This window comes from Dromaius novaehollandiae, chromosome 3, assembly GCF_036370855.1.
Source record: "Dromaius novaehollandiae isolate bDroNov1 chromosome 3, bDroNov1.hap1, whole genome shotgun sequence".
Classification (NCBI taxonomy): domain Eukaryota; kingdom Metazoa; phylum Chordata; class Aves; order Casuariiformes; family Dromaiidae; genus Dromaius; species Dromaius novaehollandiae.
In genome coordinates, this window is record NC_088100.1 from 84,358,742 (window position 1) to 84,502,082 (window position 143,341).

The following is a 143,341-nucleotide window of genomic DNA, read 5'->3' on the forward strand; positions in this document are numbered from 1 at the left end:
GGACTGCCCTACAGAAGTCTATTGCTTACATGCAGCATCTGCCTCCTCGCCGTGTCATTAGAAAAGCACAAATCACAACAGTGGCATTTTAATCTTAGCAGGGTGTTAAGTCCTACCAACTTGAGTCACAGCCACTGGTTTAGGATTAGAAATAGGTTTACCCCAGTTATTCTGAAACATCCAAAATGCAGGATGAACATGTAAGTTCACAGTGCTCAGGCAACAGTTTTAAGACGGCAAAATGTGAATAGGCTGAATCTGAGCCAGATTAGAGTGTCTTTATACAAAAGAATGAATGCAAGACAATCACAACAGAGAAGCAGGTGATCATTCTCTGGCAACTGTTAGCCTGGGGAGGCTGATCTCCCTTAGGTGTCCTCTGCAGAGAGGTCTGCTCTTCCACAGAGCAGGGTCCTTGGGGGGCAGCTCCAAGCAGGAGCTTAACTTCAAAATGCTTGAATCCCTCCGTAGTCTAGAATGAGCATCTGTGAACACCCTCATAGATGTGTTCATGCATTGAAAGCTGACTATAGTAACATCTGTAAGCCCAAAACTTTGAGGAACTGTTTCTCTGTCTCTTAAAAATTTATGGGTGACCTTGGTTGGCATCATATCATCCCATCCCAAATTGACTCCTGCCTTTACTGTAGAGGCAAAGTAAGTTATTTGGACAGCTGGATCCAAAAGAGCAGACAAATAACCTGCAAGGGAAGGCTGCACAGTCCTACTGATAGATAAGGAGGGAGTGGCAGTCAAGCCTTTGGCCTGCACCCTCTCCACTCTCTTTCTGTTTGGACCCCTCTTCTACCATTAGCTGGCCCTCTTCTACCATTAGCTGGCCCCCAGTGCAGAAGGCAAGACATTTCTCCTCCTCTTTCTTCAGGGATGGGTAGTGGAATTGGAAAATGATCTAGCGAGATATTATGAACAGTGTGGGGGCAGGGAGAGAGAGGGACCTTCCAGCCAGCAAGACTAAAAGCAGTGTAACAAACCATGAGCTGGGAACACATCCAGGGATCTTCAGGTGGTTCCTCTAAGAAGTAAGCAGTCTGTTGGCTTTCAGGAGAGGAGTGGAGGAGGGAAAAGCAGAGATGCAAAGGTGAGGTGATGACAAGGGCACAACAAAGCAGGAAGGAAGGATGAGCTACATCAAGGACAGAGAGCAAGACTGAGATAGTTGGATGTCTCTGGAGAAAGACAGAGGACATCATCAGGTAGGATTCAGACAGAAGTAGCATTTTGATGTCTGTTGCAGCCATCCATGTAGAAGGGTCTTGGGAGAACAGATAAAAGAACAATACCTATGTTCAATTGCAAGATGGGAAAGGAGCAGTATTTGAAAGGAAAAAAGAGGAAAGGCAGCATATTTGGAGATGTGAGCTGAAGTGCTTGAGTAGGGGGAGATTTTCAGACCTTTAGAGGAGCACAGGAGGAACTCACGCTGCTGGGGCTTTTGCTAAATAGTAGTTACTGGTACCTCAAAAATCACTGTTTTTCTCTGACTTTGTGGGCAGAATGAGTTCACTGACTGGCAATTCCCCTCAGGCCCATCTCCTAGGAGAAGACAGCTTTTACTTCTTGATTTATTCAGCTTGGTATTATGAATCTTACCTCTCTGGAGTCCTGACCCTCTCTCAACCTTTGATAGTCTATATTTTCTAAGGCCAACAACCACAGGTAGCTGCATCCCAGGCAATGCTTACCTGAGTGGTGCTGATGCATCCTCATAAACATCAAGAGAAGCCAGAACCAGCGTGACTCGAACAGAACTGAGCACAGCTCTGAGGAAATGGGTGAGCTTAGCCTTGCTGAGGTAAACTCCCAAAATCAAGAACCCCCTGTCAGGAATGGCACAGCTTTGCAAGGCATGTATTTAGCAATTCCTGCCTGAACTCCAAAATCAGCACAGCATCAAAGTAGGTGTGGGAGGGGAGGAGAGCAGAGCAACATGGCCAGGCTTTCACAATAAGAAAGGAAACACTCAGTAGGCAACTTGTACCAAGCAGTCCTGAATTTTAATTACCTTCTTTTCTTCTGAGAGCAGAACTCAGACATTGGACTGATGGGGCTGGAACACTGCGGGCATTTCAGGACAGGCTAGTTCCCTGAGAGAGAAGGGCTTTGGGAAAGAAAGAGTGGTCACAGTAGAGTTAGACTTGCCTGGGAATCTCCAAGAAATCAGCCATGCTCTCCTACACCACCTGCAAACTGTGAAAGATGTTTCGTATCTAAATCTTTTAATGTTGCCTTATGAATCAGCCTTATGTTTTACAGGTACTCCACTCTCTGGAGAAGTAATTTATTTCCTCAGGACACTCACACCACTACAGCCTATGAAGAATATCTTCTGTTTGACAGCCTCAGAAGGTGAGTGCTTCGGGAGGTGGTAGATATGTTAAAGGAGGGTCTTGACTACCCCACAATAGGCTCTGGAGGAAAATTCAGGACCTGTCTGTTTAACAAAATGGACCGTATAGCAGGAGTATGAGTTACACGAGCTGGGGGTATTAGCCAGGTGGTTCTCCTGAACTTGACAGGTAAGACCATGCAATCTGCTGGCTTTGCCTGTAGGGCTGCTTAGAGATAGCAGCCCACATTTAAGAGCTCCAACACAAGCTAGTAGGCTAAGGGCTTTGTAGTACTGCTACAACCCTGGATAATAGGCTCTGTCCTGATGTTCCCCTCTAGTACATCTGTAATGCCCTCCCCATGGAAAAAGGGCAGGAATATCTCTCCAAGTGGGAATATGCAAACTCTGTTACCACTGTCCCCTCATCTCATCCTTGTGTTTGCAGGTATCTATAAGCAAGCACCTGTCCTCTGCAACTCCTGCTCAGTGGTCAGTTCCTTGGAGACAAGTGCCACTTAGGGCTGGCTGAGAACAGCTCTTGCAACACTTGGCTGTATTATGTGGGGGCCAAACCACTACCCAACCAGTGTATACTCATCCTTTCCAGAGGCAGACTCAAGGGATACTGGGCACAGTGAAGGAACTAATCACTCAACAGACTCCTAAGACAGAGAGGCATTTGGTGAGTAGTCTGGGTTTTATTGTTGTTTCTTGTTAAAATAAATGCCTAACAATATAGTTAACTAGTAAAGAGGAAAAGGATAGATAATGCTGAAGCACACACACACAAAAATAACTTCTGGTTCTATAATGTTTTAAGCAAAGCCTGCCCTCAGTTACACTCACCTTAGAAAATAAACATAGTTGGCTGTGGGATAGAGTCATGAATTTAAGTAGCTTCTTCCATCTCCCATTTTTGTGGTCGCACAGATTTGGGTGACTGCAGTCTCCTATGCAAAAACTAGGACCAAAATACAGTGCACAGATCCTGAGGCTCACTTAATCTTAGTTAAACTGACTGAAAGAATGAAAGATGTGTCAAGGGTGATGCACACCAGGCCTGCTGGAGACACTCGCTGCATGGTACCAAATGAAGAGCTCCTGAGCCTTATCAGATTTCTTCAGTAAAGATTCTGCACATTCCTAAGGAAAGGCTCATAACCAGGCAATTGGATAACCAACCGAAAGTTCTGGGAAAGGGATATAGAACAGGCCTAAATATCTTTGATCAGTCAAAAAAAGAAAAAAAACCCACCATCCCCAAAATGTTCTCAAGTGGTATGTTGCTGAAAGGAGGCGCCTGAGTTAGGAGTTAAGAATCCTTCCACAACAGAAGGGCTGATCAGATAACCTATCCAACATTGCATTTTAAAAACAGTGTCAAGTTAAGGGTTTTGTTTAAAAGCCTTCTTATAAGAACTGCTAATGCCAACAAAGAGCATTAAAATAGAGGCTGTCTGTGTTTTGCACTATCCTTGGTTTTGCATCTGCCTGAGCAGGTGATAACTATACTTTCGTTTGGAATAGGTATTATTTGTATCTTTTCTTAATGGTTTTCAGCCTATGATCTCAAACTCCTTGAATTTTGCAGACTGTTTTTGAGGGGTCCAGAAAAGAAACAAGCATGTTATCACCAGGTGTAAATTTATTATGCAGGGGTATGCACTGGAAGTTTGCAGAGGTCCGTAAACCTAAAAAGATCGGAATTCACCAGGCCAAAGTACCACCAGATTGCTTTATAAACCCTATAGAGGGTTACAAATACTGCAAAGCAGGACTAGCACTGTGATCTAATTGAAACTGTTTGTATATTGAGTGTAGTAGTCTATAAAATAAAAAGCCAGTATTTCACTATCTAGACTTGCAATATAGAAGCACTATTAACAAAAGAGAATTAAAAGATTATGTTTTCTGTGTTAGTTCATGCAAGAAGATTATAAGACAAAATAAGAAAATGAAAAGGCACATACTGGAATTTTCTCAAAATTAGAAAAAAGCTGTGACCTCTTTAAAGTGTTAAATGAATTAATATGTTAAAACATCCTCCCCTCACCCCTGAAAGTTCCTATGGGAAGCAAAATTCTGCCATCTAGTGGGATTTAGACCAAATCTCAACTGCATATTCCCACTAGATACTATAGACAGTGTGTAGACCACATCTACTTGATTATGTTTAACTTATGGCATAGGCTTCTTGGATTCCATTTTGCTCCCTAGTTCAAATCCCTCCTCTACTGCAGAAGTACTTGCAGATGGTCTGTTAGTCCTGCCTGGCTTAGTGGTAGAGAGAACTTTGTGTGTTCAAAAGGGGACTATTCAAAAACTCTGTTAGGACTTGTAGGATGGTCAATATACCACTGAACAAATAGGCAAGACAAATTCACAAGGGCAGGCTCAGAAAGAGAGAAAAGCAGGGGCAAACGCTAGAGGTTGGCGGGAGGAAACATTTTACTCCTTGAGCCAGGAAGCACTGGGAGGATAAAAAGGTAAAATGCATCCTGCAGAGACTGGGCTTTTTTGGTGATCATGGGAGGATGAGGGGAGGGCAGGGGTTGAGGGTGGTTGCTTTTTTGTTTATCCACTAGACCCCTATTTCTTCTTGGCTTCTGAGTTGATGGGAAAGATCAGGGAAATGATCTTCACAAGTATGACTTGGTAATGCTGGAACAGCAAAGTCATAATAGGGTTCCAAGACGGATGAAAAAATCTCCTTTTTGCTAAGCATCCTGCAACCTTATTTTGGTGTGCTGCATAGCTATAGAAATGGTGTATGCAGATGACACTTTAATACAAACAATCTAGTTTGCTAGCAGTGTTTTGCAACCACGGTTAAGCAATAAGCCTAATATAGATTTCAGTGCACTCGTTTAATCTTTGACCTAAATGATTAGTGTATCTTTATAGTGATAGGACAGAACCATATAATACACAACTGCAATATTAAAATTGGTTTAAGTGTTGCAAGTGACTTATATGCCTGAATATCAAGAACAAACCTATATAAAAGTCCTTTGAGAACATTCATTATTGCCTCACAGTCACAATAGGTGAATCTCTAACACTCTCGCAAGGAGTTTCCATTATCAGAGAAACTAAAGTTCATTGGCCAATCCGCAAATAATTAACAATTCTTTCCACCACAAATGCAGCGAGGAGTGACCTTTTCCAACAAAACATAAGCTGTTTTTCTCCTTCTTGAAGCATCCCTTGGAATAATTAGATCAACTCTGTCACTGAGAGACCATTTGCTTGTATGAATCAACATGGAAAGGAATCTTAAGAACGTTTTGGTCATCTCTTTCGGATTTTTACTTCTCTTCACTGCTTATGGAGGGCTCCAGAGTTTACAGGTAAGTGGAGCATCTGCCTCTAGTTGGCAGGACAGCTAGCCTAGAAGGGCATCAGGCCAGCTGGTGCTGTGAAATATGAAGGCCTTTCCATGGTTTCTGTGGCACAATTTTTTTTTTTTTTTTAATGAGATATCTCACTCACCCAAACTCCATAGCATCTACTAAATATTTTATTCTAGCAGTTCTCAAATAGTTTGAATACTCATGCTAGACCATTTTTTTCCATCCACAAAAGCTGTATGAATGAAAATTAAATTTCTGTGAGATTTTTCTCATGAGAAAATATTGCAAAAAGGAAAACAAATTCCATTTCAAAAAGACTTTTTTGGAATGTTTCTAAATATCTATAGTTTTATTGTTATTACATAACAATGCAAAATAATAAAAATGTATGTACAATTCACTAAATAATGTACGTATAAAATAATACAATAACTCCTGCTGTCATGATATAACACAATAATCAAAATATTATTTTATAAAAAAGACAGCTGTCACATGTACTGACTTTAACATCTTAAAACCCAGTAGCGGAGATGAGTTTCTAAAATGATTTGAACACTCAGGATACTACCAGGGCTGGCTTGTTTAGCCCAGCAAAGAAAAAGGTAATATTATTGATGTTTATGAATACTTCAGGGTAGATAAACACAAGGAGGAACTTTTCAGGCCAGAATGCTGTGCTGGCCCAATAACAAATAAATGGATATAAGCTGTCCATGAGCAAGTTTAGGCAGGATACTAAAAAATGACCCTGAGCATTTGGATTTTAGACCAATTTTGCAACTAGTGTAAGAATCTGTATGCTTTAAAGGTACAGCTGGATAAGTTTATTAAAACTTCACCTTTTTTACAAAATGATACACTTGTCTGCAATAACAAGGGGCTGACCTAATTTCACAAGGAGGTCCTTTGCAGTCCTGTACACCTGTTTTCCTTTCCTGGATCAGTTTCTGCTCACTGACACAGTCAAATTCCAGGCGCAGGGCAATTCTGCAAAAACAATCCCAAAAATGCTGGGGGATGTTATGACCTGGGCAGACTAACAAGAGGCGAAACGTCAAACATAAGAAGCCATGGGTCAATCACACTATCTGAAACTACAAACTGTTCCAGGGACAGTCCTGGAACATAGTATCCCTCACTGCTGCAGGAGGGAGTGGTGCAGGTTCAAATAACGCTCTCCTTTCTCCATTTTGTCTTGGTGGTTAAGGAGGACTTGTTGAGACACAGTCAAAAGTGGGTTATTTTATTTTATTGCAACCTGCAGGAGAAACATTAAAAATGTGCATAATCCATTTCAACATACCCCTCCCCGCCAAAGAACCCTGTTAACAATTAAGCTATTCTTATGAATTTGGAGGCCTAGCTCCTAATTTTTAGAAGCTGTAGCTGACAAAAAACATGTGCTTGATTTCTGTGTCTGAAATAAGACCTCAGTGATCACAAAGTTTCTCTGTGTCTTTACAAAACAGCTATTTCAGTTCCCAAATATGCTGACACAAGCATTGTTTAACAGAGAAAATGGAACCTCCTCGCACCACTGTCCTGATGCCTGCTTCCCACTGCGGGAGCTGTGTTGCTGCTGATGTGTCTCTGCTCCACTGGACCGTGGCAAACACCAAGGGGCTCAGCAGAGTTCAGTGTTGCTACTGGCAGTGGTGGTCTCCTCCAGGGCTCCAGCACCAATCCCTCCTTTAGGAACCTTACAGGATCATGTTAGCTTTTATGAAAACAAACAGGAAAATGTTGATAAGAAGCATTTTGATCTTCTCATTTTCACTTTCACATTATCAAGGTAACATGAGAAATATTTTGAACATAAAAATACAAAATCACAGAATCACAGAATAGTTGAGGTTGGAAGCGACCTCTGGAGACCATCTGGTCCAACCCTCCTCCTCGGGCTTGGTCAGCTAGAGCAGGTTGTCCAGAACTATGGCCAGTCGGGTTTTGAATATTTCCAAGGATGGAGATGCCACAACTTCTCTGGGCAACCTGGTCCAGTATTTAACCACCCTCACAGTAAAGAAGTGTTTTCTTGCGTTCAAGTGGGATTTCCTGTGTTTCAGTTTGTGCCCATTGCCTCTCATCCCATCACGGGGCACCACTGAGAAGAGTCTGGCTTCAGCTTCTTTACACCCTCCCATCAGATATCTATACACACTGATCAGATCCTCCCTTAGCCTTCTCTTCTCCAGGCTGAACTGTCCCAGCTATCTCAGCCTCTTCTCATGTGGCCCTTCACTGGACTCGTTCCAGTAAATCCATGTCTTTCTTGTACTGGGAAGGCCAGAATTGGACACTACTCCAGATGTGGTTAGGTCAGGTTAGATCAGCAAAATCTTGTTCCTCCCTTGTGAAAACGTGTGTGATTCAACTACTTTCAACTACAAAGGGCCACTATGAGCATATTAGGTTTTTTGGACCTTGGCCTCTGAGTTTAAAAGTGATCAGACCTATTAAAAGGAAAGAATCTTTTACTGTTGCTGAGTCAGCCCCTGCAATATACATCTAAGGATGTTCTTGCTTGAGACAAAAAGGGAAGACCAAGAAAAGAGATTATTCTTCACTCAGCTTGCTCTCAAAGAGAATTTCAGATTAATTAAATAATCTAAAATCTGACTTACCAAAACTTTGAATCTGAGCCCTAAACTCACAGTCCTCACCTGGATCTGAATCAGATTTTCATAAATGGGCTATCATTGTGAGGGAAACCATAAATCTGTAATCAGACTGTTTCGGGGAAAGAAGATAGTAACACCCAGCCCCAGTTTCTGTGTCTCTTTCTTCCTGAAGCCAGCCTCCATACATGATAGTAACATATGTCTGTGGTAAAGTCTGTGTGAACCATTGTTTTTGTTTGTGCAGAGCAGTCTCCACTCAGAAGAAGGCCTGGGTGTTGCTTCCCTAAGTGTTATCTATGCTGCTCTTATCTTCTCATCCATGTTCCTCCCTCCAATCCTCATCAAGAAGCTGGGCTGCAAGTGGACCATCTCAGGCTCTATGTGCTGCTACATCGCATTCTCCTTAGGCAACTTCTATGCTAGCTGGTACTGGTGTTCAGTTTAAGTACTTGAACTTTGTCCATTATGTTTGGATTAAATAACAATCAGGGTGAAGTTCTCTTTCTACCCAATTTCTACCCTACTTCCATGTTGTGGATTTGAAAGTGGGATGCTACACAAAAGGTGTTACCTGCAAGAAAAAGGGATAAATCCAGTACCAGGTGGAGCAGAGAGATGAAAAGGTGCAAAGAGCCAGAATGAATGCATCCATCCACCCATCCACCTGAAGTTGCTTTTCTAACTTGTGTGTGTAGCAGAGATTTCCTTTCAGAAAAAAAAAAAAAAAGAAAGAAAAGAAAATCAAAAGTTTCATTTAAAATCCAAATGCTTTCTAAGACTATTTTGGAAAGACAGAAGGCAAGGAGGAAGTGAGCTCCTGCCTTGCCCTTTCTGAGGTGGAAGGACAGTGCAGTTCTGCTCTTCAGCGAGACGGGGACATAATTCTGCAGAGGAAAGTTGTTGTGATCTATTACTTCTGCTGGGAATGTGCAATCCAGTTCTCAGTTACAAAGGGATAGGGCACATGAGCACAGACCTAGCCTGTGCCTGGACACAGCTGGGAGTGCTCTCAGACCCCTAGCTTCACAATGTTGGCTTATTCTTTGTTTCATGTAATAGATTTGTTGAATCATACAAAGGATAAATCTATGTCTTTGATGTCTTTTTTTGCCTCTGGATCTTTGGGCAGATGATTATTATGCTAAGGGATGATAACTGTGCTAAATAAAGTGTTCTTTGGCAGGTACACACTAATCCCTACCTCAGTGATCCTGGGCTTAGGAGGAGCACCGCTCTGGTCTGCCAAATGTACTTACCTCACCGTTGCAGGCAATTCATATGCTGAGAAAGCAGGAAAAATTGGAAAAGACATTATCAACCAATATTTTGGGGTCTTCTTTCTGATATTTCAGTCCTCTGGAGTCTGGGGAAATCTTATCTCATCCCTGATACTTGGCCAATCTTCCAACAAAGGTAAATTTGTTTAGATATCATGGCATTTCTTTCTACAATATATACCAACTCACTCTGGATGGTTTAAAAGTAGATCTCTGTCGCTGAGCTAGTGACCCTCAATCTCCTTCATAGTCGGTGGAAACGGGCACTTCTGATGTGACTTAGCTGAAAGTGGAAGTGTCTGTTTTCTATCAACTCTGCATCAGCTATAAAGAGAATTCAGACAACTAGCTCAGAAATAGATGCCTATTGAATTCCTTTTTAATTCCACTCCTGTGTGGTAAAGCATAGATTGGATCCTGGCAGAGACAGTCTTTGAGATCTGACTTTTATTTAAAGTGGATTAAAACAAAAGGCAAAACACTGAAGCAGCTGTCTCAGGAAGCTTGTAGTATTTAATTAATTTTCTGTTCAAGGTTAGTCAAACTGATGTTGGTGCTTACTGAAATTTAGTGCTTTACAGAATTGTCCAGAAGAAATAGAGCTAGCTATTGGCAGGAACCTACATGCCAAGACTTCTCTGTTGTATTTCAGGCTCAGACAGCAGATGCTGATGTAGCTTGAAGAAATCACTCAACAACACTGCCATAATTTCCCATGCTTGTAATTGGCATAAGTTTTAAGAGTGGTTGTGAAGATAAATTAATACCTAGACACCAACTCAGAGATTCAAAATGCTACAGTATTATTATTGTACTGTCTTGCATGCATTCTCTATCCTATCAAAGTCAAAACAGGATGGAAACAGAAGAAGGAGCTTTCCCTATATACTACTACTATAAATAGCAAGAAGTTACCTCTCTCCCTGGCTCAGTTAAACATGTCCTCTGGAGGGTATTCAGATAGGTACTAGATAAAACATAAATGTCAGGGTGTTGGCATCAGGTTTTAAACCTTGAATCCTCAGGTTTATGGCAGGATAGTTGTCATGATCCATGATATTACCAAGATGTGATACTTGTGAAGAATCAGGCTTCCTTTAAACCCAAGCAACTATAGATGAAACACCATCAAAGCCGAATGCTGAAGGACTATATCAAGTGCAACAGAGCCATGCTCACCTAATTACTGAACCATACACTGTCTCAAAAGGGATTGGCCATTTTCATTTCATTTTAGGGCAGACGTAGCCAAGACATGGTGCAGATGTAGGATCTGCACAGACTGCAACCATTCTATCCTCACAACTCACATCATGTTAAGTGATGTTAATAAGAGGACTAAAGTCCTCCTTGTCCTTCTTGTACATCCCCTCCTACTTTCATGTCTGAGGATGTACTTGTAAATTCTAAGAAAATCCTAACTTTTATTTATTCATTATTAGTTATTTTGGATTTCATGAAATGCTATGATTCTGGGAGGTATGCAATGAACAGCTCTCAAAATCAAAGGCCTTGTATATCTGCACAATGGCGGTGGCATGAGCAGTCATACAATAAACTTTTCCCAACTCTGCCTTGCCAGTGAGTCTCAGTTTTAGTCTACATAAATCTTTCTGGGTGGGGGTAAGGGTCTCCAGGACACCCAGTCCTTTGCCTCAATATGGTCTTGACATATTGCTGGCATCACTGCATCCACACACAGCAAGGCAAGGTACACCATGAGTGTACACAACAACGGAACACAGTGTAAATTATAATAGTCATCCTTTCTTAATTGTCAATATTACAGCCATATTTCCAGAAGAGCAGAGCGAACCTTGCCCTGCAGCTTCCATACCAGTAATTGCAATTGCACCTTCATCTTCAGATGATTTATGACCAGATAGAAAACTAGCTTTACACTCTTCCATGCTTTATTTATCTTTTGTATGTGACTCGTCTTTTGTATGTGGTAACTTTGCTGAAGTTCTATTGTCCGAAGTGATGCAGTAATAGCCACTAGCCAAAATAAGGTAATGATTTTCTTCATCTTAATAAGTTTTATCTGATGTTGAAAATGGAGCTGTTTATGAAGCTACTGAATAGCTGATTCACGTTACTGTGAATGTGATTGGAAGCAGTGAGAAAAACACACTAGAAGTAGTTACACAATAACCCTAATTGAGCAATTACAGATCAAGTCCTATTTAAGGAATCAACCTAGATACACTGTATTGCCCTTTGTTTTGCTTGAACAGTGACAAATTCTGCAATAAAAGTTGCTGAAATAATTAGAAGGGGATATTTTTGATCCTCCTCCAGCACTACACACAGCTTATTCAGGCACACACACACTTTGGGTTAGTACTTTGTCTATACAGAAAGAGTGCAGGAGGAAGAGGGCATGATGTCTTGTGACACACACAGTGTGTGAATATGCATATGGATGCATCCTTGTCATGTGCCCAGCACAAGACTGAAGAGATTAAACAAAGCAAAGGTCTTACTCCAAACCCTGCTAAACTTTTATTTTCATGTTCTCAAATAGTAATAAAGCCAGGAAAAGCTAGTTCTTTGGAAGACTCAATTACAGCTAATTGCAATTTAATTTTATAAAATGAAAAGGTGTCTCAAGGTAGTTTCCATTCCTGTAACACATAGAGAAATTACCTGGAGAGGGAGAGTGGGCTGTGGCTATAGAACTCAGGTCCCACAGTTCAGCAATGTTGTAAACTAAGAAATCTGTCATGTGGGGCATTATGATTAGGAGGTATAGATACATACTAGAACTTTAAATACTGAAAATTGAGATTGGATGCAGATTTAAGCCTCTGGATTGAGTCTCTTTGTAATCATTAAGTGCTCTGTCTTGAGCAGCTGTTTCAGTTAAAGCAAGTTTTCATTCTGGAGTTAAACTTCTTTGGTTGGGAGGGATTTGAAGCCATGGCCAGCCACTGAACACTGGATTCTCTTCTCATTTTATCCTTGTATGTAGTCTGCACTCATGTGATCTCCTCTCTTCTGCCTTTCTCTTGGTTCTTATTGATTTAGTGGAAATCTCGGAGGAAGATCTGCCATGCTGTGGAGCATATGACTGCATGACGAGTGATGCCACTAACACCACTGGGTCAGCAGGACCCTCGAAGTCCTTAATCTACACTCTACTAGGGATCTACACTGGTAAGTAATCCACACAATCTTTAATGAATATTACTGATGCGGAACCTACTACCTGTGAAACCAAGGATGCTTTTGCAGATTAAGTTTCTAACTTCCTCCTTCAATCCAATTTGCTAAAAGGAAGTAAGATATCCATAAGCTGTAAACAAACTCCTTCTTAAAAAGTTTCAAATGCTTTGTGCCAATGTCACATCATTTTTGTCTTAAGGAGCGTGACATGCTTTACATTTATTTTTCACCTGGAGTAAAGCAGAAGCCCAGTGTGGTGTCCCACACTGTTTCAGTGTTTCTCTGCAAACTAGAAACAAAAGTATTCCTACACTGCAATTAGAGAATTACAGAAGTTTGTTTAGATATACATGAGATATAGCTTTAAATTCACTGTCTTTGTTATCAGTAATAGCAAACAAGTTACTGACAGCAGATTTCTATTTGTGCACAGAAATCCATGGTGCTAATAGCAGCCCTGCTAATGGTACCTGAACTAGCTAACTTCTAGCCATCTGGGAATGCCTATATAGATCCCTCAGAATTGGCTTGAGAATGCCTTACCACATATAAAAAACTTTATCACAAGAACTGTACTGTAATTTGAGGTGGACCTGAACCACAGCTCCCAGAACATACGATCATTTTGGGGGAGGTTTTTGGTTCCGTGCTGAGATTTTACAATTTCAGTCAATTCTCAGCTGTAGTGCTTGAATTATAATACCTTAGTGTGAAAGGCAAAGATAAAGAGAAACACTAGGTGAATTGGCACATCTCTCTTTCATTTAGTAAGTACAGCTCCTACAGACCTTCCTTGCATAAGGTTAGAGAGGAATCAAAGTCAGGGAAGGCTGATGCTATCAAAAACCGGAAAGACAAAAACAGACATGTAAAGATACCTTTCAGTGACATTTTATAACAATGAGGAAAGTTCAAAATATATCTATCTCGCTCAAAATAAATTATTCTCTGGATAACAGGGAAGTATCTGACAAGGTGATATATCACCTTACTTCAGTTAAAATATCTTTGCATTCTCTGTGCATAGCTGCACTGTTTATGCTGAGATTGATGTGCAGAATTTCTCATATAATCAGACAAAAATTATGCAATCTGGTCAGATCCAGCCCTTACCAAACAAGTCCACCACAGAAAACCCTCTCTCCCTCCCAAACCTCCATTCCTAATTGCTACAAAAATGCAAAGAATATTCCCCTACTTCCCTTCCAAAGTGTGCTGGAGCTAATGCCTTTCTGTTAAAGGCAAGTTTGGCTCACAAGTTCAAATCTAAATTTGATGACTAACATATATAGCACTCCCTTAGGCTTTGCTCATACAAAATGAATGCAACCCTGCTGTCTACTGACCCAGCATCAGTGGGGTCTCATTTTTCTTTTAAGCTCTTAATAAAAGATATGTCTTTTCCTACCTCAAGGGAAACTAAATAGTTAAATATTTCATTCATTTCATTTTTCACGTCTCCTCTATTTAATTCCTGAATACATATTTGGCACAGCTTTGGTGGAGATAATAGTAGATAAGTCTTCTGTTGTTTAGTTTTCTTGAGGAGTGTGGATGTTTCTCTCTGTGTTCATACCAACCACTCTAAAGCCATGTAGTTACTTATCTCCTGTAATTGCTCTTGATTCACTCGACACATTTGTTAGAATATTTGTCCTGTAGATGTGAATGTCCTGCTCCCATCCATAAATATCCTGCAATCAGTCCATGAACACTAGTAAACACCCTGACAGAGCTGACAATCATTTACATCACTAATGGTTTACACTCCAGCCATAGTGGAGAACCTCTGCTTGGGAAAATATATTCCATTTTAGGAGACATGCACGAGAAATAAGTAATAAAACAGAATAAAAATTTAAGGCAGTTTACTGTAAATCTGCTAATACATTTGGACATTAAAAGAACATGTCCATACACAGATACCAAACCAAAGGAACACATTAAACAAGCAATGTGGAGGGGAAGAGGGAACTGGTTCTCCTCTTATTCTGTAAATCCATTTGCTTCCATGGATGGATTTCTAGTCAACGTCAGTAAGAGAGGAGACATAATCACAGCTCGCATTTGTTATAAAGCAATCAGTTGCCACTCTGTTGCTCCTTTTTGTATATTACAAACCACAATTATCTTCTTGACAACATGAACAAAATCCTATTGATTCACTCGAAAAGCAACAAACAGACCAATATATACACAATCATTTGTTGATTAACTACCCAATTTACTCTTTTATATCCTGTTTCTGCTACGAAGTTATAGGTTCAAAGCTGTAGCATCCATCTTTATCAAGTAATCCTGAGTTGCTCACTATCATCTTTAAAATAGCACATATTCTTTGCTCAAAGCATTGCTCAGAAAAAAATAAAAGAAAGAAAGGGGGAAAAAAAGAACCAATATATACTGCGATCCAAGACAGCAGTTCTACTTCTAGCCCTTTATTTTTCTTTCCCTGTATTTGAAGGAAGATCCCCCCTAACCATGAATACTTTGGCACCAAAAGTGAATATTCCTCTCCTGTGTTGATTTAAAGCCTTTTGATAGATCCAAAGGGAGCTCTTTCTGGACAGCTCCCCATCCCTGGGACCTCTGACCTGACCTGGAAGGGTGAGCCATCACCCTCTGCAGCAGTGCAGCTGGCCTGGTGGCTGTAACAACAGGCAAGTCACAGTTAAGCAGAGGAGATTTGCGAGGTCTGCAGTTGTATGCAGAAGATGTGAATTTAGATCAGGCCTTCTTGTTTACACAGAAATGGCCTTTACACTGAAGCGGAATCAAATTAATCTGCCAAAACATCTCATGCAGAGCTAAGCACTAAGTCAGAATGATAACAGCAGCAAACAATTTCCCATCATTCTTCTAGCATTCCTCATTTTTTCATGAACTTTCTTGTTTTGTTTTTGCAGCTAGTGGTGTGCTAGCTGTGTTGCTGATTGTTATATTTCTGGACCAGAACAAATCTGACCAAGCAGAGACTGAGAGAGAAATAACAAAGACACCATCCTTTTGGTCTACGTTCCTAGCAACTTTCCAGCAACTTAAAGATAAAAGACAGTGTCTTCTAATCCCTCTGACAATGTACAGTGGGTTTGAACAGGGATTTCTTGCTGGTGACTACACAAAGGTGTGGTTGACAATGACAATGAAAAATCTATTTGTGCTTGATTGTTCTTTATGCCTTTGTGTCTCACTATTGCCTCTGATCTATATTTACTTCTTAAATTAAGATACTTTCAATGGCAATTTGTGGTTAGACAAATTACTGTTTATTTCTACTTGAATGAACTCTGAGTGACATCTTCCAAAAGGAGAGGCCAGCAATAAATATGTCCCTTGGAACAGCCTTAAAAAGAACATTGAGGAGATGTTAACTCCTCAGTGGAGCCCACAGCAGAGAGCTACAGGTTCCAGCTCTCCAGTTGGTTATAAATAACAAACTGGGAGAAAAGCCAGAAGTCTGCAAGGCTTTTATATCTTCCTTCCTTCTGGTTTCCCCAGAGTTTGTGCAAGTGCAAGTGCAAGTCAGCACACATACCACATATTTTATTTTGAAGACCTTTACAGTAAGAGGGCAAACCCTCAAAAGGCAGTTGCAAGCCCTCACCAGTCACAAATGCAAGAGGTTCCAAAACCTGACAGATTGAAATGATCAGAACCACCTCTGCTCCTCCAATTTCTCTATAAAACCTAGATACAGAGCAGGTGTGTTCTCCAGATGTTTGCTGAGAAAGTCTCCAAAGAAAGGGGACAAACATCCTGAGCTGTTTATTTGACACTGAAGCTTTCAAACCCTAAATATAAGCAGAGGGAAGAGTGCATTTGCTGCTGTAGGTGTTCTTACAGGTGAAGTCCTCCTCATTTCCTGGGAGCTGCTCCATAACAGCTATAGTGCTGATTGTCAATTCTCATCTTGTGGGCTATACAGGGAAGGGCAGAGCATTCTTTGTGCCACCATCAGGAGATTTATTTGCACAGCAAGCAGTGCTCCAGTTTCTTTCCCCGCATGTTACTTCTCTGTTTGCAAGGCACCAACCTGATTGGGAACTGGGTTAGGAGTAACACTGCTGAAGGCCAGCTATGTCAGTACTGCAGAGATTTGTCAGCAAACTCTGTAGCTGTGCTCCTTTGATCATGTCCACGCTGGCTGTTTACCAAAGACTCAGGCTAAGACCCTTGAACCTCAGCTGCATATTTCACCAAAGCAAATGTGTCACCACTGTCTCTTCTCTTCCAGACCTATGTGACCTGTGCCCTGGGGATACATTATGTTGGCTTTGTGATGATCTGCTTTGCAGCTACAGATTCCCTCTGCTCTCTGCTCTTTGGAAAGATCTCTCAGTTCACAGGAAGGAAACTTCTATTTGCAGTAGGTATGTAAAGGTCACTTGAAGGACTGATCATCTCATGTGGTATGTCAAACCCAGTGCTGCCCCCCAGCTGCTTGCATGTAGGACAAAGAGTGGTCTTGTTATCAGCTATCAATTAAAACCAAAATGATCTGGAGGCAAACATGATTCATGAGAAGAGAAGCAGCACAGTTAACTGTTGTATTTGCGTCATTGCCTTAAATTACTTTGCTGGTGGTATAGTTCACCCTGCTTTTGAGGGCACTATCTCAGAAATGGCACTATAGCTCTAATGCAACTGGTGATAAATGATATTACAATATGGATGTCTATACCTGAGAAGAATTTCTCCATCCGGCTCAAACCTCCTCACAGTTATGGGGTGAAAACCACAGAGGACCTAATAAGAGGTACCATTAATTTGAGACTGAGGGTATCAGTGAACTTGGAACTTTCAGTAACCAGTCTGACTATTTCAGGACAAATTTTAAAGGTTGGACTGTGTCATTTTAACTACTTGTTCTATATGCTGAAAAATATGCTAGTGTGTCAGGCTAGAGTAACTTAGGGGCCTGTCTATTGTCCAATAGTTTTCAGGTTGCCATGAGAAGAGATTTGCATAATTAAGAACATCTTTCTCTCCAGAGGACACTGTTCCAGTGAGCAACTGGAGATAGAAAAATATCAAGAAATATTTCATTTGTGTCCCAGTATCCACTAAGCTATTCAGAGCGAAGTGTACCTTACTTCCATGAAGTCTGCGTGCATCTTTCTAGACATTTCCTCCACAGGGATTTTTAAGCCTGGACAAGGAAGAAGAAATTTAGAGTCCTTCATGCTGCAGTCACTAATTCAGTGTTTCTTATATTTCTATGTCTGTCTTTAGCATATGTTTCACTCAAGAAAATCATTTTAGACTTAAAAATAACCAATAATCCAAGAAAATATGGTTTTAGTAATCCAAGACCTCTGAACTCCACAATTCTCCTGAACAGGCTTTGAGTGGCTAATCTACATTCTGCCTGCAAAAAGAAAGACAGAAAGACAGCAGACCCTCCTATATATGCTTACTTGTCTCCTCTAGCCCTGAAAGGAAATCTGTGTTTAAGGACTATACAGAGAGAAGAGAACAATCTTTCCTTTCCCCTGCCACATGCCCCACACCAGGATTCCAAATCTTTTGGCGGCACCTTCTCCTACTCAATGATATTTTGGTTTGGTTGTTCCCAGTGGTAGTTCTTGACTTTTAGGATAAAAGCCATATCAGCTCAGGGGATCTCTGAGTTTAGGACAGTGCTCAGTATTATTAATTAAAGACCGTTAAAGGGCTGTCTTGTCTTGTGTTTCACGTGATATCAACTCAGTGAGTGAAAACAGAAGGATTGCCTTGTGTTTTAGTTGGAGGAAGAATTTGAAAGTTTATCTACCTGTCCTATCTGTCCTGTGTATAATAATTTGCATTTCTCTTCTTTTATTCTAAACTGACAGCTACAGTTACAAACATTGCCAGTATAATAGCACTACTGCTGTGGAAACCTCATCCTAACCAGCTTGTTGTGTTTTTTGTATTCCCTGCTCTTTGGGGCATATCTGATGCCATTTGGCAGACACAAACTAATGGTAAGTCCTGGTGACAGTGAAATGAATTCTCTTGAGATATAAAAATCTGCAGGTTCTTATTTATAAGCAACCTGTTTTAGGACACATGGGCATAAAAAGTATAATGAGTTTAAGATGGAATATGAAAGAAATATGGTAGCTCACCAGACAGTAAAACAAATAAGAATAGATTGGGAATAAATAACTAGAATGCTTATAAAAGCAATTCTTTCCAAGGTGTAGAAAGGGGAACATCCTGGAAGATGATGACAGTTTCAGAATAAATCTTCTGGAGGAGTATGGGTTTTTCAAAGAAAACTACACGGTTCAGAAGAATGATATATTTAGCCTGTCTGTTGTAATAAAGGAGAGTACTCTGAAAAAAATCAGCTCAAAGCTCAGCAACAATAGACAAAGCAAATAGTCCATTAGGAGTAATCAGAAAGAAATTGAAGGAGAAAACCGCTGAGAGCAACAGTATGCAACCAAGTAAATCCATGATGCATGCAGTTCTGATTTGCTCAATTTCAGAAAACATATAATCAAATATGATAAGGTACAAGAAGGCAGTAAAAATGAGTAAAGTCATGGGAGACTTCTACATGAAGGAAGACTAAACATACTAGGGCACTCTATCCTGGACAAGTGATAACTAAAGGAGGCTGTCAGTAAGATCATAAATAGTATGAGGAAGTGAATAGAGGATGATTTATTCACTATTCTCATAATAACAGAACTAGTGAAATTATCGGGCAGCAGGCTTAATACAAAACAAAGGAAATACCTTTTCATACAATGCACAATTAAACTGTGGAATTCAGTGCCAAAGGGTTTATGAAAATCCACAAATGTAAATGGCTTTACGGTGGAATTATGTCACTTCGGTAAGGAAATGTACTTAGGTGCTATTAAGCCAGACAGTCCAGAGGAATTCTTCAACTCAGGAAGTCCCTAGTTTTTGATTGCCAGAATCAGGAGGGCATTGGAGGTGAAAGATCATTCTGTACTTGTCTCATTTCTTACACTCTTATTCTGAGAGTCCATTACTGGAAGGATATGTTTGGGCTTCTTCTCTGAGGTATTACAACTGTCTATAATTTTTTCTTTTGTCTGTTTTGTGATTATATATGACAGTTCAGATAATGAGCTGATACAAATTCACTGCTGTAAGGGATTCTTTAAACTTATAAACTTATAAACTCACTCAAAACTAGAGGAAGTGTCTTATAGAGAGACCGAAGTACATGCGACTTGAAGACAGATCCTAAAATGCTAGAGAGGGCAAGAAAGAGCTATAGTCTCTGGTGAATTGAATAACAGTCTGGTGATGATTGTCAGTGAGAGTGTTTTTAGCTCAATGCCATAATCTGTGTCAGCAAGACACAGTTAAATGCTTTCCCATCTGCTCACATGTTTTGCTTCCTTATTTCATGAATAATTTTTTCCTTCATCTCCAATTCAGATTTGGTTGATACGATAGGAATATGCATTTGACAGAACTAGCTCAGCTGGGCCCACATCAGGACGTGTGGCTGGGCCTTCTTTCTCCCTATCCCTCTGGTTGCTTGAATTGTTTAGATGACTTTGCCCACTTGGTGAATCAGCATGTTCCTCCTAGAGAGCCAAAGGGAAAACACCATGGTCCTTTGCCTGGCACTTACAAGCAATTTCCTTCTCAGCATATGTACAGTCTCGCCTCTACAAACAGGGAAGTGAACAGTCGGACTTCTCTGTCCCTCTGGCAGCTCCAGATCATATCCCTTAGAGGATAGCAGGTACGCACATCAAGCAACACCTTCTCATCTTCTCTCATCCCAACACACAGCCATGTGCCTTTAGTACAATTTCAAATCAGCAGCTCTCATTATTCAAGTTCATGGAAAGATGGTATCAGTGATGATTTGCCCTTTCTGAACTCAAGCCATTCATTCATTTCCTGCTTCTTCAGCCAACAGTCTTCCTGACTGTTCACCAAGCTTTCTCCCAAAACTCTTTTGAGTGCCATAGCTCAGTCTCCCACTAGAGAGACGCTCCTGCTTCTCTCTTTCCCTGCAAGCCTTGCCCTCCAACAATTCACTCTTTGGGAAGGACATCTCCTCACTTAGAACCCTGCACACCTGAGGAAGAGGGACCTGGTGCCGTTGTTAGGAAAAGTGGTTAGGTATAGAAGATCCAGTGGTCACAGAATGAGGCTGCGAAATGGTTGTAGTTCCCCCAGAAGAGGTACAGATGATGAACAACGCTTTGTGCTTACATAATGGCTAATGAGCTTTGCAGTGCTGTGGCAAGACTGACCTCTATTACAGTACTGTATTGTCCCAAATTCCTGGAAGATATTTATGACAATTTCACATCTTGTGGCTAGCTGGGGGGGAAAAAAAAAGTCTTTCTGTTTGCACAACATCTCCTTTTTTTTCTGTACCTTCAGCTGTTCTGCAGCTCCCAGCAACAAAACTGCACAGGTCGCACTGAATTATTCATTGATGATCTTTGGCCTTAATAGAGAGATGCAGTGACATTATTCCATAATGCAGCATCCCAGAACAGGATCTTCACTTTGTCATGCCCATTTAGGACTAAATCTCTTCTCCCCTTCATCAGTTTTATATAGGGGTAAGAGCATTAATATCATGCGAGAAATTCCCAACTCCGAAGACTGTGAGACTAAGATCTCTAAAATAGTAGTTACGGGGCTAAGGCCTGTAGTCCTTCCTTTGGCAAGTTCCCATGAATGCCCCTTCGGTCTCAATAGACTGAATAAAAGTACTGACATTGTGCTCCGTAATCAAGGCATTTTAGAGTAATCAAAAATGGTTTGCTCTGGTCTACGGTAGAAAATTAGTACTAGAGTTCCCCCTACAGGATATATGGGCTCACACTAGATGAGTCACTTCATCTTATGAAGGTTTCCTAATATGTTTGTGTATGTGTGCGTGCATTCTCATTTATTTCCAATGGAAGCCATCTCGTTTCATAGTGCGCAGTACCCTCTCTTATCTAAACTGAACACAGCTGCTGTTATTACCTTCCTGGTAATAAGTGCACTATGTACATAACAATTGTGTAGCACAAGACTATCAAGTAGACCACAATAAAATAAAGTTCTTTCCAGCCTAACAAGCTTCTTTAGAAAGGATATGAATCAGTCTGGAAAGTTTATAGAACTGGATTCAAATGATTGCCAGCAGTCCTGTTGTATAGCTATGCCTACAAGTATCAGGGGAAGGTGTAGGAGCAGGAAAGCAGAGGCAGGGGTAAGCTGAGGGATTAATTTCCATGAAAGTGAAGCTCTGTCATTGCCAGCAAGAATTCAGACTTAATAGCCTCTCTGCTCAGTCCTGCAAGTCCTCCTGAAGCTTCAGCCAGGCAGCTTGTGCCAAACACTACACTTGATAGGATTTGTGATACGGACAAAGGTTTGGATTTGAGGAAGAGAAATTGTGTTCCTGTGTGACTGCTAGCTAATACCACGTATGCATCTTGGAAACCAGAACTTTTCTGCCAAACCAGCTCTTCCCATACCTTAACTTCAAACTTGATCCCCACTTGATTCCTCCATTGTTTTGGCGAGAAAAGACGACTTCAAAATAGCAAAAGAAAAAAGCTACCAGCTAAAAGCCAACACCTTTACACTTAGAAATTACATGGCATCAGAAACCATCCTATACAAAACTCCCTTTACTAGTCTGCTATTTTCATGTATGCAAAAATCCTTTTTCAGAAGAAAACACAGGGCACATCAGCAAAGTCTCTGCTATGAACAACTTGTACAACAGCTCATTTATTAGGCAAAGCTATGAACGATTATCAAATAATTTGCAGTACACTACACTCAGCAAGGTTAATGAACTAAGTACATGTTCCGATACATTTGCCCAGGTTTTCCATCATGTCTGCCCACTTACTAAATTGAAACATTCAGTAAATGTCATCCTGTAGTCATCAGGAAGCAGTGAGTTTTTACATATACATCATGGCTTCCCCTTCATAACAAAGCTGAAAGGTTAGTTGAGTCTTCGCACACCTCTAGAGAACTTTGTACCCCTCTGCCTCTTTTGGCTGAATGTGCATATTTTAAACAGATGTGCTGTTAGATACAAAAGTGGATAAGAAGGGTCAAGGTTCATCATATTCCTCTCCCTCCTCCCTGCACACCACAGCTGAATCAGTGGAAATGCCACTGGTGCTAGCTCAGCACCCAGAGGAAAGCAGACACTCTTCCTTGTTCTGTGTCCCCAACCAGTCAGATGTGGAGGCTGGGATCCCTCCCTGAATCCCAGTTCTGGGTGTGCAGCTGACTGAACTCAGTGAGAGGTTTTCCAGTTAATACAAATGGAATAGGGCAATCAATTTAACCTTGTGCAATCAAATAAGTCCTTATTAGCAAGCAAGTTACCCAGTTGCTTTCCACAGGTTTGGTATGGGTCAAGGACATTATTTTTGCCAGCTCATTCAGGAGTGGAAAATTTCAAAACTGGATTATCTCTGAGAAGCAAATCTCCTTCCTATATTAAATATGAGCAAAGTTGTAGTTCTGTATTATATTTTTCCAGGACTCTCTGATTCAAGTGTTTTAGATCTGTTTATTTGTTTCATGTAACATAGCTAGTATGAGTAGCACAAGCTGGTACCACTGGCAACACTATGAAAATCTTACCTGGGAGTTTCCAAAGGCCAAGTTCAGATGAAAACAAGGTATTTTATACAAATAGTCTCTGCACGTTCTTAGGTGGACAAAAGAAATGGTTTGAGAAAAAGTACACAGTGTATGCAGGGTCCATGCAGGTTCCCCCATAGAAGTGGGGAAGGATGCCAGCAGGGAGTTCTTTATGGTTCCTTGATCCTTTCTACCCCACATGGTAAAACCAGCTTGATTCCTAATGACCCTATCCCCTGTTCTTTGAAAGTTTGTAAGGATTTGGTCAAGACTCCTCAGGCTCCATGTAGCTGTACATGGAGACTCTACCATGTAGAATGCCATTTCTGTCCATTTTTAGTTTCCTCCTGATTTATGTTCTCACTGGTCAGTGTGAGAACCTTCCTATTTGTGGCCGATAGTTTGAAAAATAAAATTCCTGCCACTTTACTTTAACAGAAAAGATTCTTTCTTCTTTTCTGCTATTTTTGTTCCTTTTTTCTCCAATATTCTATATTTTGTCACTTTTGCTCTGTTGTTTAATTTCTTATAACAATTTGTATGAGTGAAAAATGTTCTAAGGCAAAACTTGTATTCTCCTTGATCTGATATTTATGCAGGACAGTTTATTTGCACCATTGTAATCTGTTTACCCCATTGCAGAAAATACATGGTTTCAGACTTAACCATCACAAGCCTTGTGTCTCCTTCCTCGCAGGACTCTATGGTGTTTTATTCGAGAAACACAGGGAGGCTGCCTTTGCAAATTACCGCCTCTGGGAATCAGTTGGATTTGTCATTGCTTTTGGTTATAGCACCTTCTTGCAAGTCTACATCAAACTGTACATCTTGTTGGCTGTGCTTGTGGTGTCTGTGGTGACGTACGGAGTAGTGGAATACATAGAAGCCAAGAGCTCTTCTGGGACACCTACTACACCTACTGCAGAAAAGGAAAAAGTAGGATCTCTCACCCAGGAAACACACATGTAATCCAACAGGGTCAGAATCATGGACGCACAGCAAGCTGGCCAGCTCCTATGGACAGTTTCTCCAATGGTGTTCTAAAGCGTACTGTCTATTTGCAGAAAGAGGGTAAAGGAACAGATTTCAAGCTCTGAGTAATATAAATATCTTAGGAGTAAAAACTTATTTTGACATCTCAGCTTTATATATGATTTCATCCTTTCATACAGATGACCAACTAAATTTTGTCTCTTTTTTAACTAATAAAATCTTTAAAAATGTAAAAAAAGACTTTTAAAATCCTCATATTTTTATATTTGTGGATCAGACATGGCACAGTAGGCTTAGAACCAAATATGAAAAGCACACAAGCAACATCAGAAAAAGAGAGCAACTGGGATTGCTGAGCTGTTTGCAGAGAACACACACCATACTAGGGAATCGCTGTCTATAAAGATTTGTGTTGTTCTCATCCTACATTGCTACACTTGCTGTATATAACATCGTGGTATGGACTGGCTGTATCTATAGTTCGTATCCAAACATCATAAAATCCACTAACTGAAGAGTTCACCAATTTGTCTTAGGTCATCAGACAACAGTGTTTTTGCTGATGTTGTGCCTTCATCGTGATACTCTTTCAGTTTTCCTGCCTCAAGTTTTTCCCTCACCACTTCAGTCAGCCTTCACCCAAAACAGATGCCTTCCACATCACCAAATCCTTACAGTCATAATGACCTTTCCCATCTATGGGTATAGATATTTTAGAGGTAAGCAGCCAGGGCATCTGCCTGGGGACCCAGCCATGAATAGGATGCAGATAACAGTGCAAGTCATATAGCGAGAAGGAGAAGAGAGGGATGGGCCCACACTAAAATATCTCTTTGAGACCTATATGAGTCTAACACTAGCTTTTCATACAGGATTCCTCTAATGTCATCTGAAGTTCTGTTTAGTTTTAACCATTTTATGTTGTTGTAAGCTCTGGATTGTTGTGGCTTTATTGCAAAGAAGAGTGTGCTTTTGTGAAATTACTAAGCAGTGTCCCAACGCCTTGAAGAGAGAGCAGTGTACAGGTATTATGATCATTGCTGGTAATAACACCATGATCATATCCTCTGCATGAGGCAGACAATGTAAGAGAAACTGAAGACAAATGCTGTTCATCTCCAAGATTAGTGTCTGTCCTGGAAATAAACTACAGGGTTAGTTATGTTGCTGCATACAACGAAGTTAACATTTGAAACTAATTGATCACAATTATTAACTGTAACAGGAGGATGAGTGCCCATCTGGTATGACGACATGATAGAAATCAATAATACAATTCACGTGGAAAAAAAATCCCCAAATTGTTAGGGTTTTTTAATAACAATACCTTTCATATTATTTTCCCATCCCTCTGACATTTTCTGGCCCAAGCATCAGGACTTCTCTCCAAAGTTCATCTGTGTTGCTGCATGGCTTTTCATATTATAAGCTTCTTTTCCATGTCTCATGCGATTAAGTAGAGTTCAATAAGTCCTGGAGAAAGGAAGCAGAAAAATGCAAGTGAGCTCCCTCACAGATCCACCTTTTTCATGTGCCTTTGCCCTGTCAGCTCAAACAACTGCATGACATTAATCCCCCTGTTGAAAATACAAGTGACAAAACTATTGGGGCCATGGAATCTTGAAGGTCTCCCAGCTGTCCAGAGATTACAGATGGATTTGCTAGAGTGCTGCTGATTGTCATCCTATCTTGCTTCCATTTGATACAGAAATTTAATTTTGTCTTGATAACTGACAGTGAAACACATCTCCATATCCTCCTCAGACTTTCTTTTTTACATATCAATGTCCAATGGCAACTGAGCAAAGAGGATTTGAATTTCAGGATCGACATTAGTAAAAATCCGATCTGTGCAAATGTAATTGTTTATTGTAATGTATGTAATCATCTATTCTTAGCAGCCCAACACAGAAATCAGGATCTCACCACACTAGATGCTACACAATCTCAAAACAAAATGATCCCTCCATCAGAGGATGCACAGCTTGATATCACTGCACAGAATCACTCAGTCTCTGCAAAGGTGTTTCTTGGCACCTTGGCAAAAACACTCAGGCACCTAGTGAGTAACAAAATGGATGACTTAAATGAAAAACAAAGGTGGCTATAACCAGCTCCTCTTCATCCACATTTTATGCAGCAAGTTGAGCTCTAGCCATTCAAAGAAATAAATTTGGTGTCTGAGAAATAGTAATAATTTTCTCTGCTGCAGAGATCACCATTAAACATCATTTTCAACCGGTCGGCTTCCAGTCTCATGCTAAGTTTGTTCTCCCCCAAAAGCACTGCCTTATGTGTTTTCCTTAAAAGGAGATCTGGTCCTCCTCCATCACAAGCCTCCTGTCATATGAAGACCACTTCAAGGGTTGACTTGCTCTGAAGTCCAATTTGACCTATACACACAACTGTTAATGCCTCACCTTTGTTTCACTGCATGTGATTTTAACATCATTCAACTCATGTATATTTGTACATGTGCAACTTCGCATCTGTAAATGTAGCAGGTTTTCCCACACTGTCTAAATGCCCGCCAATGAAATTTTTCTCCTTCCTCCTTAACTGCTTTATGCTCCTTGCGCCAGGATGTGTTTATAGCAAAATTAAGCAATGGTATCCCAGAAATCTGCTATTCACTCCACAGTTTCCAGCTGAAACTGTGAGGAGCTACCAAGGAGCAAGGAAAACATCTGAGCTTGGAGAGAACCTCAGCATCACTGAGACAGAGACAACACAGGAAAGATGACCTTGTGGCCCTGGGAGTGGTTTACAGAGCTGTTTTCCACTCTTGACTTTGTCACATAATTTTACTGTAGTCAGTTTCCCAACTCTAAAATAAGGGGAAAAACAACTTCTCCATCCGACAGGTGATGTAAGGAAAAGCTCAATTACTTTGCTAATGGAAGCCGCAGAGACATGTGGAGATAGAGTGAACATGTTTATTCCTCGGATAGGGTGAGGAAAAAGATGCCTGACTGTCTTAGATGCCACCAAAACTGAAACTGCCATTTAGAACATCATTACACGTGAGCGGTTCACAGTTATAAAATTTATGTGATTTTGTTTACTGTAAAGTCAATAGGGATCTTGCTGCATAGTGTTTCAACACAACATAAGGCAAAAGTTGAACTAGGAACACCTCTTTACTGAAATGCAAGAAACAAAATCCTGGTTGAGGTTAATGTGGGTTGAGGCCTCTGTGCTTTCACAGCCAAGCCAGCCTCCATAAGCCCTGTTTCAGCTGAGCGGGCAGCGAGCAACATACATGCTGCTATGCTGAGGCCTGAATCGGCAGCAGGGTGCAGGTAGACTCACCCTTCTCTACCTCATGTTTCACTACCACATAACCTATGATCTTAGACACAGCAACAACCATGTGACAGTGAAACAAAAGTTTTTATCAGTCTGACTCTGACTGTGTGAGGTTAATGACAGCTGATCCGATAGCAGCGCTAGCAATCTCAATGGACACTAGGTTTGAAGTTTTGGCAAGATGAATCCAAGTGTCTAAAGCCTTCAAGAGCTATAAGCCTGGCAATGGGCAATAAGCCTGGTAATGCTTATCTCCGAAATGCCTTGCGGCCCCTGAAATCCTTAGTCACAAACTGTACTTCCCTAAAGGCGCATGAGGGGAGTCGAGTGTTTAAGCAAGAGAACTCAATATATGAGGGACCTCACCAAGGGAGGGACCACCCGTGCCAGATGGGAGGAAAGGCCTTGGGAAAGGACAGCCGAGCCATTCCTCATGGAGGCTTCAGAGACTCACACACCAACCTCTCTTCAGGAAGCAGGTTTTAGGTAGCCTAGGAATTACAGCACTCATCTGAAACACAAAATGGTCAGGTCTAAGTAATCAATCTTGAAACGTTAAGCAATTGTTCTGAGCAAGCGTGTAATACTGTTGGGTCCTGGGGCAGGAGCCAAAGGTCTGAGCAGCTGGAGGGTCTCGGACTGGAGGTGGGAGACCAGCAGGGCCTCCCCAGCACCCAGGACGCCCTCACTTTGGTGTGCCCGTGCCCCGGAGGCCCGGCGCCCTACGGACTGCCCTGAGCACTGTGCAGGACAGGGTCTGTCCTGGCCTGCAGCGGGTGATGTGGTTTCTCCCTTCTGGGCTCCCAGTAGGTACATTTTCGCTGTGCAGCTTGCGTAAAGAGGACATGGAGGGTTAAAAAAACAAAACCAGCACCAACTCCCACAAGGGAAGGAGGGGGGCAGCTGGAATTCATTCCTACACGAGCCCTGCAGCCCGAAAGCCCCACAAAATGCCACAAAAGCGACACACAACTGAGCCTCATTTATTCACCCCCTGTCCCCCACACGCTCCCGCCTTGCCTGCAGAGAAGCGCCGTGGGCTTTGGCTCACCACGGCAGGGCAAAGGAGCCCCGTGGCAGCTGCCAGGTGAAACTCCAGCACTGCAGTCCAGCCGGCTGCTGTGGCGGTGCTCTGCCTTTGTGTCGGCCGGTGGTTTCCCATTGCTAGGCAACTGCCTGCGAGCCCCTCAGCGGGCCCCACCGTGTGCCCGGGCCCCCCGCGCCCCGGCACTGCCAAGTGAGGCGGCAACAGGCACGGCCACGGGCACGGCGCGGCACGGCAGCCGCTCACCCTCTCCCCGTGCCCCAGCCAGTGGCGAGGCCAGGCCTTGCGAGCAGCAGCAAGCCTCAGCTGGCGCGCCGGGCCGACAGCGGCACCACGGGGAGCCGCGGGAGGTATGTGCCCCTCGTCGGGTCGGGGGATAGATGGAGACCTGCTGGGGACTTCTTCTCCGGGCCCCGGTTTGTGTGGAAACCGCGCGTTGCCGGCCCGCCGAGGCTGGCCCGCCGCCTCACCCCGCGGGAGGGAGCCCACCTGGGTTTCAGGGAAAAGGCGATGCCTCTCTCTAATATAAGCAATAACCACGTTTTAAATGGCAAGAGGTGCCAATGCAAACTCAGTATGTACCCATTCAGTCTCGCCCCTGCTCCTTTAGAGAAGTTGCATTAATACTAATAATACTACTAATGCACTACTAATACTAATTGTGCTGCTGGCAGATTTTGTGCCATTGAAGCTCCAATGTTTAAAGAAAATGCTGTTATCAATGCGTTAGCCTTTATGCCCTGACTTTAGTCAAACACTAGTTGTCTGTACGAGTAACTGGATGAAGTCATATAGCCTGGGATATACGGGGGTTGAAACGAGATGAGCCAGCCGTCCTTTCCAGCCTTAAAATACATCTGCTTACCAGTCAAAAATCATGAGCTAAAGAAATAATTATAATGGTGATTGCTGAAATTAAATCACCAGGTGGACAGCTTCCAGATCCATGTCATGATCTGTGGCCATGAGGGTTTAAAGACTTAATGAGATAGACTACCAGTCTGATGAGTTTGATTTTATAGCGTTGTTCCACATTAACACAGCAAACAAACTGTTTTAATGCTTAACTGTCAAGGACCATATTTCCAAAGAATGTGACTGCCTCACAGAGATGTAGAAATGAGCAACAGAAATGCATGGACCTATCCCAAGTAGCCGTGAAAAAGCAACCCCCTAAGTTTATATGTATCCCTTTAACGGCATGCAGGAGTTCTGGCCGGCGTCACAGTATCAGTATTTCTACAGGAGTATGTGGAGTTGCGAGAGATGCACAACAGCGTTCTTTTATTTTTAAAAGGAATATCATGGTCTCTGGATGTCAGCCTGCAGCAGTTGTAAGAAGATGTTAAATTTTAATGCAGTTAGATTTTTGCATTGTGAAAGAATGCCTGCAAATACACAGATGGATCTCCGAATTATTGAAGAATGAGCTAAAAAGAAAGCCCTGTGGGAATGCAGGCAAAATTTCACTGAATGAAGAGATGAGTGTTCATCTAGGCACTCATTTACCCAGAGCAAAGTAAGTGAAATTTGTGTTCATTCATTTAGACCAATGACTAATCCAAAGTTTTCTTTTACTAATTGCACTTCAGTTAGAAACTGCTTATATATGATATGACTTCTTTAAAAGCAAACAGGTGTTACTAATGAAAATGTTTTATTTTCTTTGTATCTCGTAATTACCAGGGAATTAGAAGCTGACATCTGTTATATCCAGCCTCGTTAAGCCAGTTTCCTGTGAACTACTCCCTGAACATCAGAGATATGAAAGATGTTCCACTGATACAAGCTGACATGAACAAAACACCAAAGAAGGCTGCATCGTTCAGACATTACTAACAGCTTAATTTATGATTACCTAGTGGAGACCATGGTGGCACAGTTCACCATGCCCCTGGATTCACATGCAACAGTGCCTTTCGCTGAAACTCTGCTAGTAGCAATGTTGAGTCATGCAGAAAACGCAAATCTAACTGTAGTCTGTAAGTTGATTCATCCAGATGCTTATTATGGCTACTTCAATTACATCTTTTTTTTATTTAATAATCTTTGCCTGAAGATGCCAGGTACTAAAAAAATTGTTTAGTTGTTGTACATTTTCGTTTTTAATTTTGTCATGTTTTTACAAAGTGCTGTTTAGCAAGCAGGCATGAAAGAGAAGTCCTAGGAAAGAAAGCAGAAACAAAGTCAATAAACATTTCCAGGGACCACCACACAAGTGTGTGCAAGCTCAGAAGCAAGCCAATAGTTTTCTGGGATCTGAAAAGAAGCACTGACTGCAAGATACACAGCAAGACTACTTTCCCCTTTGTAGTATTGAGGTAAATCCTGTTACATCAGGACTGCATTTCAGTACTTACTCATCATGTCTCTCCCCCATTCCCTACAAATCCCTCACCCAAGGAAAGGTTTCACTAAGACAAATTCCATTGCAATCTGTGCAGGAGGGGCCTGGAGGGATTCTCTGATCACCAAAGGGTTTCAAAGAAATAATCACAGTGCAAGTTATATCTTGCTCAGTTCCACCTCTAGCTTAAACCTGAGGTGAAAAGATAATTGTAAGTCTGATTGTAAAACATCAGTAAAATATATTAATACACGTTACTAAAATGACTTCAGAATATAAAAATCATCATATACAGAAATACAAATTTTGGCCACATTCTTTACTCCTGAATAAGGCCTAAAGTCCCTCTCCAAAAGGACACCCATCAGTCCTCATACAGCCTGGGCCAAAGCTGGCTTCAAATCCCTTCCTTTTTTAGGCACTGATTCCCTCACTATAGATTATAAGGTGGTCCAGGGCCTTTTTTCCCAACACATTACAGTTCACACGTTTACAGTCCCATGGTTAAGCAACTATGTACTTCTGACACCAGTGCCCTGCTTCCCTGCCTCCCTGAAATATACTCTGGATCCTCCTCTACAACCCCTCTCCTGTCAAGCTTCTGTTGAGACTTTCTTGGTTTTGATCCCAGTGTTGTATTGATGAGGAGCCCCTTCCCATCTCCATTCACATCACTGTGTGGAGAAGAGCTCTGTGACTGCTTTGTGGTTACCCTTGAGTGCCAGTTAGCAGCAGCAGAATGCATCAGACAGCCAAGACAGTTGCAGCATACAAGAGGGTCACCAAATGTCAGAGTGAGGAGTGAAACAGGTTTTCATCCTGCAAGAATTTTTGCATTATTTTTCACATCTGAATGAAATAATGAGAATCTTACACTGTTTTGTGAATGAAAAACTTTTGAATTATGTTAACTAACATTTTGATAATGGTAAAACATTTCATTTCATATTTGAGCTTTTAGTTTTAAAACTATATTAATGTAATTTTTAAACATAAAATCTTCTTGAACCAGAGGTCTCAAATCTGGCTTTTTTAAAAATGAAAGTGAGATTCTGACAATTTCACAACAAATAAAATTCAGATCAGAAAAAAAGCTGGCAAAGATTACTTTTTTCTGAGGAAGAGAGCTTTTCATTTCAACAAATTGTAATTTTTTTACAAAAAAAATCACTTCTGGCCAGCTTATCTGCATACTGTATTGAGTGCTTCCAAGTCTGATGTCTGCCCTTGGTTTCCATAGCAGTTTGGAAGGCAGAACACATTCTGGAGTTTAAAACTCCAGGGTGATGATTCTTAACTTGAAAAGAAAGAACGGGGATATTAGTTTGATAATACCTGAGCCAGTCTTGACCAGTCTTATCTAGGATATGTTCCACACGTTTTGTATTTCTATTGCTTGCTATTTTCTATGAGTAAAATTTAGAGCTTGCCCCTGGAGGGGAGTTTCCATCCTTGGAGGAGGGAGAGGTAGGTATGTTAATGCTATGTAAGGGTGGTGCAGAGCACAAACACTCTTCTTTCATCCAAAACACACTTTCCTCTCCAGATGCAGATTCTAATCCGTAGGGAACAGTTCTGTAGGGTTTCAGAAAAGAAAAAAACAGAGCGACAGCAACGGTTTACTGGTCCATTGAATATTTTGCCCGCTGTGCCATCAGTCAGTACGATGCACAGGGTTTTTAGGTTCAGCCTTGTGTATTTTGAACTAGCTGGGGAGGGAAGAGCACACTTCATGAATAGCTTATGTGAAAATTGCTATGCCAAAAGAACTCAGAGTTTATTTCTCACCCGTAAGAATAGACAGGAACCATCACTGGCTTCCAATGTACATCCTGTGAAATGGTATTTCATTCAGAGTCTACATACATTTCTATGGAACATTATTTTCATGAGAGGGAAATTATGAGATAAAAATGTGCCCAGCTCTTCAGGAACTGGGGAATACTTCAGTGGAAGAATAACAGAAGAGTATCAATTAGTTTAATTAGCAGATATCAAAGGAAGAAAATGTCATTTGAATTCAATGAGAGTTTTCCTACTGTCTGCCATTAGTTTTGAATCAAGCCTTATAATCTCAACCAAGACAGTCTGCTTAGGGCCAGGCAACTCAGTACATGAGTAAAATGTCTTAGCACTGTAGCAGTGCAAAACAAGTCTTATTAGGGAAAGTTATGGCCAATGGACTGAAGGCAGTTGCAGAAAAAAACCTAAAAAGTAAGTATCCATGAATTACAAAAGCCGTGGGGCAAGTACTGCTGCAATAGATTACCTTAAAGAAAAAGTAAATAAAGCAAGTGTGGAGACATATAAGTTTGCAGCAATCAATACTTTGTGTTGCCTTACAGCTATGTGAAATAAATGCCCTTTTACACATCTTTAGTAAACAGCCTTTAACTTGATTTCTCATTCACAGACTTGAGAAGCACAGGGGTGAGATATTTGAATACACTGAGAGTGGCACGCATTAAGAATACAATGAGCGTGATGACTGCTAGCGCAATCTGTGACATTAATTGTATTCTTCATGATGATTCTTTTTTTTCAGCTGGTAAGATCTAAATGATGGCAGATGATCATGATGCAAGAGAGATCTTGAAGCCTTTGGTGTTCCGTCTCCATGAGAATGTCCCTGCAATAGTCCGTGAGGTTTTACTGGAACGTGGCTGGACTGAATTTGACAAAAAAGAGCAAGATGACACTGACTGGAACCTGTACTGGCGGAACTCACCTTTCCGTAGGACGGACTACTGCAGCATTAAACCATGGCAGAGACTCAATCACTACCCAGAAGCTGTCAGGATCACCAGAAAAGACTATCTGGCAAGGCATCTGAAACGTATGAAAGGAGCATATGGATCAGCTCTGTATGAATTTAGTCCAGTGGCGTTCATCATGCCCAATGACTATGTCAAGTTTATGGCAGAATATAGCAAAGAGAAACAGTCACTGGGTAGAAGACCTACCTACTGGATTTGCAAGCCTGTGGATCTCTCCCGTGGAAGGGGAATACTCATTTTCCAAGACATTAAAGACTTTGTATATGACTGTACAGTCATTGTGCAGAAGTATATTAGCAACCCCTTGCTCATTTCAGGGTATAAATTGGATCTCCGCCTCTATGTGTGTGTCACCAGTTTTTGCCCTCTCACTATTTACACTTACGAAGAAGGACTGGTGAGGTTTGCCACTGAAAAGTTCGACCTCAGTTCTTTGGACAATGTTTATTCCCACCTAACAAACACTAGCATCAACAAATACGGAGCTTCATATAAAAAATATAAAGAAGGGATTGGCTGTGGTTGCAAATGGACATTCAGCAAATTTCGTTCCTACCTTCGAATTTATGGGGTGGATGACCTGCTCCTCTGGAAGAAGATCAACAACATTGTGATACTGACCCTGCTTGCTGTAGCTCCCTTACCAGCGGCTTCCAATTGCTTTGAGCTCTTTGGCTTTGACATCCTGATTGATGACAAATTCAAGCCATGGCTTTTAGAAGTCAACTACAATCCAGCCTTGTGTTTAGACTGTTCCATTGATGCCACTGTGAAAAGAAAACTTCTTCATGATATTGTTGAACTGCTGAACTACAAGCAAATTGATGCCCTCAAGCAAAACCAAGTAGCTGGGATGAAAGCTATTGGAACGCGTGTGCCTTTGAGCAAAACTGGTGAAAGTGCACTGGAGGAGGCCACTGACTTACTCACTTGCCAAGGAGAGGCCGAATGCACTGCTGCTTCTTCAGTACAATCTGCCTTGCAGGCTGCAAAAGGATCAGTTCGTAAGGTAGTCACCCAGACTAAGAAAACTGCCAGAGGACACCCAAGGAAAACACTGACTTCCCAGCTACGGGAAAGGATGAACATGCCAAAAACATCCTCCCAAGCAAAAGCTGAAACAAAAAGCAAACAACTCCCAGGAGCTGTGCATTATCCACACCAGTCTGTCCAACCCAGCCGCTGGTTACCTACACCTGATTTCAGGAACTGCAAATTAACCACATTCCCCTATTTTTTCTCTGATAGAGACCAAAGACCTATCCCCCGGGTAGGAGATTTTGTCCTTATTTTTCCTTTTAATGAAGCTGCACTTCAAGCTTCCAGGGATGGGACAGATGTAAAGAGCATCATACAGGAAATAAACAACTTAGTGAACAAACAGTTGCCATCAAAACAGCAGAAGACAAAGAAAAGGGTAGACTATTTAGCTTCTGTGTAACTTCATGGTGTTAGCTGTTAGATATATCATAAATGACATCTTTACCTGAAAGGTGGTATAGGTACACTGAAATTGTATCAGAAACAGAGATACCTTAAGACATATACAATTTAGAAATTGATCTTGTAATTTAGCAATTACCATGAGAGATTATTTTTAAATAGAAAGCACTGAATAATTTTTTAAAGTAATTCTGCTAATTTTTAAACTCCCAAAATAAAAATGGAGAAATGCATTTCTCAAAAGATTCTCAAAAACATCAATCTTTTTTTATTATTTTTCTATTAATTTCAAACCTTGATCTCAGAGATCTTTGCTTCTTTTCTTTTCCTGACTAAAGGGGCTTTATGACTTGAAGAAACTGGTCAGTTTGCACCCAGGAGCATTCAATATGTGCTCAGTTTACAAAGATGTAAGTGATATGAATGGTTGTAAAACTGTCACGTTATTGAAGAATCCTGTGAGCTTCCTGATATTACTTTCCACAGATTAATTTTGCACTGTATGAAAAAATACCATCAAATAACATAACTTTCATTTTATCACCGGTAAGATTCTGTAGAAATTCTTATGAAAGATAATTAAAAAAAAATCTACACACTGTTCCAGTCTGTTTCTCAAATAAACTCCTAATAAAGAAGGCCTTGTAGATTGCATGAGTAAGAAAGACACAGTAATTAGGTTTTCCAAGCTAACAGGAATTTGGTATCGGAGAGGGAATATAAACTGTAAGATCACACTCAACACCAGATCAAACCTCTCTCTCACTGACTTTGCATTAGCCATTTGACGGGTGCAGCAGTTAGGCAGCTTTCTTTTGCTTGCAGTAAAACTTCCTCAGTGATAAACTGAGCATGGAAAAAACTACTAAACTGAAGTATTTCCAAAATACCACCCTTCCCTTGAACATCTCTGGTGCCCCCAGCTGTCTGAATGGAAGCAACTCTGGAAGCCACAATGAATTTTGAAAGTCACAGTAAATTTGACTCAAAATTGAGGTTAAATACTGGCCGTAGTGTGCTTAATCTGATGCCCAGAAAACCTGTGGAAAGAAGAGAATTGAGGTTTCCCTACTGTGTTCCATCTCCCTGAAGGATTCATAAAAATTTGTTCACTATATGCCCTCTAGGATAAAAATCATAGAGAGCTGTCTTTTCCAAAGTAGGTATGTATACCACTACAGTTTAAGTAAATACGCAGCCATACCTGTTTGGATTATTTCTGTTCCTACAACTAATCAACTATAGCTAGTAGAGCCATTACTGCTTATGATAACTGATGCATGGTGTACTCTACCATTGCCTTTACAGCAAGAGGAAGTAGAGGAGATAAGATGTGAGAATCAGCCTGTGAAAAAATGATCAGTAATATATGTCATAATTAATATCAGAAGGACTCCTAATTATAACGTACCTGACATGGCTCTTCTTGTTTATGTAGGTATCTATCTGTCTCCTCTTTTTCAAACCAAAGTAATTCCTGCCACTTGTTTCAATAAACCCATTGCTGTTATATCATAAAATATTACTTGGAAAAAAATGCCTTGGTTAAGACTGGTGGCCAGAAGCTGGATGGCAAAAGTACTGTGAAATCCTTAGCAGTCTCACCCTCAAAGCAGTAGTCCTTTGTTGTACTGTAGCTTTGTTACATTACAGCTTTAAAAGGTTACACTTAAATCTGGCTTGCCATTGTATACAGACAGCATACAGATAGTGGAAAATTCTGTATTTCTTTTCATGGGGCCCTCATTCACCAAGGTCAGTATTCCAATGCTTTTCTTGAAAAAACAGTAACGAAAGTTTAAAAAACCCTCTTGGCTGAATAATGCCCTCAGTACTGTGTAGTGGCAAAATTAGTAAGACCTTGGAGTACTTTTTTTCCTGCCATCTCTTCTGTAATGGTCTTTCAATCTGGTTAAACAAAAAAGCTTTGTTGGACAAAAAAGCTTTTCTTCTTCACATGCTTGTGAGAAGAAGCATTAGGAAAGGTACAGTTTCCTTAGCCTGCAAAACTTTTAGAAGTTCAGGAATGTTTCCATTCCGTGTTGGAATGAAAGTTGCAAACTTTTAACTTTTTTTTGAAAAAAAAAAAGGCAAAAAAGAAGATGGGCTGTGGGGAGGCAGAGATTTTAATTCCTGTTTTAAATTAGGCAATGATTTAAGCAGTGGACTTCCACCTCTTTATGGAGTTTCTCATCCTCTGGGTTATTCAGAGGCAAGTTGCTCTTGTTCCTTCAGCAAAAATTCCCCTGGAAACTAATAATACTCAGTGACATTTCATCAGAAAATTAGCAGAATCTTAAAAAAAGGTTTGGTTTTAATAAAAGCAAATATTTCACCAAAAAAATTCTGAACAGCCTTACTGGAAGGAGGTTTGTGATATTTCCTTTCAAAGACTTACCTGCAGAAATCTGTGTGACTGTGATGACTGCAACGTACACTGCACTGGCATGAGCCAATGGAGGGAATGTCTCTCAAGGGATTTAGTAGGGGAGAATGTAATTGTTTAACTGTTAGATAAGAATTTAAACAAGAAATATCTTCCATTCATTTTTGATTACTCTGTGTATCTCATTTTTACTTTTGGTGAAATTCAAAGTAATGTCTCTGATCTACAGAGTTACAGCACATCTTTTAGACATAATTGTGTGAGAAGCAGCCTCTTTTTTCATACATCAGAGAGTACACTTTGCTACAAAATGTACTATCACTCCATGCACATTGATAAGGACTGCAATCACAAAACAATTCCTATGCTTTTGCCAATGTTAGCAAATGCAAACAACCCAGACAACACAAGCAGAGACAGCCAGTGTAAGCAGACCAAGTAAGTGCACTGTAAGCAGTGTGTCCTAATCCCAGCTCATTCAAATATTTCTCAGAGCAAGGGTGTAACCAGTGAAATATATAGAAAAGAACTTTATAGTTCCTGATGCCCTTTACACCACACAGGTAACTGACAGCAGTAACATCTGCAAGAAGGAAAAACATCTGCTCTCTGAACTTTACAAATACTTTTCAAATACTAATCAGAGCTGAGCAGTTTGTCACTGAGGTCACTGAAGATGCTCAAGATGTTATTTCCTTCATATAAAGGCTACAGGCTGGGTTCAAAATAGTTTTTGTGGCTAGCCCTCAGCAGTGTCATTTGCCTCAGATTTAGGGTGAAAGTAGCCAAAAGCTATTGGAAGCTAGCCAAAGGTAGATGAAAAACAATATTTTGTTGGATATTTTACAGGAATAAGTGAACTATTTTATGGGCTTTTTCATAACAGACATTAAAAGCGTGTTTATTAGACTTCACTACGTGCCAGATAAGGGGCGTTCCACTGATAAATATATTTACCTGAGGGCATTCCTCTGCAAATGATTGGGATCAACATATAAGCTTTATTTATTGTTTGTATGTACCATACACATTTAGTTGCATCATAGGCACAGTTTTATGAAGGAAGCCTAGATGTTCAATACAGTTTGCTATTCAGAGATATTCCAAAAGACTATAATTTGCAAATAGATTACAGATCAAAGTTTCAGACAGATTTCTAGCATTCATGTGCACTTGCCTTTCTAAAATGCAGTACCCATGTACTGCATATATGGGGGCTCTGCATATTCCCACAGGTCTTGATCCTGCCCCTTTGATTTCACCAGTGAAAGTTTTGCCATTGATTTTCCAGAAAGCAGAATCAGACCCATACTCATGTACTCTCATAACCCTGACGTAAGCACGACTAAGCAAGGTGTATGCACATGTGAGTCAGATGTTTGCACACATGCATGTCTGCATGTGCACAGTTTCAGAGACTGAGGTAGTTATGCATATCCCCTATGTGTTACACCTATGCAGGTGTAGATCTCAGTGAGACCTCAGAGTGCTTAATGATACTAAGGAGCAAGCAGCATACAAAAAAATTATTCCCTTATTTAATTTAAAATTAGAAGAAATTATACACACAGATTGCTGAACAGTAAACCATGGTTTAAGGCTAAAAGTTGCAAACAAAACCTGTTTTCTATAGTACTTTAGAAAAAAAGAAGTTGCTAGCATATTAACTGCAGAACAGGGACCTTTTGTATTCCTGGAAATAAAAATGGTGTTCCTTTGAAAAATGTTAGTATCACATTTATCTTCCCAACCAATCTGAAAATGCATCTTTGCATTCACTTTTGTTGCAATGATTATTTGAAAAAAACCTTAGATTTGTTTCAGTCAGCATTGAACCGAAATTCCTAGTAAAAAACAAGGAAAAGAATGATCTCTCAGAATTTTTTAATTAGAGTTTCCTTTTACAAAGCACATAAAATGTATTAAATATCACAGTAGTGACAACCACAGGTTTATTAATAATTTCTTTGTTATACAGGCGTAAAGGAAAACCAATGCAATTACGTTATCACACCAGCTGACATGAAACTGCATGGATGTTTAGAACACCATAATTCAATTCATATACTGCAGCATGTGTATGTTCAATATTAATAACACTTCTTACTCTATTAAATCTGTAACTTCCAAAGATGTTTTGTAATTTGAATGCTGATTTGTTGGTAGTCTGACCACTGGAAACTGAACACAAGAAAGAGCAATTCCATAATCTTGTAGTTATTTTGCATTCAGGTGTGAGAAAAGGCAAGCGGCACGCTCTGAAAGTGTGTTTGTTGCAAAAGGAATTTGAAGGTCATGAGGAGATAATTGGTCTTCTCAGTCACTGGGCAGGTAATGAGCTGAGCTCTACAGGGGAAATGCTTCAGTGCTTTCGAAAAATTCAAGACATATGATGGACAGACAGTCTATGGGGAAGGCAGCTGAAAGCAGCATCTGCTGAATGATTAATTCCCCTAGGTATGAACTGCAATCCAAAGAGCCTTGAAGCGGGAGAGATTCACTGACCAGAAATATTTCTACAGTACCAGAAGAATAAAGGCAGTAGTGGAGGACGTTAATTCAAAAGCAAAACAACACAGATGAGGTTGGGAGAAAGTCTGCTGGGGAAAAAAGGAAGGGTTGTTTCATCTGGAATAATGACCAGGATGGAATAAACATTAATTTTTTAGTTCAAATGCAACAGACTATCAGATTATGGTCACAGAATCATAAAATAATTGAGGTTGGAAGGGACTCCCAGATGCCATTCAGTACAACCCCCCACTCAAAGCAGGTCTAATTAGATCAGATTACTGAGGGCTGTGTCCAGTCAAGTCTTGAACACCTCCAAGGATGGAGATTCCACAACCTCTCTGGGCAGCCTTTTCCAGTATTTGACGACCCTCGTGGTAAAATCTTTTTCCCAATATCTAATTAGATTATTCCACGTTCCAAAAGTTCAGTTCTATGAGCTCTCCAAAATACTTTGGCCTTGAAAGTGTCATGCAACTTGGTATCCAGACTACATCTCTGTTCAGGCACTCCTCTGTTTACCCTCTCTGAGGAAACTGCAACTCAAATCTTCTGATTCCAGAGAAAGCAATGGAGGCACTGAGCCATTCAACAAAAGGGTAGTGGCACTGGCAATATAATGGAAAGAGTTCCTAAGTACTTCTGCGGTCTAGCCCAATGTTTGATCCTGCAAATGATTCTGAAAACTGGACAGAAGTCATTTAATTTGAAAGAGAGATGATAAAGAATATATATTTGCCCAAATGAGATGATACTGGTCCAGATCCTCTTCTGAGATCAGTCAGTTCACCTCTGCTCAACAGTTAACAGTGCTCTCCCCCGAGAATGATCTGACCCATGAAAACCTTGGTTCTCTTTAACCCTAAGAAGCTGCATTTACATTAAAGATCACATTATATTTTCGACTGATGAACTGGACCTACCATGCGAAACAGTAAGAATGGTAAAACTTCACACTGATTTGATATCTTTTTCCTCCATAGAACCCCAAATGCTTTATAGATTTGAGGTTCTTAAGCCATACTCCTTAATTGCAATCACTTTTGTAACCAACTAGCACAAAAACAAAAAGGGAAAATGTGACCAGTATCATGGAACAAACACTTTGATGAGAAGTACCACATGCATTTTAATGTTACACAGAGAGGGCATGACTGTCTTTCTCTAAAGTCTCACTCAAGAGACATTTCATTCAGGTAAAAAGGAAGGGGTGTTTACTCCAAAGTAAGCACCAGTCACTGAACCAAAGTAAATTTTAGCCCTGCAGATCCATCCATCCATTTTCACAAGGCTTAAATCTTCCTCATTGATTTTGACCCTATGCTCTAAAGCAATCTAGGCAAAATAACCTTATGCTCAGCCTTCCAGTCCTTCCCCTTATTCCATAACCTCAGCACACAGAGGTAAAGAATTCTCCATCCACTCAGCTATCTATCTATCTATATATATTTTGTGTCATATTATGTTAATTTGTAAATATAGAGAACACAGTCTATCAAGAGTTTTATCCTTAATTTATTTCAACAGAAGTGGTAGTTTTCACTGCTGCAACTTTAAATATTTCAAGGAACAGAAAAGTATCAGGGATATAAGGAAAGATCCATATTAACAGCCATACATGTCAAAGGGGTGGATATATTAAATCCCACAGAGAAACTGGGTTGAGCCACATACGTACAGCACTGCCCTTCAAGGCGAGGAATCACTTCTTACGTAGAATGATATTACCCTCCTCATCTTTGATTCGAACCCGTCCAGAAGCATACTTGGTTTCCTGTCTGCCATTGGAGTAGACAGTCTTTACAGTGCCATCTGGGTACTCCCACCTCTTAAACTGTGCAGTGTGGATCTCCTTCTGACCATTACTGAATACCATTATTTTATCTCCATTCCTGAAAGCAAAGCAAACCAATCAGAAGATCCAGATATACACAGCAATATAGGACTGCCCAACAGTCAAACACCCCTCATGAGGGGTACTGTAATAACACAGTAGAAACCTGGAGAAACACCACCCCTCCTTGGACTGCCTCCAAAGTGGTCAGCTTTTAACAGTGATGAAGGTGAGATACTGGATAAGCATGGAAAAAGCCACAGGACAAATTTGCCACAGGCACCCTAGCTCCTTCACAATGAAAGATTTGTGATGTACAGGTTGAAGATAGAATAACAACCTACATGCAGCCAACATCTTCCTTTCCCAAAGAGGATAAAACTATGTCAGAAGATACATACACCTCTGCCAGGGGAAGGCTCTGTCTGTTACTAACCTATCTCACTGATCTACCTGATGTGATACAGTAAAAGTGAAAAATAATGTCAGCTGCAAGCTTTCTCAGGTTATAATTCACCTCAGAATTTTACATGCAATGGCATTACAGATCAGATCCCACAATATGAGATCACCACAAGGATTCTTCAGTACAGAAAATAATACCTAATGGTGGTGGGATCTGCAGATCCTGCAGAATTCTTCATGCGGGGATCTCAAGGCATTCTGCAAGCAGGAAATCTATTTTTGCAACAGTATAGCTTCTAAGCCAGCAAGGGACATGCATAAGTAAGTACTAATATCATTAGTCTTAGTTTTACACAGAGGAATAAAGAGATAATATTTAAAATGTCTTGCCCAAGATCAGAAAGTGAACCAAAAAGCTCAGAATAAGCTCAGGAGACCTCATCCTCTGTCCTTCAGTGCCTGTACTGTTAACACAGACAACTGTTTCTCCCGTGTCTTGCAAATTACACAGCAATCCTGGCCTGATGTACAAAGTAAGTGTGAAGTTACATGGAACTGAATTAGGAACATTTCATGGTCACTTTGCCTGTGATAAATTATCGCCCATGATTCAAGAAGTTAACAATTTTCAGTGCCTCATTATAGCAAAACCTAGTCACTTTCCAAATCCTTTCTCCTTTCATCCTGAAATTTCTCAACCATAGAGAATCCAACCATAGTTTTAAATGTCAGTATCATTGTACCTGTGCCCAAAGCCCAGTTCCTGTCATTTAACACAAGACTTACTTTTCTACTTTTACTACTGTACCATCTGGGAAAAAAGTTTCCTCAAGTCCACCACTATAGAGGCATTTCACTGTGTGATCTGGGAATGTAATTTCTTGTGTGCCATCAGGATGATGTTTTTCTGTGGAAAACAAGATGTAAAAAGACTGTTTACAATTTTTTTCATGTTGCTTTACACAGAGCTAGATTCTTGGGGGACATGGTAGTAAGGATGGAAATGATATCCAATATATTGCTAAAGAAATTAAAGAATCAAATAATCAGATAATCAGAAATGTAAGCATTGCATTAGCACCTCATTGTTATCTTTGCTTTGTAGGATGAATCTGAGCATGAATCATACTGAAAATCAAATACAAATACAATGCAAACTGAGGAGAAAAAAAACGACAATGTGCTTGAGTCAGAATCAGATGACGCTTTCATAATAAAAACCTTCCTGCACATACAGTTCACATTCATGAGCTCTTGCATACCTATCTGATTATTAGGGAACTTCAGCACCTCCAGGCCATTTGGATAAGCAGTGTGGGTTGTCTGTGCATCTGCATAATAATAAATCTGAAAGAAGAGTGAAGCATTTCCAGCATGTTCACAATGTTTGCGTAAGCAGATTCAACCAAAACAATGTGCTTAAAAATAAGCCATCTTAGAAAAGTCATTTCAAGGTCATTTTCTGTATCTGCCATCCATACAAGTAGCTATGTTGGCATTTCTATTCCTAACTCTTAATCACTCCACTCCTTATGGATGTGTCTAGGTTTTGCTACTTTCCTCTTGATAAAGTACAACAGAATAGTCCACTCATGGAAGTGATCTTCCCACCTCTCTGCTCTAGCTCCCATCCATGCACCATTAATTTAAAATGTTTGCACTCTCATCAGACGTACTAACTTCCACTCCTCTGTGCTACCTACCATACAAACGTGTAAGAGTCAGTCCTTGCTTCAGATAGCTGCCCTTGCCCTTTGTCTTCTTTCAGTCTCCCTTCCTCTGGTTAGCCAACTACCCCATTGTTCCTTCCAAGACTTCAGCCTCCTTCCATTCTTATCCTTGTATATAGAGCGGCCTCCCTTTTCAGGTTTATTAAATCAACACCATACCTAAGCCATTTCTCCCAGACATGATGGATCAACACAAATGGTAGGACCTTATAGGTCAAATCACTTAATCAGTTAATTTTCCTTAAAGAAAAAGCAAATGCTACACACCACCCTCTGATCTGGCATGATCTTCTTTACATCTCCATTGAAAAAGCTAACCACTGTCATCCTTTTATCAGCACTGATCTCTTTTTTGGTACCATCGCGGAAGGTGATGATTCCACGTCCATCAGTAAGCACCTCTTCTACCTTCAAACACATAAAGCATCCAATGCAAATGAAGACAAATCAAGCCAAAGCAGATTCATCACACAGCAACATCTGAAACCATAGGGAAATAAGTAAAACTGCACTGCCTTCCAATGAAATTGGAGCTTGAATTATTTCAGTGGACCCACCCTATTCCCTTCTAATTCAAAAGCTATTTCTGCAACACAGGTAAGCTGTTTACCCTCATCTGTGGGTAAAAGAGAACAAATATCAGGTATTTTCTTTTCTCAGAATGATCTCTTTTGTAGCACTTGGCCCAAATCTCCCCTTCTCCCTGCCACATCTTTTCTTTCTGTTAATCAATATAAGGCACACAGCCCTGTGGCAATAGTGAAGCCATTCGGTTTATTACTTGAATGACACCAGTTAGATACTGTCTGTACTAGTTTCATATACGCTGGTACAATTCCATCCAAGTCGCCCAAGAAACCCAGATTCTGTACTGCACAAACCAAAATGATTGAACTTTATGTGTTAACATAGATTGCCGATATACGTTAACAACCATTTTATTCCGGGTAATGCAAGGCAGGAAGGACATTCAGTACTACAGAATTAAATGTGACTGCACACAGAAATCTTTCAAGGATCAGAACAACAGACACTGTAGTTTCTACTTCTGCAAGAAGGAACTGTGATTGGCAGAAGCTTTCACAAAGCCCATCTCAATATTAACTAAAAAGAATGGGCACCTCAAACAGGTATCCCCTGAACAACTGTTATATCACAAAAGCTGTTTCTATGACCACCCACTGGTAAGTATCATTAATCAACACCTGCACTGGCAGGGTGAGAAGAGAGGCGCAGGACTAAGCAAACAGAGAAACTAAACTACTGTCTTAGCTTCACCTACCCAAAAACCTTACCCAGAGCTGACAACTGTGATTAGGCATAGAATTCCCTCAGTCAGTATCAAAAAAGGCTTTAACAGGATAAGCCTACTTGGAGCAGTGTAGCTGAAGAGATACCTAAGACTGAGTTCAGATCTGAACCACATGATTGGTGATGGTGTTGGAAAGAGCGTTTCTCTATCAGCAGTGAAGCTAGTGCCAGGTCACCTGGTCGCATTGCTGACAATCCTTCCCAACATCAATGCACCATATTTGCAATGCATAAACTCATCTACAGAATCAGCCTTTCAAGACCATTTCTCAGGTGTCATGCAGGAACATGTCGCCCAGTTTGGCAGCAAGGAGCACAGGGGCACAAAGGGAAGCCAGCAGGAACTGCTTGCTCATCCCCTCCTCTCAGTGACAGGGCAGTCCCTGAAGGGGGGGAAAGCCAGCTGCCAAACTGAGCTCTGGTCCTAAGGATGATAGGCAGCTGGAAGCAATCTGTAAGCAGCAGCTGGGAAATCTTTGCAGATTCTGACAGGTGGTTGGAGAAAACTGGACTAGACTGCATCTGGCACAGAGCCTCTGACATTACTCCAGGTGTAATCAACTGCATGTAATGAAAGACTTCTCCCACAAGTGGTGGGCAGCTGGCACAGTTTACTGACATTATATTCACTTCCAAGGAAAGAAAGGAATAGTTTTTTATCTTGCACTGCAAAACACCATCACTATGCCACTAGCATATTTTCATCTCTAAACAGTATCATTCCTCCCATCTCACAAATGAGGTAGCTGAAACAAAAACGACCTGATGAAAATCATTGAGCAAATCAGGGTGGGAGATAAGAGAATCTGGTTACTGGACTTACAGCCCTTCAGCCACTTTATACTTGAGCTCTCCTGTAAAGAAAGGACATTTCATTTGAGAAATAATTCTTGGTGGCTCCTTGAAGCAGTGAGTCCCATCTATACTGCAGAACTACTGATGATCTCTTCAAGTCTTTTTCCTCCCTACTTTCTCTCACCTTTCCATCACGATGCTCTGTTTTTTCCTGTACATCTTCCTCACTTTTTCTTCTTTCCTTGTGTAACAATGACCTTCTAGACAATATTGATTTTGGAGGCAGTATCTATGAAAATATCACAGTCAGAGTTATATAAACAAAAAAGTTTTTAAAATATTTTCATTAACTTTAATAAACTGTGCAAAAAAGGCATTTATCTTACACACACAGAGGAAAGCTGCCTTTCTTTGAAGTATTACCTTACATTTGCAATAAATTTTGATAATCTTTTAGTCGGAACTAGGAGTGTTTCATATTAACTTCAATTAAGTTCAGTTTGCAAAACAAAAAATAAAATACAGAGAGTCAAAAAATCTGGGAAAAAACTGCATTCTGAAAAACTACCCTGTAAGTGGAGCAAATAAAAAGGACAAAGAACAGAATTATCTGTGAATATTGGGTTACTGATTTGCAAAGGAAGGTACCTGCATTAGCTGGATCCTCTCTTCTGAAACAAATGACAGGGTTCTTAGGTGTAGGTAATGCTAACTACATAAGGAAGGGTTAATCAGGATGCTACGCACTCAGTTTACTGTTACAATGAGTGCTCTTTGCATTGTCTGGCAAGGTAAAGGAGCCTTAAGTTAACTGGCATTCGGGACATTATTTGCTTGAATAAGAGTCAGGCTGATAGCATCCAGAACAATTATTAACTAACTAATGTTAATTACAGTCTGAGGATGTGGTGTATTTTGAATTGCAGGATCCAATGGAACAGTGAATTCTTCTCCCTACAAGGCAATGATGCGTTCTAATAAAAAGTTGTAAACTGTCATTGAAGTACCCAGATCCACCCCTAAAGCACTGTGTCTGTTGCACAGCACCCTTGCAAAGCTTTTGCCAGCAGAATGCCCTCTCTCATCTTAGCATTCTTGCTGTGGTGTTTTCCACAGTGGCCTCCCTTCCCTCTAAGGATAAAATCCTTCAATTCTCCATTTCCTTTCTAATCCAGACTTCGTGTACAAAGGCCAAGACAGTTTGAGGTTTCTCTGGTGCTGTTGCCTGTATGTCAAAATACCTCCCAAGGACTGAGCGTGCTTTTTCAGTAAAGCCTCCAGAGCACATTAGCAATGCCAGGCAAAAGACTGAAAAGCCACACATTGGAGAACTCCAAAGCCAGTGGTGGCACCAAAACACTAACAAAAAAAAAATCAGATTTGGTCTGTCTTGCTTCAGGTTTGCATTGGAGATAGATACAAATCTTATGGATAAAATAATCCCTCTCCCTTCATAATAATAATATATGTAATTTCATTAGAAAACAGAAACTGTATTTTTTCAGGAGATTATGACCCACTATTACGTTTCAGAAGTAAAGGTTCTAAGCTTTACAGTGGCCAGGAAAGAAGTCTGAATATAAGATTTTCTTTTTCCCAGTGTGTTTCATTTCATTTCACAGACAGAAGGAAGACAGTTCCTGATCAGTATGAGAGCCAGAACCATAAGTTGCTCAAACCTTTGCTTCAGCCTCCAAAAAAGTAGGAGAACTCTCTGCAAGTACTTTGCTGTCATAAGCATTTATGCCATTTCTCCCGTTAGTGGTCACAAAAGCCACTTTATTCAAAGGTTTACGCATTTTTTCTGTCTTTCTAAGATCCTCTTCTGCCTGAGCCAAAATTAAAACATTAACTAGCAACATAAATCTGGTTATGTGAAACAGTCATACAGGACTATCTTGATACAGAAATCTACTGTATTATTTGTAAGCCATTACAATATTGTTTTAAAGACAGATCATCATGAGCAAACATGAGAAAATAAAGCCAGGAGAGCACTGTTCCCAGCTAAATGGTAGTTAGCATCCTATATATGAAAACCAAGATCGCAGAGGCACTCAATCATTTTGTAGTTACATAATGAAATACCTGTGTTTCTCCATTGTTACTGCAGAATGTAAAGCTACAAGTGTCACCGTTCTGGTTATGTGAGAAGGGCATTTCTTCTGAGCTACCTGAAATGGACAAATACCTGCCCGTAAGAAAATGCAAATGAAAAGGGTCATTAAAAGCATATGAAAATTGCTGAATCATGTTTCCACACCTATCTCAGAGTGTTTTTGAAAGATGCCAACTCTCAGTTCCCTGCAAAGTATCACTTCGCATAGTGACAATGTTTGCTAACAGCCTGCCCATCCTCCCAAAGTCACTTCATCCTGGACCAGAGTAGTCCAGCCCACCTCCGTTCTCTACCTTCTCTGCTTCCAGGGCAACAAACTGAGCAAGGAACTACAGGTAACAGCATAATCTGCTCCCCCCGTCTTGTCAAAGATAACTTTTTTAACTTCTTCTAAGAACCAAAGGGGGATTTTAGTGACAACACACTGCCTGTGATCCAGAGGTTGGGGACCACTGTCAGCAGGCAGAAAGTTCCCACAAATCTTACCTTTTACATAAGAAAATGAGTTCGGCTCCTTAAAACCACCTGGATGTGAGACAGCTCCAGGTGATTTTCTATCATCTGTCCTCTTCTCCATAGGAGAGGGCGGATGTGCAACCTGAAACAAAATGGATAGCCACTGACATATGGCTGTGCTCCACTGTAACTTGGGAACTGCCATTGATAGGGCCCAGAGTGTGCTGCTCCTTGCTAGGAGTTTAGCTGTCTGCCAGCTTGCTGAGAAGCTGCAGGTGTCTAATCTTGGTTCAGACTGCTGCAATGAAAGAGACAGAGGTGAAAGAGCTGGAAGAAGTCTCAGAGGGGGCGGCTTCTCCCACTCTCTCAGGAATTGCATTTAAGCCAAGGATCTCACTCCTGGTCCTTGCTGGGCTGCACTGCAGCTGTGCCTGTGCCTGGCCGTGCACCTCCCCGATCCGAACTCGGACCATGACCTGCCAGCCGACTTCCCGGCCTGACACTTCTCAGACCTGCCTCATCACTATGAATTTGCCTGATGACCAGAACTCTTGGCTGACCCCAACTACCACCCCCTCAGCTGCCCTGCTGCCTCGCAGGGCGGTGGGATGGGGCCCTTATCAGTGAGGTCACTGTCTTGCCCGCCTTGTTGTCACCTCAGCCCCTGGGGAGTGCAGGCTCATGCTGCATATCAATATTCACTGTGTGTGATCAGCTGCGAACTTTTCTGAGACCGTAAGAAGGGCAGGTTCCCAGCATTTACCCTTGCTAAGGCCTGGATATACCTGAGTAACTCTATGTATGAACAATACCTGAGGTTGTGTCTGGCAAGAGGACGGAAGAACCAGGGAGAGAAGACCAAGGTATAGCTATGCGGGGACCATGATCCCAATCCAGCTTCTGAGCTACACTGTAAACAAAAAATAGTGACAGTCCAAATTGTCCTTGCTACTGACTTACTTCTTCTGGCTCAAAAGGTGTTACTCTTCCTTGGTGAGGTGTTCTCCTGCCAGTGGGTGTCGTGCTTCTGCTAAGGAAGCAATTAGATGATTTCTTTTCCTGATGTTCCTTTGTTACCGATCTTAAACACTCAGTCCTTTGCCCAGAGCTTTTTAGTGCCTAAAAGGTTTTGAATAGATTTGTGTTAAGTTGATATAAACATCTTAAAATACCATGAAAAATCCTGCAACAGGAACATGATTAACTGTTCAATACTTTTAGGAAAATGTATATTTCTGTATATGACAGCCTCCACGCAGAACAATGTTAGTAAAGGCACTCCAGGTTGCTACATATGCTATTGTACAAGCTGCCCATTTCATCTTCTAGTACTGGACATAGCATAGATTACACAGTTTTAAAATATACACTATCATACCTACTTTAAAAGCAATAATGACAGGGGGATCAAGATAGGCGTAGAGAAGTACCTGTGGTCTTTATTTTTGTACAGATGGATGTCATTCTAAGAGACACTATTTCATAAATAAGAGCAATCACTGTAATCCAGGCAACCGGGTACTCAGAATTTGGGTTAATCACGCATGATCAGATTCTTGATGAAGGCTCTCTGAATTCTACCATTTTCACAGGCAAAGTCATCAAATCATCTGAATAAACGGGGCTTTTCTTCATTGGAAGCAAATGAATCACCACTAAATGCAAACCCTCGATGCAAAAAAGGTGCAGGGACTGAGGAGGAAATGGCCTCCCAGCATTACGTGAAACTTTCTAATTAAAAGAAGAGTTAGGCAGCATAAAATGCCAACTCGTTTTGGAATCCTTTTCACAAGAGCTAGCTAAGCACAGATTAATTGTCAGTGTCACTGATCCTGCTCTTGGCAAAAGGAAGGACTAGCTCATCTCCTGAGGTTCCTGCCAGTTCTACAGATCTGTGCTCAGCCAGGCAGCGAAGAGCAGGAGTAGGTGGTGTTACTTAGGGCATACGTACACCATGCAAACTTTAAAAATGTGATGTTCTCCTTGTTCCCCATGTTCAGCAGTAATCCTTTAAATTTTCTAATGGGATCTTCCTCCCAGATTTTATACCTATAGGGTTTTTTTGTGATGTTGATACAAACTGGATTATTCTGGAAATCTCTCATTTGTCAAATCCCATAAATAAGGAACTCTTATAACCTTCAAATATCACAGCTTGTGTCATATACAGTTTGAATTCCCATACCTTGACTGAAAAGCTGGGAAGAAGCAACAAATACTCAGATAAAGCAGTGAAAATGGAGGTGCTACAAAAGGCTCTTTACATTCATACTTCCCTGCTTCATAATTAGTAAATTCTCAGAAAGAATTCTTGTAGACAAGGAAAGAACACAATCAAAAGTTCTCAAAATCTGTGGCAAAATTAGACAGCAAAATCCTTCTGACAAGATTAGAAGAAAGCACATCTGACCTCCACTGAAACTTTTCCAACAAGAACGTTAAAAAGTAGCAATTTGTCTTTCAGTGTGCAGCTCACCGTTAGGCAAAGTGTCTCTTTTCTCGTAGAAATCACTAATATCTATCCATATCGCTATGCCTTGCAGGAAACTGACATCTCATTTCTGCTGAAAATGTAAAGCACTCAGAAATCAGGTTGCCTGCAAAGAGTTGCAGGTGCTATCCACTGGGGCCACCCTGCCCATCTTCCAGGCCACGCTCAGTTGCACCCTGCTGGAGGGGCCGGTGGCAGCTCTTGTCTGTTCACTGCGTGAGCTGCTGCTGTCCTGTGCTCCCTGGGCACAGAGCAAACATGCGTTTGCCATTTCCCTTGACAGGTAACAGAAGAAGAAATATAGCTTTTTCAAAGCATATGCATTTATCCCTGCAGTTCCAAAGTATTTTAAGAGTGAGATAAATGGTGACTAGTATCTTCGGAGTTTCCAAGTGTCACCTTTATCCTTTTTATAAAGAGATACTAATGGGTAAAATCCTAACAGTGGATTTGCTCTCCAGCTCTAGGCTTGTACTACAGATAAAAGCAACTAGTCCTTGCCCGCAAAAGAATGCTCCTGGACACCAAAAACGAAGACAATTGCACCACAGTTAGGATACTGCCAAGATCCCTGACTTGATCCTACCATGGTTTTCCATTTATGCTCTTCTGATTACAAATTACTGCCTTTTGGGAAAGTGCCCTGGTAATAAAACCAACCCAGCATAGTTCTGTCCTTCCAGCTCTGGGGGCTTCTGTATCTTTTCGCAGAAGTAAATGACACAGCGTGGGTTGGGGTGGGAGGAGAAGTATGTTACATTCAAAGCTGTAGGGACAGTATAAGCCCCCTTCAAGACATGCTGAACGTTTCTGGGTTTCTCGTAAGTCACATAAAGCAGTGACTAGATAACAGGGAAGAGGACCTCTGTGGACTGTATTTGTTGCCCTGGCAGAGTCCTGAGGATTTTAAACCTACATGCAGCCACACTGCTTGACAACACTTCCTTACCAATTTAGCACCTTTAATTCTTGCAGTTATAGTCATCTCTATTATTTTTCCTGTGAACAACGTAAGCTTGTTTCAACATTTTTTTTTTTATCCTGCTGGCAGTAACATGTCAGATCTCCAGTAGGTCAAATGTACTATTTTGATCAGATCAGTACCACTTCTGAAACTTGTTTTCTTTCTTAGGTATCAGGCTGTCAACTCCAGTGCTTAGAAGAGACATAATGCAGTGTTTGGTTTTCAGGTATTTTCATAAATGTGAAAATAACCAGGCTCCCCCAGTCAAGCCCATGCTCCCACAGAACTGACAGAAACCTGCAAACATAGCTGTCCCGACAGCTAGGCACAGCATGGCACAACCCTCAGAAATGCCTGGCTCTGCACAGACTTTATTTTGACAACCAGGCTCATAAAAAGCATCATCATGCAGCAGTAAAGCATAAGAAGACACACACTTTAAGCAGTAAAGGACATGAACTCTGGACTTGAAAATACCTTCACACCTTTCTCCTGTTGCAGAACACCTTGACGAGGATTCCTGGACATTGTTCAATGCGCCTATCCTACCTTTTTTTCCCCACTCTCTCTGGAAAATAAAATTTCTCAAGTAACTTTCTGCCCTTATTTGTGAGCTTTCAGTGAATCATCAAACATAGCTGACATGCAGGTGGTTGCAGAACTCAAACTACTGCCACTGTTGTTTAAAGCCACTAAACCCTTCTCTTAGAATAAACAATCTGGGTAGACTGAGATAGCTTTATTAATCCTATCTTTCAAAACAGCCACAGTACAGATCAGTGATCCTACAGCAACTTCCCGACCTGATTTAGACACTTTTTCCTCTCAGCATCAGATAGAAACGAAGGATTCAGACCTCTCCATTGCAAATACAGCAGTCTATAGGTTTTGATGTATTCATATCATCACAGCCCTTCCACATTTAATTAGGAACTACCTCCAGTGCTTCAGTGAATGAATCAGTGCAACTAAGTACACAAGAGGAAAATTTTGTACAAAAGAACCCTAAACTTCTGTAACATCTTTTTCCCTTTTCTTTGTTTTCTCTATACTAAACTTTGGCATAGGAGTGTTCGGGGGCTACTTGATTCTTTCTAAGGGATTATCAGTTTATGCCACTCACTTTCATGTGCTCCCATGCACAGTGTCTCAATTCTGGACAGAAAAAGCATGAGAGTTTGTTTTATCTATATCCAGAATTTATATTTGTCCAGATCACAGAATCTTTTAGCAAAAGCATCCACCTGCTAGCAAGAGCTCAAATGCAAAAAAAAATAGAAGTGAGTAACTATGTTCAGATCTATCACTATTACACAGATTTTTTCCTTCCCAGCTCTTTGCACTACTTTTCAATGTTCTGTTTACTTGAGCCTTCGTTTCCTCATTCAAATAATCAGCAGTTAACTCTGTTAACTACATGGCCTTCCTCTACCACCAGATCAGATAAAGAATGCGTGTCTCTGTCAGATATTTCAGAGTTCACTCAGGACATCTGGGCACTATGCCCATCAGGGTGTCTCATGCTTGTGCTGGATTCCAGCTGGACTGGAACCAATACTGGCTGGATTATGAAGGCTCAGACAACGACTAGCCTAGAAGTCTGCTGTCCTCAACTTCCTCCTTCTCAGAACTGCTGCTGAAGACAAATATTTTTTTGCACATTGCTGAGCACTGTACAAGGAAAATGAACTTAGCAAGCCTTAGCGAGTCTATACGAAGACCGAACATTTCTGTGTTTTCCTCATTTCACAAGAATGCTGGGGATGTTCCAATGAAACAAACTCTTTTCATACCTTGGAAACTTCCAGGATACACTAACAGTTAGGACCAAAGATAGCTTTTTGACATTACTGCCCACCTCAGCTGCAGATAGTATATCTCACATTACTATGCTGTTTCATAACTCTGCCCACCTCAGCACTCAGTGACAGATCTTGGCTGTACAAGAAACAGGGGAGGTCCAACATCAGTACAGAACAAACAAAACAATTTCCTGCACCAAAGCCATCAAATTTCTGATTTCTAAATGGCATATACAGCTCAGAAAGGTAGCCAGACTTGAAAGTAGACACCTAATACCTGTGTCCCATTCAGAAGCTACTATTTCTGACATGACTAACTCTGCTTTCTTACGCATATTCAGTTTGGAGTCATTCTTACAATCACGTTTTTTCATATCCAGTACCACACAAAATTCACTAAAGCTACCGTCTAGTGAATTTCAAGCCACACATTATCATTATCACTGCAAGAGAACAGAAGACCCCATCCCATCTGACATGCTTTAAATTTCATTTCAGTCCCCAAACAGGCAGGAAATAGTAGTGCGTTGGCTAATCTGAGCTATTTTTTGCCATAGCCAGTGGAATCTGTTCCTATCAGAAGATCACTAATTTCCAACAGATAAGAGGAATTTCAGAGAGGCTGTTCACTGGAACATACCACAGATTTCAGCTAAGTGTGAACAAAAGGAAGAAGGACGGCTTGTAATAATCAAGGCACTCAAAAAGCAAGAAATATGAAGCCAAGAGAAGGAAAAGCACAGCAAGATATCTCAAAATATACATATTCTAAACTGTGAGCTGTGTTAAGCAATACAGTAAGCTAGCTGTGAAAGAGCAGTCATAGAGCTACCATTCAGAAACAAACATCTCATCTGACATAAAGAGCTGATGTATCACAACTTGTAAAAAGCTAAGTGATTTTCCCACTGACTTTATCAGACATAAGGGCACTAGGGATAAATTTTATTTTACACACAGGGCAAATTCTGTGGCATCTTATTGGCAAGTAATGCCTTGAGTGGCAAAATTTGCCATTCTGGATTTATGCTTCACAGAGGCAAGGCTGGAAGGAGCTCCTCTAAGTGGAGTCCGTAGGGTACTGCAGCCTTACTCTGGGACAGTTCTCTGTAAAACCAAGCTGTGAAGCAGCAGGTACAACGGATTCTGAGTACATCTGCAAACAACAGGCAATTCAGTAGGAAAAGGGAGAAAAGAGATTTCTCTCCTGCTATTGTAAAACTGGAAGACAAATACAAGCAAAGTCATGCTGAATCACAGCATAAATCCACCACAAAAAAACCTGGCTATGCTTTTATGGACACTTTCATTTGCACAAATTTTGATCCCAAAGAGCATTCCCTAAAATAAATAGTTGAAACTGTGGAAAGATAACTACTGGCAGTAGGAATGCATACTTTGCTATTCATATTTATGAAGAAGGGTTTCTGCAAAGATGTCTTCATCCCCACAGGGGTGATGCTGTAGCTTTTATGACTGTCTCTCCAAGATCTTTCTTCTTGTTTGGATGAAGATGATGTCTCTCGCAAAATAGCTTCTGCAAGCTAATGGGAAATTTGTTATAAATATGTAATGAATAGTTCAAGCTGCTTCTAGTAAAATCAGACACTTCTTAAATCTGGCAAAAATAAGCAACAACTCTCAAAGCCTTCAGGTTTTATGCTGTTATAAGAATGATGTCATCTAAGTATACCAGGATGCTGCGTAACCTCAGATTTTCTTTCAAAGCAAATATACTCACACAAGATGGTAGTCTTTCATTATGAAAAAAACCTGAGACTAGCATATTTAATGGCTCAGGATTGAAACCTAAGTCCTATATATTTAAACAGTGAATGAAATTGCACATCTTGTTCTGCTGATGTTCCCCAACATCAGACACAGCAGTCTTTATAATGTAGCATCCTAACATCTTTACATACAGATCTTAATGCCTGGCAAAGCATCCTTGCCAGGCAAGAATCGCTCTCACACAACAAAAATCTTCAGTGGCTTGAATGCAAGTTCTACATCACCAAATGTCCCAAAGCAAGGAAATAATAAAGAAATCTGTCCTGCAACAGAAGTGAGTTGGCTTTTTCTTATCCCTGCTTTTACTGGAATTTTTATATCGTTTATTCTGCACCTGTGAGTCTGATCTTTATTTTTCCTCTGACCTTAACAATATATGAAAGGACGAGCCATACTAAAAGATAGGTTTGGGCAAATTAAAAGTAACGTGAAATGCTAACTTGAAATTACATTTTCAAATGAATGTAACAGTGTTAAGTGATGAGTCTCACTAATGAGAACATTAAAATCAAATAAAAAGAGAGATCAAAAACTTGTTCACTACATAAAGCAAGAAACAGGTTAATTGGTGGTTCTAACATGTTTTAAAGATACATTAACAGAAATTAGATATACAAATTATATCATCTCACCAGATTACCATCTCACCAGACTGTACGATCTAGAAGATAGTTATCTATTCTAGATCCTCCATCTCATATAAGATGAAATTAATCCCTCTTTGAGGGCACCTATTTTTCTCTCTTGAGTATACAAGGAGATGAAATGACCAACTTAAACCAGAGTTCTGTCTTTCGAATTCCAGTCTGAACCATTTAATTTCTCCAGATTGCTTTCCCCTGTGTAAAAGGGGATAATAGCATTCTTCTCAGTCCCAGGGTGCTGGAAGATGAACACATTAAATGTGGTTACTCAGTTGCATAGTAAGGTAAGGAGAGACCCTACAAATGTATTAAACAAATGAGATACTGAATGAGAAAGAACAATAGAAACTGTTAAACTATGATTAAACCTCTTCAATTTCAGAAGATCACCAGAGACATTTACGCTAACCAATTACATTCTCCATCCTGCTCCTCTTCCCTGCTCCACCCAAGCATAATTCCCATTCAGTAGTCCAACTGCTGCTTTTGTAAGGTAGGTCACTGAGAGTGTTTTCTCACCTGAATATTTACAGCACAACATAAGAACTGAAATGAGGCTTACTAAAAGGTCCCACTATATCTATTGCTAGCAACCAGCCTGCAGCTGGCTCAAGGGCTTTTTCATTAAAAAAGTAAATGGCATTATATACATAAAGAGTAGAATTCATCTCATTTGACTTCAGTTGACTAAGAAGTTAGGTACTTCATGTAACTTAGTTATCTATACTCCCTCCTTTGTCAGTGGAGGGAGACAGGTACCATTTGTCCTGATATAAGTGTCTGAGATAGGTGGTTTAAATCACCTGGTGATTGAATTTTTTCCACTTTCAGCCTCTGATGCTCTGAAACTCTGAGCTCATCTTGAAGCTCCATGTTCTGTCTGGTCAGCATCTCTACCTGGTCTCTTAGCTTGCTGTAGGCAGCATGCCAGCAGGACTTGTTTCTCTTGAACTCCTCCTGCAGTCCTGCAATCTGCTGCTTTAATATCTGCCAATAGGAAAAAAGCATGCCATGTCATTACATGGTTCTAGACTAGGCATGCCCATTTTACACATCCAGAAGGAAGCACGGAGAATTTTATTGTGCTTAAAGGTCTACTGCAATATTTAAAGAAGACATTTGAAATGATCTTTAAAAAAATACACTGAAAACTCCTGTATTTAAAACAAACTAAATCTCACCCACACATTTAGCCAACAATTAATGCAAAAGAAAAATGAATGCAAACATAAATGATTGCCTGAGTATGTCTTAGGTATCTTGGCTCCTTGAGCCAAAGAAAGGTTCATCCTTGCTGCTCAGCTAGTCCTTTATTCTTAATGGTATTGACTCAGTCAAATGGTTTGCACTTGACTGTGAATATTTTCCAGCTTGGAATGGCTAGATTATAAAGCTAGAATTTCTCACAAAACTGAGTCTAGCTTCAAGCATAACAAAGGCCATGGTATCTCACCCAATAACTTATGCACAGAATCCACCAACTTTCTAGATAACTGTAAGTTGTCCTTTTAATGTTAAAAAGACACAATGTATTTCTATCTGAATATATATACCTTCAGTGTCCAAACAACATCCAAACAACAGATCTTAATACGCACTGCTCTGCTAGAAGCATATGAACCATCTGCTATTACAAACCATTTCACTGTGTAGGTACTTGCAAACCATGACTGAATCATCTGAACCTTTTCTGGATAAATTAAGTTTAGAACTAAAAAGCAAAATCCAGTTATTTCTGTTTTTTTTTCCCTAATTAATTCCAATTTCTCATGAACTTTTTTTGAGAAACACACACAAGCTATACTTTCAGAAATGCTTTTACCAATGGCATATATAAAAATAACACTGTCTCATTCTGCCAACTCGATATTCACCTTCATATATCCAGAGTTGCCACTTGTCCACTTAAATACAGCATTTCACTGAGACATAGTGTAAGCAAGTCACCTAGAATGTCTTTTCCTCGACAATATGCTGGTCTGTAAAATCACATTTTCTTCTTGCCCTTTGTGTTCAAGCATCTGTTCTTCAAAATATCTTTTCACTACTCTGTATCACCATACTGCATCTTTTTCAATATACCATTTTGCACTGCTTTAGTTTAATCTTTGGTTATAGATTAAACATTTTAATTTTACCCCCCTCTCCCACTTTCCAAGGTTTCAGGCACATACTGTCTCTTTAACATTGCAATGCAATAGATATATTATTCATTATGATACTAAGACAGGAACAGGTTATCGAGAGGTTTACTTACAAGGGCAGCAGTATATTTCACCCAGTCTGTCAGGCAGAGGATAAGTCAAAGATGCTACGTTTATATGCAGATCAACAGTGATGATTTCATGGCACCACTGAAGAAGTGTGAAGAAAGCACAAATAAAATGTGTAGATAACAGAAAACAAAGCAAAACACAAAAGAAAAAAGGAGGAAGAAGAAGACCTGACTGTGTAAGTGGGTGGTAAAAATGAAGTGAACATGGGAAGAGCTGAGGTAGGCAAAGAACAGACAGCAAAAATACAGAAACAGCTGGCTTAAAAATATCTGAAAGAAGGAAGAGAACTGAGAAAGTGGTGAGAAGAAAATTAAAGGCGCTTATATGAGATTTGCCATGGATATAAAATGTGACACCAGTAGAGTTAAGCAAGAAACGTACAATTTGCTCTGTAGTCAACCAATCCTCATGTGTACTCCCTTTTTCCTACTTTCCCTTCATTCGTATATCTGCCTAATTCTGTCCTTCTCATCACCATCCTTTATTTGCTGTGAACTGCCCATTGTCAGAAGTCTGTACATCAATCAGCCATTTTCAAGAAGAAACAGACTTATCAAGGTGGGAATCTCGCAGGTAAGTGACTCAGTGATTTACAACTGTTCTGTTGCAAACTTTAATTTTTTCAGCTCATTATGTTGACAGCTTGGAACAAAAGATTAAAACAATTCTATCAAACTTCACTTCCAGGGCTAGACCTAATCAGGAAACAGATTTAGAAATTCTAACAACTTTAAAAAAAAAACTCGGGTGGAAAAAAGCTGATATCTCAAAATATTCTGCAGAGAAGACATTCAAAATATTTTTTTTCAAAAAGTTAAAATAACCACACTGAAACTATTTAAATTTTCATGCTGTAAATGTTTCACTTACAGAAATAGGAAACATGAGCAGAGAAACCATTCACTATCTGTATAGTACAAAAATTAAGTATTTCAAAAACATACAGATGAAAAGCAAAAAGCACATAAAGTTTGAAAAAAGTACTATCTTGCCATTTGGAATTTTTCCAAAATTTTTCTGGTCAAGAATTTCATTGAAATTGGCAGGTTCCTGTCAAGTGTATCAGTTTAGATCAAACATCATTTTATGGCAGAACATTGTTCTGTCCAAGTTTTCTTACTAGGGATCATAGCTACAGATATTCACATATGACTTTATTGCTAAGGAGACTGAAACAGAGGATCCAAATAGATGGAATTCCCCTAAAGAAATTTAGAAGAATTTATAATCAATGGCTCAGGAAAATGAACTCGAGAGCACCTAGAGGAAACTTGGCATTGGAAGAATGCCTGGAGAGAGAGCATTACCATCCAGGGCTGGTACCATTCACAATGTGGTAGCAAGTAGCTCAATGATACCATGATCCTACTGAGCAACAACTGCAGTTCATACTTTCTATTCTCTCAAATCAGGGACTATCCTGCTCCAGTTGATTATAATTTTATTTTGGTTGTGCACATCTTTCCTCCCCTACGTGGACTACCCTAGTGCAGCTCACCAGAGCATGAAGTTGACAAGATTTTATCAGACACTTCCAAATTCTTATTAAAAACAAATGTTGTAAAGCATCTCCTCAGCAAAACTAGATGATCAACAACCTCCACAGCTTATTCTGGCTTTTGGGTATGATTCTTTGTCTACATCTAATTGAGCTAATGATGCTTGAGCTTGCTTTCCCTTTTCATGTACACTAATTTTTCAATCAGTCTATATATCATCTCTTACCTTACGTTCATTCACCCAGCAAAAGTTTTTCAAGTTCTAACTTTTCTGCGTACCTAGCTGACCTATGGACTAAGCCTTACAGCTAGCAAGAAGCTGACAGATTGCCTTTGCTGGATATTATTCTTTCTCAGTGTTACTAACCACTTCAAACAAATAGGTTTTGATGACATTTTCACTAAATTTACATGAAATTGATGCTTTCTTTCTATTTCTCATGACTCTGGTAAATTATTATTTTCTTGCATCGAGTTTTTAGAGATTACTGATGACAGAGAAGTTGGAGAGCATGTTCTGCCTCCCATGGGCACTTTGGGCAATTTCTAAAGACACTAAGATCCCATTTCCCTGATCCTCCTCAGAAGATTTCCATGCCTTTATCAGAGACTTTATGGATAGATCTATGGAGACAAGCTTTGGAAAATGGATTATTTTTGCATGTGTAGGTTTCATCTGAAGTAGGTAGAACAGAAATTAGTTGTCAATAGGTGCAGAGCTAGAGAAAAAGCTGACTAAAAGAACTACAGACTTCTGAAGAAGCCTCTGAAAGTGAATTTGGAAGCTTAGGTCGTTTATAAGAGCAGACAAGGCAGGCAGGAAAGGGACTGATTGAATAGATTTATTTACATAACCTTGGCTACCAGGATTGATTTTCAGGAAATGTAGCATAATTGGGAAACAAGCCACTGCTAGATTATTTTTTATGTCCAGAAAGTACTCATGCTTTTTGTCTTGAGTGTATCCCAATGTCTCTTGCAGGCCAGTGCATAGCATCTGGCACTCAAGTGTAAAGTGACCTAGAGCCTTTTTAGGATGAATGTGCCATTTGATTGGGCAGGTTAGGCTGTTAAATTAGATACACAGCTAGATATATTCCAGGTACCAGAAAAACAAAGATCAGGATAGTTTAAAATCTTCACAAAGATTTAGAGTCCAGTATGGCATGAGATGGAAATTTTTCAAGAGCCAGTTCAAATCTGGAAAATCCAGTCCACAGAAATATAAAGACTAAGGGAGACCTCACAAACCTTCTGTACCAAATAGAGGCACATTTTTTCAGCCTATTTTTTCTTCTTATATAAAGGTAGTGGGATGTACATTTAAAACAAAAACCAAAATAATGACCTATTAACGCAAAAAATCTTCATTGTACATACAACTGTCCCCAAGAAATAGCAGAATAAATGGCCACCTGTGACAAACGGAAGAATTCAGAAACTACCATAAGATGCCTGCACTGAGGACATACATGGAAGAGAACAGTGCATTTACTCTACAGAAGACAGCTTACTTGTATTTCTTCTGATTTCACATTTTCTCCAGTGACTCTAGATCTTCCTTTGAACTTACTACGTTCACCTTTTTCTTTCTGCAGTGTTTGAATTTGCTCTTTACTGTATTCCAAAGGGTGAGTCAGCTCCTGGTTCCCGATGGTCTCACACTCATCCGTTCGTGTTCTGTTCAGAAAGTAAACAAGGAGTATGAAGCTGGCATAAAGACTATGACAAATGACTGTCTTTAGATATGTCTTCTTTAGGCATGGTTTTTGGAGAGCTTGAGCATGTCTCAAATACACTGATATTGCTGGGAGTGGCAACAAGAGATCAGCACTTCTGAAAATTCAGGTCCTTTGTCACTGGGAACAGTCATGCACGTGTTCAGCTGCAGAATTTATTCTACTGAGCAGATGGAAATAATTCTCATTAGGGTTTTCTTTCCCAACAGCTCAGTGACCACAAAATTAGACACCTTCAAACTCATTTTCTGTGCACAGGGAAAGCTAAATTAGGGCAGACCTGCAGAAGGCACTGATTGTTCCTTGGCACTGCACTTATGAAGCTGAAGCACTTGACCATGCAAAGCTGGGGACTGAACTGTACTTCCAGCAGCCTCATCATTCCCACAAATGAGAACAGTCACACACCTGCATGGAAGGAGGTAAAGTACTTTGCTTGCCACAGATGAGTAAACTGCAAGCGTTAAATGTGGAAGCTCAGCATCGAGAAGACATTTTGCCCGCAAACCTAAGGTGTCAAGGCATGAATAGTCTGCAAGTGTACTTTGTGTAGCCCTAAATGCAGCATATTTGCATGACTATGACACAGATGCTTAGTTCATTTTTAATATGTTATTAAATTATTTGTTAGCTTCTTGCTTCAGCTCACTTCATGGCCTACAGCCACCATCTGGCCCTCAGTATTACTTGAAATGCAACAAAAGCTACAGGAGGCAGCCATGATCTCATGTTTTCCTCTCAGTAATGGAGTTTATCACTTCAGTGGAAAAACATGAAAGTTCACAATGCTCCTAAGAAACAAATGGGCTTCCCACATCCTGCTGCCCATTACATTTATTACTTAATTTTTAATTTTTGGTTCTGTTCCATCTTAAATCCAACCATCTGATATTGTGGTTAAATGCATGTTAAAAATAATGTCTCACCACTATTCAATAAAATTATTAATTCTTCTCACATTAATCCAGTTAAATTATCAATTACCCGCATTAAATTAATTTAAATTACCCGCATGATTATGTCCAGCCCACCACTTCTCAAATCCAGACCAATTGCCCTGAAATACGATATACTTGAAGAAAAGCAAGAACCAAGTCCTATATAGAACATCTTCCACCAAAGAGTGAACAGTACTGTTTTTCTTGCATCCAGTAAAATAAAAGCCAGGGAGCTATTCCCTCCAGCATCTCAGCTGATATCAACCTCTTCACAATTACACAAGAGTTACAACCGTACAAGTAAGCTGATCAGAGCTAGAGCACAAACCCAAGTGTGGAGTTGTCCACAGTGCCACATTGCTGATCTCTAGTCTTGGCGTAGGGCAGCTACCACTCCACTAGACAATGCCTGGCAAGGCTTGGAGGTTAGCGCAGGCCAGGAATCACTCCCAATGGGCAGCTTGGATGCAGCCACCCTGGTCTGCAGGGTAAGATAGCTTAGCTGTATGGAGGTGTTATGGCTGGCCTCAAGGCCAACAGCCCCTACCCTGGAGAGATGTAATAGCTGAAGATATCAAAAGCAAGCACAACAAAATCTCTTATGAGCCTGAGATATACCACAGTTCATACTTCTGCTATAAACTGCGAATAGTAGCCAGGTGCCCATCAGAGATGTAGAATGGAGAAAAAAGGCTAAGTATTTTCTACCAACTCAGATTCTTGCATGACTCCTGAGCATACCTCTGCATGAAGCACACTGCAGCGAGCTAGCTGTGAGGTGAAAAGCATACATACGTGAAAGCAAAGGTCTCTTTCCAAGAAAAAGCCTCTCAGCCAAGTGCAGATGGACCAAAACAAGTGATGGCTACTGCTGTGGATCCATGAACAGTGTGGATTCAATACTATAAGCAAATTATGTATTACAAATGGCAGACAATTTATCATTGTTGGGGGAATTTAAATTATCGTCACTGAATCCTTCAGCTAATACCAAGAGTCAGCAGCAATTCCCTCAGTGCTGCCTGGGAGGAGTTGCAGCCCGCTGCCTCGGTGACTCTCCAGGCTCCATTAGGCACAAGATAATCACAACATGCTACACCCCAACTGTTTTAAACCTCCTGCCTAAATCTTTCATGCCTGCAAAGGTCTAAAAACAAAGTACTTGGAAACCAAAGAATGGATAGACTGGGCAGGTCCAGGCACGTCATGCTGCTCTCAAAAGGATTTTCATCGCTTCCAATGAGCACATATCGTCAACATGGCATAAGTGAGGTGCTATTGCTGTAGTAACCAGCTAGGGCTCCTGATAGGCTTACTGGCTTAAAAATACAAAGGAGATACTCAGATTGCATAAATCAACACACAGCCAATGTGGTCAAGGAGGATAAGCTTCTTTTCACAATTAGTTTTAACTCATAATTTAGAAAAAAGAAATAAAAAAATGAACACATCAAACTTCTCAAGCATTTTTGGATAAATGTGTGAAAATGCTAGGGGGTACTGTGGCTGATAACATGAATAACTCCACTAAAATTTTTGTTTAAAAACCTGTGGTATTATTGTTATTTGGTACAAACCAAACTTGCATACCTGTTGAGAACTACGCTGTAAATGCAAAAAGGAAAAGAATCTCATCTGCTTTTACGGTAGATGGCACACAGTAATTTCCAACAGATTTAATCATTTTAAAAAAGAATATGTTTGATTTGATTGTAAACATACTAAAATTTTATTATAGTCATTTGCATAACCTGTAATTATTTACAGTTGTGAAAACACTTCCATTCCAAACTCCATTGTTTCAAAACTTATTTCTTGCAGGGATTTTGTGCTAAGGAATTATTTCCCTTTTATGAAGATGTAAAAAACAAAACAAAACAAAAACAAAGCAATTTTCAGCACTTCTACTACATTTTAATAATTTTAAAAGCAACTCTGGAAACTTCAAGTTTGTCATTTATACAGTATCAAACATATCCTTGATCTTGTTTATATGTATTTATGAAATTACAATGCTGGTGGCACTGGCATGTACTATACATTTTTTTGTTGATTTTGGAAATACAGGCTACCCTTGAGTCAATGTGATATGAGAAGTTTATACTTTAACCCATTAGAGGCGTGATCCCATAAAATGAAATATCCTCCGTTCTTACTGATTTCAGTGTAATTTGAAGATGCTCAGCAACTTATAAAAAACATTTGGTACTACTCAGCTTTAAGTGTACAAAATGCACCAGCATTTTCAGAGCTGGCCCCATCAGTCAAACACTTCACTGTGTTATCCACACAGTTTGTTTTCAGCGCTTCAGTTTTCAGAGACTACATGACTGCCCTTGAAATGAGGCTAGCCAGCAGATATGAATTTAACAGTCTCATTTTAAGGATCCTGATGGAAATACTGGCCTTACTTCATGCTCAAATAAATTTTTGGTGGATCCAGATTTACCTGAGAAAATGCCTTGCTTTCTCTTCTTCTTTCATCCTAGTCAGTGAAGGGGTTCCTCCAAGATATACAACAGCCTCTAATCCTCTGGTAAGGATGTTTTGGGTTTCTTTTATAAAGACAATCATGTTAGTACACAAAACTTTGTGAATACGGAGAAACTCTGTCTATGTATTTAAAACCACAAATAGATTGCATAAGTACAGTAAGTTTTACTGCTTAACTTTTCAAGCAGAATTAACTTATTTGTGCCTAATTATGCAATCTTGTTTCCAGCATAGTTCTTGTTAGTGGAATCCAAGCTCCACTGCACATGACAAGGGAGCAGATTTGGGGATATATCAGCATCAGTGGATAATTCCTAATTGGGTATGTGAATGCCAACTGATAGTTTAACCTTATTTTGAATGCAACTTTCAGATAGTTCTCAGGTACTCATTTGGTAACAAGAACTGGACACAGAGTAGACACATGATGCTTAGCAAGTTGTGACAGCAATTGAGAACCATCAGAAATGAAAGTTTCTGCCTCAGTGATTGCTGCGGGCAGGGCAACTGATTTTGATTGACTCTAAACAAAGACAGCCAGTAGGTTTGGGATGAAGAGACAATCTGAAGGGGTTTGAAAAAGTCCTCCAGTGGAAACTGAGAGAAAAGAAAAGTGTAAAAAGCAGTTTAATAAAAAGGACTAAATTCTGTCTAAGCAGGGTATCATTTCACTGCCAGAAATAAGATGACCAGGATAAGAAAAGCAAAAAAGATTGGTTGGATGAAGAACTGTAACCACATCTAGGACTGAGAGAAGGTGCTCTTAGGAAATCACCATTTTCCACTGATGTGAAGTACTCCGTGTTTTAGGAACAAAATATGCGAATTTGAAAAATTCTTTTGCACAGCTTGTGCCTCTTTTTTTGAAGTCACATTATATCTGAGGAGTGTTAATAGAAAACATGGACCTCTCACTACCAAAGGAACACTGGATGAATATATCTACATTACAGGGAACTCCAGCACTGATTTCAGGGACTCACTGAGCAGAGCATGGGGTCAAGACTCTGTATCTGAAAGTGCACTGCAAGCTACAGGTTTAGGAAAAATGGCCAGTAAAGACGAGGAGCCAAGCATAATAGGTGACTTGCAGATACACCTCTCCTCTCCTCTCCGTTTCTATTTTTTCCAGATTAGGACTTAGAAATACTGACAGAGGTGGGCATATACACAGGCAGCATGCACAGAATCAGTCATAAACTGTGAGAAATTTATTTTCCCTGTATCAATAGAAAAGAAAACTCAGGTAGGTCTTACTTAATGTGTTTGTAGACAGTTTTTTCCATGGTTTCTCCACTGCAGGGGTTTCTTTGAACTTGAAAGTAGGAATCTGGCTCACTGCTGTTGAGGGTGGCACATCCAGGCTTTTAACATCTCTGACACCATTCTCATTCTTTGATTTAGGCTCATGCCCTCTCCTTTTGCATCTTATGAGGTGAACTGGAGATTGCTGAAGAGAAGAGTGAGCCTTGCTCCCTTTTGGCCTGACAACTCCAGTACTGGAATCACTGCTGCTTGTGCTGAGAGACAGACCTCGTTGCCTTGAGAGCTCTTGAACATCTTGTTTTCTTGGAGTTGATCTGCTGTACTTTTTCACAGGCATTTTTTCTGTTCCACTGGGCTCATCACTGGCATAATCACCATCACAGAGATCCAAATGCCTGCCAGTACAGTCTACCTCCTGAACCCCATAGTTCAAGGGATAACAATCATGGTGAGATTTGAGGTCACCATCACTGTCAGAAGATAAGAAGCTTGACTCACAGGACAAAGATGCAACACGGCACGTTGCGGGGGGCTGTGCCGTTCCTTTGCCATCCCTGCTGGAATGCCAGGGATGAGCTTTTCTTCTCCACAGCCTGCGGTGAGCTAAGGGCAATTTTTACTATCTTATCATTGACCATATTAAACCCAGTACAGACTCCTCTTTTGCTTTCTGAGCGCTGGCTCCCTGTGACAAGTTCCTCAGGACATATTTGATCCCCTTTCTGACTCTGCATGAATGCAGGGGCTGCACTCCCTTCTGTCTGCCTGATTTGGCCTCCTTCTAAATTCTGAAGTGGAGAATGCCTTTGTAGGACTTCAAAGGTGTTTTTCGCTCTCTCTGTGAGATCACCCATCAGAGGCTGGCCTACCACACCTACATCCTTTTGCACAGTACTTTCCATAAGTCTTCCTTCAGTTCTGTTTGCTTCCTCTAGAGGATCTGTACGATGAGTTTCACTTTCCTCATTTACTTGTAGGTTCTTTTCTGTTACTGTTTCATGACACCGTTGCAGAAGTTCAGGCCAGTTTATCTGAAATGAGGCAGTAGGACCCCCCTTTGTATCCTCATCTCCTACAATCCCTTCTCTTTCTTGTGCACTTTGCTCAAGTGCTTTTGGTTCACATTCAGTCTGAGCCTTCATTTCCCTCTTATCTAAAGCACAATTTGCATGTTGTTCATGTGCACCCATCTGCACGGAGCTTCTGGCCGGCAGATTTAACTTAGGGCATTTCCCTAGCTGCAGTATGCCTGCACGCCCTGGGCCAGGCCAGGGGGAGTGACTCCAGCAGTCAAAATCAGCTCTTCTGGAATGCTTTGTCTGTTCTTTTAAAAGGTTCTCTTTATTTTTTTTTGAGCCTTGCAATACCTTCTCTTCGTTTCAGAAAAAACTTCCGAGGGTTTAGTTTTGCCTTGCTCTGAAAAACACCAAAAATTGTGAGAATCACACACACTTGTGAGAATCTCAAACTGAGAATCATTATCCAAAAAGGAAGATATTTAAGTTAATGTAAAATGTTGAGACACCAGAATATGGTGGAGCTAATGGATAGCTGATTGCATGAATAACAGCCTCCAGACCACAGGGAAGATAAGAACTTCTAGAATCAGTAGCTATGTGACCCCTCCTTTAATTCATTAGTAGAATCAAATGATTAAGATGGTGCTAAGTGTCACATCTGTAACACTTTCCTGCTTTATTTACTTTTAAGAGCATGTGGGGGAAAAAAGAACAGCTACTGAGATGGGAGAAGTTCTGTCTTTGTAGTTGTCTTTAAACAAGTTTGAGTGTTTTGCATGAGATTACACATAAATACATAAATGCATTAGTTTGAGCTGTTATTTTGCCAGGGTGACACTGAGAAAATTGCTTTATGATCAAATGTGCACCTTCCCAGGCTACAAGCCTAACAAAATGCTGAGTCTAACACCTAAAGGCTCCCAGGAAAAAAAATCCCCGCTGTATTTGGCACTAAGGGTTAGACTTTTAAAAGAACTCAGGAGTTTCCAACAGAACAGTTATCCAGTACTGAGCTTACTTGAAAAGCTGGCCATTAACTGTTGTCAGATTTGGCAGGAAGAGCCCTTAGGGGAAAAAAAAATCTTTTCAACCTTTAGCTATAGACCACAAAGAGCAAGGACAAGACAGCTTATGAGATGCTTCCACAGCTAGTGCGTGAGCTGTATCTCCTCTGTGAAGAAAGTATTTCAGCCTTCAGGCCTTTGCAGTGCAATATTGTTCACAAGGCAGTAGGGCATAAAGCTGCCAACTCAGCCCCGCACATAAACTCGTATTAATCTCTAAGCAGAGCTGGCTCGGGGTTTCTCAGCAAAAAAATGAGTTTTGCTTCTAAACAGATGAAGAGCGAAGGTATGGCTAGAACTAGACTGCTCCAATCAGGGGAAGGGAAAGGCGCAGAGAACCAGCAGCAAAGGTGCTCTTCCTTCTGCCCCGGGAACAGGATGGGGGACGAGACATCTACTGCTGCACGTGTGTGCGCACACACACTTCCCCTTCCTCTTGCAGCAATCACTGTCACCTTTGCCCCAGGACCACCACACAGACAGCAGCAGCTGCCACGCTGCCTTTTCAGAGCTCTCAGAGGCAAAATAGGCAGTGAAGCCATGGCTGTTTTGCCACAAGGCACCACTGGCACCCATGCCAGCGGCAAATGCCAATTTGACCATGCCTAGAACCAGTTCTGCTTTTAATCCTGTGAGAAATCTGGTATGAATCAGTGAGATCACTTACATGCTTAAAGTGTGTGTGGACCCTTGGCAAAGGCAAAAAGCTGAAGAGTACTACAAAGTGACCGACAATTTGAAGATGAGCAGTGTTAAGAAACAAACAGAATCAACCTTGAGGTCTAATTTAGCTAAGTGACTGTGGCCCAGAAAATACATGGAAAAGTGAAAAATGCAATAGGAAAGAGTGGGAACTTTGACTGCGACTGAATACTAAACAATCCACGCAGTACCTTACATGCCAATAATGTGAGGATGGGGCCACTTCTGAATACGTTTTTTTTATTTGGGGGAAATACTCTAATATTACATGAGAGATCAGTGGAAAAATTTTCTGTCATGCAGTGAGTCAAAACATGGCCCATACAATGTCCAAGTCCATGAGAACTTGTCAAAAACAAAGTGAAGGCACCAATGGGACAGTACCTGTTGTTCCTGCTGCTGTTTTTCTATGAGTTGAGTGTCTACTTTAAGTTGTTCTTCAACAAATTCTTCAAAAGTCTTCTGTCTTATACCAGTTCCTGGTGTGACTGGCCTAAGCAAGCAGGTACTAAATTGTAAAGTTCTCCAACCAGTTTTTCTTCTGGTAATTCTGATGAAGCTGACATTGAGTTTAGAATTCCAGTGTTATGCCCCCCCCCCTTTTTTTTTTAAATGGGAAGTGTCTTAGCAATAAGACCAGTATTACCTGGCACCCAACTCTCACTTTAAAATATCCTGTTTAAAATGAACATAAATTATGCTTTTAGTAGATTATGTTTTTAGGCTGGTATCAGCCTCTCCTTAAAAATGGAAAATACAAACTATCCAAAAGGAAAAATATTTCAGGCATTTTCTCCAGACTAGACCTAGTTACAGTCACAAAGAACTCTGTAACTCTTTGTCAGAGAGGTTTGAACAAACTTGTGCAAAGAGTGGCAGAAGAGAAAAGTGATGTCTACAATGTTCTGGAATGACAAATTGAAGTCTGACTAAAAATACAGCATAATACAGTATACATGAACATACCTTATTTCATTGGAAATGTACTTAGAGGCTTAATGTAGGCACTTCCTAAAAATTTCTACTGAATATGAAAAAGTCCTGCGCATAACAGACATACTGGTTATACATCACATTACGGTTTTTACTATACAACACATCTACCTAACATCACTGTACCAAAGATCATCTTTTTCTTTGTCAGCCTGACTGTCCATATTTGCAAGCAGCATGGCCTAACAGGAGTAGATTTGCAGAGCAACAGCCGTTGCTGAGCTCCCAATACACATTTCAGGGAGGGTTACTGCCAAATAGCTGTAGCCTGGTCACATGAGGAAAATGTCTACAAAAAATTGGAGCACATTCTCTGCTTTAGTTTCATCCAGAAAGAATTCAGTTTGTGCTCTCTAAGACTGCACTACAGTATGAACCAGAGCACAGTATTTACTTTCAGCCTGTCTTGGCTAGAAGTTTGCTGCTTCTGTTTAAAACCTGAAGGAGGGCTTAGTGTCCCCAAAAGCTGCTGCTTCTATTTGCATTACATGAGCAAAGTTAAGAATTTTTAAAGCATTTCTTCCATCCCTAATGCTGGCCTAACCAGTTTCTGCCTAGCCATGAGTTACCACGGCATCAGTATGCTGGTACAACTCATTTGGCAATTCAGTGATGAACCAGATCAGAGTGCTGATAGAAGCTAAAAATTACATTTCTCCCCTCGCCAGAAAACTTTAACCTGGATCACTTCTATGACCTTGTTCATCATAGAGGCACATAAAGACTGGTCTTGGCACAGCTGAAGGGGCAGGGCAAGGACAAGAGTGAATGAGCTACTCAGACTGACACTGCCATCACAAAGTGATGGCCACTGCAGAAGAAATGATGGCATAACAAAAGATATCATCTCTCCCTGACAATTTTTGCCTTACCTACATCCTTAGAACTTCATAATTGCACAACTGCTACTCCTTAAAAAGAATTTTAATCTTTGAATGCTAAGACAAAGACAAATAGAAGAACTTCAATTTTATATTTTGTAGCTCTCCTGAGTTTTTAAGAAGCTGAATCACAGTATTTTAATACATGCGACTTGTAAAAAATATTTGTGGGGAAACATTGCCTATGATTGGATGGGAAGTATTCTGGCATACAAGAAGTTTCACAAGGCTGATCTGCTTATAAATTGAAAAGGGAAGCTATATACAAAGAGGTGATCATAAAAAAAGTGCTTCCTGTTGTGGTAAAATGCTTCTCTCACCCAGTGAAGGATGTTAACAAAAAAACCATTCACTACTACTAGCTACTTTTAGTATGATCACCAGGGTGTTTAAACACATTTCATTTTTTATCACAAAAACAGAACAAGATAAAGAGTCCTTGAATTCCGGTCTTTGAAATACAAAGTATTAAGTCTTAATCTCCTGTATTCTGGTTCACATTAGTCTTACAGTCTTAAAGGGAAAACCTCTGTTTGACAGTCACACACATTGCTTTGGCAATTCTTTTGGGAAAAAAAGCCAAGGCTAGTTCTGATGGCCTTGGGCTGTTGTCATCAAATATTAATACATTATCTTCTAACAAAATACACACCAAAACATAAAACAGCAAACCCAAAAAATGCAGAAGTACATCAACTGCCAGTTCTTAGACCTGCCCCATCTCTGCCCATTCATACTGGCCACTCTTCAGCACGGGAAAGAGCCTTTGTGTTACAAATAGTTGCAAATATAACACATACAGTATGCATATAAGCACAGAAATCATGCTTTTGTAGCTATGCCCAACAGAGTAAACCCATTTCTCACCTGTCTTCCAGACTTCTAGTCTTCAATGTCACCTTCATGCCAAAGGGAGAAGGAGCAAACTCCTCATTAACTTGTTCTTCAATTGCAGAAATAGTTTCAGGGAAAGTTCTTTCTTCTAATTGGCTATTAGCTAAACAACATGAAAAAGGTCAATGAAAGCAAAGCCTTTATTGCATAAATAAATGAAAAATTAACATAATAAAATAAAACAGAAATAGTAACATTCTCAACAACATGAAAATTTTAGCTTTTTGAAAATACTTCCTAGAATGCTTCAGAAGTAGGAGGAATGATGCAGCTCATGAAAAAAGCATGCCTCCTAATCCTCAAGTCTAATGGTTGAAAAGAAGGAAAGGGGAAATGGTATGATTTCTACTCCTCAGCCCTAAAGAATTCCAATGTATGCTTAACATGTTCACTGCAGAACATTTCTCTTCACTTTGCTAGACAGTACTGAACTGCTCATGTGCTTGTGACTACAGGACTGCAAGCCAGTTCATTAAACAAATACAGAAGAGTAGCTGTATGCAGCAAATTTTGTAACTAGGAATATTCTATTTTATTTCACTGCAGTATTCACACTGTGCAACTTCCCATTGAAGTTTACTGGCTATGTTCACTAGAACAAGAAGGTTCCCACGCCCATGCATTTTTTTGCAAATGGCAGCTAATGGAGACTTGCTCCTTTAGCTCAAGTTAGGACTGCCTGCTGGAGCAGAATGCCTTTGTTGGCTCACTCATGCTAAACACTGTTGGTATAGCCACAAGCCACACAGCTCACTTCATGAAATTAAAGCATCCAGTGCTACTGAAGTATTTTGCAGAATACTGAAAGCACTTTCTGGTCTTCACCTTCCACAAAACCTGGCAATACCCTTGCCAGATCTCATGACTCCACCTGGCTGAGGGAGGACGGCAGTTAGCAATTATCTCCCTTTGTCTTCAGTAACATAATGCACATGATTTCCAATAAAACACCAGCACTGGTAACATACAAGTTTCCAAAAATCTCCAGTCTCATGGTGGACAAGCAATCCTGCTTCTGCAACCCTCTCATCTGCCTCAGACCAGAATATGCTCAGGAGCTAGAGATGACACAGCAGGTATGTAGCAGAAAGGGACACACAACTCACAAGTCCCTGTGCATTTCCAGCCTCGCGTGTGGCTATGCTGTCGCCAGTGTTTCAGATGGCCTACTCATCTCTCAATGAGAAAAGTGGCAACGGGAATGCCCTAACAGGAGAGCTGCCCCACCACTGCAATTTTCGAATTAAAAAGAAAATGGTGAATACAAAACACAGCTGAACAAGAAAATGTTCCTGACAACTCTCTAAAACACATTTCTTAATTTTCACAGTGCAACTGGTTATTCCCAGTACAGTACAGTTCCCAGTACAACAACAAATGGTCCAAGCAATTCTGTTACTCACCTTTGTCTTCCATTACATCCTTTTCCTGAGCATCTTGTCTGGGAAGCATTTTTGTGGGACTCCCAGCACACTGCAGCAATGGCTTTGTGTTTGTCCCTTCAAATAAGAACATGAAGTGTGTTATACATGCCATCAGGCTCCCATTACCCTCATCCACCCTCCCCTAGTTGTGTTTGCAGCACAAGTATTTCTACAGCTCTCTGAAGAACTGCATCAGGGAACTCATCCAGGCTCAGATTAACCTAGCAAAAAAAAATCATATTCCTGGACAAAGGAAGGAGACAAGACTGCTTCTTTCAGTGAGAGCCCTGGTCTAAGCCAGCTTGAAGTATATGAAACTGAAATCTCAGTTGTTCTGCAAGACTGTATCTTTGCATCATAGGCAGATCTTGCTGTACAAGTCCAAAACAATCTCATGTGAAGGTCTTATTTACATCATCTTCCACTTCAGTTCTTCTTTCTGTTTCTTTTCCCTCCCATTATTAAACCTCTGATTGCTCATAGATTACTCTTTCATCTTTCTCACCCTTTGGTATCTTCTCAGAGAAAACAAGGCTGGCCAATCACAGCAAAGAGAAGAAGCCAAGCAGTGGCTTTCATCTTTTTTCCTCCAAACAAAGAGATTACAGGTCAATGTGAGAAACATTGAGATTGCTGATAAAGAGCTGGCCTCCTCCACTAAATCTATACATTCTCTCACCTCTGGAAGCGAGATTCATTTTTCTACGTTTTAACTTCTTCCCCTAAAGGTAATATATTCTCTATTTCATATGACTTAACTTTCCCATCTTAACGACTTTCTGATCCATTTGTATCTACAAGGCCCAATGTCTCTCTCAGTATCAGAAGCAGGATGACTGTGATCTCAAAAAGTAAAATAGAAAAAACTAAGTTTCCAGTTATTTAAAAGCTTTTATGACAAGCTATCAAAAAAAAAAAAAAACCCCACACAACTCCCCCCTGCCCTGCAATAAAATCAGGGACAGTCTTAGCATGGCGAAAAGTCACAGGACTTGTACAGGATCCTTAGACCCAGATGTCCCATGTTTTTTACCCACCTGAATCTGAAAGTTGCATGTGCTCTCCTGAGATTTCTGAGCTGCTCTCATTTGGCACCAATAGCGGGGACCTGCTTTGTAGGGTAGAGTGCATTACCAAGAGACCAGTCTGTGAGCAGTCTTGGCTCCGGACTTGTGAAGAATTTTCTGATGGGAGCGGGACAGGGATTAAAGTAGCAGGAAAGCATGGTAGGGTTGCCATTGTGGCAACTAGATGAGAAGGTATCCCAGGAGAAACTGAAAAGCCTGAAAGAAAAAAGAAAGTACCAGAGAAGAACCATTAGGCAAGCATACGACAGCTATTTTCTGCTGAACTGGAAACCTCTTGCTATACTGGTATTGCACAAAGACACTGTTGCTTCCATGTTCCATGGTGTTTTGCATATTCAACGTGAAAGGATCAAATTTTGCTCTTGTTTGTGCACAAGTGTGTGTGCAGAAATAAATATTTTATCCCAACTGCCAGATGAGGAGCTCTCAGCCACTGCTAACCATCAGCAAACCTTATGTTTCTTTAGGGAACTGCAACTTTTTGCTGCTGGAGTGCAAGCAGCTGGGGCAGGGGGTGGGTGGGGACAACTGCTGCAGCCTCAGGAGAAATTCTCCGAATACCTGGATTGCAGAATGCAATGATTTTCTGCTGTTCAGCCACCAGCCTTTGTAGTTGCTCCATCTGTTGCCTCATCCCTTGGTCCAGCTGCCCTGGACTCTGAAAATAGCACAAAGATGTAGTATCAAACTCTGTTTTGGGATGCTTCCTAATAAGAAGGAATCACTAAATCAGGAGTTTGGGTTTAGGTATTTCTTATGGTGTGTATTACTTCTGATAAATAAGGTAGACCTCTGTATTTAAAAACTCCTTTGCCAATTTACAACTCAAAGGCTACATTGACATTGTGCAGACAGTATGTATTTTAGCAGATTCTGCTACTCTGCCTCGCATCAGACAGCATTTTCCTGGCATGAGCCAGCATTTTCTTTTCATCTCTGTGCTGGGATCTCCTTCCCACAGAAGCTAAAGCACCAACAGGAGAGTAGTGTGCATCCACGTTTCATATCAGTAAGGTGTCAGAATACAATGAAAGCAGATATTCGCCCGGTTTAGACTTAGCTATAAAATTTCAAAATGTGCTGGGGTCATTGTTGAACTATCTGCTAAATGTAAATTAACAGTATCATTGATGAAAAGCAGCTTTAAGATTCTCTCTCTTGCAATAACTTATGTTCCAGGAAAGAAAAAAACTTTTGGTTTTGACAGCATCCTCCACTATTTTTATTTCCTAGTCTTTCTTGTCCCATGGCATTTTTATTTTATTATTTCCTTTTTCAGAAATACAGATGGTTGGGCAGACATAGAAATAATGAGTGGTTACTGAAAAGCACAATGTTCTACAAAACACTAGGGCTAGGGCTTAGTTTATTGTTGTGGAAATTAGGCTCACCAGCCACCATAACAGGGTCTGACCCTAGGTTCCCACAGAAAAGTTCAGAGCCTAATCAAAGCAAATTAAATAATTAAATTTTAATGACATGCATGCAGTAATTACAGCTCGAGTTGGGTGCCTCCGAGGAGGGACCCTGAACAAAGAAATCCCTGGGCAATTATAACTTTTTCAAATTAAGTTTCCCACCCCTCACGCAGTAGTTCAGACCAACAGTAATTTTTGGGTCTGGGGTCTCCTGCTCCTTATTGGGTCTCATCATTGTTCCTAGGTAGTCTGTTTTTCTCCCTTATCTTTACCGTTGCGGTTTCTGCTGATGGTTGTACCTTCGTTTCTTGTTGGGTCCTACCGTTGTCTCTCAAGGTCCTGAGGAGGAGAAGGTGATTCCAAATCATAACAAGTAACACTGCCCCAGCAGTGACAGGAGGCTTTGTCCCTCAAGGTCCTAATGCCCTGCACCAGTCTTATTTCAAAGTCTTGACATCCTCCCTTTCGGAGTGTGAGACGCAGGAATGCAGACTGCTTGTAGCTTCCTTATCTTCCCAGCTTGAACCAGCTCTCAGGCCCTTTTCTTACTGAACTAGGTAAAAGTTCATTATTTTAATCTAAGTGCGGTCTAAGGCTTCAGCAAATTTAGCTACTCATGCTAAGCAAGTTTTATAGAAGTTGTGCTAAGTGGCTACCTCTAGACAGTTTCAGTTCAATATTCTTTAACATTCGTAAGACTGGCCCAGAGTTGGAAACACCTTGATGAAGAACTTCCCCCCACAGGCCTGGGAGAGGAACGACCACCAAAGGGGCAATATTCAGTGAATACAGATGCAGCAAGAACATCATCTGAAATCTAGGACACCTGGGTTTTATATTGGCCCCTGATCCCTACATTGCTAACTTTGTATTAGACACCTCATTGCTCAATTCCCATCCTTTACTGGCCTCTTTACTTAGACTGACACTCTCTGAGGAGGGACAGTCTCTATCTTGACATCTATATGCTGAGAATATATATGCACAACATAATTAAACACAGAATTTCACTTGCAGCCCTCAAATGCTGCTGTGCTAAAACACAGTAACAGCAACGCTGCATGCTCTCTGTGGACCACAAAGACCTCCCCTCCTGGTCCCTGGACATTTTTTGTAGAAGCTGTAGGAGAGGAGAGCAAAGGCATAGACAGTAGAGGTCCAAGATCACATCCTCTGCACTATTCTTCTACCTGTACAAAAGGACAGAAGAATAAACACAGTCGTGGCCTCCACAGAAATCCTTGCTGACACAGAGAAAGAACTGATTCTGCCATGGACTAAATTGCTGCCACTAGTTCCTCGTTCCTCCTTCAGGCCAGGTGCTTCCCCTTGCCTCTCTGTAGCTATGCTCCAATACCACTGGCCTTGACCTTCAGAGTTTCCCAGCTGACATTTACTTGACTCCTTCCCCCACCACTCTGCTTGTACTGCCCTCTCCACTGTGAAGTATTCCCAGAGACTAACAGTGCAAGAACTAGCTGGAAATGAGGAGGGAAAACCACCATGTTTCCAGAGCAAAGCAAGTGGCACCTTCTTTCTCCTGTCCTTCTTTGTCAGGGCTACCCTTCCATCTATCCTCCTTCCGCTTTGCTTTTGTTTACACTCCAAGCTGTTCCAGAAAAGGCTCATGCCTTTTTCACATTGTGAAGTGCCAGGTCATTTACAGAACTGCAACTCACAATAGAATAACACCCTCGTGTTGTTGCTGTGCATGGGATCTCCCAGGAGTCTCTCTGGAAACACCATTCTCATTCTGCTGCTCCTCTGTCTGGTACTACTCGAGAAGCACCACGTAACAAAGCAAAGTCACTTTTCTATTACCGGAATCTTTGAGAGCATTTCAAGTATTTCACATAGTCAAATGCCAGGAACTATGAGAGAGCAAAGAATGCCCATGACCCAATATCAGATTTTATGACCAGCTGGTGACAGTTTAGGGTATCATAGGAGATGTTCTGGTCATTAAACATTATGATCTATTTTATGTCATCCAGAAAGATGCAGCAAACTCCAGTCACTCACAAGAACTCATCTTCAGATACAGCCTTGCCTGCATGATACTTTTCCAACAACCAGGCAATTACAAGCTTCCCACCGTCATATGCAAAGTACTAGAAACTTCTTTAGACTGAGAGCTGAAGGAGGTGAAGTCTCCTGACTCATCAACATCCCCTTGAGAACGGCAGTAGGAACTGAATGCCAGGGCAGCCTCACACCACCACACTCAGCAGTCCTCACTCACTGGGAATTTATATCACCAAGGAGCCACTGCACTGACACAGTCCAACCGCAAATCTCCTGACATAAGACTGAAGAACAAGGGTTTCCCAACTCTTGTCTACTGTGTAGCTGTGGTAATAACAACAAAAGAAGCCCCAAGGTAAAATGAGCTCAGGGCAAAAGGTATGAGACAGCCTTCCAGTTTTCATAGCTTCAAAAAAGGTTACAGTGATGGTAGACTTACAGTGCAGAAAGGGTTGAAAACTCCCAGCATGGAGATATCCTAAATAACAAATTAAACTATTGGAAATATAAGAGTTTCCTTAAAAAGTGCAACTAAAGCAATGCATTGTTTACTACAGCTGGTAAGAAGCACACGGGGCACTCAGTCAAGGAGATACTTCTGAATTACTCCTATCCATCTCTCTGTAAAACCTAATAAGAAGAGAAAAAGTGAGAAAAGGAAAAAAAGATGAAAAAAAGTTGGAGGATGAGAAGAGCTTGGCAGAAAGTCATAGGGCAATAAAAAGAAAAACATGCACTTGACCCATAACCATTACACACATGAAAATGTGGTGCCAGAAGAGGAAATCATTTTCCCCAAGAGGGAAGATAGTAATAACTGTCCAACTAGAGGAATAAGAATTTAACTTATGGACTGTTTCCTGGCAAAAAAAGAAAAAAATCAGCAATTATAAATCTTCAAAACAGAGCGGCATTTTATTGCACAGATGCACTACAGCAACCTATTCAGACGCAGGATTATATCGCACTTCCCAGTGTTTGTCAGGAAAGCCTCCTACTTGTAGACACCAGCCCACTCCTCCTGAAGAGGCTGTGCAATGGCAAGAACTCCAGAGAGGTTAATATGCAATTATAGATACATTCAGTGATTATTCAATGCAAACTAACCTGGTCTATGCTTTTGTATGTTGTAGCTTCTGGTCTCATCTGAGGATCTGAGGCAGAGAGCAGACAAGAATTGAATGTTTCCAAGGTGTCACTGGTTTTACTGGCCTCTAGAATACCAGTCTGGGTTACACTGGAAGCCAACATTTGAGGAAAAAAATCAGAGTTGGCCAAGTAATATAATTGCCTTGCATGAAACTCTTGGTCATTGCCCAAGTTATTTGAGCAGTCACTACTGTTGTCCATCTTACAGCTGGCTTCTGAACTGTATGAAAGTGGAAACTGCTTGCTGGAAGACTGACTCGTGCTGTGAACCCAGCCTGGGGGTAAGAGAGGCATGACTTTCTCAATTATTCTGGTGGGAGATGGCACTACTCTTGCCAGATCACTGGCAGTCTTCTCTGACAGACAGTCCTCCTCAAAAGCAGCTGTTTTCATATCCTGCTTCCCAAAATCCATGCTAGGGGTGTACAGTAAAAACCACTGTGAACAGATGTGTCATACTGAATCCTTGAGTTTGCCTTCTTTATTATCTTTTCAATTCAAGAGATTTTTTTTTAGTCCAGGCTGAAAGCAGAGAATTTCTGACTTCAGAAACTGTAAAATATATACAAATACATATACAAAATGCAGTTAGGAAACAAACACTACAAAAAGCTATAAGATCACACTATTTCTACCCGCTAAAATGGCTTAGATATACTGCCTGCTTTCTAAGTTTTAAAGTCTCAGACAAACAGGAACGGATGTAAGACTCTACAACAAGAAAAAACAAGACTCATTCAGCACTAGAAGCATTTGCCAAAATGGCCTGAATTTGCCTTTCAGCTAAATCATCAACCTTTCAGACCAGAAAAAGTACCTTAGTGGCCGAAGATAACAGGAGAAAACAGGGGCATACAAATGGCATGTGCAAAAACAAAACAAAACAAAAAAAAGCATCACCAGAAAACCAACTGATATTTAATAGCTCGGAAGATAGCTTATGTCAAAAAGATGAAATAACACTACCACAGCTTGTATCCATCCTGAGACTGGTAAGACCGAGTCAACTGTGGGACAACAGGCAAACATCCTGCTTTCCCTGTTTAGGCACTTTGCTCCATTCCTTCTCAGAGAGTGGCCAGTCATTTTCTACTTACTGTAAAAGTTTTTAGGGGGACATTTAGTATTTCAGCAGCTGAGGCTACTGAGCTCCTCCACCTTGTCTACTACAGAAGGATTCAAAGGTAGTTTATTTGCACTCCTTGAAAAATGTGGACTTTCCAGGAACTTCATTTGCAGAAAATGATTTAATACCTTCTCCTGACTTTAATGTAAGTAGTTTGTTTAAGATGTATACACAGCCTGCCAGGTTTGATGACTACTTTGACAGATCCAACACGTGGAGCTGGGAAACATGATATTGTTTACAGGTTTAAACTCCCTTTAGAGTAACCTACACTTCCACTGGGAAAGTTTCAGGAATCTACAAACCTAGAACAATTGAAACCTAGGCGTTCTGGGCAGGAACATGCACATTAAAATGAGAACTCTGCCAAATGTATCTTCAAAGGTGTGAAAAAAAGGAACCAAGTGCAGTGAAGACAGAGAACCAGGGAAGGCGCAGATCAGAAAGGATGGGCTAAGGCAGAGTTACAGAAAAGAGTAGAGCCCATAACCTGCTGCTGTAATTCCCACTCACACCTAAGATGGATCTCCAAATTCCTGGGTCTCCCCATTCTTCTGCTGTCAATGAAGACTGGGAAACCTTCTGATCTTACAGATCCCTACTTTAGATCCATCCCAAAGGGAGCTAAAAGTTCCAACCTGCCAGGGATTTATGTGGGTGTAAGTATAACGCTACATGGAAGTCTGTTTTTTCAGTTTGACTTTTTTTTAAAAAAACGTGGGAAACAAACACATACACACAAAAACCACATAGATACTCATAGTGTACAAGGTTCAAATGGTAAGCAGTTAGCATTTGCCAGCAGAAAGGTCACTCTCAGTAATAAGGAGGAGCCATACAAAGGCTATCTGTGGCCTGTCCCACTGCTGCCACATGGTGCACAAGGTGTAGTCTCCACATTCCAGGTGTGCTCTGCCCAAGCCACAAGGGCAACAATGTACAATCTGAAGACTAGCAACACTTGCTGGACACAAACAACGCTTGCTGAAGCTCTCTCCAAACACGGACTTCTCGTTGGGAACCATACTCACTGCAGAGCAGTTAAGGAACTGAGAAGAGGCTGATTTTATGAGGAAACCTCCGTGACATCAGCAGCAAGGAAAAGATGGTCAAGCCTAGACACTGAAAAGGTCTTGGAGAAAGCAACTTGACAGTATCAGCTGTTGCCCCATTCAATATAAACAGAAATTATGATAATGGTCCATCATAAGCTGATTTTCTGCATCAGCTTGATATATTGTAATGTCAAAAAAAGGAGGGATATATACTTAATGTATGAGGTTTCAGAGGAAGAAATTACTTGTATACAAAATTTAACACTGCCTAGGCTACTAGCTGACTTCAGCTTGGAGAAGAAACTGAACACTAAAACATGCTCCGTCACGACGTTTTTCAGTGTTTGCTTCCTCACTGTTGTGGATCACCAGGGTACCAGGCCAGTGAGTAAACAGAAACTCTCCTCCCCAGCCCTGATCCCAGCAGCACTGCATCCTCGGCACTACCCACACAAATCGGCTCAAAGCCTCCTGCTCCAGGCAACAAGGCAGTTCTTCAGGAAACATGACCAACACCATCAAAGTTACGCCCTGCCTGGGACAAATACATTTGTATGGAGCACCCTGGTATCCGGCAGAAGCAAACAAGGAAGCACAGAACAAGCTGACAACTGTCGTGTTCGTTGTTTGTGCAGATTATCTGTTTTAGCAGATTTTCTCATTTAAAAAAGATTTAAAATGTTTTACCTGAGGAAGTCTCCCAATAAATATAAGACAAAATGTATCAGTAGAATATATGGCACTTTCATAGACCTTTCCATCCAGTTTTAAAGCACCCAGTGTGTTCACAGCAACCATAAAGTCAAACGTGTACGTACACGTGACCTGATCTTTAAATCTGGTAAACCCTGACAAATCCCGCAGAAACCAAGGAGAATGCTAACCGAAAGCACTGCAAGTTTTAATAAGGTGCCCAAACAGAGAATGAGGAAATAAGCCACATGCCTAATGGCCTCCCATGCAGTCCCAGAAGCGACTCAGGGTTGTCGCGGATGTCAGGCAAGCCCGCCGCTCGCAGCACTGGCCACAAGGCTGCTGCAGGAAGACGTTTCCCAAACCCTGGAGACCCCCAAGTCTCTTCCTAACAGAGACGGCAATGACGTGTTATAATTTCAAGTTTTCCCATTTGCTTTTTTTGTAAAAATTGCTTTATTCAGAGTGCAGCGACAGCCATAAACTTGATGCCCACAGATAGAGAGAATAATGAGACATAAATCACTGGCGATGTTCTTGGAGGCAGCACAGGATACAAAAAACCCAAGCAGCAATATAAAATACCCCAAATTCCCACACGGCAGTGCTGCCCTAGTCCTTACCGCGGCCCTGCACAGCTCCGCGGAACACCAACCTGTTACTTAAAATGCTTCGAAATCGTCATTTCTGTTGTTTCGCCTTCTGTCTTATCACGAAAACAGTAACTATCACTGGGGGAAGAAAAAACCAAACACACACACAAAACCAAACCCAAGGCCGAAGCCCGGCGCACCGGGAGGCGCGCACCGCCACGCAGCCCGCGGCGGCACCAGACGCGCGCGCCGCCCCGGAGCGGCCCCCCGCGGCTCCCCGGCCTCGGCGGGCCCCGCTGTCCCGGCGGGCGGCGGCAGCCCTGGCCCGCGGCGGGGGGGGAGCGGCGGCGCCGGGAACAGCCCGCACCCCCTCCCGCCCCCTGGGCGGGGCGCCGAGGGACCGTTCCCGCCTGCTGCCTCCCTTCCCGCCGCTGAGGGAGGGAGCTGTGGGTGGGGGGCAGACGCGGTTTACTGCCAGGTCTCTCAGTTTTTCACAGATGTGAGGTTTGGAGGAGGTCGTAAGTTTTCTGTGTAGAGTCACTGAACCCCTGATTACTCCTGAAGCCAGACTTCTTGCTTTTACTTTCTGGTGCTGCCTTCAGCAGAGCCCATTGACCATCATGGGAGAGCAGCCACCAGCAGGTTGTCTTCACTTTCCATTTCAGCCTAATGAACAGAGATCAGGGCCAGCACTGCCCCCCCCCCCCCCCCCCCGCCGTGTACCCAGCAGGACTTTTTTTTTTTTTTTTTTTTTTTTTTTCCTGTTTACTGACCCTCCTGGCCACACAACACCTTGTTTCTCTTGTGTGCTGTTACCTCTCATTTCCATGGTCTCTCCCTTCAGCTTGGCTTCTGGCCTGCAGTTTAAAACCATGCTTGTGGCAGGCAGAAAGTGCCGCTTCTGGTGTACTGCATGATCTATGCAGGGGCAAGGGATTGAACCAGGTGTGCTTCCCCTCTGGCAGGGCATCTGCAAACTCAGTAGGGTGTAGGTGTTGCCCTCCGTGGTGAACCTGGATGGTCTCATGTCCCCACGCTCTCTGCACTTCAGTGACATCTGCATGGAGAAAGGTGCTAGGTGTGGGCTCTCCTGAGGCTACTCGTGGTGCTTGTTGGAGCCAGGAACTTTAATCGCATGCCTTTATGCTTGAATGTTAAGCCCTGTTCTTTGGAAGACAGCACCTTGTTGTCATTTTCATTAAAAAACAATGCCTTTCATGTTGGATATGTCTACACCCGTGCCCCATGCAAAGATCATGCAAAGGACGGCACAACTGCCGCAGGGTCCTGACAGCCCTCAGCCCTCTTGCCTCATCCTGGGGGCAGCAAGGATGCCCTTTTCCCTTTCTGCCCTTTCCCACAAGGAGACAGGGCAGAAACAGGCATCTCCTGCCCAGGCACTCAGGAGAAAGGGAAAACAAAGCCAAAATGAGGGAAGAAAGAGAAAGAGAGTTACAAAGAAAGAAGGGGAAAGAAACACATTCATTTGAGCAATGCAATGCTCAGAATACTCACTCGATGCCTTCCCAGCTGAACACGTCATTCCCTGTGCCCACGCTCTCCCAACGCAGTTGTCACACAGACTTTGGGCAGTGTCCTCCTTCCTTCATCAGCCCATGTGCAGCTCTGCTCCAGCGGGAGCCCTTGCCTCTGACTCTCTCCCAACCCTAACCCTAACCCTACCCCTTAGTTGTGAGCTGAGCCTTGTCCCAAACACCTAGCACCAGCTCAAGGGAAGAGTCTTGGGGAGAAACCTTTGTCCAGCCTCCCTCTTCCTTCAACAGCCCCTTAGCAGCAAACAGGAGCTCGTAGCTTTGACCCTCTCCCAACCCTAAACCTAGGCCTAACCTTTGGGCAGCCCACCCTTTCCGTTGGCAGCTGGGGATCCTTTTCCAAGGGGTGCAGTCCAGCTGGCCACATGCATTCAGAGGAAGCTTTTCTGTCTCCTGCAGTGACAGGTCAAGGCAACACATGTGGTCTTCAAGGTAGCAGGGTGTGAAGGTGTTAGCAGCTGTTGAATCTGGAGAGGTGCGAGGATGCTGCAGCTCCATGTACCCAGGCCCAAGCGGTAGCGAGGCTGAGCATGTGTTCCCCATAGGCATGTGAACACACACATAAGGCACACATGTGGCCAGCCATGCAGGTCAGCACAGGCAGACAACACACAGCACTCACACAAACTGCAATGGCACTGACAGCTCAGTCCTGCTCCTCCCCTTCAGCTGATCAGGACTGATGGGTCATATCCATATGCAGACATATACAATATGGCTTGCTCCAATAGCTGGTCTTTGACATGGTATGTTTGAGATGCATAGAGGTCAGAGGCCAATACTCTCTGACCAGGTTCTGTTATATATTCCATGCACGTAGGGTGTAATGTTTAATATCATATTCACTTGAAGATATTTGATGTTACATGAGCTTTTTGATTTATCAGAGAGATACAGCAATATACTGAAATCGCAATACACTTGCAAGTTTCACTTAGCAAAATATAGCAATTGCAATATACAGTTCAATCACAATACCAATATGACTCCCGTTACTAGTCTTTATAATATGCTCACCATCAAGAAGATAGGTGTCCCCAATCACTGGGAAGGAATACATGGGTTGAAAGCAGCTCGAGCCTGTAGCTCTCTTTGAAATTCTTTAGTTAGTTGTTTCATTTTTATAGCCTGTGTTGGGCTGAGCCTTGTATACACTCCTCCCATGCTGGTCTGGCTAACTCAGGGAGACATTCACACTCCTTGGATAAACTCAAGAAGAAGCATTTGCACCACCAGTTGATCCACTCAACTGACATAGCGGTTTATCTAATACAAAGACCACCTTCTGGTCCCCTTTGTGCTGAGATAAAGTCAACTTTCTTTGCAGCAGCTGTGGGCAGTGACACCCTATATTATTCCTTCAGCTTCATGGGCACTTCAGCCTTGCCCCTCTCTTCTAAGCCTTCTTCCATTTTAGGGGCTTATTGGTTGGTCACAAGAGAAGACATAGGATTTTATAAAACCAGTAAGCTAGATGTGGAATTTCCTGGCAGTAGGTAATGTTGAATCACAGTTCTCAGTGTGGAAACCTGGAATTAAGCCATTATCTGGTGTCTGTCAGTGATTTCATTCACCAAATGGCTCCAAGTTTGAGAACCTGAAATTCTGAGATGGCCATATGTGATCCTTTGTCCCTTGTATTATCCGTTGCTGTGTCTTGGAAGAAGAGCAGTTGCTAGGTAGAGTAAACAAGGGCTGGAGTTTAATTCTTTGCTGACAGCTGGAGTTTAATTCTTTGCTGACAGTACAGTATCTGTCATGAAGCAAGAAAAGATTTCTAGTAAGTAGAGACAAACCACGGGAGAGAAAAACCAAGTAATTGATAATGTGTGCTGGTGTAACTGGGTACACATTCTCCCTTACACTAAGACAACTTGTGCACCACAGGACAAGCTGAATTCAGTGTCTCTGTGCCTGCTGCTGTCTTTCATCGCAAAAAAACAGGTAACTTTTTCCACCAAAGTGGCAACAACACTTGCAGCTAATGCCATTTGGAAGACCATTGCATCTCCTGCCTGTAATGGTTTTCTAAAGGAATCCCAGAGATACCAGGAACATTTTGTAAGTGCAGGAGAAAATAAGGGTGGTTGGGGAGGGGACAGCATCCCTGGTCAAAACATTCAGTAGCAGAGAAGCACCACCAAGTCTGGAAGACTTGGCTCCAGGAGCTGCAACCAGCAGTCCTGGAGGGCCAGTGTGGCAGATTCTCACATGCTCTTCTTGCACTAAAGAGGACCCGGGGAAAATGCACAGTCCATGCTCCAGGTGCTTTTCATGTTTCAGGGAAGGCAAGGATTAGCTTTTTAGTTCACCTCCTCTCATGCCTCATGCCTCTGTCCTCCTGTCTCACCACAGGGTATTTTAGTGGAGGGCTTGTTTTTGTGCACTGCTTGAGCTGCGAGGAGCCTGGACAAAAGCAGCTCTTCCGACGGCGCAGCCATTGCCAGTGTTGGGTTGGATCAGAGTCAGCCAGCCGCTGGTGGTGACATGGGGCATGCCCAGCCCCCTTGGCTAGCTAGCTCCAAGCCAGCTGGGAGGTGCCAGCACTGTGCCACAGCTCGATGGCGGTCATGGACATGCCCACAGTTTGCCAGGATCTAGAGAGGTCTTTATTGGCCTTTAAGATAGCCACCCCCTTATGCTCTAAAGCAAGTGTTTCCAGGGCCCCCAAGGCAACCAAGGATGTTGCAGCTGTGGCAGGAGGCCTGTGCACTTGGGGGTTTTCACTGACAAAGACCCAGCTGCTAAACATATGAGGTCCTCCAACACCTAGCCCATCTCCTCTTTTGTCCCAGGCACCATTCACCTCCCACTAGGCACCACCAGCAAACAAAAAGGCGGCTTCTAGTCTCTGAGTACATCTTTTACAGCCTCCAAATGGCAGGAGCTGGCACTAGACATGTGGCACACAAACCAAAGGGAGCATTAGGTGAGCCAGCAGCAGTTCCCCAGCCCCACCAGCTGCGGACACAGACTGCAGATGTAGAAATCCTGCACTGTGGGAGGCGATGCAAAGCCAGGGAGCCTCCCCTCTCCTCCCCCAGTCCCCAGCCCCCAGCCCGCGTTTCCCAGGAGTTGTACTGTGGCCCAGCCAGTGCATTACAATGTGCTGCAGTGGCACCACAGTGACCCAGCCATCACCACCAGCATCCCCCAGTGCGGTGCTGTGCTGGCATGGGGCAGCATGGAGAGAGGCAGGTTCCAAGCCCAGTGACACTGCCCAGCATGGGAACACTGTTTCCAGCCTCCTGCAGGCTTGGCTCGCGCCTTGTGCTGCTCTGTGCTGAGGCTTAGTGCTTTTGTGACGAGCAAGAATCCAGATTTCCTCCTCAGTGACCATGGGGAAGTGACCTGGCACTACAAGTCTGGCACTCCTGCTCTTCATGGACTCAATCACAATTGCCAGGTTCATGTAAGAACTGTCAGTTTTTGATATTGACAGGTATCTCCAGCTATTGGTCTCAAGACCGATTTTATGATCTATAGGGATCAATGCCTGTCAACATCGGTAACTTTCCATAGTGAGAAGCATGAATACGTATCAGTTTCCATGCCTATCAAGAGGCATGAAAACCTTTTGATTTTGACAGAAATCTGGAAGTATCTGTTCTGAGTCCGATTTCGCTATTGGTACTCATTGATGCCTCTCAACATCAATAACTTTCAATACAGGGAAGCACTGATTCCTGCCAGTGTCCATACCTGTTGATAGGTATCAGTATCAATTGATATCTATTGATTAATATCAATACCTATCGAAAGGTATTGATACCTTTTGATCTTGATAGAAACCTGGAGGCCCGCTACTGAATGGGGAAGGGGCCCTGGTGACAAAGGCACCCAGAAAGGGCTGAGGTGCTGCTTACCACCTTTGCCTCAGTCTTTCCTGGTAAGCCCATCCCTCAGGAATCCTGGGCTCCAGAGAGCAGGGAGAAAGGCTGGAGAAAGGAAGACTTTCCCTTGGTGGAGGAGGGTCACGTTAGGGATCACTTCAGCAAACTGCACATCCACAAGGCCAATGTCCACTCATTTCTTTTGCTTTCATGTGTACAGTCAGCCTGTTTTAACACATTTGCCTCAAAACAGAGGTTCATGTCTCAAGCTTTCTGTGCACAGCCTAAAGCTCTAGTAAAGTATAAGGATCTTTTCATAAGAGAATAAGACCTACCTGTGAAGTTTTGAATTTCAAATCCTCTCCAAACCTCGTGCCTCTGCAGTGGAATTCACAATGCCTAAACCTCACTGTTCCATTTGAATGCCTTAAATTAGTAACTGGTCTGGCTTTTTGGGACAGCTCTTTTTTATTGTCAGCAGCTCTGATTTTAGATGCCAGTTTAAGACCTTTGGGCTTCAAAGCAGTGACCTTGTCTTTCATGTAGCCACGGAGAAGTGAATGCTTTTCATAAGATGAAGTATGGAATCAAAATACACTGCTAACAGGTGACTACCTATCTGCATTGGGAGATGGCTCCAGTGAGCAAGATGTAAACTATCAACTTCCTGTGCTTGAGAGAAAGATGAGTTATGGAGGAGAGGGGGATGAATTTCAAGTTATCTGCTCTCCAGTTTTACTTTCTTTTGACAAATATTCATTCTTGACTAAAAGGCCTTGCAGACTGTGAACAGATTTGCCCTATTAATTAGGAGAAAAAAAGTACCTAGCACTGTTCTCAATTTTAGTACCTTGTACTATATTTTAGTACCTTGTACTATATATAACAGCTCTGTATTATTAAGGTTGAGATTTGTTCCTTATTTTTGAATTTGTTTGTATTCTGCTGAGAAAAGGGCAACACAAGGAATCCATACTATTATCCTAGAGCCTCCACAACTCATCCATCATGTGGTGTAGCCAACAAAAAATGAGTCACTTATCCTGTTTGCAGCATGCAAGCAAGCAGAAGTCAAAAAAGTAACAGCTTATTTACAGAAAAAGGGCAAAAGGCACTAGAACTTTGACAAATGTTTTTTTGTATAAACAGCAACCAAACCAAACATCGAACTGCCTTTTGCCTCCTTGGACACTGCACTCTCCATTAACCTCAGAGCAGCTGAATGCATGAGGTTTTAAGCAAATATTAGGGAAAACCTGTGTTGCGAATATTAAACAGAATTTTCCTTGCAAAGTTGTTCCTAAGCAGTGCACTCAAACCATCCATGCTTTCAAGCACTGCACTCAAACCATCCAGGTTTTCAAATAAGAGAAGAAAAAATATACAAAGAAGTAACTGATTTAAAATATATTACTGAGTTTTACAATCAGATTATTCCTAAACAAAATACTGATCAGTCGTATTCATTGAAAAATTATTTCAATTAATAAATATACTGAGGAGGGTTGCAAACTACTGATAGATGAAGATGAACTTCTTGACAAGAAGTTGACTTTTACACTTACTGAATTTGTGAGTCACTACAACTAATAAATTTTTATTAGTGGTCACAAAAAGACCTTCAGCAAGACCTTTCAACGAACAGTTTGCCCTCTGTAAACACATGAACAAACCCCAAAGACTGGATCAACACCCAACCGTAAGCAGATTATTTTTGACCTTCTGCCACTAGATGGTGTCCAGTTACAGAAGCTTAATCAGAAAAACAACATTCAGAATTGCTGAATGCTCACTCTTAGAGCTCTTGCTGATATTTAGGGTAAGCTCTTTTCCAGGGAGATTTGACTTTTGAAGTCTTATTTTTGATCTCTGTATGATCTCTAAACCAGGAACGATGAAGTCTTTGATGTGGATTCTTGCATAAACAGAAGCAATGAACTACAGAGCATCTAACTGCAAACAAGGAAATGTTAGCCAGGGTTGAAGTAATGCAAAATATCCTTCCTAAGAGTAGAAGAGGAAGTGGAAATGAGAATGGCAAGGGGGAGCGCAGAGAGTGAATACCATGACCACTGCCCAACTGAGCAAACAATAATGATTATGAAAACCAAAATGAACAAAATGAAACTCTTCCTGTGTGGCGGGGACCTCAACATGTGCTCTTCTACCTCTCCTCTGAGAGCTATTGTAAAGCCATTCTATTGTGAGGAAAATTGCAAGAAAAAGAAAGGGTAAGAGAGTACTGAAGAGAGCCCAGAGACAGTAACAATATAAAAAACAAAATTACAAAAGTAAGGTTTTCAAGAATCAGACAGCAATGTGCACTGGAAAACACAGCCTTTTCACATTCCACCTTTATTCTTCTATTATCCATGTAATTAAACACAGGACAAGCATGGAAAACTCAGTTACCACAATGCTTCACTCCTTAGTTCCCAACTCTGCTAATAAATAAGGTAGCGGGCACCAGGGGGCCACAGTCATTCACTATCAAGAAAAGGAGATCACATTAATTCTTCACTTGCTGAACTAACACACTTCAAAGTCTTTATCTAGCAGAAGTAAAAAATGTGTCTGGAAGGAAAAGGAGGAGGCAGAAATAGAAGAGGAGCATCACAGCTGATCTACACAGAAGTCTGTAATGAAATGACTAGAAAATGTGACTCCAGCTCAGTTTTACTATTTGCATGGCACAATTCTATTGGCTGAAAACAACAAAAAACCTTTGTGTTACCAAAGTGTCATACAGCGAAAAGGAGTGATTTACAACTGAGAAAAAAAAGGATTAGTTTGAGACATTTTGATCAGCTCTACTAATAGGTAATGACAAGTTTTTTTAGCAACCTATGCTGTTTGAAAAGTAAGCTCAAGTCAGAGGTAGAACTTATGATTTCAGAGATGTTTAATTGTAATTAAAAGAGTTCTCTCTTTTCTGTTTTCCTCAAAGTGATACCTGCATATAAAAGAACAATTTAGACTCTTATACTGTAAGATTATTACACATCAGTGCTCCCACTACAAGTGGACTTCACTGATGTCAGTCAGATTATATATGCAGCCTTTCTCCTACAGACCCTGGGCTTGTAATTGCTAGCATACTCTAAAAATTTTCAGCCGCTGTGTTCTGCCATGTCTGACAATCAGATGAATTAAGAGTAACACACATTTTCTACAGGATTACCTTGATTTTACTTTTTTTATACAAAGCACTAGAATTACAGCCAAGTGAGTTGTTGCAGAGGTGACTATAGAGTAAAATAACAGGGCTGTGTGATCCAGACAATTAGGAGGAGCCTGAAAAATCTTCTGTGATGCCCACTTTATTTTTCATTTGAGGCAGTTACAGCTGGATGCATCTTGGAGCTCCAATCAGCACACTGATTCAAGACACAAAGAACAAAAAAACATTCTTTTGCTCAACTCCCTGAGAAGCGTCTGAAACCATGAAAATGTACAAGCACCTAGGGAAGCAGCACTCAAATCCATGTCCTCACTTTAGAGTTAGTATTTACCTGCCACCTGCAGCACTGAATCAGAAATATGTAATTACTGTAACTAAAGTGATAATAGGCCATTTTGCAGTAACAAAATGACATCTGATCCATATGCAAGACTATACCTAATTTGAGGATGATAAAATGTGCAGCTAGCTATTTAACTAATAACATTAATAGAGTACTCACAGTTTAAAACATTATATGTGTTATGCTACTTGATGATATACCTTGACATCAAGGATTAAGCTCTGTGACATGCCTGAAGTCATACTGTATTCAGCTGTATTTTGCTCCTGAATGTTTTTGTATCCTGTGACTGGACTGACTGTCTTTTAAACATCTCACAAGCTCATGAGACTAATGGCAACTCAGAATGGAACAAATGTAGAATCTGAAACATAGACACAGAAAATAAGAGATCTTATCTCTGACATAGCCTTCAACTACACTTGACTATTTCTACCTCCTCCATATCCATTATCGTATTTTAGATTGCTGCATGAGCACAATTATTTATTTGTATTATATCTTGCTAGCATTTGAAGTGACAGTCTTTAATTAAAAAGAAAAAAAGTGTTTAACTAGACTCCATCTTGCATGACAGCAACAATTAAATGAATCCTGACTTTCTGTTAACATAATATAAATTGGTTACGTGAAAATCCTTCTTGCCCTCTGAGAAGACACTTAGCCCCAACTATCCCACCCTTGCAGCACATATAACTTTGCAGAGAGGCCTGACGGCAGTGCCCCTGAACTTCACAGTGTGAGACTACAGTCTGACAGTTAACAAAGTTGCTGACCTCATTCCAATGTTAATAATCTTGTTTTTAACCAACTAAAGTTTCAAAATTTTCACATCTGGCTGGTGAGCTTGAAGTTGCCGATATTACTTCATACCAAATATTTACAGATGGAGAGTATTTTGACAGAACATCCTGCAACACTGAATGACACCAATAGCTACCATTGTTCAGCAAATCAGAATAAAAGAATGAGGAGCAAATCCAGAGAGTGAGCTTAAATCTCATCGGCAATGAGATGAGACCTTCACACACCCTTCTCCCCACTCAGTCACTGCCTAATTCTACAAGGTCCAAATTTCAGCCAGTGCATAGCCAGCTCCCAATAGCTTGATGCTACCCAGTGACTAAGCCCCAGGAGGGCTCTTGATGAGGGATTCCTTTGCCTGTCTCACACCATCGTTCCCAGCCGAGCACCTCCAAGTGCTTCTGCTCTCCCATACCTAAGAGCATTCCAGTTGTATTTTGACAGAAAGAAGCCTCCCCTGTTCACCCCAATCCTTCTAAAGCTGCACTGTGGTGATCAATTCTCCTGACACACGGAGGAGGACTGAATATGGTTCTTATCTTCCAGGACTTCTGCTATGCCCATGGCTATCAGAGGAGAAGGGCTGTGGTGCAGCTCCTCCTTGTTAGTTCCAAGAATTGAAACATGACCAACAAGTGCAGAAATGCCTATTTTGTGTGCAGGAACAAGACTCCAGCAGAAAAGAAGTGCAAAGAGCCATGAAGAATAATGTGCTTTTAGAATGAGCAGAAAAAAAAAATCAACTTAGTGTAAAAAGTAAAGCACAGACTCTATAGATAGTTCTTCCCAAGAACTGCATTCACTATCTCAAGTGAGCAATAAAAGAGCTTTGGTCAAGGCTCTGGTCAGGAACAAAGAGTGATTATACTCCTCTGTCCAGCACTTGTGAGGTTACAGCTGGAGTACTTCTGTGCCATTTTGTGCCCTGAGGGCAAGAACAGTATTCATGAACTAGAGAAAGTCCAGCAGAGGACTGCTAAGATGACCAGAGGGCTGGAGTACATGACATGAGAAAAGGGTGAAGTAATTGCTGTATTCCACGACTTGAAAGAAGGGTCCTAAAGCCAAACCTCTCTCACAGGCACCCAGGGAAAGGACAAGAAGCAAAGGTCACTGGTATCATCTAAGGAAATTCTGACTGGACTTAATGAAAAAATTCTTCACAACCAAAGCGGTTAAGCACTGGGATGTGGCCCAGGGAGGCTGTGGGGTCTCCATCCTTGGAGATTTCAGAAGATGACTGGACAAGGTCCTGAGCAACCTGCTCTTACTTTGAAGTTGGCCCTGCTTTGAGCAGGATATTGAACTTGACATACCTCAGAGGTGCCTTCCAACCAGAATCTCTATGAATTTTCTAAGAAAACATATATTTAACATGAATATTTAAAAAATAATGTGGGTTAGGTCTTTTAATTTGCCTTTAGGAGTTGAGATTTTGGGAGGTCATGAGTCTAAGAGCTGAGGCTGTAGGAGAAAATATTCCTGACAAAAATCTGTGAATAAACTCTTATTGTGTGTTCCTTAACTAGCCAGTAATTAGCAATCTAACATTGTGCATTTGTTGCTCATTAAACAATGTCTTAAAGGGCTTTTTATACAGTAACACATTCATTTTCCCTTTGTGATTCTTCATTCAAATAAAAATGAAGCTGAAAATGAAAAAAATATGAATTGCACAATTGCAGGAACATAAATTTGTAACAGTACTGGAGAACAAAAATGAAGATAAATTTTCTCATTCCACTGCTAATAAAATACTGTGTCAGAGCAAATTTACAGACATTTTGGACTCTATGGTTGTATCTGAGAGATGACTGAATCTAGCAGACAAATGAAGGACTGATCAGGCAAATATAAGTATTGCCAATTTGAAGTTGAGTAGTTTGGATTTCAGGGGACAGGCAGTGAGGACTGTAACTTTTCACAGGGAGCACATAAATCTCTGGCATAAGTTCTCCTGAGAGAACAATTTCCTCCTCTCTGTCTTAATCTATGGTTAACATAAAAAACAACTTTACTGACAAAGTCCAGACTCCCAAGCTCATAAAATTAATCAGTAAAATCTATCAGTTAGGGGAGTATAAGTCACAGAGAGAGTAAAGCACATAAAGACCTCAGCCATTTGACGCTGCTGAAAGTTACTCCTGCCATGAGAGAGCACAAACATGTCTATCTGAAGATGCGCTATGCCAAATCTTTTTGTCCCAGGACCAAATACATTTTATTTAATTGCTACAGAGACCACACCAACCTCTACACTCTGCCTGTTAGTTGGGTGCAGCACAGTACAGGATCTAGCAGACATACCAGGAGTTATGCTGAGACAACTGAAAACAAAAAAACTCTTGCTGCTGCAAGTTAAGGTCTGCTAAAAATGTCAGCATGGCATGAGAGTTGAGTTACAAGGCATATAAGCACAGAAACTGATTACAACACATCAGTTTCTTACTGTTTTGAAGAAATCAGTGTCATGGTTTGGCTGTCAGTTGGGATCCAAGGGATACAAGGACATTCTGCCTGGAAGAGAACGAGTTTAGCTGTGCACTTTGCCACTGCTATATGTATATGTTTGATAGGACCGCAGGCCTCTCAGATAAATGATTAATCAAAGTGTAATCAATTAAAAATGCATGAGATACATCTGCTCAAAGGTTAGTAACCAATAAGAGACTGTAACACAATGCAAGGGAAACAATCTCATGCTTACAAATGTGTCATCAGTGACCTTTGGATTCAAGCTGCTGGATAGGTTTAGCAGCTTGTTAGAAGACTAGTGTTTTGCTGCTGTTTATTATTAAAGAGCCCCCTATACACTTGGTGTACAGTTAATATGCATTGCAAAGTCATGGCTAGAGGATCTAGTCTTGAAGGAGGTGGTGCAGGAAGTATGGCAGTATGACGTTTTGGCTGTATTAACTTGGGAGAGCAGCTGTCACGAAATGCCAACAGTGGGTCTGTGCCTGTATCATGAGTGAGGGAGACAGTGCTTAGTAGCACATCCTCCATCTGGTAGGGACCTGAGTAGAGTGCACTGTGACTCTCCTCTGGTCTATCTGCTCAGGTTTCCTATCTGTGCAAAGCAGGGAAGAGGACGGGAAGGAGAGAGCTAGCTGATGACCACAAAAGCACAGCAAGTACTATAACCATCTTGCTGATTGTGCCCCCCCCACAACTTCACACACATTTGCATCTACTGCCTCAGAATCTGCTGCCCCTTCAGTTGCCTTTCATAGCACCACAATTCTCCTTTCTCCATAACCCTACATTCAGCTCCAGGGAGAATGTCTGTTGCCATTCCCAAAGCTGCTGCACAAGTTACTGGGGCCAGTATGTCCCACCAATATCTGTGCAGCAGGCCTTTTTTCTCATGCTGAAGGCCCTGTACCACACAATTCCTCTGTATGTTTCATGTGTCTTCTAGATATCCCATCAAGGGAGGAAACACTGCTTGCCCAAAGCGTGACAACACCACAGAGACCGGAGGGTGGGGAATACTTAAGATGAAGAAACCAAAGGCTGAAATACACCATTCTGGCTACTTGTGAAACCAATAGTTTGTCCTTGCTCATTAATTTCAGAATCCTTCTTGAGGAAAAAGCAATACAACACAGAAGAGCATTAAATACTACTGCAAGCCCAACTGCTTGCCACAGTAGAGTAGTGACTGCTCGCTGCATTCCACAGGCAGATGAGCCTTTTGGTAGTTGAATAGAGCTTCAGAGTCATCAGTAGGTACCTTTGGAGGAAATAATATAGGGACCTTTTGCCCATTTTGCTAACACGCTGTACCAAGCTTACAAATAAGATAAAGGACAGATTTCTAGTGAAGTAGAATTCAAACCAAGAATGTGATTCAATCACCTATTGAACAAATTGCTGCCAGAACCCCAGCTGGGAACTTGGATTCTGGAGGTACTATTTAGTTCTTTCAGAGAGGACAAGTAGGGGGCTTTTTCACAGCTGTATTCTCTATAACCAGAAGTAATTCCCACTTGATTTTTTAAGCAAGATATCCATTTTACATTGCAGTCCTGATGCTTCTCCCAAGCCAGACATTATGAAATCCTACACAAAAATAGATTTCATCTAACCATAGGTTAAACTGATGCAGTATGAAACTGTCATTGAGGGGCCATTATCCTCTTATCCTCTAATAATAACCTGTCATTCTTAATTATACGCCTCAAAGTTAAAAATCTAATCTGTTGCAACAAAATTGTGCAATTGGAGAATTGCAGAGTAAGCACTTTGCCATGTTAAAACAATACTGGACAGGACACTGGCTTTCAGCAAGCCACGTTGGACTTTAACCACAAGGAGAGAATTCTCTAGAGGAGAAAAAGCATGTAAAAGCACGGGTTTTCGAATACCTTTCCGAAGGAAAGGGGCCGATGTTCCTCTCGTTGCGTATGGAAGGAGTCGTGACATCGATAGCTCTTGATAGCGAGGGGCATGGATGCCTGTCAATTTGCATATGCTTGGGTAGGGATCGATACGGATGGGCACGGGGAAGTGTCAATGCCTCGCGAGATCGATGCCTATCAATCCCTTTCGATAGCTGTCAATCTCGCCGGGCATGTTTAGCTTTTGGGCTGGGGCCGATGTCCTTCTTGCTGCGCATGGAAGGAGTCGTGACATCAATACGTCTCAACAGCGAGGGGCATGGATGCCTGTCCAATTCCATACCTATTGATAGGCGTCGATATCGATCGTCATCGATAAATATCGATGCCGATAGATATCGACACCTATCGATAGGCATTGATAGCTGCCGATCTCCAGAGGCATGCAGAGCTTTTAGTCTGTGCGCCATGTTGGTGTTGGTAGGCGCCAAGGCCTGTCGACATTGACCACTGTTGGAGTCGAGGGCCCTTCCTGAGGGTGGATTTCCCTACATGTCGCTCAGGAACGACATCCAGAGATACCGAGCCCTCTCGGTCTCCAGCGATAGCTCTGCATCCTGACATGCATCAATGTTATTAGTTGCCATAGCTATTGATGGGGTTCGCTATCCCTAGGGATCGAGAGACATCAAAAACCCTCGCTGGCCATCCCTTCAGCTATCCTGTGATAGCTCTCAAAGCCCACTGGCATCTCGAGCGATCTGAGCTGTGAGGCTGCACCAAGAGCCCTACCATGACTTCTTTTTCATCTGTGCCAGCCATGGCTTTTGTGGGCTCCAGGTGTGGCCCTGCCACACGTTAGCGCTGGGGTTAGGTTTAGGGTTAGGAGATGGAGAAATCCTGGAGGGGCGAGTGGAGTGGGGTTGCAAGGGGCATGCCAAAGGAGATGTGAGGCTGCAGCAAGAGCCCTCGCACGACTACTTTTTGATCTCGACCAGCCATGGCTCTGGTGGCCTCCAGGAGTGGACCTGCCAGAGATTAGTGCTAGCGTTAGGGTTAGGGTTAGAGTTAGGAGATGGAGAAATCTCGCAGGGGCAAGTGGAGTGGGGTTGCCAGGGGCATGCCAAAGGAGATGGGAGGCTGCACCAAGAGCCCTCCCACGACTCCTTCTTTATATGGGACAGATATGGCTCAGCTGGGCTCCGGGTGTGGCCTGCCAGACATTAGGGCTAGGGATCCGGTTAGGGTTAGGGTTAGGAGATGGAGAAATCCTGGAGGGGCAAGTGGAGTGGGGTTGCAAAGGGCATGCCAAAGGAGGTGGGAGGCTGCACCAAGAGCCGTCCCACGACTCCTTTTTCTTCTGGGCCAAACATGGCTCTGGTGGGCTCCGCTTGTGGCCCCTCCAGACATTAGGGCTAGGGTTAGGGTTACGGTTCAAAGACGGAGAAATCATGGAGGGGCAAGCAGAGTGGGGTTGCAAAGGGCATGCCAAAGGAGATGGGAGGCTGCACCAAGAGCCCTCCCCAGACACCTTTTTCTTCTGGGCCAGACATGGCTCTGGTGGCCGCTGGCGGTGGCCCTGCCAGAGATAAGGACTAGGGTTAGGGTTAGCGTTAGCGTTAGCGTTAGCGTTAGGGTTAGGAGTTCGAGAAATCCTTGACGGACAAGGGGAGTGGGGTTGCGAAGGGCATGCCAAAGGAGATGGGAGGCTGAACCAAGAGCCCACCCCAGACACCTTTTTCTTCTGGGCCAGCCATGGCCCTGGTGGGCTCCGGGTGTGGCAGTGCCAGAGTTTAGGGCCAGGGTTAGGGTTAGGGTTAGGGTTATGATTAGGAGACGGAGAAATCCTTCAGGGGCAAGCGGACTGGGGTTGCAAAGGGCATGCCAAAGGAGATGGGAGGCTGCACCAAGAGCCCTCCCACGATTCCTTGTGGATCTGAGCCACATATGGCTCTGGTGGGCTCCGTTTGTGGCCCCGCCAGAGATTAGCACTAGGGTTAGGGTTAGGATTAGCAGATGGAGAAATCCTGGTGGGGCAAGTGGAGTGGGGTTGCAAAGGCCATGCCAAAGGAGATGTGAGGCTGCACCAAGAGCCCTCCCATGACTCTTTGTGGATCTGGGCCAGACACAGCTGTGGTGGCTGCCAGCTGTGGCCTGCCAGAGATTAGGTTTAGGGTTCAGGTTAGGGTTACGGTTAAGGTTAGGAGATGGAGAAACCCTTGAGGGGCAAGTGGAGTGGGGTTGCAAAGGACATGCCAAAGGAGATGGGAGGCTGCACCAAGAGCCCTCCCACGACTCCTTCTTGAGCTGGGCCAGATATGGCTCTGGTTGTGGGCTACTGTTGCCTCCGCCAGAGCTTACGGCTTGGGTTAGGGTTAGGGTAAGGGTGAGGGTTAGGAGATGGAGAAATCCCAGACTGTCAAGTGGAGTGGGGATGCAAGGGGCTTGCCAAAGGAGTTGTGAGGCTGCACCAAGAGCCCTCCCACGACTCTTTGTGGATCTGGGCCAGACATGGCTGTGGTGGACTCCAGGAGTGACCCCGCCAGATATTAGCAGTAGGGTTAGGGTTAGGGTTAGGGTTAGGGTTAGGAGATGGAGAAATCCTGGACTGTCAAGTGGAGAGGCAATGCAAGGGGCATGCCAAAGGAGATGGGAGGCTGAACCAAGAGCCCTCCCACGACTCCTTCTTCAGCTGGGCCAAACACGGCTCTGGTGGACTCCGGGTGTGGCCCCACCAGACATTAGGGCTAGGGTTAGGGTTAGGAGATGGAGAAATCCTGGACTGCCAAGTGGAGTGGGGTTGCGAAGGGCATGCCAAAGGAGACGTGAGGCTGCACCAAGAGCCCTCCCACGACTCCTTTTTCTTCTGGGCCACACATGGCTCTGGGGGGCTGCGAGTGTGGCCTCACCAGATATTAGGGCTAGGGTTAGGGTTAGGGTTAGGGTTAGGAGATGGAGAAATCCTGGTGGGGCAAGTGGAGGGGGGTTGCAAAGGGCATGCCAAAGGAGACGTGAGGCTGCACCAAGAGCCCTCCCACGACTCCTTTTTCTTCTAGGCCACACATGGCTCTCATGGCCTCCGCGTGTGGGCCCACCAGACATTAGGGCTAGGGTTAGGGTTAGGAGATGGAGAAATCCTGGACTGCCAAGTGGAGTGGGGTTGCAAAGGGCATGCCAAAGGAGATGCGAGGCAGCACCAAGAGCCCTCCCACAACTCCTTTTTCTTCTGGGCCACACATGGCTCTGGCAGACTCCGCATGTGGCCTGCCATAGATTAGGGTTCAGGTTCGGGTTCGAGTTAGGAGATGGAGAAATCCTGGACTGTCAAGTGGAGTGGGGTTGCAAAGGCCATGCCAAAGGAGATGTGAGGCTGCACCAAGAGCCCTCCCATGACTCTCTGTGGATCTGGGCCAGACATGGCTGTGGTGTCTGCCAGCTGTGGCCTGCCAGAGATTAGGTTTAGGGTTCAGGTTAGGGTTACGGTTAAGGTTAGGAGATGGAGAAACCCTTGAGGAGCAAGTGGAGTGGGGTTGCAAAGGACATGCCAAAGGAGGTGGGAGGCTGCACCAAGAGCCCTCCCACAACTCCTTCTTGAGCTGGGCCAGATATGGCTCTGGTGACCGGCTACTGTTGCCTCTGCTAGAGCTTACGGCTTGGGTTAGGGTTAGGGTAAGGGTGAGGGTTAGGAGATGAAAAAATCCCGGACTGTCAAGTGGAGTGGGGATGCAAGGGGCATGCCAAAGGAGATGTGAGGCTGCACCAAGAGCCCTCCCACGTCCCCTTGTGGATCTGGGCCAGACATGGCTCTGGTGGCCGCCGGCTGTGGCCTGCCAGAGATTAGGTTTAGGGTTCAGGTTAGGTTTTCGGTTATGGTTATGAGATGGAGAAATCCTGGAGGGGCGAGTGGAGTGGGGTTGCAAGGGGCATGCCAAAGGAGATGGGAGGCTGCACCAAGAGCCCTCCCACGACTCCTTTTTCTTCTGGGCCAAACATGGCTCTGGTGGCCGCTGGGTGTGGTCCCACCAGAGATTAGCGCTAGGGCTAGGGCTAGGGTCAGGGTTAGGAGATGGAGAAATCCTGGAGGTTAAGTGGGGTGGGGATGCAAGGGGCATGCCAAAGGAGACGTGAGGCTGCACCAAGAGCCCTCCCACAACTCCTTTTCCTTGTCAGCCAGACAGGGCTCAGGTGGGCTCCATGTGTGGCCATGCCAGAGCTTAGGGCTAAGGCTAGGGCTAGGGTTAGGGTTAGGGTTAGGGTTAAGAAATCGAGAAATCCTTGACGGACAAGGGGAGTGGGGTTGCGAAGGGTATGCCAAAGGAGGTGGGAGGCTGCACCAAGAGCCCTCCCATGACTTGTTGTTGATCTGGGCCAAACATGGCTCTGGGGGGCTCCAGGTGTGGCCCCACCAGACATTAGGGCTAGGGTTAGCGTTAGGGTTAAGGTTAGGAGATGGAGAAATCCTGGTGGGGCAAGTGGAGTGGGGATGCAAGGGGCATGCCAAAGGAGACGTGAGGCTGCACCAAGAGCCCTCCCACGACTCCTTTTTCTTCTGGGCCACACATGGCTCTCGTGGCCTCTGCGTGTGGGCCCACCAGACATTAGGGCTAGGGTTAGGGTTAGGAGATGGAGAAATCCTGGACTGCCAAGTGGAGTGGGGTTGCAAAGGGCATGCCAAAGGAGATGGGAGGCTGAACCAAGAGCCCTCCCACAACTCCTTTTTCTTCTGGGCCACACATGGCTCTGATAGACTCCGCATGTGGCCTGCCATAGATTAGGGTTCAGGATCGGGTTCGAGTTAGGAGATGGAGAAATCCTGGACTGTCAAGTGGAGTGGGGTTGCAAAGGCCACACCAAAGGAGATGTGAGGCTGCACCAAGAGCCCTCCCACGACTCCTTTTCCTTCTGAGCCAGACATGGCTCTGGTGGAGTCCGGGTGTGGCCCTACCAGAGATAAGGGTTAGGGTTAAGGTTCAGGTTACGGTTAGGATTAGGAGATGGAGAAACCCTTGAGGAGCAAGTGGAGTGGGGTTGCAAAGGGCATGCCAAAGGAGATGGGAGGCTGCACCAAGAGCCCTCCCACGACTCCTTTTTCTTCTGCGCCAAACATGGCTCTGGTGGCCGCTGGGTGTGGTCCCACCAGAGATTAGTGCTAGGGCTAGGGCTAGGGTCAGGGTTCGGAGATGGAGAAATCCTGGAGGGGCAAGTGGAGTGGGGATGCAAGGGGCATGCCAAAGGAGATGGGAGGCTGCACCAAGAGCCCTCCCACAACTCCTTTTCCTTGTCAGCCAGACAGGGCTCAGGTGGGCTCCATGTGTGGCCATGCCAGAGCTTAGGGCTAAGGCTAGGGCTAGGGTTAGGGTTAGGGTTAGGGTTAAGAAATCGAGAAATCCTTGACGGACAAGGGGAGTGGGGTTGCGAAGGGTATGCCAAAGGAGATGGGAGGCTGCACCAAGAGCCCTCCCATGACTTCTTGTTGATCTGGGCCAAACATGGCTCTAGGGGGCTCCGGGTGTGGCCCCACCAGACATGAGGGCTAGGGTTAGGGTTAGGAGATGGAGAAATCCTGGAGGGACAAGTGGAGTGGGGTTGCAAAGGGCATGCCAAAGGAGATGGGAGGCTGCACCAAGAGCCCTCCCACGACTCCTTTTTCTTCTGGGCCAAACATGGCTCTGGTGGCCGCTGGGTGTGGTCCCACCAGAGATTAGCGCTAGGGCCAGGGCTAGGGTCAAGGTTCGGAGATGGAGAAATCCTGGAGGGACAAGTGGAATGGGGATGCAAAGGGCATGCCAAAGGAGATGGGAGGCTGCACCAAGAGCCCTCCCACAACTCCTTTTCCTTGTCAGCCAGACAGGGCTCAGGTGGGCTCCATGTGTGGCCATGCCAGAGCTTAGGGCTAAGGCTAGGGCTAGGGTTAGGGTTAGGGTTAAGAAATCGAGAAATCCTTGATGGACAAGGGGAGTGGGGTTGCGAAGGGTATGCCAAAGGAGATGGGAGGCTGCACCAAGAGCCCTCCCATGACTTGTTGTTGATGTGGGCCAAACATGGCTCTGGGGGGCTCCGGGTGTGGCCCCACCAGACATTAGGGCTAGGGTTAGGGTTAGGGTTAGGGTTAGGGTTAGGAGATGGAGAAATCCTGGACTGTCAAGTGGAGTGGGGTTGCAAAGGACATGCCAAAGGAGATGGGAGGCTGAACCAAGAGCCCTCCCACGACTCCTTTTTCTTCTGGGCCACACATGGCTCTCGTGGCCTCCGCATGTGGCCTGCCATAGATTAGGGTTCGGGTTCGGGTTAGGAGATGGAGAAATCCTGGACTGTCGAGTGGGGTTGCAAAGGGCATGCCGAAGGAGATGTGAGGCTGCACCAAGAGCCCTCCCACGACTCTTTGTGGATGTGGGCCAGACATGGCTCTGGTGGCTGCCAGCTGTGGCCTGCCAGAGGTAAGGGCTAGGGTTAGGGTTAGGGCTAGCGTTAGCGTTAGCGTTAGGGTTAGGAGTTCGAGAAATTCTTGACGGACAAGGGGAGTGGGGTTGCAAAGGGCATGCCAAAGGAGATGGGAGGCTGCACCAAGAGCCCTCCCACGACTCCTTTTTCTTCTGGGCCAAACATGGCTCTGGTGGCCGCTGGGTGTGGTCCCACCAGAGATTAGCGCTAGGGCTAGGGCTAGGGTCAGGGTTCGGAGATGGAGAAATCCTGGAGGTTAAGTGGGGTGGGGATGCAAGAGGCATGCCAAAGGAGACGTGAGGCTGCACCAAGAGCCCTCCCACAACTCCTTTTCCTTGTCAGCCAGACAGGGCTCAGGTGGGCTCCATGTGTGGCCATGCCAGAGCTTAGGGCTAAGGCTAGGGCTAGGGTTAGGGTTAGGGTTAGGGTTAAGAAATCGAGAAATCCTTGACGGACAAGGGGAGTGGGGTTGCGAAGGGTATGCCAAAGGAGGTGGGAGGCTGCACCAAGAGCCCTCCCATGACTTGTTGTTGATCTGGGCCCAACATGGCTCTGGGGGGCTCCAGGTGTGGCCCCACCAGACATTAGGGCTAGGGTTAGGGTTAGGGTTAGGGTTAGGAGATGGAGAAATCCTGGTGGGGCAAGTGGAGTGGGGATGCAAGGGGCATGGCAAAGGAGACATGAGGCTGCACCAAGAGCCCTCCCACGACTCCTTTTTCTTCTGGGCCAAACATGGCTCTCGTGGCCTCCGCGTGTGGCCCCACCAGACATTAGGGCTAGGGTTAGGGTTAGGAGATGGAGAAATCCTGGACTGCCAAGTGGAGTGGGGTTGCAAAGGGCATGCCAAAGGAGATGTGAGGCTGCACCAAGAGCCCTCCCACGACTCCTTTTTCTTCTGGGCCACACATGGCTCTGGCAGACTCCGCATGTGGCCTGCCATAGATTAGGGTTCAGGTTCGGGTTCGAGTTAGGAGATGGAGAAATCCTGGACTATCAAGTGGAGTGGGGTTGCAAAGGCCATGCCAAAGGAGATGTGAGGCTGCACCAAGAGCCCTCCCATGACTCTTTGTGGATCTGGGCCAGACATGGCTCTGGTGGCTGCCAGCTGTGGCCTGCCAGAGATTAGGTTTAGGGTTCAGGTTAGGGTTACGGTTAAGGTTAGGAGATGGAGAAATCCTGGAGGGAGAAGGGGAGTGGGGTTGCAAAGGCCACGCCAAAGGAGATGGGAGGCTGCACCAAGAGCCCTCCCACGACTCCTTTTCCTACTGAGCCAGACGTGGCTCTGGTGGACTCCGGGTGTGTCCCCACCAGACATTAGGGCTAGGGTTAGGGTTAGGAGATGGAGAAATCCTGGAGGGACAAGGGGAGTGGGGTTGCGAAGGGCATGCCAAAGGAGATGGGAGGCTGCACCAAGAGCCCTCGCACGACTCCTTTTTCTTCTGCGCCAAACATGGCTCTGGTGGCCGCTGGGTGTGGTCCCACCAGAGATTAGCACTAGGGCTAGGGCTAGGGTCAGGGTTCGGAGATGGAGAAATCCTGGAGGGGCAAGGGGAGTGGGGATGCAAGGGGCATGCCAAAGGAGATGGGAGGCTGCACCAAGAGCCCTCCCACAACTCCTTTTCCTTGTCAGCCAGACAGGGCTCAGGTGGGCTCCATGTGTGGCCATGCCAGAGCTTAGGGCTAAGGCTAGGGCTAGGGTTAGGGTTAGGGTTAAGAAATCGAGAAATCCTTGACGGACAAGGGGAGTGGGGTTGCGAAGGGTATGCCAAAGGAGATGGGAGGCTGCACCAAGAGCCCTCCCATGACTTGTTGTTGATCTGGGCCAAACATGGCTCTGGGGGGCTCCGGGTGTGGCCCCACCAGACATTAGGGCTAGGGTTAGGGTTAGGAGATGGAGAAATCCTGGAGGGACAAGGGGAGTGGGGTTGCGAAGGGCATGCCAAAGGAGATGGGAGGCTGCACCAAGAGCCCTCCCACGACTCCTTTTTCTTCTGGGCCAAACATGGCTCTGGTGGCCGCTGGGTGTGGTCCCACCAGAGATTAGCGCTAGGGCTAGGCCTAGGGTTAGGGTTAGGGTTAGGGTTAAGAAATCGAGAAATCCTTGGCGGACAAGGGGAGTGGGGTTGCGAAGGGTATGCCAAAGGAGATGGGAGGCTGCACCAAGAGCCCTCCCACGACTCCTTGTGGATCTGGGCCAGACATGGCTCTGGGGGGCTCCAGGAGTGGCCGCACCAGAGATTAGCACTAGGGTTCGGGTTAGGGTGAGGGTTAGGGTGAGGGTTAGGAGATGGAGAAACCCCTGAGGAGCAAGTGGAGTGGGGTTGCAAGGGGCATGCCAAAGGAGATGGGAGGCTGCACCAAGAGCCCTCCCAGGACTCCTTTTTCTTCTGGGCCAAACATGGCTCTGGTGGCCGCTGGGTGTGGTCCCACCAGAGATTAGTGCTAGGGCTAGGGCTAGGGTCAGGGTTAGGAGATGGAGAAATCCTGGAGGGGCAAGTGGAGTGGGGATGCAAGGGGCATGCCAAAGGAGATGGGAGGCTGCACCAAGAGCCCTCCCACAACTCCTTTTCCTTGTCAGCCAGACAGGGCTCAGGTGGGCTCCATGTGTGGCCATGCCAGAGCTTAGGGCTAAGGCTAGGGCTAGGGTTAGGGTTAGGGTTAAGAAATCGAGAAATCCTTGACGGACAAGGGGAGTGGGGTTGTGAAGGGTATGCCAAAGGAGATGGGAGGCTGCACCAAGAGCCCTCCCATGACTTGTTGTTGATCTGGGCCAAACATGGCTCTGGGGGGCTCCGGGTGTGGCCCCACCAGACTTTAGGGCTAGGGTTAGGGTTAGGAGATGGAGAAATCCTGGAGGGAGAAGGGGAGTGGGGTTGCAAAGGCCACGCCAAAGGAGATGGGAGGCTGCACCAAGAGCCCTCCCACGACTCCTTCTTGAGCTGGGCCAGATATGGCTATGGTGACGGGCTACTGTTGCCTCCGCCAGAGCTTACGGCTTGGGTTAGGGTTAGGGTGAGGGTTAGGGTTAGGAGATGGAGAGCTCCCGGACTGTCAAGTGGAGCGGGGATGCAAGGGGCTTACCAAAGGAGTTGTGAGGCTGCACCAAGAGCCCTCCCACGACTCTTTGTGGATCTGGGCCAGACATGGCTGTGGTGAACTCCAGGAGTGACCCCGCCAGATATTAGCAGTAGGGTTAGGGTTAGGGTTAGGGTTAGGGTTAGGGTTAGGAGATGGAGAAATCCTGGACTGTCAAGTGGAGAGGCAATGCAAGGGGCATGCCAAAGGATATGGGAGGCTGAACCAAGAGCCCTCCCACGACTCCTTCTTCAGCTGGGCCAAACACGGCTCTGGTGGACTCCGGGTGTGGCCCCACCAGACATTAGGGCTAGGGTTAGGGTTAGGAGATGGAGAAATCCTGGACTGCCAAGTGGAGTGGGGTTGCAAAGGGCATGCCAAAGGAGACGTGAGGCCGCACCAAGAGCCCTCCCATGACTCCTTTTTCTTCTGGGCCACACATGGCTTTGGGGGGCTGCGAGTGTGGCCTCACCAGATATTAGGGCTAGGGTTAGGGTTCGGGTTAGGGTTAGGAGATGGAGAAAACCTGGTGGCGCAAGTGGAGTGGGGTTGCAAAGGGCATGCCAAAGGAGACTTGAGGCTGCACCAAGAGCCCTCCCACGACTCCTTTTTCTTCTGGGCCACACATGACTCTCATGGCCTCCGCGTGTGGCCTGCCATAGATTAGGGTTCGGGTTCGGGTTAGGAGATGGAGAAATCCTGGACTGTCGAGTGGGGTTGCAAAGGGCATGCCGAAGGAGATGTGAGGCTGCACCAAGAGCCCTCCCACGACTCTTTGTGGATCTGGGCCAGACATGGCTCTGGTGGCTGCCAGCTGTGGCCTGCCAGAGGTAAGGGCTAGGGTTAGGGTTAGCGTTAGGGTTAGGAGTTCGAGAAATTCTTGACGGACAAGGGGAGTGGGGTTGCAAAGGCCACACCAAAGGAGATGGGAGGCTGCACCAAGAGCCCTCCCACGACTCCTTCTTGAGCTGGGCCAGATATGGCTCTGGTGACCGGCTACTGTTGCCTCCGCCAGAGCTTACAGCTTCGGTTAGGGTGAGGGTGAGGGTGAGGGTTAGGAGATGGAGAAATCCTGGATTGTCAAGTGGTGTGTGGATGCAAGGGGCTTGCCAAAGGAGTTGTGAGGCTGCACCAAGAGCCCTCCCACGTCCCCTTGTGGATCTGCGCCGGACATGGCTCTGGGGGGGCTGCGCTTGTGGCCTGACGAGACATTAGGGCTAGGGTTAGCGTTAGGGTTAGAAGAGGGAGAAATCCTGGAGGGACAAGTGGAGTGGGTTTGCAAAGGCCATGGCAAAGGAGATGGGAGGCTGCACCAAGAGCCCTCCCATGACTCCTTGTTGATGTGGGCCAAAAATGGCTCTGGTGGACTCCGGGTGTGGCCCCACCAGACATTAGGGCTAGGGTTAGGGTTAGGGTTAGGGTTAGGAGATGGAGAAATCCTGGTGGGGCAAGTGGAGTGGGGTTGCAAGGGGCATGCCAAAGGAGACGTGAGGCTGCACCAAGAGCCCTCCCACGACTCCTTTTTCTTCTGGGCCACACATGGCTCTGGCAGACTCCGCATGTGGCCCCACCAGACATTAGGGCTAGGGTTCGGGTTCGGAGATGGAGAAATCCTGGACTGTCAAGTGGAGTGGGGTTGCAAAGGCCATGCCAAAGGAGATGTGAGGCTGCACCAAGAGCCCTCCCATGACTCTTTGTGGATCTGGGCCAGACATGGCTGTGGTGGCTGCCAGCTGTGGCCTGCCAGAGATTAGGTTTAGGGTTCAGGTTAGGGTTACGGTTAAGGTTAGGAGATGGAGAAACCCTTGAGGAGCAAGTGGAGCAGGGTTGCAAAGGACATGCCAAAGGAGTTGTGAGGCTGCACCAAGAGCCCTCCCACGACTCCTTCTTGAGCTGGGCCAGATATGGCTCTGGTGACGGGCTACTGTTGCCTCTGCCAGAGTTTACGGCTTGGGTTAGGATTAGGGTGAGGGTGAGGGTTAGGAGATGAAGAAATCCCGGACTGTCAAGTGGAGTGGGGATGCAAGGGGCATGCCAAAGGAGTTGTGAGGCTGCACCAAGAGCCCTCCCACGTCCCCTTGTGGATCTGGGCCAGACATGGCTGTGGTGGCTGCCAGCTGTGGCCTGCCAGAGATTAGGTTTAGGGTTCAGGTTAGGGTTACGGTTAAGGTTAGGAGATGGAGAAACCCTTGAGGGGCAAGTGGAGCGGGGTTGCAAAGGACATGCCAAAGGAGATGGGAGGCTGCACCAAGAGCCCTCCCACGACTCCTTCTTGGGCTGGGCCAGATATGGCTATGGTGATGGGCTACTGTTGCCTCCGCCAGAGCTTACGGCTTGGGTTAGGGTTAGGGTGAGGGTTAGGGTTAGGAGATGGAGAACTCCCGGACTGTCAAGTGGAGCGGGGATGCAAGGGGCTTGCCAAAGGAGATGTGAGGCTGCACCAAGAGCCCTCCCATGTCCCCTTGTGGATCTGGGCCAGACATGGCTCTGGTGGCTGCCAGCTGTGGCCTGCCAGAGATTAGGTTTAGGGTTCAGGTTAGGTTTACGGTTAAGGTTAGGAGATTGAGAAACCCTTGTGGGGCAAGTGGAGTGGGGTTGCAAAGAGCATGCCAAAGGAGATGTGAGGCTGCGCCAAGAGCCCTCCCACGACTCCTTGTGGATCTGGGCCAGACATGGCTCTGGGGGGCTCCAGGAGTGGCCACACCAGATATTAGCACTAGGGTTCGGGTTAGGGTGAGGGTTAGGAGATGGAGAAACCCTTGAGGAGCAAGTGGAGTGGGGTTGCAAAGGGCATGCCAAAGGAGATGCGAGGCTGCACCAAGAGCCCTCCCACGACTCCTTTTTCTTCTGGGCCACACATGGCTCTCATGGCCTCCGCGTGTGGCCTGCCATACATTAGGGTTCGGGTTCGGGTTAGGAGATGGAGAAATCCTGGACTGTCGAGTGGGGTTGCAAAGGGCATGCCAAAGGAGATGTGAGGCTGCACCAAGAGCCCTCCCACGACTTTGTGGATCTGGGCCAGACATGGCTCAGGTGGGCTCCAGGGGTGGCCGCACCAGAGATTAGCACTAGGGTTCGGGTTAAGGTGAGGGTTAGGGTGAGGGTTAGGAGATGGAGAAATCTCGCAGGGGCAAGTGGAGTGGGGTTGCAAGGGCATGCCGAAGGAGATGTGAGGCTGCACCAAGAGCCCTCCCACGACTCTTTGTGGATCTGGGCCAGACATGGCTCCGGTGGCTGCCAGCTGTGGCCTGCCAGAGATAAGGGCTAGGGTTAGGGTTAGGGTGAGCGTTAGGGTTAGGAGTTCGAGAAATCCTTGACGGACAAGGGGAGTGGGGTTGCAAAGGCCACGCCAAAGGAGATGGGAGGCTGCACCAAGAGCCCTCCCACGACTCCTTGTGGATCTGGGCCAGACATGGCTCTGGGGGGCTCCAGGAGTGGCCGCACCAGAGATTAGCACTAGGGTTCGGGTTAGGGTGAGGGTTAGGGTGAGGGTTAGGAGATGGAGAAACCCCTGAGGAGCAAGTGGAGTGGGGATGCAAGGGGCATGCCAAAGGAGATGGGAGGCTGCAGCAAGAGCCCTCCCACAACTCCTTTTCCTTGTCAGCCAGACAGGGCTCAGGTGGGCTCCATGTGTGGCCATGCCAGAGCTTAGGGCTAAGGCTAGGGCTAGGGTTAGGGTTAGGGTTAGGGTTAAGAAATCGAGAAATCCTTGACGGACAAGGGGAGTGGGGTTGTGAAGGGTATGCCAAAGGAGATGGGAGGCTGCACCAAGAGCCCTCCCATGACTTGTTGTTGATCTGGGCCAAACATGGCTCTGGGGGGCTCCGGGTGTGGCCCCACCAGACTTTAGGGCTAGGGTTAGGGTTAGGAGATGGAGAAATCCTGGACTGCCAAGTGGAGTGGGGTTGCAAAGGCCACGCCAAAGGAGATGGGAGGCTGCACCAAGAGCCCTCCCACGACTCCTTCTTGAGCTGGGCCAGATATGGCTCTGGTGACGGGCTACTGTTGCCTCCGCCAGAGCTTACGGCTTGGGTTAGGGTGAGGGTGAGGGTTAGGGTTAGGAGATGGAGAGCTCCCGGACTGTCAAGTGGAGCGGGGATGCAAGGGGCTTGCCAAAGGAGTTGTGAGGCTGCACCAAGAGCCCTCCCACGACTCTTTGTGGATCTGGGCCAGACATGGCTGTGGTGAACTCCAGGAGTGACCCCGCCAGATATTAGCAGTAGGGTTAGGGTTAGGGTTAGGGTTAGGGTTAGGGTTAGGAGATGGAGAAATCCTGGACTGTCAAGTGGAGAGGCAATGCAAGGGGCATGCCAAAGGATATGGGAGGCTGAACCAAGAGCCCTCCCACGACTCCTTCTTCAGCTGGGCCAAACACGGCTCTGGTGGACTCCGGGTGTGGCCCCACCAGACATTAGGGCTAGGGTTAGGGTTAGGAGATGGAGAAATCCTGGACTGCCAAGTGGAGTGGGGTTGCAAAGGGCATGCCAAAGGAGACGTGAGGCCGCACCAAGAGCCCTCCCATGACTCCTTTTTCTTCTGGGCCACACATGGCTTTGGGGGGCTGCGAGTGTGGCCTCACCAGATATTAGGGCTAGGGTTAGGGTTCGGGTTAGGGTTAGGAGATGGAGAAAACCTGGTGGGGCAAGTGGAGTGGGGTTGCAAAGGGCATGCCAAAGGAGACTTGAGGCTGCACCAAGAGCCCTCCCACGACTCCTTTTTCTTCTGGGCCACACATGACTCTCATGGCCTCCGCGTGTGGCCTGCCATAGATTAGGGTTCGGGTTCGGGTTAGGAGATGGAGAAATCCTGGACTGTCGAGTGGGGTTGCAAAGGGCATGCCGAAGGAGATGTGAGGCTGCACCAAGAGCCCTCCCACGACTCTTTGTGGATCTGGGCCAGACATGGCTCTGGTGGCTGCCAGCTGTGGCCTGCCAGAGGTAAGGGCTAGCGTTAGCGTTAGCGTTAGGGTTAGGAGTTCGAGAAATTCTTGACGGACAAGGGGAGTGGGGTTGCAAAGGCCACACCAAAGGAGATGGGAGGCTGCACCAAGAGCCCTCCCACGACTTCTTCTTGAGCTGGGCCAGATATGGCTCTGGTGACCGGCTACTGTTGCCTCCGCCAGAGCTTACAGCTTCGGTTAGGGTGAGGGTGAGGGTGAGGGTTAGGAGATGGAGAAATCCTGGATTGTCAAGTGGTGTGTGGATGCAAGGGGCTTGCCAAAGGAGTTGTGAGGCTGCACCAAGAGCCCTCCCACGTCCCCTTGTGGATCTGCGCCGGACATGGCTCTGGGGGGGCTGCGCTTGTGGCCTGACGAGACATTAGGGCTAGGGTTAGCGTTAGGGTTAGAAGAGGGAGAAATCCTGGAGGGACAAGTGGAGTGGGGTTGCAAAGGCCATGCCAAAGGAGATGGGAGGCTGCACCAAGAGCCCTCCCATGACTCCTTGTTGATGTGGGCCAAACATGGCTCTGGTGGACTCCGGGTGTGGCCCCACCAGACATTAGGGCTAGGGTTAGGGTTAGGGTTAGGGTTAGGAGATGGAGAAATCCTGGTGGGGCAAGTGGAGTGGGGTTGCAAGGGGCATGCCAAAGGAGACGTGAGGCTGCACCAAGAGCCCTCCCACGACTCCTTTTTCTTCTGGGCCACACATGGCTCTGGCAGACTCCGCATGTGGCCCCACCAGACATTAGGGCTAGGGTTAGGGTTAGGAGATGGAGAAATCCTGGACTGTCAAGTGGAGTGGGGTTGCAAAGGCCATGCCAAAGGAGATGTGAGGCTGCACCAAGAGCCCTCCCATGACTCTTTGTGGATCTGGGCCAGACATGGCTGTGGTGGCTGCCAGCTGTGGCCTGCCAGAGATTAGGTTTAGGGTTCAGGTTAGGGTTACGGTTAAGGTTAGGAGATGGAGAAACCCTTGAGGAGCAAGTGGAGCAGGGTTGCAAAGGACATGCCAAAGGAGTTGTGAGGCTGCACCAAGAGCCCTCCCACGACTCCTTCTTGAGCTGGGCCAGATATGGCTCTGGTGACGGGCTACTGTTGCCTCTGCCAGAGTTTACGGCTTGGGTTAGGATTAGGGTGAGGGTGAGGGTTAGGAGATGAAGAAATCCCGGACTGTCAAGTGGAGTGGGGATGCAAGGGGCATGCCAAAGGAGTTCTGAGGCTGCACCAAGAGCCCTCCCACGTCCCCTTGTGGATCTGGGCCAGACATGGCTCTGGTGGCCGCTGGCTGTGGCCTGCCAGAGATTAGGTTTAGGGTTCAGGTTAGGTTTTCGGTTAAGGTTAGGAGAATGAGAAATCCTGGAGGGGCGAGTGGAGTGGGGTTGCAAAGGCCACGCCAAAGGAGATGTGAGGCTGCACCAAGAGCCCTCCCACGACTCCCTTTCCTTCTGAGCCGAACATGGCTGTGGTGGACTCCGGGTGTGGCCCCACCAGACATTAGGGCTAGGGTTAGGGTTAGGAGATGGAGAAATCCTGGACTGCCAAGTGGAGTGGGGTTGCAAAGGGCATGCCAAAGGAGATGCAAGGCTGCACCAAGAGCCCTCCCACGACTCTTTGTGGATCTGGGCCAGACATGGCTGTGGTGGCTGCCAGCTGTGGCCTGCCAGAGATTAGGTTTAGGGTTCAGGTTAGGGTTACGGTTAAGGTTAGGAGATGGAGAAACCCTTGAGGGGCAAGTGGAGCGGGGTTGCAAAGGACATGCCAAAGGAGATGGGAGGCTGCACCAAGAGCCCTCCCAAGACTCCTTCTTGAGCTGGGCCAGATATGGCTATGGTGACGGGCTACTGTTGCCTCCGCCAGAGCTTACGGCTTGGGTTAGGGTTAGACTGAGGGTGAGGGTTAGGAGATGGAGAACTCCCGGACTGTCAAGTGGAGCGGGGATGCAAGGGGCTTGCCAAAGGAGATGTGAGGCTGCACCAAGAGCCCTCCCATGTCCCCTTGTGGATCTGGGCCAGACATGGCTCTGGTGGCTGCCAGCTGTGGCCTGCCAGAGATTAGGTTTAGGGTTCAGGTTAGGTTTACGGTTAAGGTTAGGAGATTGAGAAATCCTGGAGGGGCGAGTGGAGTGGGGTTGCAAAGGGCATGCCAAAGGAGTTGTGAGAATGCACCAAGAGCCCTCCCACGACTCCTTTTCCTTCTGAGCCAGACATGGCTCTGGTGGACTCCGGGTGTGGCCCCACCAGACATTAGGGCTAGGGTTAGGGTTAGGAGATGGAGAAATCCTGGACTGCCAAGTGGAGTGGGGTTTCAAAGGCCATGCCAAAGGAGATGGGAGGCTGCACCGAGAGCCCTCCCACGACTCCTTGTGGATCTGGGCCAGACATGGCTCTGGTGGCTGCCAGCTGTGGCCTGCCAGAGATAAGGGCTAGGGTTCAGGTTAGGGTTACGGTTAAGGTTAGGAGATGGAGAAACCCTTGAGGAGCAAGTGGAGCAGGGTTGCAAAGGACATGCCAAAGGAGATGGGAGGCTGCACCAAGAGCCCTCCCAAGACTCCTTCTTGAGCTGGGCCAGACATGGCTCTGGTGGCTGCCAGCTGTGGCCTGCCAGAGGTAAGGGCTAGCGTTAGCGTTAGCGTTAGGGTTAGGAGTTCGAGAAATTCTTGACGGACAAGGGGAGTGGGGTTGCAAAGGCCACACCAAAGGAGATGGGAGGCTGCACCAAGAGCCCTCCCACGACTTCTTCTTGAGCTGGGCCAGATATGGCTCTGGTGACCGGCTACTGTTGCCTCCGCCAGAGCTTACAGCTTCGGTTAGGGTGAGGGTGAGGGTGAGGGTTAGGAGATGGAGAAATCCTGGATTGTCAAGTGGTGTGTGGATGCAAGGGGCTTGCCAAAGGAGTTGTGAGGCTGCACCAAGAGCCCTCCCACGTCCCCTTGTGGATCTGCGCCGGACATGGCTCTGGGGGGGCTGCGCTTGTGGCCTGACGAGACATTAGGGCTAGGGTTAGCGTTAGGGTTAGAAGAGGGAGAAATCCTGGAGGGACAAGTGGAGTGGGGTTGCAAAGGCCATGCCAAAGGAGATGGGAGGCTGCACCAAGAGCCCTCCCATGACTCCTTGTTGATGTGGGCCAAACATGGCTCTGGTGGACTCCGGGTGTGGCCCCACCAGACATTAGGGCTAGGGTTAGGGTTAGGGTTAGGGTTAGGAGATGGAGAAATCCTGGTGGGGCAAGTGGAGTGGGGTTGCAAGGGGCATGCCAAAGGAGACGTGAGGCTGCACCAAGAGCCCTCCCACGACTCCTTTTTCTTCTGGGCCACACATGGCTCTGGCAGACTCCGCATGTGGCCCCACCAGACATTAGGGCTAGGGTTAGGGTTAGGAGATGGAGAAATCCTGGACTGTCAAGTGGAGTGGGGTTGCAAAGGCCATGCCAAAGGAGATGTGAGGCTGCACCAAGAGCCCTCCCATGACTCTTTGTGGATCTGGGCCAGACATGGCTGTGGTGGCTGCCAGCTGTGGCCTGCCAGAGATTAGGTTTAGGGTTCAGGTTAGGGTTACGGTTAAGGTTAGGAGATGGAGAAACCCTTGAGGAGCAAGTGGAGCAGGGTTGCAAAGGACATGCCAAAGGAGTTGTGAGGCTGCACCAAGAGCCCTCCCACGACTCCTTCTTGAGCTGGGCCAGATATGGCTCTGGTGACGGGCTACTGTTGCCTCTGCCAGAGTTTACGGCTTGGGTTGGGATTAGGGTGAGGGTGAGGGTTAGGAGATGAAGAAATCCCGGACTGTCAAGTGGAGTGGGGATGCAAGGGGCATGCCAAAGGAGTTCTGAGGCTGCACCAAGAGCCCTCCCACGTCCCCTTGTGGATCTGGGCCAGACATGGCTCTGGTGGCCGCTGGCTGTGGCCTGCCAGAGATTAGGTTTAGGGTTCAGGTTAGGTTTTCGGTTAAGGTTAGGAGAATGAGAAATCCTGGAGGGGCGAGTGGAGTGGGGTTGCAAAGGCCACGCCAAAGGAGATGTGAGGCTGCACCAAGAGCCCTCCCACGACTCCCTTTCCTTCTGAGCCGAACATGGCTGTGGTGGACTCCGGGTGTGGCCCCACCAGACATTAGGGCTAGGGTTAGGGTTAGGAGATGGAGAAATCCTGGACTGCCAAGTGGAGTGGGGTTGCAAAGGGCATGCCAAAGGAGATGCAAGGCTGCACCAAGAGCCCTCCCACGACTCTTTGTGGATCTGGGCCAGACATGGCTGTGGTGGCTGCCAGCTGTGGCCTGCCAGAGATTAGGTTTAGGGTTCAGGTTAGGGTTACGGTTAAGGTTAGGAGATGGAGAAACCCTTGAGGGGCAAGTGGAGCGGGGTTGCAAAGGACATGCCAAAGGAGATGGGAGGCTGCACCAAGAGCCCTCCCAAGACTCCTTCTTGAGCTGGGCCAGATATGGCTATGGTGACGGGCTACTGTTGCCTCCGCCAGAGCTTACGGCTTGGGTTAGGGTTAGACTGAGGGTGAGGGTTAGGAGATGGAGAACTCCCGGACTGTCAAGTGGAGCGGGGATGCAAGGGGCTTGCCAAAGGAGATGTGAGGCTGCACCAAGAGCCCTCCCATGTCCCCTTGTGGATCTGGGCCAGACATGGCTCTGGTGGCTGCCAGCTGTGGCCTGCCAGAGATTAGGTTTAGGGTTCAGGTTAGGTTTACGGTTAAGGTTAGGAGATTGAGAAATCCTGGAGGGGCGAGTGGAGTGGGGTTGCAAAGGGCATGCCAAAGGAGTTGTGAGAATGCACCAAGAGCCCTCCCACGACTCCTTTTCCTTCTGAGCCAGACATGGCTCTGGTGGACTCCGGGTGTGGCCCCACCAGACATTAGGGCTAGGGTTAGGGTTAGGAGATGGAGAAATCCTGGACTGCCAAGTGGAGTGGGGTTTCAAAGGCCATGCCAAAGGAGATGGGAGGCTGCACCGAGAGCCCTCCCACGACTCCTTGTGGATCTGGGCCAGACATGGCTCTGGTGGCTGCCAGCTGTGGCCTGCCAGAGATAAGGGCTAGGGTTAGGGTTAGGATGAGCGTTAGGGTTAGGAGTTCGAGAAATCCTTGACGGACAAGGGGAGTGGGGTTGCAAAGGCCACATCAAAGGACATGTGAGGCTGCACCAAGAGCCCTCCCACGACTCCCTTTCCTTCTGAGCCGAACATGGCTGTGGTGGACTCCGGGTGTGGCCCCACCAGACATTAGGGCTAGGGTTAGGGTTAGGAGATGGAGAAATCCTGGAGGGGCAAGGGGAGTGGGGATGCAAGGGGCATGCCAAAGGAGATGGGAGCCTGCACCAAGAGCCCTCCCACAACTCCTTTTCCTTGTCAGCCAGACAGGGCTCAGGTGGGCTCCATGTGTGGCCATGCCAGAGCTTAGGGCTAAGGCTAGGGCTAAGGCTAGGGTTAGGGTTAGGGTTAGGGTTAGGGTTAGGGTTAAGAAATCGAGAAATCCTTGACGGACAAGGGGAGTGGGGTTGCGAAGGGTATGCCAAAGGAGATGGGAGGCTGCACCAAGAGCCCTCCCATGACTTGTTGTTGATCTGGGCCAAACATGGCTCTGGGGGGCTCCAGGTGTGGCCCCACCAGACATTAGGGCTAGGGTTAAGGTTAGGAGATGGAGAAATCCTGGACTGTCAAGTGGAGTGGGGTTGCAAAGGGCATGCCGAAGGAGATGTGAGGCTGCACCAAGAGCCCTCCCACGACTCCTTGTGGATCTGGGCCAGACATGGCTCTCATGGCCTCCGCGTGTGGCCTGCCATAGATTAGGGTTCAGGTTCGGGTTCGGAGATGGAGAAATCCTGGACTGTCAAGTGGAGTGGGGTTGCAAAGGGCATGCCGAAGGAGATGTGAGGCTGCACCAAGAGCCCTCCCACGACTCTTTGTGGATCTGGGCCAGACATGGCTCTGGTGGCTGCCATCTGTGGCCTGCCAGATATTAGGTTTAGGGTTCAGGTTAGGTTTACGGTTAAGGTTAGGAGATTGAGAAACCCTTGTGGGGCAAGTGGAGTGGGGTTGCAAAGAGCATGCCAAAGGAGATGTGAGGCTGCGCCAAGAGCCCTCCCACGACTCCTTTTTCTTCTGGGCCACACATGGCTCTGGCAGACTCCGCATGTGGCCTGCCATAGATTAGGGTTCAGGTTCGGGTTCGGGTTAGGAGATGGAGAAATCCTGGACTGTCAAGTGGAGTGGGCTTGCAAAGGGCATGCCAAAGGAGATGGGAGGCTGCACCAAGAGCCCTCCCACGACTCCTTGTGGATCTGGGCCAGACATGGCTCTGGGGGGCTCCAGGAGTGGCCACACCAGATATTAGCACTAGGCTTCGGGTTAGGGTGAGGGTTAGGGTGAGGGTTAGGAGATGGAGAAACCCTTGAGGAGCAAGTGGAGTGGGGATGCAAGGGGCATGCCAAAGGAGACGTGAGGCCGCACCAAGAGCCCTCCCATGACTCCTTTTTCTTCTGGGCCACACATGGCTTTGGGGGGCTGCGAGTGTGGCCTCACCAGATATTAGGGCTAGGGTTAGGGTTAGGGTTAGGGTTAGGAGATGGAGAAAACCTGGTGGGGCAAGTGGAGGGGGGTTGCAAAGGGCATGCCAAAGGAGATGCGAGGCTGCACCAAGAGCCCTCCCACGACTCCTTTTTCTTCTGGGCCACACATGACTCTCATGGCCTCCGCGTGTGGCCTGCCATACATTAGGGTTCGGGTTCGGGTTAGGAGATGGAGAAATCCTGGACTGTCGAGTGGGGTTGCAAAGGGCATGCCAAAGGAGATGGGAGGCTGCACCAAGAGCCCTCCCACGACTTTGTGGATCTGGGCCAGACATGGCTCAGGTGGGCTCCAGGGGTGGCCGCACCAGAGATTAGCACTAGGGTTCGGGTTAAGGTGAGGGTTAGGGTGAGGGTTAGGAGATGGAGAAATCTCGCAGGGGCAAGTGGAGTGGGGATGCAAGGGCATGCCGAAGGAGATGTGAGGCTGCACCAAGAGCCCTCCCACGACTCTTTGTGGATCTGGGCCAGACATGGCTCCGGTGGCTGCCAGCTGTGGCCTGCCAGAGATAAGGGCTAGGGTTAGGGTTAGGGTGAGCGTTAGGGTTAGGAGTTCGAGAAATCCTTGACGGACAAGGGGAGTGGGGTTGCAAAGGCCACGCCAAAGGAGATGGGAGGCTGCACCAAGAGCCCTCCCACGACTCCTTGTGGATCTGGGCCAGACATGGCTCTGGGGGGCTCCAGGAGTGGCCGCACCAGAGATTAGCACTAGGGTTCGGGTTAGGGTGAGGGTTAGGGTGAGGGTTAGGAGATGGAGAAACCCTTGAGGAGCAAGTGGAGTGGGGATGCAAAGGGCATGCCAAAGGAGACGTGAGGCTGCAGCAAGAGCCCTCCCACAACTCCTTTTCCTTGTCAGCCAGACAGGGCTCAGGTGGGCTCCATGTGTGGCCATGCCAGAGCTTAGGGCTAAGGCTAGGGCTAGGGTTAGGGTTAGGGTTAGGGTTAAGAAATCGAGAAATCCTTGACGGACAAGGGGAGTGGGGTTGCGAAGGGTATGCCAAAGGAGATGGGAGGCTGCACCAAGAGCCCTCCCATGACTTGTTGTTGATCTGGGCCAAACATGGCTCTAGGGGGCTCCGGGTGTGGCCCCACCAGACATTAGGGCTAGGGTTAGGGTTAGGAGATGGAGAAATCCTGGAGGGAGAAGGGGAGTGGGGTTGCAAAGGCCACGCCAAAGGAGATGGGAGGCTGCAGCAAGAGCCCTCCCATGACTTGTTGTTGATCTGGGCCAAACATGGCTCTGGGGGGCTCCAGGTGTGGCCCCACCAGACATTAGGCCTAGGGTTAGGGTTAGGAGATGGAGAAATCCTGGAGGGACAAGTGGAGTGGGGTTGCAAAGGGCCATGCCAAAGGAGATGTGAGGCTGCACCAAGAGCCCTCCCACGACTCCTTGTTGATGTGGGCCAAACATGGCTCTCGTGGCCTCCGCGTGTGGCCCCACCAGACATTAGGGCTAGGGTTACGGTTAGGAGATGGAGAAATCCTGGACTGCCAAGTGGAGTGGGGTTGCAAAGGGCATGCCAAAGGAGATGGGAGGCTGCACCAAGAGCCCTCCCACGACTCCTTCTTGAGCTGGGCCAGATATGGCTATGGTGACGGGCTACTGTTGCCTCCGCCAGAGCTTACGGCTTGGGTTAGGGTTAGGGTGAGGGTTAGGGTTAGGAGATGGAGAACTCCCGGACTGTCAAGTGGAGCGGGGATGCAAGGGGCTTGCCAAAGGAGTTGTGAGGCTGCACCAAGAGCCCTCCCACGACTCTTTGTGGATCTGGGCCAGACATGGCTGTGGTGAACTCCAGGAGTGACCCCGCCAGATATTAGCAGTAGGGTTAGGGTTAGGGTTAGGGTTAGGGTTAGGGTTAGGAGATGGAGAAATCCTGGACTGTCAAGTGGAGAGGCAATGCAAGGGGCATGCCAAAGGAGATGGGAGGCTGAACCAAGAGCCCTCCCACGACTCCTTCTTCAGCTGGGCCAAACACGGCTCTGGTGGACTCCGGGTGTGGCCCCACCAGACATTAGGGCTAGGGTTAGGCTTAGGAGATGGAGAAATCCTGGACTGCCAAGTGGAGTGGGGTTGCAAAGGGCATGCCAAAGGAGACGTGAGGCCGCACCAAGAGCCCTCCCATGACTCCTTTTTCTTCTGGGCCACACATGGCTTTGGGGGGCTGCGAGTGTGGCCTCACCAGATATTAGGGCTAGGGTTAGGGTTCGGGTTAGGGTTAGGAGATGGAGAAATCCTGGAGGGGCGAGTGGAGTGGGGTTGCAAAGGGCATGCCAAAGGAGATGCGAGGCTGCACCAAGAGCCCTCCCACGACTCCTTTTTCTTCTGGGCCACACATGACTCTCATGGCCTCCGCGTGTGGCCTGCCATACATTAGGGTTCGGGTTCGGGTTAGGAGATGGAGAAATCCTGGACTGTCGAGTGGGGTTGCAAAGGGCATGCCAAAGGAGATGTGAGGCTGCACCAAGAGCCCTCCCACGACTTTGTGGATCTGGGCCAGACATGGCTCAGGTGGGCTCCAGGGGTGGCCGCACCAGAGATTAGCACTAGGGTTCGGGTTAAGGTGAGGGTTAGGGTGAGGGTTAGGAGATGGAGAAATCTCGCAGGGGCAAGTGGAGTGGGGATGCAAGGGCATGCCGAAGGAGATGTGAGGCTGCACCAAGAGCCCTCCCACGACTCTTTGTGGATCTGGGCCAGACATGGCTCCGGTGGCTGCCAGCTGTGGCCTGCCAGAGATAAGGGCTAGGGTTAGGGTTAGGGTGAGCGTTAGGGTTAGGAGTTCGAGAAATCCTTGACGGACAAGGGGAGTGGGGTTGCAAAGGCCACGCCAAAGGAGATGGGAGGCTGCACCAAGAGCCCTCCCACGACTCCTTGTGGATCTGGGCCAGACATGGCTCTGGGGGGCTCCAGGAGTGGCCGCACCAGAGATTAGCACTAGGGTTCGGGTTAGGGTGAGGGTTAGGGTGAGGGTTAGGAGATGGAGAAACCCCTGAGGAGCAAGTGGAGTGGGGATGCAAGGGGCATGCCAAAGGAGATGGGAGGCTGCAGCAAGAGCCCTCCCACAACTCCTTTTCCTTGTCAGCCAGACAGGGCTCAGGTGGGCTCCATGTGTGGCCATGCCAGAGCTTAGGGCTAAGGCTAGGGCTAGGGTTAGGGTTAGGGTTAGGGTTAAGAAATCGAGAAATCCTTGACGGACAAGGGGAGTGGGGTTGTGAAGGGTATGCCAAAGGAGATGGGAGGCTGCACCAAGAGCCCTCCCATGACTTGTTGTTGATCTGGGCCAAACATGGCTCTGGGGGGCTCCGGGTGTGGCCCCACCAGACTTTAGGGCTAGGGTTAGGGTTAGGAGATGGAGAAATCCTGGAGGGAGAAGGGGAGTGGGGTTGCAAAGGCCACGCCAAAGGAGATGGGAGGCTGCACCAAGAGCCCTCCCATGACTCCTTTTTCTTCTGGGCCACACATGGCTTTGGGGGGCTGCGAGTGTGGCCTCACCAGATATTAGGGCTAGGGTTAGGGTTCGGGTTAGGGTTAGGAGATGGAGAAAACCTGGTGGCGCAAGTGGAGTGGGGTTGCAAAGGGCATGCCAAAGGAGACTTGAGGCTGCACCAAGAGCCCTCCCACGACTCCTTTTTCTTCTGGGCCACACATGACTCTCATGGCCTCCGCGTGTGGCCTGCCATAGATTAGGGTTCGGGTTCGGGTTAGGAGATGGAGAAATCCTGGACTGTCGAGTGGGGTTGCAAAGGGCATGCCGAAGGAGATGTGAGGCTGCACCAAGAGCCCTCCCACGACTCTTTGTGGATCTGGGCCAGACATGGCTCTGGTGGCTGCCAGCTGTGGCCTGCCAGAGGTAAGGGCTAGCGTTAGCGTTAGCGTTAGGGTTAGGAGTTCGAGAAATTCTTGACGGACAAGGGGAGTGGGGTTGCAAAGGCCACACCAAAGGAGATGGGAGGCTGCACCAAGAGCCCTCCCACGACTTCTTCTTGAGCTGGGCCAGATATGGCTCTGGTGACCGGCTACTGTTGCCTCCGCCAGAGCTTACAGCTTCGGTTAGGGTGAGGGTGAGGGTGAGGGTTAGGAGATGGAGAAATCCTGGATTGTCAAGTGGTGTGTGGATGCAAGGGGCTTGCCAAAGGAGTTGTGAGGCTGCACCAAGAGCCCTCCCACGTCCCCTTGTGGATCTGCGCCGGACATGGCTCTGGGGGGGCTGCGCTTGTGGCCTGACGAGACATTAGGGCTAGGGTTAGCGTTAGGGTTAGAAGAGGGAGAAATCCTGGAGGGACAAGTGGAGTGGGGTTGCAAAGGCCATGCCAAAGGAGATGGGAGGCTGCACCAAGAGCCCTCCCATGACTCCTTGTTGATGTGGGCCAAACATGGCTCTGGTGGACTCCGGGTGTGGCCCCACCAGACATTAGGGCTAGGGTTAGGGTTAGGGTTAGGGTTAGGAGATGGAGAAATCCTGGTGGGGCAAGTGGAGTGGGGTTGCAAGGGGCATGCCAAAGGAGACGTGAGGCTGCACCAAGAGCCCTCCCACGACTCCTTTTTCTTCTGGGCCACACATGGCTCTGGCAGACTCCGCATGTGGCCCCACCAGACATTAGGGCTAGGGTTAGGGTTAGGAGATGGAGAAATCCTGGACTGTCAAGTGGAGTGGGGTTGCAAAGGCCATGCCAAAGGAGATGTGAGGCTGCACCAAGAGCCCTCCCATGACTCTTTGTGGATCTGGGCCAGACATGGCTGTGGTGGCTGCCAGCTGTGGCCTGCCAGAGATTAGGTTTAGGGTTCAGGTTAGGGTTACGGTTAAGGTTAGGAGATGGAGAAACCCTTGAGGAGCAAGTGGAGCAGGGTTGCAAAGGACATGCCAAAGGAGTTGTGAGGCTGCACCAAGAGCCCTCCCACGACTCCTTCTTGAGCTGGGCCAGATATGGCTCTGGTGACGGGCTACTGTTGCCTCTGCCAGAGTTTACGGCTTGGGTTGGGATTAGGGTGAGGGTGAGGGTTAGGAGATGAAGAAATCCCGGACTGTCAAGTGGAGTGGGGATGCAAGGGGCATGCCAAAGGAGTTCTGAGGCTGCACCAAGAGCCCTCCCACGTCCCCTTGTGGATCTGGGCCAGACATGGCTCTGGTGGCCGCTGGCTGTGGCCTGCCAGAGATTAGGTTTAGGGTTCAGGTTAGGTTTTCGGTTAAGGTTAGGAGAATGAGAAATCCTGGAGGGGCGAGTGGAGTGGGGTTGCAAAGGCCACGCCAAAGGAGATGTGAGGCTGCACCAAGAGCCCTCCCACGACTCCCTTTCCTTCTGAGCCGAACATGGCTGTGGTGGACTCCGGGTGTGGCCCCACCAGACATTAGGGCTAGGGTTAGGGTTAGGAGATGGAGAAATCCTGGACTGCCAAGTGGAGTGGGGTTGCAAAGGGCATGCCAAAGGAGATGCAAGGCTGCACCAAGAGCCCTCCCACGACTCTTTGTGGATCTGGGCCAGACATGGCTGTGGTGGCTGCCAGCTGTGGCCTGCCAGAGATTAGGTTTAGGGTTCAGGTTAGGGTTACGGTTAAGGTTAGGAGATGGAGAAACCCTTGAGGGGCAAGTGGAGCGGGGTTGCAAAGGACATGCCAAAGGAGATGGGAGGCTGCACCAAGAGCCCTCCCAAGACTCCTTCTTGAGCTGGGCCAGATATGGCTATGGTGACGGGCTACTGTTGCCTCCGCCAGAGCTTACGGCTTGGGTTAGGGTTAGGGTGAGGGTTAGGGTTAGGAGATGGAGAACTCCCGGACTGTCAAGTGGAGCGGGGATGCAAGGGGCTTGCCAAAGGAGATGTGAGGCTGCACCAAGAGCCCTCCCATGTCCCCTTGTGGATCTGGGCCAGACATGGCTCTGGTGGCTGCCAGCTGTGGCCTGCCAGAGATTAGGTTTAGGGTTCAGGTTAGGTTTACGGTTAAGGTTAGGAGATTGAGAAATCCTGGAGGGGCGAGTGGAGTGGGGTTGCAAAGGGCATGCCAAAGGAGTTGTGAGAATGCACCAAGAGCCCTCCCACGACTCCTTTTCCTTCTGAGCCAGACATGGCTCTGGTGGACTCCGGGTGTGGCCCCACCAGACATTAGGGCTAGGGTTAGGGTTAGGAGATGGAGAAATCCTGGACTGCCAAGTGGAGTGGGGTTTCAAAGGCCATGCCAAAGGAGATGGGAGGCTGCACCGAGAGCCCTCCCACGACTCCTTGTGGATCTGGGCCAGACATGGCTCTGGTGGCTGCCAGCTGTGGCCTGCCAGAGATAAGGGCTAGGGTTAGGGTTAGGATGAGCGTTAGGGTTAGGAGTTCGAGAAATCCTTGACGGACAAGGGGAGTGGGGTTGCAAAGGCCACATCAAAGGACATGTGAGGCTGCACCAAGAGCCCTCCCACGACTCCCTTTCCTTCTGAGCCGAACATGGCTGTGGTGGACTCCGGGTGTGGCCCCACCAGACATTAGGGCTAGGGTTAGGGTTAGGAGATGGAGAAATCCTGGAGGGGCAAGGGGAGTGGGGATGCAAGGGGCATGCCAAAGGAGATGGGAGGCTGCACCAAGAGCCCTCCCACAACTCCTTTTCCTTGTCAGCCAGACAGGGCTCAGGTGGGCTCCATGTGTGGCCATGCCAGAGCTTAGGGCTAAGGCTAGGGCTAAGGCTAGGGTTAGGGTTAGGGTTAGGGTTAGGGTTAGGGTTAAGAAATCGAGAAATCCTTGACGGACAAGGGGAGTGGGGTTGCGAAGGGTATGCCAAAGGAGATGGGAGGCTGCACCAAGAGCCCTCCCATGACTTGTTGTTGATCTGGGCCAAACATGGCTCTGGGGGGCTCCAGGTGTGGCCCCACCAGAGATTAGGGCTAGGGTTAAGGTTAGGAGATGGAGAAATCCTGGACTGTCAAGTGGAGTGGGGTTGCAAAGGGCATGCCGAAGGAGATGTGAGGCTGCACCAAGAGCCCTCCCACGACTCCTTGTGGATCTGGGCCAGACATGGCTCTCATGGCCTCCGCGTGTGGCCTGCCATAGATTAGGGTTCAGGTTCGGGTTCGGAGATGGAGAAATCCTGGACTGTCAAGTGGAGTGGGGTTGCAAAGGGCATGCCGAAGGAGATGTGAGGCTGCACCAAGAGCCCTCCCACGACTCTTTGTGGATCTGGGCCAGACATGGCTCTGGTGGCTGCCATCTGTGGCCTGCCAGATATTAGGTTTAGGGTTCAGGTTAGGTTTACGGTTAAGGTTAGGAGATTGAGAAACCCTTGTGGGGCAAGTGGAGTGGGGTTGCAAAGAGCATGCCAAAGGAGATGTGAGGCTGCGCCAAGAGCCCTCCCACGACTCCTTTTTCTTCTGGGCCACACATGGCTCTGGCAGACTCCGCATGTGGCCTGCCATAGATTAGGGTTCAGGTTCGGGTTCGGGTTAGGAGATGGAGAAATCCTGGACTGTCAAGTGGAGTGGGCTTGCAAAGGGCATGCCAAAGGAGATGGGAGGCTGCACCAAGAGCCCTCCCACGACTCCTTGTGGATCTGGGCCAGACATGGCTCTGGGGGGCTCCAGGAGTGGCCACACCAGATATTAGCACTAGGCTTCGGGTTAGGGTGAGGGTTAGGGTGAGGGTTAGGAGATGGAGAAACCCTTGAGGAGCAAGTGGAGTGGGGATGCAAGGGGCATGCCAAAGGAGACGTGAGGCCGCACCAAGAGCCCTCCCATGACTCCTTTTTCTTCTGGGCCACACATGGCTTTGGGGGGCTGCGAGTGTGGCCTCACCAGATATTAGGGCTAGGGTTAGGGTTAGGGTTAGGGTTAGGAGATGGAGAAAACCTGGTGGGGCAAGTGGAGGGGGGATGCAAGGGGCATGCCAAAGGAGATGCGAGGCTGCACCAAGAGCCCTCCCACGACTCCTTTTTCTTCTGGGCCACACATGACTCTCATGGCCTCCGCGTGTGGCCTGCCATACATTAGGGTTCGGGTTCGGGTTAGGAGATGGAGAAATCCTGGACTGTCGAGTGGGGTTGCAAAGGGCATGCCAAAGGAGATGGGAGGCTGCACCAAGAGCCCTCCCACGACTTTGTGGATCTGGGCCAGACATGGCTCAGGTGGGCTCCAGGGGTGGCCGCACCAGAGATTAGCACTAGGGTTCGGGTTAAGGTGAGGGTTAGGGTGAGGGTTAGGAGATGGAGAAATCTCGCAGGGGCAAGTGGAGTGGGGATGCAAGGGCATGCCGAAGGAGATGTGAGGCTGCACCAAGAGCCCTCCCACGACTCTTTGTGGATCTGGGCCAGACATGGCTCCGGTGGCTGCCAGCTGTGGCCTGCCAGAGATAAGGGCTAGGGTTAGGGTTAGGGTGAGCGTTAGGGTTAGGAGTTCGAGAAATCCTTGACGGACAAGGGGAGTGGGGTTGCAAAGGCCACGCCAAAGGAGATGGGAGGCTGCACCAAGAGCCCTCCCACGACTCCTTGTGGATCTGGGCCAGACATGGCTCTGGGGGGCTCCAGGAGTGGCCGCACCAGAGATTAGCACTAGGGTTCGGGTTAGGGTGAGGGTTAGGGTGAGGGTTAGGAGATGGAGAAACCCTTGAGGAGCAAGTGGAGTGGGGATGCAAAGGGCATGCCAAAGGAGACGTGAGGCTGCAGCAAGAGCCCTCCCACAACTCCTTTTCCTTGTCAGCCAGACAGGGCTCAGGTGGGCTCCATGTGTGGCCATGCCAGAGCTTAGGGCTAAGGCTAGGGCTAGGGTTAGGGTTAGGGTTAGGGTTAAGAAATCGAGAAATCCTTGACGGACAAGGGGAGTGGGGTTGCGAAGGGTATGCCAAAGGAGATGGGAGGCTGCACCAAGAGCCCTCCCATGACTTGTTGTTGATCTGGGCCAAACATGGCTCTAGGGGGCTCCGGGTGTGGCCCCACCAGACATTAGGGCTAGGGTTAGGGTTAGGAGATGGAGAAATCCTGGAGGGAGAAGTGGAGTGGGGTTGCAAAGGCCACGCCAAAGGAGATGGGAGGCTGCACCAAGAGCCCTCCCAGGACTCCTTTTTCTTCTGGGCCAAACATGGCTCTGGTGGCCGCTGGGTGTGGTCCCACCAGAGATTAGTGCTAGGGCTAGGGCTAGGGTCAGGGTTAGGAGATGGAGAAATCCTGGAGGGGCAAGTGGAGTGGGGATGCAAGGGGCATGCCAAAGGAGATGGGAGGCTGCAGCAAGAGCCCTCCCACAACTCCTTTTCCTTGTCAGCCAGACAGGGCTCAGGTGGGCTCCATGTGTGGCCATGCCAGAGCTTAGGGCTAAGGCTAGGGTTAGGGTTAGGGTTAAGAAATCGAGAAATCCTTGACGGACAAGGGGAGTGGGGTTGTGAAGGGTATGCCAAAGGAGATGGGAGGCTGCACCAAGAGCCCTCCCATGACTTGTTGTTGATCTGGGCCAAACATGGCTCTGGGGGGCTCCAGGTGTGGCCCCACCAGACATTAGGCCTAGGGTTAGGGTTAGGAGATGGAGAAATCCTGGAGGGACAAGTGGAGTGGGGTTGCAAAGGGCCATGCCAAAGGAGATGTGAGGCTGCACCAAGAGCCCTCCCACGACTCCTTGTTGATGTGGGCCAAACATTGCTCTCGTGGCCTCCGCGTGTGGCCCCACCAGACATTAGGGCTAGGGTTACGGTTAGGAGATGGAGAAATCCTGGACTGCCAAGTGGAGTGGGGTTGCAAAGGGCATGCCAAAGGAGATGGGAGGCTGCACCAAGAGCCCTCCCACGACTCCTTCTTGAGCTGGGCCAGATATGGCTATGGTGACGGGCTACTGTTGCCTCCGCCAGAGCTTACGGCTTGGGTTAGGGTTAGGGTGAGGGTTAGGGTTAGGAGATGGAGAACTCCCGGACTGTCAAGTGGAGCGGGGATGCAAGGGGCTTGCCAAAGGAGTTGTGAGGCTGCACCAAGAGCCCTCCCACGACTCTTTGTGGATCTGGGCCAGACATGGCTGTGGTGAACTCCAGGAGTGACCCCGCCAGATATTAGCAGTAGGGTTAGGGTTAGGGTTAGGGTTAGGGTTAGGGTTAGGGTTAGGAGATGGAGAAATCCTGGACTGTCAAGTGGAGAGGCAATGCAAGGGGCATGCCAAAGGAGATGGGAGGCTGAACCAAGAGCCCTCCCACGACTCCTTCTTCAGCTGGGCCAAACACGGCTCTGGTGGACTCCGGGTGTGGCCCCACCAGACATTAGGGCTAGGGTTAGGCTTAGGAGATGGAGAAATCCTGGACTGCCAAGTGGAGTGGGGTTGCAAAGGGCATGCCAAAGGAGACGTGAGGCCGCACCAAGAGCCCTCCCATGACTCCTTTTTCTTCTGGGCCACACATGGCTTTGGGGGGCTGCGAGTGTGGCCTCACCAGATATTAGGGCTAGGGTTAGGGTTCGGGTTAGGGTTAGGAGATGGAGAAAACCTGGTGGCGCAAGTGGAGTGGGGTTGCAAAGGGCATGCCAAAGGAGACGTGAGGCTGCACCAAGAGCCCTCCCACGACTCCTTTTTCTTCTGGGCCACACATGGCTCTCATGGCCTCCGCGTGTGGCCTGCCATAGATTAGGGTTCGGGTTCGGGTTAGGAGATGGAGAAATCCTGGACTGTCGAGTGGGGTTGCAAAGGGCATGCCGAAGGAGATGTGAGGCTGCACCAAGAGCCCTCCCACGACTCTTTGTGGATCTGGGCCAGACATGGCTCTGGTGGCTGCCAGCTGTGGCCTGCCAGAGGTAAGGGCTAGGGTTAGGGTTAGGGCTAGCGTTAGCGTTAGCGTTAGGGTTAGGAGTTCGAGAAATTCTTGACGGACAAGGGGAGTGGGGTTGCAAAGGCCACACCAAAGGAGATGGGAGGCTGCACCAAGAGCCCTCCCACGACTCCTTCTTGAGCTGGGCCAGATATGGCTCTGGTGACCGGCTACTGTTGCCTCCGCCAGAGCTTACAGCTTCGGTTAGGGTGAGGGTGAGGGTGAGGGTTAGGAGATGGAGAAATCCTGGATTGTCAAGTGGTGTGTGGATGCAAGGGGCTTGCCAAAGGAGTTGTGAGGCTGCACCAAGAGCCCTCCCACGTCCCCTTGTGGATCTGCGCCGGACATGGCTCTGGGGGGCTGCGCTTGTGGCCTGACGAGACATTAGGGCTAGGGTTAGCGTTAGGGTTAGAAGAGGGAGAAATCCTGGAGGGACAAGTGGAGTGGGGTTGCAAAGGCCATGGCAAAGGAGATGGGAGGCTGCACCAAGAGCCCTCCCATGACTCCTTGTTGATGTGGGCCAAACATGGCTCTGGTGGACTCCGGCTGTGGCCCCACCAGACATTAGGGCTAGGGTTAGGGTTAGGAGATGGAGAAATCCTGGACTGTCAAGTGGAGTGGGGTTGCAAAGGCCATGCCAAAGGAGTTGTGAGGCTGCACCAAGAGCCGTCCCACGACTCCTTCTTGAGCTGGGCCAGATATGGCTCTGGTGACAGGCTACTGTTGCCTCTGCCAGAGTTTACGGCTTGGGTTAGGATTAGGGTGAGGGTGAGGGTTAGGAGATGAAGAAATCCCGGACTGTCAAGTGGAGTGGGGATGCAAGGGGCATGCCGAAGGAGTTCTGAGGCTGCACCAAGAGCCCTCCCACGTCCCCTTGTGGATCTGGGCCAGACATGGCTCTGGTGGCCGCTGGCTGTGGCCTGCCAGAGATTAGGTTTAGGGTTCAGGTTAGGTTTTCGGTTAAGGTTAGGAGATTGAGAAATCCTGGAGGGGCGAGTGGAGCGGGGTTGCAAAGGGCATGCCAAAGGAGATGTGAGGCTGCACCAAGAGCCCTCCCACGACTCTTTGTGGATCTGGGCCAGACATGGCTCTGGTGGCTGCCAGCTGTGGCCTGCCAGAGATAAGGGCTAGGGTTAGGGTTAGGGTGAGCGTTAGGGTAAGGAGTTCGAGAAATCCTTGACGGACAAGGGGAGTGGGGTTGCAAAGGCCACGCCAAAGGAGATGTGAGGCTGCACCAAGAGCCCTCCCACGACTCTTTGTGGATCTGGGCCAGACATGGCTGTGGTGGACTCCGGGTGTGGCCCCACCAGACATTAGGGCTAGGGTTAGGGTTAGGAGATGGAGAAATCCTGGACTGCCAAGTGGAGTGGGGTTGCAAAGGGCATGCCAAAGGAGATGCAAGGCTGCACCAAGAGCCCTCCCACGACTCTTTGTGGATCTGGGCCAGACATGGCTGTGGTGGCTGCCAGCTGTGGCCTGCCAGAGATTAGGTTTAGGGTTCAGGTTAGGTTTACGGTTAAGGTTAGGAGATTGAGAAATCCTGGAGGGGCGAGTGGAGTGGGGTTGCAAAGGGCATGCCAAAGGAGTTGTGAGAATGCACCAAGAGCCCTCCCACGACTCCTTTTCCTTCTGAGCCAGACATGGCTCTGGTGGACTCCGGGTGTGGCCCCACCAGACATTAGGGCTAGGGTTAGGGTTAGGAGATGGAGAAATCCTGGACTGCCAAGTGGAGTGGGGTTTCAAAGGCCATGCCAAAGGAGTTCTGAGGCTGCACCGAGAGCCCTCCCACGTCCCCTTGTGGATCTGGGCCAGACATGGCTCTGGTGGCCGCTGGCTTTGGCCTGCCAGAGATTAGGTTTAGGGTTCAGGTTAGGTTTTCGGTTAAGGTTAGGAGATTGAGAAATCCTGGACTGTCAAGTGGAGTGGGGTTGCAAAGGGCATGCCGAAGGAGATGTGAGGCTGCACCAAGAGCCCTCCCACGACTCTTTGTGGATCTGGGCCAGACATGGCTCTGGTGGCTGCCAGCTGTGGCCTGCCAGAGATAAGGGCTAGGGTTAGGGTTAGGATGAGCGTTAGGGTTAGGAGTTCGAGAAATCCTTGACGGACAAGGGGAGTGGGGTTGCAAAGGCCACATCAAAGGACATGTGAGGCTGCACCAAGAGCCCTCCCACGACTCCCTTTCCTTCTGAGCCGAACATGGCTGTGGTGGACTCCGGGTGTGGCCCCACCAGACATTAGGGCTAGGGTTAGGGTTAGGAGATGGAGAAATCCTGGAGGGGCAAGGGGAGTGGGGATGCAAGGGGCATGCCAAAGGAGATGGGAGGCTGCACCAAGAGCCCTCCCACAACTCCTTTTCCTTGTCAGCCAGACAGGGCTCAGGTGGGCTCCATGTGTGGCCATGCCAGAGCTTAGGGCTAAGGCTAGGGCTAAGGCTAGGGTTAGGGTTAGGGTTAGGGTTAGGGTTAGGGTTAAGAAATCGAGAAATCCTTGACGGACAAGGGGAGTGGGGTTGTGAAGGGTATGCCAAAGGAGATGGGAGGCTGCACCAAGAGCCCTCCCACGACTCCTTGTGGATCTGGGCCAGACATGGCTCTCATGGCCTCCGCGTGTGGCCTGCCATAGATTAGGGTTCAGGTTCAGGTTAGGAGATGGAGAAATCCTGGACTGTCAAGTGGAGTGGGGTTGCAAAGGGCATGCCAAAGGAGATGGGAGGCTGCACCAAGAGCCCTCCCACGACTCTTTGTGGATCTGGGCCAGACATGGCTCTGGTGGCTGCCATCTGTGGCCTGCCAGATATTAGGTTTAGGGTTCAGGTTAGGTTTACGGTTAAGGTTAGGAGATTGAGAAACCCTTGTGGGGCAAGTGGAGTGGGGTTGCAAAGAGCATGCCAAAGGAGATGTGAGGCTGCGCCAAGAGCCCTCCCACGACTCCTTTTTCTTCTGGGCCACACATGGCTCTGGCAGACTCCGCATGTGGCCTGCTATAGATTAGGGTTCAGGTTCGGGTTCGGGTTAGGAGATGGAGAAATCCTGGACTGTCAAGTGGAGTGGGCTTGCAAAGGGCATGCCAAAGGAGATGGGAGGCTGCACCAAGAGCCCTCCCACGACTCCTTGTGGATCTGGGCCAGACATGGCTCTGGGGGGCTCCAGGAGTGGCCACACCAGATATTAGCACTAGGCTTCGGGTTAGGGTGAGGGTTAGGGTGAGGGTTAGGAGATGGAGAAACCCTTGAGGAGCAAGTGGAGTGGGGATGCAAGGGGCATGCCAAAGGAGACGTGAGGCCGCACCAAGAGCCCTCCCATGACTCCTTTTTCTTCTGGGCCACACATGGCTTTGGGGGGCTGCGAGTGTGGCCTCACCAGATATTAGGGCTAGGGTTAGGGTTAGGGTTAGGGTTAGGAGATGGAGAAAACCTGGTGGGGCAAGTGGAGGGGGGTTGCAAAGGGCATGCCAAAGGAGATGCGAGGCTGCACCAAGAGCCCTCCCACGACTCCTTTTTCTTCTGGGCCACACATGGCTCTCATGGCCTCCGCGTGTGGCCTGCCATACATTAGGGTTCGGGTTCGGGTTAGGAGATGGAGAAAACCTGGACTGTCAAGTGGGGTTGCAAAGGGCATGCCAAAGGAGATGTGAGGCTGCACCAAGAGCCCTCCCACGACTTTGTGGATCTGGGCCAGACATGGCTCAGGTGGGCTCCAGGGGTGGCCGCACCAGAGATTAGCACTAGGGTTCGGGTTAAGGTGAGGGTTAGGGTGAGGGTTAGGAGATGGAGAAATCTCGCAGGGGCAAGTGGAGTGGGGATGCAAGGGCATGCCGAAGGAGATGTGAGGCTGCACCAAGAGCCCTCCCACGACTCTTTGTGGATCTGGGCCAGACATGGCTCCGGTGGCTGCCAGCTGTGGCCTGCCAGAGATAAGGGCTAGGGTTAGGGTTAGGGTGAGCGTTAGGGTTAGGAGTTCGAGAAATCCTTGACGGACAAGGGGAGTGGGGTTGCAAAGGCCACGCCAAAGGAGATGGGAGGCTGCACCAAGAGCCCTCCCACGACTCCTTGTGGATCTGGGCCAGACATGGCTCTGGGGGGCTCCAGGAGTGGCCGCACCAGAGATTAGCACTAGGGTTCGGGTTAGGGTTCGGGTTAGGGTCAGGGTTAGGAGATGGAGAAATCCTGGAGGGGCAAGTGGAGTGGGGATGCAAGGGGCATGCCAAAGGAGATGGGAGGCTGCACCAAGAGCCCTCCCACAACTCCTTTTCCTTGTCAGCCAGACAGGGCTCAGGTGGGCTCCATGTGTGGCCATGCCAGAGCTTAGGGCTAAGGCTAGGGCTAGGGTTAGGGTTAGGGTTAAGAAATCGAGAAATCCTTGACGGACAAGGGGAGTGGGATTGTGAAGGGTATGCCAAAGGAGATGGGAGGCTGCACCAAGAGCCCTCCCATGACTTGTTGTTGATCTGGGCCAAACATGGCTCTGGGGGGCTCCGGGTGTGGCCCCACCAGACATTAGGGCTAGGGTTAGGGTTAGGAGATGGAGAAATCCTGGAGGGAGAAGGGGAGTGGGGTTGCAAAGGCCACGCCAAAGGAGATGGGAGGCTGCACCAAGAGCCCTCCCAGGACTCCTTTTTCTTCTGGGCCAAACATGGCTCTGGTGGCCGCTGGGTGTGGTCCCACCAGAGATTAGTGCTAGGGCTAGGGCTAGGGTCAGGGTTAGGAGATGGAGAAATCCTGGAGGGGCAAGTGGAGTGGGGATGCAAGGGGCATGCCAAAGGAGATGGGAGGCTGCACCAAGAGCCCTCCCACAACTCCTTTTCCTTGTCAGCCAGACAGGGCTCAGGTGGGCTCCATGTGTGGCCATGCCAGAGCTTAGGACTAAGGCTAGGGCTAGGGTTAGGGTTAGGGTTAAGAAATCGAGAAATCCTTGACGGACAAGGGGAGTGGGATTGTGAAGGGTATGCCAAAGGAGATGGGAGGCTGCACCAAGAGCCCTCCCATGACTTGTTGTTGATCTGGGCCAAACATGGCTCTGGGGGGCTCCAGGTGTGGCCCCACCAGACATTAGGGCTAGGGTTAGGGTTAGGAGATGGAGAAATCCTGGAGGGACAAGTGGAGTGGGGTTGCAAAGGGCATGCCAAAGGAGATGGGAGGCTGCACCAAGAGCCCTCCCACGACTCCTTGTTGATGTGGGCCAAACATGGCTCTCGTGGCCTCCGCGTGTGGCCCCACCAGACATTAGGGCTAGGGTTACGGTTAGGAGATGGAGAAATCCTGGACTGCCAAGTGGAGTGGGGTTGCAAAGGGCATGCCAAAGGAGATGGGAGGCTGCACCAAGAGCCCTCCCACGACTCCTTCTTGAGCTGGGCCAGATATGGCTATGGTGACGGGCTACTGTTGCCTCCGCCAGAGCTTACGGCTTGGGTTAGGGTTAGGGTGAGGGTTAGGGTTAGGAGATGGAGAACTCCCGGACTGTCAAGTGGAGCGGGGATGCAAGGGGCTTGCCAAAGGAGTTGTGAGGCTGCACCAAGAGCCCTCCCACGACTCTTTGTGGATCTGGGCCAGACATGGCTGTGGTGAACTCCAGGAGTGACCCCGCCAGATATTAGCAGTAGGGTTAGGGTTAGGGTTAGGGTTAGGGTTAGGAGATGGAGAAATCCTGGACTGTCAAGTGGAGAGGCAATGCAAGGGGCATGCCAAAGGAGATGGGAGGCTGAACCAAGAGCCCTCCCACGACTCCTTCTTCAGCTGGGCCAAACACGGCTCTGGTGGACTCCGGGTGTGGCCCCACCAGACATTAGGGCTAGGGTTAGGGTTAGGAGATGGAGAAATCCTGGACTGCCAAGTGGAGTGGGGTTGCAAAGGGCATGCCAAAGGAGACGTGAGGCCGCACCAAGAGCCCTCCCATGACTCCTTTTTCTTCTGGGCCACACATGGCTTTGGGGGGCTGCGAGTGTGGCCTCACCAGATATTAGGGCTAGGGTTAGGGTTCGGGTTAGGGTTAGGAGATGGAGAAAACCTGGTGGCGCAAGTGGAGTGGGGTTGCAAAGGGCATGCCAAAGGAGACTTGAGGCTGCACCAAGAGCCCTCCCACGACTCCTTTTTCTTCTGGGCCACACATGGCTTTCATGGCCTCCGCGTGTGGCCTGCCATACATTAGGGTTCGGGTTCGGGTTAGGAGATGGAGAAATCCTGGACTGCCGAGTGGGGTTGCAAAGGGCATGCCGAAGGAGATGTGAGGCTCCACCAAGAGCCCTCCCACGACTCTTTGTGGATCTGGGCCAGACATGGCTCTGGTGGCTGCCAGCTGTGGCCTGCCAGAGGTAAGGGCTAGGGTTAGGGTTAGCGCTAGCGTTAGCGTTAGCGTTAGGGTTAGGAGTTCGAGAAATTCTTGACGGACAAGGGGAGTGGGGTTGCAAAGGCCACACCAAAGGAGATGGGAGGCTGCACCAAGAGCCCTCCCACGACTCCTTCTTGAGCTGGGCCAGATATGGCTCTGGTGACCGGCTACTGTTGCCTCCGCCAGAGCTTACAGCTTCGGTTAGGGTGAGGGTGAGGGTGAGGGTTAGGAGATGGAGAAATCCTGGATTGTCAAGTGGTGTGTGGATGCAAGGGGCTTGCCAAAGGAGTTGTGAGGCTGCACCAAGAGCCCTCCCACGTCCCCTTGTGGATCTGCGCCGGACATGGCTCTGGGGGGCTGCGCTTGTGGCCTGACGAGACATTAGGGCTAGGGTTAGCGTTAGGGTTAGAAGAGGGAGAAATCCTGGAGGGACAAGTGGAGTGGGGTTGCAAAGGCCATGGCAAAGGAGATGGGAGGCTGCACCAAGAGCCCTCCCATGACTCCTTGTTGATGTGGGCCAAACATGGCTCTGGTGGACTCCGGGTGTGGCCCCACCAGACATTAGGGCTAGGGTTAGGGTTAGGGTTAGGAGATGGAGAAATCCTGGTGGGGCAAGTGGAGTGGGGATGCAAGGGGCATGCCAAAGGAGATGGGAGGCTGCACCAAGAGCCCTCCCACGACTCTTTGTGGATCTGGGCCAGACATGGCTGTGGTGGCTGCCAGCTGTGGCCTGCCAGAGATTAGGTTTAGGGTTCAGGTTAGGGTTACGGTTAAGGTTAGGAGATGGAGAAACCCTTGAGGGGCAAGTGGAGCGGGGTTGCAAAGGACATGCCAAAGGAGATGGGAGGCTGCACCAAGAGCCCTCCCACGACTCCTTCTTGAGCTGGGCCAGATATGGCTATGGTGACGGGCTACTGTTGCCTCCGCCAGAGCTTACGGCTTGGGTTAGGGTTAGACTGAGGGTGAGGGTTAGGAGATGGAGAACTCCCGGACTGTCAAGTGGAGCGGGGATGCAAGGGGCTTGCCAAAGGAGATGTGAGGCTGCACCAAGAGCCCTCCCATGTCCCCTTGTGGATCTGGGCCAGACATGGCTCTGGTGGCTGCCAGCTGTGGCCTGCCAGAGATTAGGTTTAGGGTTCAGGTTAGGTTTACGGTTAAGGTTAGGAGATTGAGAAATCCTGGAGGGGCGAGTGGAGTGGGGTTGCAAAGGGCATGCCAAAGGAGTTGTGAGAATGCACCAAGAGCCCTCCCACGACTCCTTTTCCTTCTGAGCCAGACATGGCTCTGGTGGACTCCGGGTGTGGCCCCACCAGACATTAGGGCTAGGGTTAGGGTTAGGAGATGGAGAAATCCTGGACTGCCAAGTGGAGTGGGGTTTCAAAGGCCATGCCAAAGGAGATGGGAGGCTGCACTGAGAGGCCTCCCACGACTCCTTGTGGATCTGGGCCAGACATGGCTCTCATGGCCTCCGCGTGTGGCCTGCCATAGATTAGGGTTCAGGTTCGGGTTCGGGTTAGGAGATGGAAAAATCCTGGACTGTCAAGTGGAGTGGGGTTGCAAAGGGCATGCCGAAGGAGATGTGAGGCTGCACCAAGAGCCCTCCCACGACTCTTTGTGGATCTGGGCCAGACATGGCTCTGGTGGCTGCCAGCTGTGGCCTGCCAGAGATAAGGGCTAGGGTTAGGGTTAGGGTGAGCGTTAGGGTTAGGAGTTCGAGAAATCCTTGACGGACAAGGGGAGTGGGGTTGCAAAGGCCACATCAAAGGACATGTGAGGCTGCACCAAGAGCCCTCCCACGACTCCCTTTCCTTCTGAGCCGAACATGGCTGTGGTGGACTCCGGGTGTGGCCCCACCAGACATTAGGGCTAGGGTTAGGGTTAGGAGATGGAGAAATCCTGGAGGGGCAAGGGGAGTGGGGATGCAAGGGGCATGCCAAAGGAGATGGGAGGCTGCACCAAGAGCCCTCCCACAACTCCTTTTCCTTGTCAGCCAGACAGGGCTCAGGTGGGCTCCATGTGTGGCCATGCCAGAGCTTAGGGCTAAGGCTAGGGCTAAGGCTAGGGTTAGGGTTAGGGTTAGGGTTAGGGTTAGGGTTAAGAAATCGAGAAATCCTTGACGGACAAGGGGAGTGGGGTTGTGAAGGGTATGCCAAAGGAGATGGGAGGCTGCACCAAGAGCCCTCCCATGACTTGTTGTTGATCTGGGCCAAACATGGCTCTGGGGGGCTCCAGGTGTGGCCCCACCAGAGATTAGCGCTAGGGTTAGGGTTAGGAGATGGAGAAATCCTGGACTGTCAAGTGGAGTGGGGTTGCAAAGGGCATGCCAAAGGAGATGTGAGGCTGCACCAAGAGCCCTCCCACGACTCCTTGTGGATCTGGGCCAGACATGGCTCTCATGGCCTCCGCGTGTGGCCTGCCATAGATTAGGGTTCAGGTTCAGGTTAGGAGATGGAGAAATCCTGGACTGTCAAGTGGAGTGGGGTTGCAAAGGGCATGCCAAAGGAGATGGGAGGCTGCACCAAGAGCCCTCCCACGACTCTTTGTGGATCTGGGCCAGACATGGCTCTGGTGGCTGCCATCTGTGGCCTGCCAGATATTAGGTTTAGGGTTCAGGTTAGGTTTACGGTTAAGGTTAGGAGATTGAGAAACCCTTGTGGGGCAAGTGGAGTGGGGTTGCAAAGAGCATGCCAAAGGAGATGTGAGGCTGCGCCAAGAGCCCTCCCACGACTCCTTTTTCTTCTGGGCCACACATGGCTCTGGCAGACTCCGCATGTGGCCTGCTATAGATTAGGGTTCAGGTTCAGGTTCGGGTTAGGAGATGGAGAAATCCTGGACTGTCAAGTGGAGTGGGCTTGCAAAGGGCATGCCAAAGGAGATGGGAGGCTGCACCAAGAGCCCTCCCACGACTCCTTGTGGATCTGGGCCAGACATGGCTCTGGGGGGCTCCAGGAGTGGCCACACCAGATATTAGCACTAGGCTTCGGGTTAGGGTGAGGGTTAGGGTGAGGGTTAGGAGATGGAGAAACCCTTGAGGAGCAAGTGGAGTGGGGATGCAAGGGGCATGCCAAAGGAGACGTGAGGCCGCACCAAGAGCCCTCCCATGACTCCTTTTTCTTCTGGGCCACACATGGCTTTGGGGGGCTGCGAGTGTGGCCTCACCAGATATTAGGGCTAGGGTTAGGGTTAGGGTTAGGGTTAGGAGATGGAGAAAACCTTTTGGGGCAAGTGGAGGGGGGTTGCAAAGGGCATGCCAAAGGAGATGCGAGGCTGCACCAAGAGCCCTCCCACGACTCCTTTTTCTTCTGGGCCACACATGGCTCTCATGGCCTCCGCGTGTGGCCTGCCATACATTAGGGTTCGGGTTCGGGTTAGGAGATGGAGAAAACCTGGACTGTCAAGTGGGGTTGCAAAGGGCATGCCAAAGGAGATGTGAGGCTGCACCAAGAGCCCTCCCACGACTTTGTGGATCTGGGCCAGACATGGCTCAGGTGGGCTCCAGGGGTGGCTGCACCAGAGATTAGCACTAGGGTTCGGGTTAAGGTGAGGGTTAGGGTGAGGGTTAGGAGATGGAGAAATCTCGCAGGGGCAAGTGGAGTGGGGATGCAAGGGCATGCCGAAGGAGATGTGAGGCTGCACCAAGAGCCCTCCCACGACTCTTTGTGGATCTGGGCCAGACATGGCTCCGGTGGCTGCCAGCTGTGGCCTGCCAGAGATAAGGGCTAGGGTTAGGGTTAGGGTGAGCGTTAGGGTTAGGAGTTCGAGAAATCCTTGACGGACAAGGGGAGTGGGGTTGCAAAGGCCACGCCAAAGGAGATGGGAGGCTGCACCAAGAGCCCTCCCACGACTCCTTGTGGATCTGGGCCAGACATGGCTCTGGGGGGCTCCAGGAGTGGCCGCACCAGAGATTTGCACTAGGGTTCGGGTTAGGGTTCGGGTTAGGGTCAGGGTTAGGAGATGGAGAAATCCTGGAGGGGCAAGTGGAGTGGGGATGCAAGGGGCATGCCAAAGGAGATGGGAGGCTGCAGCAAGAGCCCTCCCACAACTCCTTTTCCTTGTCAGCCAGACAGGGCTCAGGTGGGCTCCATGTGTGGCCATGCCAGAGCTTAGGGCTAAGGCTAGGGCTAAGGCTAGGGTTAGGGTTAAGAAATCGAGAAATCCTTGACGGACAAGGGGAGTGGGATTGTGAAGGGTATGCCAAAGGAGATGGGAGGCTGCACCAAGAGCCCTCCCATGACTTGTTGTTGATCTGGGCCAAACATGGCTCTGGGGGGCTCCGGGTGTGGCCCCACCAGACTTTAGGGCTAGGGTTAGGGTTAGGAGATGGAGAAATCCTGGAGGGAGAAGGGGAGTGGGGTTGCAAAGGCCACGCCAAAGGAGATGGGAGGCTGCACCAAGAGCCCTCCCAGGACTCCTTTTTCTTCTGGGCCAAACATGGCTCTGGTGGCCGCTGGGTGTGGTCCCACCAGAGATTAGTGCTAGGGCTAGGGCTAGGGTCAGGGTTAGGAGATGGAGAAATCCTGGAGGGGCAAGTGGAGTGGGGATGCAAGGGGCATGCCAAAGGAGATGGGAGGCTGCACCAAGAGCCCTCCCACAACTCCTTTTCCTTGTCAGCCAGACAGGGCTCAGGTGGGCTCCATGTGTGGCCATGCCAGAGCTTAGGACTAAGGCTAGGGCTAGGGTTAGGGTTAGGGTTAAGAAATCGAGAAATCCTTGACGGACAAGGGGAGTGGGATTGTGAAGGGTATGCCAAAGGAGATGGGAGGCTGCACCAAGAGCCCTCCCATGACTTGTTGTTGATCTGGGCCAAACATGGCTCTGGGGGGCTCCAGGTGTGGCCCCACCAGACATTAGGGCTAGGGTTAGGGTTAGGAGATGGAGAAATCCTGGAGGGACAAGTGGAGTGGGGTTGCAAAGGGCATGCCAAAGGAGATGGGAGGCTGCACCAAGAGCCCTCCCACGACTCCTTGTTGATGTGGGCCAAACATGGCTCTCGTGGCCTCCGCGTGTGGCCCCACCAGACATTAGGGCTAGGGTTACGGTTAGGAGATGGAGAAATCCTGGACTGCCAAGTGGAGTGGGGTTGCAAAGGGCATGCCAAAGGAGATGGGAGGCTGCACCAAGAGCCCTCCCACGACTCCTTCTTGAGCTGGGCCAGATATGGCTATGGTGACGGGCTACTGTTGCCTCCGCCAGAGCTTACGGCTTGGGTTAGGGTTAGGGTGAGGGTTAGGGTTAGGAGATGGAGAACTCCCGGACTGTCAAGTGGAGCGGGGATGCAAGGGGCTTGCCAAAGGAGTTGTGAGGCTGCACCAAGAGCCCTCCCACGACTCTTTGTGGATCTGGGCCAGACATGGCTGTGGTGAACTCCAGGAGTGACCCCGCCAGATATTAGCAGTAGGGTTAGGGTTAGGGTTAGGGTTAGGGTTAGGAGATGGAGAAATCCTGGACTGTCAAGTGGAGAGGCAATGCAAGGGGCATGCCAAAGGAGATGGGAGGCTGAACCAAGAGCCCTCCCACGACTCCTTCTTCAGCTGGGCCAAACACGGCTCTGGTGGACTCCGGGTGTGGCCCCACCAGACATTAGGGCTAGGGTTAGGGTTAGGAGATGGAGAAATCCTGGACTGCCAAGTGGAGTGGGGTTGCAAAGGGCATGCCAAAGGAGACGTGAGGCCGCACCAAGAGCCCTCCCATGACTCCTTTTTCTTCTGGGCCACACATGGCTTTGGGGGGCTGCGAGTGTGGCCTCACCAGATATTAGGGCTAGGGTTAGGGTTCGGGTTAGGGTTAGGAGATGGAGAAAACCTGGTGGCGCAAGTGGAGTGGGGTTGCAAAGGGCATGCCAAAGGAGACTTGAGGCTGCACCAAGAGCCCTCCCACGACTCCTTTTTCTTCTGGGCCACACATGGCTTTCATGGCCTCCGCGTGTGGCCTGCCATACATTAGGGTTCGGGTTCGGGTTAGGAGATGGAGAAATCCTGGACTGCCGAGTGGGGTTGCAAAGGGCATGCCGAAGGAGATGTGAGGCTGCACCAAGAGCCCTCCCACGACTCTTTGTGGATCTGGGCCAGACATGGCTCTGGTGGCTGCCAGCTGTGGCCTGCCAGAGGTAAGGGCTAGGGTTAGGGTTAGCGCTAGCGTTAGCGTTAGCGTTAGGGTTAGGAGTTCGAGAAATTCTTGACGGACAAGGGGAGTGGGGTTGCAAAGGCCACACCAAAGGAGATGGGAGGCTGCACCAAGAGCCCTCCCACGACTCCTTCTTGAGCTGGGCCAGATATGGCTCTGGTGACCGGCTACTGTTGCCTCCGCCAGAGCTTACAGCTTCGGTTAGGGTGAGGGTGAGGGTGAGGGTTAGGAGATGGAGAAATCCTGGATTGTCAAGTGGTGTGTGGATGCAAGGGGCTTGCCAAAGGAGTTGTGAGGCTGCACCAAGAGCCCTCCCACGTCCCCTTGTGGATCTGCGCCGGACATGGCTCTGGGGGGCTGCGCTTGTGGCCTGACGAGACATTAGGGCTAGGGTTAGCGTTAGGGTTAGAAGAGGGAGAAATCCTGGAGGGACAAGTGGAGTGGGGTTGCAAAGGCCATGGCAAAGGAGATGGGAGGCTGCACCAAGAGCCCTCCCATGACTCCTTGTTGATGTGGGCCAAACATGGCTCTGGTGGACTCCGGGTGTGGCCCCACCAGACATTAGGGCTAGGGTTAGGGTTAGGGTTAGGAGATGGAGAAATCCTGGTGGGGCAAGTGGAGTGGGGATGCAAGGGGCATGCCAAAGGAGATGGGAGGCTGCACCAAGAGCCCTCCCACAACTCCTTTTCCTTGTCAGCCAGACAGGGCTCAGGTGGGCTCCATGTGTGGCCATGCCAGAGCTTAGGGCTAAGGCTAGGGCTAGGGTTAGGGTTAGGGTTAAGAAATCGAGAAATCCTTGACGGACAAGGGGAGTGGGATTGTGAAGGGTATGCCAAAGGAGATGGGAGGCTGCACCAAGAGCCCTCCCATGACTTGTTGTTGATCTGGGCCAAACATGGCTCTGGGGGGCTCTGGGTGTGGCCCCACCAGACATTAGGGCTAGGGTTAGGGTTAGGAGATGGAGAAATCCTGGAGGGAGAAGTGGAGTGGGGTTGCAAAGGGCATGCCAAAGGAGATGTGAGGCTGCACCAAGAGCCCTCCCACGACTCCTTGTTGATGTGGGCCAAACATGGCTCTCGTGGCCTCCGCGTGTGGCCCCACCAGACATTAGGGCTAGGGTTACGGTTAGGAGATGGAGAAATCCTGGACTGCCAAGTGGAGTGGGGTTGCAAAGGGCATGCCAAAGGAGATGGGAGGCTGCACCAAGAGCCCTCCCACGACTCCTTCTTGAGCTGGGCCAGATATGGCTATGGTGACGGGCTACTGTTGCCTCCGCCAGAGCTTACGGCTTGGGTTAGGGTTAGGGTGAGGGTTAGGGTTAGGAGATGGAGAACTCCCGGACTGTCAAGTGGAGCGGGGATGCAAGGGGCTTGCCAAAGGAGTTGTGAGGCTGCACCAAGAGCCCTCCCACGACTCTTTGTGGATCTGGGCCAGACATGGCTGTGGTGAACTCCAGGAGTGACCCCGCCAGATATTAGCAGTAGGGTTAGGGTTAGGGTTAGGGTTAGGGTTAGGAGATGGAGAAATCCTGGACTGTCAAGTGGAGAGGCAATGCAAGGGGCATGCCAAAGGAGATGGGAGGCTGAACCAAGAGCCCTCCCACGACTCCTTCTTCAGCTGGGCCAAACACGGCTCTGGTGGACTCCGGGTGTGGCCCCACCAGACATTAGGGCTAGGGTTAGGGTTAGGAGATGGAGAAATCCTGGACTGCCAAGTGGAGTGGGGTTGCAAAGGGCATGCCAAAGGAGACGTGAGGCCGCACCAAGAGCCCTCCCATGACTCCTTTTTCTTCTGGGCCACACATGGCTCTGGGGGGCTGCGAGTGTGGCCTCACCAGATATTAGGGCTAGGGTTAGGGTTCGGGTTAGGGTTAGGAGATGGAGAAAACCTGGTGGCGCAAGTGGAGTGGGGTTGCAAAGGGCATGCCAAAGGAGATGCGAGGCTGCACCAAGAGCCCTCCCACGACTCTTTGTGGATCTGGGCCAGACATGGCTCTGGTGGCTGCCAGCTGTGGCCTGCCAGAGATTAGGTTTAGGGTTCAGGTTAGGTTTACGGTTAAGGTTAGGAGATTGAGAAATCCTGGAGGGGCGAGTGGAGTGGGGTTGCAAAGGGCATGCCAAAGGAGTTGTGAGGCTGCACCAAGAGCCCTCCCATGACTCTCTGTGGATCTGGGCCAGACATGGCTGTGGTGTCTGCCAGCTGTGGCCTGCCAGAGATTAGGTTTAGGGTTC

At 46.4% G+C, this 143,341-nt stretch overlaps 3 protein-coding genes across 7 annotated transcripts in view; 2 read left to right on the top strand and 1 right to left on the bottom strand.

Moving 5' to 3' along the window:
- The window catches only part of UNC93A (unc-93 homolog A), a 26,220-nt gene extending 1,493 nt beyond the window's left edge, over positions 1-24,727 (top strand). For 2 of the 5 annotated variants that reach the window (XM_026117314.2, XM_026117315.2), the window contains exons 2-11: positions 2,275-2,367; positions 2,958-3,032; positions 5,552-5,700; positions 8,572-8,753; positions 9,511-9,740; positions 12,635-12,763; positions 15,679-15,896; positions 17,007-17,142; positions 18,607-18,738; positions 24,072-24,713. In XM_026117314.2, the coding sequence (XP_025973099.1) occupies positions 5,614-5,700; positions 8,572-8,753; positions 9,511-9,740; positions 12,635-12,763; positions 15,679-15,896; positions 17,007-17,142; positions 18,607-18,738; positions 24,072-24,343 (1,386 nt within the window). In that variant the 5' untranslated portion in view covers positions 2,275-2,367; positions 2,958-3,032; positions 5,552-5,613 and the 3' untranslated portion in view covers positions 24,344-24,713. Of the gene's footprint in view, positions 1-2,100; positions 2,368-2,957; positions 3,033-5,551; positions 5,701-8,571; positions 8,754-9,510; positions 9,741-12,634; positions 12,764-15,678; positions 15,897-17,006; positions 17,143-18,606; positions 18,739-24,071 lie in introns of those variants that run through there. The other 3 variants (XM_026117316.2, XM_064509336.1, XM_026117317.2) reach the window with 3 other exon arrangements.
- Positions 24,728-33,619: 8,892 nt separating this feature from the next.
- Positions 33,620-35,348, top strand: TTLL2 (tubulin tyrosine ligase like 2). Its single transcript, XM_026117285.2, has one exon. It carries the CDS (start codon positions 33,628-33,630, stop codon positions 35,284-35,286), a length of 1,659 nt encoding a protein of 552 aa, XP_025973070.2. The 5' UTR covers positions 33,620-33,627; the 3' UTR covers positions 35,287-35,348.
- Positions 35,349-39,541: 4,193 nt separating this feature from the next.
- On the bottom strand, positions 39,542-83,124 carry LOC112993552 (centromere protein J-like). Its single transcript, XM_064509337.1, is given in 23 exon segments — positions 39,542-42,077; positions 43,211-43,331; positions 43,687-43,771; positions 44,422-44,562; positions 46,445-46,549; positions 47,940-48,089; positions 48,349-48,434; positions 48,866-48,977; positions 49,796-49,954; positions 55,490-55,636; positions 57,281-57,514; positions 61,817-61,982; positions 65,429-65,534; positions 66,730-67,267; positions 67,269-68,090; positions 68,092-68,154; positions 69,908-70,016; positions 72,265-72,394; positions 73,695-73,790; positions 74,753-74,998; positions 75,365-75,461; positions 79,354-79,947; positions 82,925-83,124. Coding segments are annotated over 22 exon segments (4,359 nt in total). The 5' UTR covers positions 79,810-79,947; positions 82,925-83,124; the 3' UTR covers positions 39,542-41,887.
- Positions 83,125-143,341: the final 60,217 nt, after the last annotated feature.

Coding starts and splice junctions, on each gene's coding strand:
- TTLL2 (XM_026117285.2), top strand. CDS start 33,628: ATGATGGCAGATGATCATGATGCAAGAGAGATCTTGAAGCCTTTGGTG.